Here is a 143236-nt window from a genome sequence, read left to right on the forward strand (position 1 = left end):
CATAGTGAAAACTTAGCCAATCAAACGAGTAGCTGCGGCAATACACGTGCTTAAGTGACACTAACAGAGATGGCAAAAACAAGAAATTCTCCACACGGATACGACGCATTCTAAGCGACCGTTAAGGTAGCTAAAAATGATAAATTTATATACGGGGCGATATACACGGATGAGCAATGGTCGCCAAGGGTAGGTAAAAAGATTATGCAGAGAGAAACGCGAAGTTTGAAAGCAAAACTAATGTTTTCGTTCACATCAAGAACATTACTTGGATTGAAGTCGTGTGCGAAATCAATTTTAAATTGAAGCCTCACAAACCTGTGAATGACCCATCCAGTTTAGCACTGAGATACAATTTAAAAATCTAACTCTTCAGTGACCTATTTTATTTATAACATCGCACTTTTGCAAAGTACCAATACCAATGAAAATCTGTAGCGCTAACGATCGTTACAAATGTTGCAAATCGGCTGCAATTTTGGTTATTTCATATACGCCTTCTTTTTTTTCGTCACACACCGTATACACACCATTTGTTCATTTTGTAATGATCAAGAGACAATTTGGTTGGTTTCGTTTCGCCATCGTATAAACGAGCGCTTAGTGGAAATCATAGCCTAGTGACTGTGTAAAAAATGAGCGTCTCAAGCAATCCTTACACGTGAAAGAATTCAAAACACACCCCGAAACAAGGTTTAAACAAACGGTTTGCTTTACGTCGCTATCAGTTTGCAAATCTATCAACGAAGTTGCATTCCAGCTGCAGCAATCCAATTCCGAAAAGGAGTTTAAGTGTAGCTTCATCGTCATCAGGGTGGAGGATAGTACCGGTCCTAGCACATTTTCGATCATGTTGTTGGAGAATTCCAAAAATTTCATTGATTTCATGTTGTTAAACAAGTATAAGCTGACCGTTTGTAAACGATTTTTAGAAAAGTTAACATGGGTCAGTGTAGGGAAAGCATTTGACGACAAACAGGTCAGATAAATGTGTGTAATTTGGTTGTGAGAAAAGTTCAGATCCGTCAAGTGCTGCAACTCGGCGAAGATATCTAAGTTGATGGTTTCAATCGGAGACCGATTTAGACGGAAAAAATTCAGCTTTATCACACGGTCAATGGTGTCCGGAACGCTTCTCAGACTGCTTGCATTAATGAACAGATGTTTGAGAATAGTGTTATTGGATGCGAACTCTAAGGTGCTAAGAAGCGTGCCTTGTATAAGTAGGATGTTGATGCTTGCATTTAAAGGCACAAACACGCGACGAACTGGCGAGCTTCGAACGATGACGGTGCTTGGGAGAGAGATTTCATTTTTAACCAATCCCAGATTCAACGATGATGCGCGAAAGTTCCATAACTTTAGGTGGCGATTGTCACGCGGAATATGTTTTACCAAGTAGGTACCTTCTTCTTGGGGACTCCAGTTTTTGATAGTGCATGTGCGTCGGTCACACTTAAACTCAAATCCCTCGATAATAGGGAAAACAAGGAGAATAGGCACCAAATGAAAACCACTAGCGAGCAAACAAAAATTTCATTAAATAAGTTTTCCATCGCTCAATGACGCATTTACAAAACATACCGAAGCGAGCGCATAGTAGCAACGTGTAGTATCAGCTATACACGTCCTTTACGGCCAATCTACCACGTTCAAATAGTACTCAATGTGTAAATGCTATGATTGATGCTACACTTAATGAGAGTACAACTTTTCGGATGTCCCTTATATATTTTCAGTGTACACAATTATTTTACCATCATTACCACAAATGTCAGGTATACGTACGAATACAAATGGATAATTTATCGTAACAATGTAGCTCTAGCATACATTGTTAGGGTTGTTTAGCACTATTCACCTAATCTTCCAGATCGACCAACAAGTTGTCTTGAAATTGTTCCGAGCCTGTTCAACGTAGTGTAAAGTAGCGTAGTATTTCACAAATTGCGCTACCAGCTGCACGAGGTAAGCTGAAATGTGTTAATGAGTAGATTAGAAAATAGTAATGTGCTTTAAAAATAGATAGAATAATGCGAAACGCATGCTTTTTCATAACGTTTTGCATTACCAAAGTTTTCAAAAGATGCGTGTTTTTAATTTTCTCATATTTGTCTTCTAAACCGTACAAATTTCACGAGCTTGACGACAAGCTTTCACCAATAGCACGATAGCCTACCTCCAACCTAATCGTTGGACGTTTTCCAGCATTAATTTCTAATTCCAACCTTTTCCTGCACTCATTTCTCAATGAGAGTAATCATACCATTAATCATGTCATGTATGCTTTGTGCAAGTTTAAGGGTGAGTGTTTTGTGAGTAGAATAAACTCTGAAAACTTCTCTAGTTTTGAGAAAAACGGATTTTTCTTTTGATGACAAAAATGATCATTTTAAATGTATAGCACCGAATACTGGCTGCGTTCTTAAAGTCATTCATTTTAAAAACATATGAAAAAAGTATGCAGTTTAATTCTGGCACGTTTCGTTAAATATTTACGTTTCCAACACATTTTAACAGACGCAACCAGTATAGTGTCCTGGAAAGCTTCTGCTATCAGCCGCGTGATGCTAGTTTGGCGCTGTACGTATCCTGCAAAGCATTTTAATCCCTAATTCCGGAATTTCTGTTATTCTGGTAAGAGTGCTGTTGCATTTCAAATATAGGAAGTTATCGTTCTTCATATAGTTATTAAGAATTTATTGAAATTATAGTAGAAACAACATTGAACAATTTGAAACTCGAGTGACAGCTTGACGTTCCTTGTGTCAAGGTGCACCAGAACTGCATTCCCGATTGTTATGGGCGGCGTCGATGGTGTGGAATCTCGTGTTTATTTTATTTCACTTATATAGTTAACTTAAACCATCCACTTTTACGGTGTATTAGGAATTCACCATCGCTCGCAACAGCCACCCTCGAGAGCATGTGTTCATAAGCTAAATCTCGGTTAGTTCTAACATTAAAGGATCGAGTCAAGGCTGCACTAGCAAAGAGGAAGAAGTTTGCCGATAAATCCGACTTTTCTAACAAACATACGTGGTTGAGCCGAGCTCGCTTGAGCAGCTTCTTTCCCAACCCAATAATGTGCGGTGGCGGATTGCTTATTACGGGCCGGAGCTTTCTCTGGTTCGTGGTGACGCTGATCGCGTGCATGACGTTGTTCGGAGCGATCGTTCTGCCGAAATGGCTCATAGGGCCCGAGGTGATACAGATCCCCAACGAGGAAGGCAACTTTACCGTTTACCGTCACCCCTCGGTTGGAATTTATAACAGGTAATGTGCCCTAGAACCGACGCATAGCCTCCAAGCAGCTCTTACTGATCGCCTTCCTTTCGTTCGCCACAGATGCAAGCGCATGGGCCGCTCGGAGTATAACTGCGGTAACTTCGACTTGAACGGGCTGATGACGGACCCAAGCGTGTTTCCAGTTCCGTGGAAGATCACAATGTTCCTGATGTGCGTCGGAACGATCCTGCTGGGGCTCACGTTGGTTTGCATGCTCGTGACCTGCTGCCGTCTGCATTCGTTCTTCGGCTTTAGCATGCACAAGCTGCTGTGCATCTTCCAGGGCATCTCGGCCATGATGGTGATGTGCGGCTACCTGATCTACCCGCTCGCCTGGGACGTCCCACGGGTGCGAACTCTCTGCGGACCTGACGCGGAACCATATTCGCCTGCCGACTGCGCGCTGGGTGTATCGATCTACCTTGGGGCCGTCGGCGTGGTGCTCGTGTTCCTGTCCACCGTTTTGAGCCTGAAGGCAGAGACAGCGTACTACGGTGCTAAAGCGCAGCGCCGCGTCGAAGACGGCCAGGTGCTGGTGTGCGTGATGTAGTTCCGCGGGCGGAAGTCCTACTCAATACCGAATCTCTCTATCAACCGGAACGCAGCTCGTATCGCAGTGATTGCGCGATACCGTTAGTGAGTAAGACATGAGACGCTGAATTGAGGAAGCAGCGTTCAAGGATGCTGGGTTTCCGTCACCAGCATGGATCCAATCGCCCGCGTGGGATCCGATTCGTGTTCCGATATACCCACATTTTTGTCACGTTTTGGCTACAGCCCAAATTACAAACCAAAGCCAAACAGGAACAGATAACCAGTGACTGCACTTGCGAAGGCAGATAGCGTTAGGAGACCTCAGTTTTATGTCCTCAAAGTACTCTCTTTTATCGAACCTCAGTGCCTTCCAGTGGCGCGGTTTATATGCGTAACTAATAAGACTTAGAACATTCGCAGGAATTCTCACTCAAGTGCCAAGTATTGCATCGTGCGCAAGAGCATTTTATAAGCCATATTTTCTTTCGAATAAATATACAAAAGTTTTGTAAGCATTTTCTTAAGAAACGATCAGATTCGATTGCCTCTACATCCGACCAGAGATCTCACGGAAGCGGAATTTTCTTTTCATTTTCCTTTTCGTTTGCCCTTCGTTCCGTCACCCTTGCCGGATGCTTTGGTTGGCTTCAGCTTGTCGATGTACACGCTGTGGCCCGTTTTCTTGAGATGGTCAAATAGTTTGTTCTTGGACGAAAACTTTTCCCGGCAGGTCACACACGCATGCTCACTGGGTTGGCCTGCAGCTCTGTCATCATCGGAAGCCAGCTCCGACGCTTTCGTGGTGCTATTTGCCAAAGGCTCATCAAGCACTTCCGACGTTTCCTCTGGAGCCTGATCCTTCTTAGCTGCTGCCGGTGCTGCTTTAGTATTTTTGCTCTTGGAGCTCGATTCAGAACCTTTTGCTTTGGCTTTTCCCTTGCGATTCGATTTTTTGCCACCACCGGTCCAGTCGTCACTGTCGTCGCTATTGGCAAGCCTACTGGTTCCCGGTCCGCCACCTTTACGTCCCAATCGTGAACCAATCATATCGACGGCATCATCTTCGGGTGCGTTTTCCTCGTCATCGGACGATTTTATCACAGGTATGTTGCTGTTAAGTGCCTTCTTTTTGCCCTTGTTTTTCTTCTGCTTGCTTTTCTCCGGTTTCTTTTCCACTTTTTGGACTAATTCCTGTTCCTCCTCGTTCTCGCTGCCAATCGCATTTTCCAGCTCGTCGTTCGACAGGCTGTCATGGTTCTCGTCTTCCCGATCTTGCTCCTCCTGTTCTTCGCGCATCTGTTTTCGCAGCAGTTCTACGTTTTGCTTGTGCTTTTTCGACGTTTCGTGGTTTTCGTACGAGCTACGGTTTGTGAACATTTTGGCGCACGCGACGCAGTACAGATCGTCCACGTAATAGCTTTCTTCGCCGTTTTCGTTCCGGCTTACGTTCAGCCCGGCCATCGCGTCATCTAGCCCGTTCATTTGCTCTTCTTCATCGACCGATTCGTCCTCCGATGCCTCGGCATAGGCGGCCTCCAGTTTCCTGTTAAATTAAACGAATAATATTACACGTCCGATCACATTTAATGGAGCCTTTTTTTCACCTTAACTGCTCCTCATATGCATCGTTGAAAAAATGTGTCGATGAGTTCCGCTGCTGCTCCTCGATCTCTTGCTGATTACGGCGAATCTGCTCCAGGCGCATCTGTTGTGATTTCAACCGATTCTGGGTCGCCTTTTCCTCCAGCAGCTTTTTGTATGCTTGCACGCGCTTGTCGCGCTTCTTTACAAACAACACCAGGCTGCGAATTTCCTCGTTGCGTTCTTTTCGTGCCTTCTGCTGCACTTTCTTGTTGTCCTTTTCGATCGCCTTCAGAATCCGGCGATCGCGGATCTCGGACACATTGTGCGGGTTTAACCAGGCGTAACTTTTCTTCGTACAGAAACCCTCCCAAAAGCCGTAGAACAAACGCACGATCGATTCGTAGTCGGACTGCGAGTCACCGAATTTCGGTATCGCTTCAAACTCTGCTTCCGTATCAAGGAATTCAACCTCTTCCGTGGCCAGTTTGTCGAACACTTCCGCGTACACCGCGTAAAAGCCCCCCTTCTCATCGCCAAAGCCCTTGTAGCACGAGGCAGTGAAATAGGGAAACACATCCAGCGAGTTGTCCTCGTAGTCCGTGTGTCCACCGCGTAGAATCTGTTCTCGGTGATTATCGTACCTAAAATAGCGAACGTAGGGAAAAATTAAGAAGCCAGTAATATCGTGTTATATTTCTTCAAAGGCCTTCTTACCATGCTCGCTCTTGATGATCCGAGAGCACGTCGTATGCTGCCTGCACTAGCAGAAACTGTTGGTTCGCTTCTTCCGCGTTGTCAAGATTCTTGTCCGGGTGCCAGCGGAGGGCGAGTTTTCGGTAGGACTTCTTGATTTCGTCCGCTTCTGCGGTACGCGTTATACCGAGCACTTCATAGTGGCACTTCATTGCAGTCGGCGTGGCACACTTCACTGAACCGAATCTCACCGGAAAGCAACCGAACTGGAACGGGACAGTAGCTACCTATCGCTTTTCTCTTTGCGAACTGGAAAATAGCCTTCAAGTGGGCTAGTTTTCGCAATTTTCCACACGAAACCGTTACGTTTCGCTATTCTGCCCGCAACGTAAACAAAAACAAATTTCACGTGCACCGCTGTCATGGTTGTCAGGTTGGCTCTTGGCTGGGGGTGCAGAGCTTTTTGACAAATACATCGTAGGTCGACTTCAACACTCCAAATTCAAATATTACAAGAATTTTATTCCCGGATCTGGGGGATTTATTTTGCATTAATTTCAACTCATGTAATAAAATATCTATGCCTGAAGGCAAGAAAAAAAAATAGCTCGACAAATATATAGTTCAATGTAATAGCTTAAACAATATACAAATACTGGTGTAATTTAGACTATTTGCGCGTTGACCACAATTTTTTCCTTACTATTTTATTATCGTTAGATTAGCTTTAAAGAAACATGTAGTAGGTATAATTCTTGAAGCAATTTTACTTATTTGTTAACATTTTCCTTCCATAGTCATCTCAAATATACACAAATATCAAATCAGTCCATTGAACATGTAAAAAGATACAAAAGTATAAAAAGCACAATCTGTTAACAGCTTATTTCTCCTTTTCTTTAATGGATTTTTTCACTCTTCTTGCGGACAGAGGAAGCGAGGAATGTTAACAGAGACCTTTATATATATCTTTTTCAATTGCCAACAGAGAATGAAGATAAAAATTGTAACAACTAAATCCTATCTCGACATGTTCTGGCTCTTCACGTGCGAAAGTTGAACCGAGTGGGAACAGATGCTTTCATGTGAAAGAGTCGAAAGTGTCGGAGAGCTTGCAAGGATTCACACATACTCCATGGTGTAATCCTTCTCCACCTTACGTTGGTTGCATATGAACAAACCTAAAGTTTTCGTTGGATGATTTTGCTTTCTCTCTATTGAATTTTACTAAATGCAATATATTTTTGAACTGTAGCAGCTTTCGTCTAAAATAGTTGACAATTTGCTGATAACAATAACTTTCTCTAAATGATCAACTTAAATTTTGCTAATAAACTGCAGGAAAAACCTGCGGTTCACATCCTATTAAAAGTCCTGCCAACAAGGTGTGGGATGGTGAAGTGTTTGAACTCCCAAACACCTATCAACCACATCCACAAAACTACCTCAAAGAGGGTCCACGGCAAATAAAAAGCCCACCACAAACTTCATGCAGCTACAACTTTGCGATGCTGAATTTTGAATGAGATGACAAGGGAAATAAAAAAAATCCCTCTCGCTCAGCAAGCTCGCTTGGTTCAACACAATTTCGTTTGATCACATGTCGTGCGAACTTTTGGGAAGGAACACCAACAACATGAGAAATCGTCACGTGCGTAGAGTACGCCACGAATCTTGCTTGCTTTTGAAAATCTACCAAAAAATACATAAACACGACTGTGACCGATGCGCTTTTAACGTGCGTTTTTTACGTTTATTTGCACATGGAAGGAGTCGTAAATCGAGTTAGTGCAATAGATTTTCCAGTATTTGGGAGAAAGCGAACATTTGTGTGTGTGTGTGTGTGTGTGTGAGTGTTTTAAATACGACTCAGGAAAGCTATTCGTCGACCGAAAACAACGGGTCCTTTCGGGTCCCAAAATGCCAAATTTTGACGGTGATCCCATTTCGCAAATGCCCTCAACTCGTTTAATCATCGTCTTCATCATTCGTGCGCTCCCGGTTCCAATCTTCCCGCCATTCCGAAAGTGCCACCCGTCCTTGCTAAAGACATTGAGAGGCGACTGAAAATGTGCCCTTTCCTGCCTAGTCATTCTCTCGAGAGGCTCGCAAAGAAGCGCCCTTTGACGGTGCACCCGGCAGATGCACTTTGATCGGCTTGTCGTAGTTGATACCGATTTTTTTTTGTTCTTCTCCTTTTCGCTAGACTGCGCCATTTTTATGCTACTTTCTTCGATTCGTTAGGCCGAAGCCGCCACATTCCCCGTTAGTTCGTGCTTTCTTCCCGCAAAAGACTCCGCTGTGTACTCGAGGTGAGTGTTTTTTTTTTTCGTTTTTCTTTTTCCACCCGCTGCTGTTGTCCCAAAGGACGTAGTGCGACATTGCAGAGCACTTTGCTGGTCAGATCGTACCACGGTCAAAAACGTGCGACCGGTACCTCAATAACTAGGAAAAAATAACAGATACAACATAAAGAAATAAAAAAAACAACCAGCACAAATATGAAGTTGCCTTATCGACAGGATGCGTTCCTCTTTCTCTCTATCTCTCCATCTCTCTTTCTCTCTCACCGTTCGAGCCGGTTATGCAGCTGATGAGATTCATTAGTTGATCTGTGTTGCTTTGATGTAGAAAAATGAGATAGCGATGGCGCACCATAGCAACCCGTGCAGAAGGGGCAAGCGAACCGTTTTCCGTCTCGGGTTTTGGTGGGCCCCGTAGCATGGCCATGCCCCCGATGCAGCCAGGGCCAGGTCCAGGGCGAAAAGAAAACTGCATACATGCACACCTACGTTTGAACCGAAGGCGAACCGGGTGCATCGAATCGAAAGTGCCCCGAACAGATCTAATAATGTATCAATTTTTGCAGGACGAACAGGACCTGCCTTCCCGCGTTGTTAGTTTGTTTCGTTTTCCACCCATGCCAGCTCACGCTCGCTCTTCCGCTCGGAAGCGCATACCGGAGCCATAATGCGTATGGGAAGGAAATGCAGCGTTTTGCTTCGCTGGAAAAGCTGAAAGACCGCCTTCGGAACCGGCTCGGACGATGCATTTTATGCAGCCGTTGGCCGGCGGGTGGAAAATAAAACCCGTCTGTCGGTTGGATGGTTTTGCTGGCCTTGATGTGGCAGCATGTACGTGAGTGCCATTTAATGATGCTTGAAAAAAGAGGGAGGAAAAACATACGCCAGTCCTTATGCTTTTTAGACGGCAGTGGGATAAGTAGTTTGATGTTTTTTTTTTTTTTTTTTGTTGCAGTTTGAAATCGATGCAGCGTGTTGAGCAGAGTTTTGAATTTCACGTTTCCATCATAATTAAGGTGTTGATCTGCCAAGCAGGACGATTCAGCGTCTTCAACCCTTATGAATTGCACTAAACATAGGTCAGTTGTCGGTTTTGGGGCAAAAGTACAACACGGATATATTTCGTGCTTCATTCTGCAACCGGCATCGGTGCCGCAATGCAACAAACACGAGCGCAATTTACTATTTTTACAAATGAGGTTAGTTTTCAGCCCCCAACCGGCTGAAAGGGCCACCCTGAGCTCATCAGTAACCGGCGGCGCCGGGTTTGCGTTCGCGGAAGTTATAAGAAGTCGTGCAGAAGTAGCTGCAATTAAAATGGAAATTACGGAATCGCGAAAATTATAGACTTTTCTCGCTTCGTAACCGGTACCAAGCCGGTCGGACCAGCCGGTTTGCGAAAGCTCGTACTATGGCTTGTTTACTTGAACTTCTCGCGCTTTTGCAGGTGATCCTTGTAGGGACTTTTAATTTGCACCATGATACCGCCCAGCCGATAGTTTGTTGTAGTAAATCACCGTTTTCATAAAGACATCACCCGTGTCGAGGAAGTGAGCTTCAATTTGGCCCGAGGTGTTGGCCAACCTGGCATTACAAATGCGTCCAACCGCTACGCAACTAGTGGTGGGGGTCCTTTTTTAGGGGTGCGATTTTCACACCAGGTTTCGCAAGATTTACGACACCATGGCCGGCGGGCATCAGTGTGCAATTTCTGCTGACAATGTGTGCAGCGTAGTACCCTTCCTTGTACGCCGCCGGGGCGGACAGATCGGAAATGGCACGTAAATCAAGTTACGCCGATGCGGACATCATTAGCCTGCGGACGCTAGTTGTGTGCGTTATGGTGGGGTTTTATATCGTTCCGCCTTGGGGTGCCAAAAGGGAAAGCGTCTCGGGAAAATGAGCATGTTTTTCTACGCGCTATCCATCTACCACGAGGAGGAGGCAAAGAACGGACGGAGAAGGGATCCATTAAAAACAACCAAACAAATCGCAGTTCAGCAACAGTGGCTCCATCCGGCAAGGACCTCTCCTCGGGGTCCTTGATGGGCATTCGCCGGTACGATGCGTGTGTGTGTGTGTGTGTGTGTGTGTGTGTCAGTGCTGCGGGGAAAAGGGGGAAATAAATTTCGTTCGAATCACCGTTTTTCCCTCTGGCCGAGCCAAGAACGACGGGCCAGGTAACGACGGCATCCAGCCAATGTAGGCCATAAAACAAAGTTCTACGATCAAGGTTTTCTGGGGTGGCGCTGTCGGTTTTTTATTCCGCATTTTTGTTTATTTTTTTTCTTTCTCCTTCTTCCAACTCCCACCACCTACTCCTGCCGCACACCTTGGCGTTCGTGATTGGGCGAATCTGTTTAGTCAGCTTGCGTTGTGTGCGAGTGTTGTGGCGTTGGCTCAGGGGATGAAGCCTCGGGGCATAAATGTAGCCATCAAAATCCCCTTCGCCGAGTCGGAAGGACCGCTGCCCCCCCCCCCCCCCTGGTAAGAAATAGTGTGCCATTTGGTAGTTTATGGGTGTATTTTATCTAAAAATCGATTGATGGGCGAAAAAACCGCCGGGAACTGTGTGCGCATATGCCAAACATGTCGCAAAATGTACACCTTCTGTGGGGGATGCCGATCAACTGTTGGGTCGCTTTTATTCAAATAACTTAACCAAATAGGGGTAATCCGTTAGAAATCGATACACTTCATTTTCTGAGAGCGCTGAAAAGGTGCTTTTGCATGCAACATTGCTTTTGGATGCTGTTTGGATTTTTGTTTTAAAAGAATCGAACGCGTTTCACACAAGTGGAAACATTTAACAACTCAAAGCTAAAAATTATTTATTATTTGTTACGAATGAAGTTGAGTTCTTGCCAGTAATTTGCTCAATTGCTACTCACTGAGATAGTTTTGACACGTTCACAAAGCTTTTAGATTTACAAAATTTCCACTATACTTTAGAAAGATTCCTATAATAAATGTCCAATTTGATTATCAATCTAGGCTCTACATTAACGAACGTTTCATCCTTACTTATAGTCGAGACCTTTTCCAACTGCACTAAATATACCTTTAAACGGGCGTTACGCAACGCATGCAAAGCTGCCCGACTCAAAACGCACAAGAAAAAAAGAAGAAAAAAAAGCACGGCGCATTGATGATCGTGAGGAAAACTCGTACAAAATGGCCTCCGTCCCTTTTAGGCGGTTTGGCGTCCCGTTGATGGCCAATAAAAGGCGGGCCGCGAAATTGATAGACGATTAGCGCGTGGAGCGTTCACGGTGTGCGTTGACAGAAATCAATTTCCTACGTTGCGATAACGAAATAAAACGACGGTTTTTGGCTAGCGGGCGGAGGAAACCAAGCGAGAGCGAGTGCCGGAAAAAATGAAAAACACATAGCAACATCTTCGTTCCCCCGGTGTTTCTTGTTATTTTTTTTTTCATGCAGCAATCTGCACCTCCCAACCGGTCGTGCTGCTGGGCTGAATGTTTACCTCGACAACACCTTGGCACGTGGCAGCAGTCTATGAATATGACGACTCGCACGGATGGAAGACACTCAAGTTGGGCAATATTTTCCGGCACCGAGAACCGGCGAAAAGGTGCTCCCGGCGACGGTGAGGCATTATTCATATGTAAATCGCATCTCCGGTACTGCCAGCGTGAAGTGGTTTCCGTGTTGCTTGTTGTTTCGCGTGTATTTTCTCCACCCGCAATCTAGTTGCCATCGACTCGCACCAACGACGACGACAGCCCTCTAAAAGAGGGGTGTACTTGTTTTTTTTTCTCTCTCTCTCTCTCTCTCTCTCTCTCTCTCTCTTGCTCGCTAGCGGTTTTTGTTCCTTGTACTCGCCGCCTACTTCGTCGACTTTGGCTCGGTGCGTTTCTAAAATTACCTCTCAACGTGATTGACACTCGTCCATGCCCAAGGATACGGCGGTTCATCCGGTTTATGGATCGACAGCGCATAAAATGGTCCGATGAGCGATTTTCATCACACTTTCTCCCACGACCGGAGGCTTCTTTGCAAAGGACGCGGTGTCCTGCGAGGGTGGTAGCACGCTACGCTTCTCGTTAAGCAGGACGCGAGTGGACTTTGCAGCAAGGGCGCATAAACCGAAGGGCTATAATTGGAAGTTCAAAGAATGTGCAACCAATTCATGGCCAAGGGTACGTGGGCAGTGGACAAACCATTGGGAACATCTTTCCTTTTGAAAGGCTTTGCCCCTTCTGTCCGCAAGCCGTCGGTATGCTTTGCGTAATCGTTAATCGCATCGCGTTCGCGTTCGTCCTGATTATTGCCTTCCCCGAGCCGGTCGACGAAATTTTGCGATGTCTTGCAGCGAAAATTGAAGCGAATTTGCTTTGAAGCACAACACATTCGGTTGAAGTGAACGAATTCAGCCCGGCCATTTGCGCGGTCCCGGTGCGACGTGATCAGGGTTTGGAAGTTTGCGCGGAAGCCTAGCGCGACAAATCGGATTACTATTCGGTGTTGAGCGCTAAGCGCCTGGGTGGGGATTTATCCTCTTGCATAGCCACGCTGAAAAACATTCACCCACGTTCGGTTCCAGCCGCTCGAAATATGAAATAAAAACAAACGAGAATCGTGGGATTTATGTAACAAAAGCATTACAACCGGCAGCTGGAACGCAAGATCAGAGAGTTGCTTTTCGGAGGTCGGAAAAGTACCCGATAAACAGAGTCTGCTTCCGAGAACTTCTGCTTTCGGTCAGGCAACAAATGTAAGTCCTTCGTAGAAGCAAATGAGAAGTAACGGTGGCGTTGTTGCGGAATAATGGTCGATTAGAAAGAAATGCTACTGTGTTTCTTCGCCAGCAAACAATTTCACGCTTGTGTTTGCAAAAAAGGTTCTTTTCCCATTACGTGGAATCAATGGAAGATCTCCAGGAATTTGGCACCAATGATGCCAATGAGTTCAATGACGTTATAATTCAAAAAGCAAGAGAAAGAGATAGAGAGCCAAATCTAATATCTTCTGTGATTGAAGGACCACTAAAGGAGCTTCCTAGAAAACGGCGTTAAGGATTAATCTTGTGATTTCACATCCATGCAACATGAAAGCGATATTGAACAGCGAAAATTGAAGGCTACAATATGAGCACGCTGATGAAAAGCTAAACTCCTTTCAATCAGGCTCCCTTGAAAAGCTCTCTAGTCCGTTTGTTTTCCCGATTAATTTGCATACGTTTGCAGTGTGCCAATGCTTGTGGCCCGTCGTCGGTTCTGACGTTGCAGTTGTTGTGTCGGGTGTTTGATAAGATTCCATTACGTACGCCCTCCTGATGTGGCTGTTTGGGGCCCTTTTAACGCACAACAAACTGTCGAGTGCAGCAGACGGTGTGCCCATCAAGTTCCATTTTCCCTTTCGCTTGACTCCCAATTTTCTATCGGTCTCATTCGCCGGTGTGGCCTTTTCCTCGCTCGTTGGAGCGGTTTTTGACACCCCCCTATCGGAGCCTCAAGACCAGGGCCCACCCATCGAGGTTGATGTAATCGGTCTGTCAGCATTTGGTCAAACGGCACACCCACACACAGGCCCCAATGAACACGTAACGATGTGTGCAAACGTTCTGTTCGGATTCGCACATAAAAAGAGCACATTGAGAAATGCGCAAGGGGGCTCGTGGTTTGCTCCCGATGCACCTGCAACTGCACTCCAACTGCAACTGCAGTATAATATGCATCTCCGGGCGAGCCCCCATCATCTTTGCTGTTTCACTTCCCCAGGGTTTAGACCGACCGGGAATGGGGCTTAGTAAAAGTTGAAATCAATTAAGGAGGGTTCGATGCGTTGATGAAATCACACCGGCTTCAAAACCGAGAGGCCGAAAGGGTGTGGCCGAGAGATCACGAGGCGATGGGATCAAGGGTATAATTGGGGGCACGTGTTTTGAATGCGCAATCAGTGCCATCGATCGATGCCTAAGCGCGTTCAAGCAGCTCTTGATGAATGTGCTCCCAGCAGGACGACGAACCTACGATACGGTCTGTGCATATTTGCCGAGAGCTCCAATGGCTAAGTGTTATCGAATCTCGTTGCCTTTGTTGCAAATCAGGGCGTCTTTGTGGTGGCAAGCTCAAGAAAATGCAATCTTGGCCGTACCGTTCCGTAACAGCAAATTCAATTGTATAATCAAGGTAAATATTCCCTCTGCGGTGGGATTTGATTAAACCCGAGCTGGAGCCGAAATAAAACCATTCGCTGATCGTTGATAGAAAAACAAAACCATGTGCTGGTTAAAAACCAAATAAAACAACAATTTCCGGTACTGTTAAAAAGGCAACGATGTGTCAGAGTATGCCAGGCGCAAAAAAAAGGTCCTTTCAGACAGCATCTGTTCGCTTTTAGGCCGAAATTAATAAGTGGAAGCGGTCACCCGAGCGACGGATGGATGGACGGTCCCGCCCGTAACCTGAAACCCATTTTCACTAGGACAACACGGTTCTCCAAACACTTACTCATCCAACAATCAACGTCCAGCCAGCGACCGACGGTCGACGGATTGACACGATGAAGCCAATCGGCTGAACCCGCCGATACGTTGGTCACCATTTTGGGGACCCCGAAAAAGGACCTCCGATGACTTCCACTCACTATTTCCAAAACCGTACTCCGTGCTCGGCCACGCACATGCTATCTCGGAAAATCTGTGAGCGAGTGAGAGAGAGAGAGCGAGAGAGGTGGAAAAAATATTGTAGTTCTCGAATGAAATAAATGGAAACGATAGAATAACATGTCCGAAAAACCGCCGAGATCGTCGCATCCTGGCGCTCCTCACCGTCCTTCGCCGTCCCGGCGCCCGTGGTTTGGGAAAATCTTTTCTCTGCACGGGCTAAATTGAAACAAAACATGGCCTTTTCCGAAAAACCCGCGGGGCCACAAGGATCCAATTTCGTGTGCCGGAAACGGTTCGTGTTGGATGCGGGCACGACACAAAAACGTCGATCGTCACTTTTCGAGTCTCCGGTGGTTTTTGAGAGGTCGTCCTATTTTCTGCCCATCCCTTGACCTCTGACACCCTTCGCGATGCACCGCGTAATTGAGCGTGTGCGTGAAAGCATACCCACGGTACGGTGCACGTGTACGCTGTTGGGATGTTCGCTCGCTGGCAAAACGAGCGCACAAGCGAAACATGTCGTTACAAGTTTGTTTGGAAAATGATAAAATAGTGGAAAACTGTGAGCTGCGTACGCTTGCGGAGAATCAGCAGAGCATTAGCAGGAATTTTAGCACAGCTTGAGAGGTCCAATACGTACGGCTAATACAGGGCTTTAGTCTTAAAGTATGGCTGTATCTACGGCTCCGTACGTATCTATGCATTGCGGCTATGTTTTAGTGATTATAATACGTTTATTATGGGGATGATTGTATAGAGTGAGAAATATCTCACAAAACAATTGCTTTAGAATATCAAAAAAACCTAAATTCAATAATATATTTCATCTTGAAAATATGAATATATCTCTAATATTGCTTTTTAAAACCTTTGGCAGATATTTTTGCGGTGTAATCTGCATATCAGTAGATTGTGATGCAAAACAGACGTTGAATATATTCATCAGATATCAGTTGATTGGTTGTTGTTCATATGGATTGGAAATTAAAGAAACGTTAATTTGAAAACGTTATTAATAATTACTAATAAAATCCAAACAATACACAGCGCGAAGTATTTCCAATGCATGCTTTGATGAAAAGCCTTGTGGATGCGTTTTAGAAATTGCCATGCTTCATTACCCTCAAGATGGCATGAAAAATGCGTCCTGCCAGTGGGTAACAGAATGGTTGGTCTAATCCCATGATTTGTAGCGGCTTAACAGGATGATTAGCCGGATCGTATTGTGTTCAACCAAACCGCATCGTTTGGCCGAAGAGATAGATGGAATGGAAACAACAAAAAAGCAGCAAAAAAACAATAATTATCCGTGCTTACATGAGAAAGTCTTCAGCACGCCGGCAACATTACACACGCCGTTGGGCTGAGAAGAGCACCGAAAAGCTCAGCTCAACCACAGCCCACCTGCACGAGAGGGACCATTTTCCCAGACTAGAGGCCACAGTACAAATGCAAAACATCCATTGACAAAAACAAAAAAAAACACTCTCGCCAGTTGACAACTCGAAGCAATTGCCGACCATCACCGGGCAGCAATGGCTTAATTCGAACAAATTTAGCCAATTTGCAACTGCGGCCGTCCGCAAGGCATCCTTTCACGCCTTCGAAAGGCATCTCCGAAGTGGAAGGACTCGCACAGGCATCGGGGTTTGCTATTCACTTTAGCTTCCTTCCCTGGTTGCACTAGTTTGCTGGTGCAGCAGAATAGTTTACAAAACCGACGCCCAAAGGGTGCCACCACTTTCTCCCGATCATCCCGGTCGAAAGGACCGTGTCCGGGAGCGAGCAGAAAGAATAAACGATAATATCCCATCGTATGGAAGCGTAAGCCATCGCGTTGGGTACATCCGATTCGGTGTTATTCGCCAGGACACGCAGAACCAGCTATGTGGTTGCAGCATGCATCGCTTCTGCATTGGGTGCTGATTGGGTGTGCCTCAGTGCCGGCTTCTAGAGTTCTTCTACGAGATCGGCTTACGACCACACGTTCGAATGCGCCCACCATCGGCAGGAAAACCGCAGGACCAGCTGAACGAACGAAACGGCCAAGAACTTTAATTGAACAGTAAAACTTTCGCTGCAAATGAACGGAATGTTGTGATTTTAATTCTTCCCACCTCATCCCTTCACTAGGGAGGGCGTTGGAAAACGCCAAAAACAAAAAAAAAATGTCCATTCGGCAACAACAAAAAGAAAATCAACTACAAAGTGGAAACTGGAAGCACCCTCAGTCGATCCAGCCGGCTTGGCTTGGCTCATCTGGCGACCGGCATTCGTTGGATTAGGTGGCGAAAGCAGCTTCGACTGGCAGGCAAACCGAGAGAAAGTTTCACCCCAAAAGCTCGATCTTCCCCACGATATGACTCATCGGAATAGTTTTGCCGGGGGGGATAAAACTTGCTCCTGCTCCCGGGTGTCGAAGATATTCGACTTGCGTAACGACACATACGGGCCGATTACGGGATGCGTGCGGACACTCCCGTATGGTGGGCCTTGTTTCAGAATTTATCGATCAAAACTGGTCTATCCCGGGGCTTTTAGAACAAAACAAAACCACAGAAAGTCACCAATGGGATGGGGGCGGAAAGATTAGATCCTTGCGAAGATTCGACCGAGGTTATGTAATTGTGCAAATGCGAAGCTGCTTCCAAGCACCTTTTGGGGCGTTTTTGTTGACGCATGAAGTGGGTTTTTGGTAAAAGTTTAGACAGGCATCACCGTGCCGGAACAATGTACAAATCAACGACACATCCTGACAGATATCATTTTCGAATTTGATTACTTTCTGTAGTTTTTGCATGGTGCCATGAAAAAAATCACACCTTCCCGCATCGAAAGCCCTCCTAGTGGAAGGTTCGAATGTGCCTAATGACGCGCGGGCGTTGTTTTTCCAGCCTCTCGTCCCTTTGCCTGAGCATGCCTTACATAAATGAAATTCTTCTCCCGAGCGCCCTTTTTCGACCGGTTTGACAACTGGCCAGCCGACGTGTTTGCAAACTTTCGGCAACCGGCTGACAGCACCGGGTGATTTTGGTGCCAAACATTCTTGGTCCACCCCGCTCAAGAATGTCCTGTGGAAGGGCCTGCAAACGGACCACCCGAAATGACAATTCCTGCGACAAACCTGCCGGTCCGCATTGGTACGGGTATGCGGAAGGCTTCAATCAAAACCCATCGATGGCCTGCTCCGGTGGGTTCGTCCCTTTCGACCGATGGAATGTTCTGGATGAGTTCAGGATCTGGCAGCCTTCGCAGGCTTCGAGGTGTCCCGGTGCCCAGGAAGGATTTCCCGCCAACGGTGGCATAACGTTCAATTATGGGTGCGGCGTTTTTCTCGCAACTTTCCGAATTCCGAAGGCAAATCGGTCCCGGAGCGGCTTGCAGCCGGATCGTTTATGCTCCGGCTTCACTTCGGAATGTCACCGTCTAACTAGACGCGGTGAGGAGAACCTCAAATGACTGACTTTCTGCGATCGGCAGCTGTCAGTGCCGGCCCGGGGTGAAAGGCAAGGTGATCCCGACAACGAAGAAACCATCCCACGAGTCCTTGTCATTCGGTGCGAGTCAAATATGGTGGAGGAGAAAAAAAATGTGTGCAGCTCAACCAACACCGAAGAACTTGCCCTTACATTCTTCGGCGTTGGACGGAAATCAACCGGGAATGTGTCGCTATTGACACGTTTTGAGATTGAAAATTCCGTCCCCACGTTTAGCGAACTGGGATGACGGGTATCGGCCCCTTCTTGCCTGGGGCGACGGTCAAGCGGTAGGGAATTGTGTCGAGTCAGAACTGATCTGCCATTTCATGCCATGGGCGTTAAATCGGCGAAGGATCGCGGTGATAACATAGAAAAAAAACACACCGATGTTAGGCTGACAAAACCGGCCAGTAACTGGTGAACGAATCGCTGACAATTACATCGGATTCTTCTTCGCATTGACAAACGAACGGATGAATGGAAAACAGACAGCCAACGGGCTCAATGACAGGTTTCAAAGTGGCGATTCTCGAGGTTCGCTTTTCTCGGAGCCGTACGAAAGGAATGCACTGTTCCGAACAGTCCGAACGAACGTTTGGAATTTTGTAAAGAAAATATTTGCATCCAGCAAAATTCTACCATCATTGGCATTCGATTGCTGGACGACCTTTGGACTTTCTAGACTGGACTGGTAGCAAAGCAAGCGATGGTTGTCGTCATTAAACGGTCTAGTTGGCGTGGCGATTTAACTCAAAATGTAAGCTGACGGCGGGTGATGATTTAATCAAGCTAACCTGTCATATGTCAGCCTTCCAGATGCAAAGCTAATAACCTTACGTAAAGAGAATGTGTGGCCATTTCCGTTAATAATTCACATCCTGTCGCCTTATTTCCCAGCACACGGAGGTGCCATTGTTTGCATGACATATTCCCAGGGGAGGATGTTAAATTACCTGCAATCGGCTCGTTGCAGTAACGATTCCCGCCACTTGGCAAACAACGGGAACTTTATCATTTCCTTCACGGAATGGAACCATGTAAGAGGGGGTCGATTTTGCGCCCCACCATAACATGGGGAAGCGAAGGAAAAGGGAGCAATTTCTTTTAACAGCGCATCATATTTTCCCCATCCACGCGACATCTCGTGCCGCCCCATTAAGACGCCATTACAATATCGCTAACAAAACCTCGCGAGGGTTTATGCGTTCCTTGCCGCTTCCTCGCAGCACGACGACATTGCTCCTGGAAGGGCACATTGTTCTTCGTCTCGTGTCTTCCTCCTCAAGCCCTCGGCCCAGTGGGTTCTGCCATGATGTTATTTAATTGTCGCGACAGCCCTTATCGCTAAAGGCTCCATAAAATTGGCATCAGTAACGGTGCGCGTCTAATTAGTGTCGCATTGTCGCGGTTGTTTCCGCGTGTTTCACGATCGCTACCGCGGCTGGTTCGGCATACCGTGGCAGCATACGGGGGTTTTTTTGGTAGGGGTGAACATTATTGCTACCTTATCCCTTTCTATCTTCCGGCTTCGTTTCGTGCGAAGATGGGTGCTGTGTAATAAAAGTATCCTCGTGCGCCCACCGTCCTCATCGGCGAGCTTTTTTGGGAGGTCTTCGGGTTCGAATGGATCGGTCTTAAAAAGGTGCAAGCAAAAAGCGCGCGTTGCTCTTCTTTGGGTGGAAAAATGAGCGACAAAAAAGAGTTTACATGGAATGGGAATTTAATTTATGCCTTCATAAAAAAACATCGCGCTGTCACGCAACATCATATGGTGTTAATTAAAGGTAGTAACTTTCGGATCGCGAGGATAAGGAAGCTCGTAATCGAGCTGGATGGGTTTACACAAGTAGAATTATTAATGTCAGCAGTATATTGCATGTATTAGCGAAGTGTTTTAAACTCTCATAAATTAGGATTATTCGCATGGAATGTATCGTTGTTTTAATAACTTGAACACTAGCCCCAAAGTAGTGTTTGTAAATGCTTCTAGTTAAAATCGTGTTACAACTTTTGAATGAGATTTTCAAATACAAAAACATGAATAATTCTTTGCTGTGCTGTGGTGCAGCTTTCTCCTTAATGTTTCATTAAAACCTCGATCGTTTTATGTTATTGAAAGCCCAGGGTATGCTTTCAATTAAACTGTTCATTCCTAGGATCTTGCAACATCGTTTCATCGATCCTCTTCATTAGCCCAATCGGTCCCGTAAGCACGAGTTACAACGGCAGGAGACAATGTCGGCTGACGGTCAAAGGACTCCATAAATAAAGCACTGATTAAGCAAATAAATACTCACTTCCAACGGAGCTGGGAAGCTGCAGCAGATGCTCAAATATATATATACACACACACAAATATATATATATCTCTTGCCTCGGATTACACCCACGCGTCTCGTGTCCGCGGGGATCGAAAAGCATCTTTACGCCACGCGTGGGAAAACATGATTTATGCTGCCTCCTGCTCTGCTCCAGCACTCGTCATACACAATAGCGCCACCTCCCTAGAGGGAAAGGTCAGCGAGTGTGGACTCGAAGCAGGGCGCATTTGCATTATCGTACCATTACGGTGCAAGCACGGTTGTAATGCGCCCCGATTCCCACGGTGGCTTGCGAGCGAATGCAAATGCAAATGATGCCAAGTGCGCATCGGCAGCCGGAGTTGCACTGTTCTTGAAAATTCGTCCCAACAGATCTGTTTCCGCTTTCGCTCGCATTCTTGCCCGGGTGAATGTAAATACACACACACACGCACACAAACACGTAGCCCGGATACCGGTAGTGCCCGAGTGAGAATGATTTCACCACCCGATGCCTTATCAGCGGATGCACTTTCCGCGGTGTGGGTTTTGTTGGTGGGGAATAAATCTACTTTACCAACCGACACCGATCGATGGATGGCAAACGGCAAACGGGCATCCCGGCATAATCAAACAAAACACCACCAAACCCCCCCCGACCGATCGGGCTTTGTGTAAATGCCGATAACATTATGGAAATGGAGAGCTCGTCCTTCCGATCGGTGCGATTATGATTAATGACGTGGGTGTGGTGCAGTTTAGTGCACATTCGCCCCGAGAGAGCCTGCCATTTCCCACGAGGGGGTTTTCCATTTTCACGCGTGACGCGCTCCCTCGTTTTGGCCATTAATGTCTCACGCGCATCTCGTCCATCTCGGCCCGACCGACTTGTTGATAAAACATTGATTATTAGCTTATCACTCGCGACACCACTCACTCACTGCATCACAGCGGTTGGGTCTGGAGGTTTGATTTATCACCGCTTCGCTGCAGTATCCTTAGGCCGAGCAGTCGTTCAGCCGGACGGAAATAATTCACATTAAAAACCGGTACGCTTCGGTGGGGCCTTTTCACGCGAAACCACTTCCTTCCCGCGTTAAACTACGAAACGCAGGGTGAGCGCCGGAACTTCTCGCGTCGGAACTTTTCCCATTCGCGTACGGTGCCCTACGGCTAGCGGGACATCGTCCTTGGCGCGTCCACGCGAACCCGGGAACGGCTCTTTGTGTCTGGTGGAGGAATAATTTAAAAATTATCAGATTTGCTTCGGTTCGGTATTTCGGAATTATGCAAATGCAACCTTGCGTGGCTGCGTCCCACGGGTGGGAAATGGGGAGCGTAATGGAAGGGAAAAGGCGGAAGATGAAAAATAAAAGAAAATGAAAGAGAAACAGACAGAGAGCAGCAGCAAAAAAAAAACACATCCGCCGGTGATGCAAAGATGAAAGATCAGTAGGACAAGGAATCTGCGCGTGGGCTTTCGGCTGGTGGGTGAACGGTCATTGGCGAAATGAATTAAGAAAAGAAAGAAAGGATAGAGCAAAAAAAAAAAACGAGGGAAAAATCCCGGCCCTTGTAATATGATGCGATAGTGGAGAAGTGTGATTAAAGCAGAATGTTTCGTGATTTTTTTTGTTGCGTGTGCTTTTCTTCGCTTTTTCCAGTTTTGTCGTTGCAAACTCGTCTCGCATCACTCGTTCATTTGCAAGATTGGCATATTTTAACGGGAATAGTTGGTCGGATTTCGTTGCGTTTGACTCTGGGCTGCGCGTGCCGTTAGAGAATGAGCAGTTTCTTGCCATTTTCGCAAACAAACCCACCGGCTGAATGAAGTAATTTCCAAGTCTGTGCCATTCGCCTTCTGGCTCTTCCCGGGGCGGAAGGTAGCGTTTTAAAAAGTTTCTCGCAGATTCTTGGGTCAGAGGTTCACGACAGAGCAGTGAAAGGGTGGCAGTTCCTTCGAAACGAGAGCATTTCTACGAAATTTAACCCTACAGCTACCTTTCGATACGAAGCGCGAACTGAACGCGTGATTGGTTACAGTTGAAACTGTCACAAAGCCCGGTTCCGCGAGCGACTTATCCAATTGTGGGTGGCAACTTCCCGTACCGATCAAGGACTCGATTGCAATTCACGCAAAACACGCTAACCCGGAGAAAAAAGGCGCTCGAATTGTACCGTCAATTTCGGCCGCCATCTCATCCACCTCTAGTTTCCACGGCAACCACGTGCAACCACCAGGCGCCTCCTTTGGGTAGCGTCTTTGGTGTTATCGGCACATGCGATGGAAATATGCTTTGATGTGAAGTTCAAAAGGTACGAGACCGGTTGTGAAACTGGATTGTACTCGCCGGCTGCACCCATTGCCTTGGCAAGGAATGCAGCCGCGCGTGCCATCCTCTGGTTGACTCTGGATTTGTCCGTCTCCTTCGGGGTTGTGCCCTTCTCACGCCGATGCGAAGGTCCTGTTGGCAGCAACGGATGCCGAACGGGCACGTTGGACAATGGCGTGCTGCATTGCTATCATCATTGCTGCCATTTTGGTGCTCAATTGAGCACACTTCAGCCAGGTCGATGCAAGTGGGTACCCTTGTTGGTGCCGACGTAACGAACGATTTGCAGCTGTAAACCTGGCCTGGGGTGCACGGCACGGAAACAGTCGAAGCCGAATGCATCCGTAAGTAGGCAATTGTTGGAAGACATTCCTTCCAGCTGCCGCTGTTGCTGCTCGAGCAGCCGGTGAAGGGAACGGAACGTGAAAAAGTTGATTGAAAGTGTATTGCTTCCCTGCGAGGGAACAGAAACGGGACAGCTTTTGCTGCCGCAATACGTGTACCGTGAGGAGGTGGCATTCCAATTCAATGTTGGGCTTCGTCTTAAAGCGTTACCCCGGGCGTGGAAAACTCTCGTGGTACGGTTTTCCGTGGATTGGGGGTCGTAAAAATAGGATTCCATTATTTAATCCTTGGGATCCTTGGGCGCTGCCAGCATTCGGCATTACACGCTCGATTGCGCTCGAGCGTCACATGGTCTAATTTTCATGCACCACCGCACTGCAAATCCTTCCATCTTTGGAAGGACCTTCGTGCCGTTCTGTCGCCTCGAATCACGGCGGTTTTGCAAACCGGCTAAGGTGGGTGGCCACCTTTGCCACCCCGTTTCGGGGCGGTGAATAATTGCTCGGCATTACCGTGTAATGCAAAGCACGTGGCAGATGAAATCGCACACCGGAACCAAGTGGGGTAATTCGAGGAACTCGAGCGTCCTTTGTTGCACACCGACCGTCCTTGCAAGCGTGATGCTATTCGTGCCGGGCGGGTTTTCATCACGCATCGCTTACGGTGACATGCGAATTTTTTAGAGGAATATTAAATATGCGTCGCTTTAAGCGCCCGAGCAGGTAGCAGCGTGGAGCTTGGGTGGAATATTAAATCAGAAAGTGGGAAAGCTATCCAGCTGCATTAGCGCCTGAAGGTATGCAAAACTAAGGCACGATGTTTTCGAAGGAGCTCATGCATGAATTCTTCTGGCTTTGGAAATAGATGTGCAAAGTTAAGCAAAACCTCATTTACAGTTCAAACGTTGCGGTAAATCAAACGTTGTGGTTTCAAAGGCAAATAATCAGCTGCTAACGATATTTACAGAAAAGATCTATTACTTCTTTTATCGCTTGCTCGGCTTGAGCTGCCTATTTTCCATGCCACAATCTAAGGAGATTGAAATCTAGCGCTGTCTCCACTTAACGCAGTCAAATGTCCAGAGCTCTGGACAAATAATTTTAACGACACTGTGTTGAACCGATCGTCTGTATAACGAGTGGCACAAAAAAACACATTTCTCGCGCTACATCAAAGCAATTGAATTCTCAATTTCCGCGAAGTTCATTGTAATCGCTACATAAAAGCGCGCACCCGCTTCCATCAGCTACAAGAGATCACGGATCTCGAAGGAACAGAGGGGCAAAATCCGAACAGCAAACAAACCGTCGTTCGATGGCGACCATCCGTCTTATCGGACCGCTTATCGAACAGCTGACGGTAGGGGCGTGTTTTCCTTCCACTCGGACTTCTTACCGCTGACCGGCGCGCCTGGAGATTTATCTCAATCGCGCACAGGTTACCGTTGTCGAAAAAGTTGACGTTGAGTTGTTTTGGGCTGTGATGCCCGCGTTCAGATAAGCAGCGAAAGGTTGCCAGGCAAAGGAAACATTATGTTACACAAAGATGAAGCTGTATTTGGTTCGAGGCTACAACAAAGCAAACTAAAACGCACAACGGAAGGAAACAATCGTGAATCGTGATAACGCCAACCCGGTCAACGGATGGGGGCCGTTTGGTTAAAACTTCGCCGGTAGCCGGACCGAGATGGCCTTCGTCTCCAGGTAGCCTTCCAGCGAGTCTTTGCCCAGCTCGCGTCCGATGCCGGACTGTTTGTAGCCACCAAACGGTGCCTGGTTCACGACGGCCAGGTAGGTGTTGACCCAAACCGAGCCAGCCTCAACCGAGTGGCTAAACATTAGCGCCTTGTTGATGTCGTTGGTGACGATTCCGGCCGCCAGTCCAAACGAGGTATTGTTCGCCCGCTCGATCGCTTCATCCAACGTACGGTACTTGATGATGCTCTGGACTGGGCCAAAGATTTCCTCCTTCGCGATCGTCATGTCGTCCGTCACGTTGGCAAAGATCGTCGGCTCAATGAAGTATCCTTCGGAACCGACGGGTTTGCCACCCGTCACCAACTTAGCACCCTCTTTCTGGCCGATCTCGATGTAACCAAGGATCTTCTTGTACTGCGTGTCATCGATCTGCGGTCCGTGGACGGTGCCCTCGGTGAATGGGTTACCGACCTTACGGTTCTTTGCCAGCTCGGTTGCCTTCTGCACGAACTGATCGTAAATGCTCTCATGCACGAAGGTACGCGTGGCTGCGATGCAACATTGGCCCTGGTTTTCGAAAACCGCCATGTACGCGATCATAGCCGCTTGATCAACTGTCAAAAAAGGGAACAGAAGCACGGTTAGGCGAAAGTTTTAGCAATAATAAAAGGCACTCCAAAAACCTACGGTTAGCATCCTCGCAGATGACCAGCGGACTCTTGCCACCGAGCTCGAGGGACACCTTCTTCAGGTTGCTCGCAGCAGCCGCTGCCATGATGATCTTGCCCACCTCAACCGAACCGGTAAAGGCCACCTTGCGGATCTCGGGATGCGAGCTGATAGCACCACCAGCTGTTGGGCCGTAACCCGGTACCACGTTGATCACACCATCCGGGAAACCAGCTTCCTTCGACAGCGCAGCCATGTACAGTGCGGTCAATGGGGTTTGTTCCGCCGGCTTCATCACGACGGTACAACCGGCAGCCAAAGCCGGACCCCATTTCCACGACAGCATCGACAGCGGGTAGTTCCACGGGATGATTTGGCCCACAACACCGACCGGTTCTTTGCGGGTGTACGAAAAATGCGGTCCATCCGAAGGCATCGTGTCACCCACGACCTTATCGGCCAGTCCGGCGTAGTACCGGAACGTCTTGATCGAACCCTGCACGTCATACATCGCGTTCGGGAAAGCCTTGCCATTGTCAAGCGACTCCAGCGAGGCCAGCACGTTCGCGTCGCGCTCCATCAGCGTGGACAGCTTCCAAAGCAGGGCACCGCGAGCGGACGCGTCCATCTGGCGCCAGGTGGACGTGCGTACGAAAGCGGCCTTTGCCGCCTTAACTGCCAAATCCACATCGGCTTTGTCACCCTCGGCAATATCGGCCAACTTCTTGCCCGTCGATGGGTTCACCGTTGGGAAGGTCTTTCCACTCACAGCATCAACGAACTGGTTGTTGATGAAAACCTGCAAACCGGGAGGAATCGATCAGTGGCACCATCTTTTTTTTTAATATCAATCATTTGAGTTCACCATCACACGAACCTTGGTGTATTTGATCTCTTGATTTGGATTAGCCATTGTGAAGAGAACGAAACGTCGTTGTTGGCACTGCGAACGGACACGCTGGAGACCGGTTGCTCAAGGTCAAACTGGAACTGTCTTACGGAACGAACCGACGCGATCGGTGGCTACGCGAAGAAGATGCAACAAACCGCGACCCGCGAGGTGTGGCATTCTGTTTTATATGCAATCGCCGGTTGGCTGGTGTGCGTGGCGCGTTCCATCGGTAGCGACGCACTCGGGAAGCTGGTAAAACAACCTAAACGAGAAGATAATGCCGGCCGGCAGTTGGGCATGCGTGAGCTCGCTGGGTTTGCCTTCTCGTGGTATGCGTACGATCGCTAATCATCAGCCTTGCGCTACAGTGCATTACTTGCGTTTTTGTTCGCCGTTTTCGAGACGTTTCGCGGCCGGTTCGTACGAGATTATTTTCTTTTTTAGGTATCTCAGCAAGCAACACGGTTCCGCAAATTAATTTGCTAGAATTTCAAATGTGTACAGTGGCTGGATGCTGGTGATCATGATCGTGGTGTGATCAATGTCGTTGTGGGTAACAAAAAGATCGGAATGTTTGCTTCTTGCCACTTATATGTCAGACTTCCGCGGGGGTTGTGATTAGCATCGAAAATTAGCTGCCTCGACATAACATCGACGACAACTGGTTTTTTAATTGCGTTGAATTCAGTGCACGTATCACAGTTGCTCGGTGCATGATTCAATGCACCTTCAAAGCTACAAGTACACAACAACAACAAAATGTCCAAAGTCACTATCAACAGCGCGAGCGATAAAACTGGTTGCAATAAAAGTAAAATGGTCTTTATCATATCATTTATAAGCCAGCACTCTTATCAGGATGGGGCCGAATTTTCCACCCATGTAGTTGTGATGTTTGTGTCCGTGATCATCGCTTTTTTTTGGGCCGTTGGATGTTACACTGTGTGCTATGGTACTATGGTGAATTTAATCGCCTTAAGTGCATTCGTTTACCCGTTGCCGGGCATTTTATCACACCACCAGAGCCACTGAACGAGCTCTATTTCATTTACTCGTCGATCACACAAAGGAATGATGGAAGAGAACGTTAATACCCGCCCTTTAGAACAAAACATTGGAACACTCGCTTAAACGCCAATATTTATTCATCATTTTAATAACCTTCTGGTGTGCTTGCTCATACAAGAACACGAGAATACTAGTTCGGATTTTCAATTTCAATTATGAATGGAGGCGCAATTTTGTGCACATTAACATTACCCCCTCACGATGCCTACACGCTGTATGAGCTCGATATTCATGCTACCATCCGGTGGCGGGAGCGAATAAAACCAGAAAGAAAAAAAAACAAACAAACAAGTTCAAATGTTGTCCACTACTTGGCGCGCGCGCGAGTGAGTGTGCATGTGGGCCTGGCAAATATTGACGCCAGCAAACACGATGCACACCTACCGCTTGTTCAAACGCAAATTAGCGTGCAACTGCAACGCCTAGTCGATGTCAAACGTTGCCACTCCACCGCCTGAAGGTGAAACCCGTGTTTGCCGTCCAGAATGCGCCTGCATTTATTTCCGCCTGCTGATAACGCGACGGGTACACGGATAGCGGGATGCATTGGGTCAGGTTTTGAGCGTGAAAGGGTAGAATTGGTTCGATGGATTTTTTTTTGAATTTAAATAAACACCCACCCATTCGTTGGATAAAAAAAATTAAACAGAAAAGCAAATATGACCCAAAAAAAAACAAGGTGGATAGGACACTTTGCTACCGTTTAGGTGGTTAGTAAAAACAAAAATCCAAGCATTTATCACGTGTATCGATCACTGCACGTGCTCTCTAAAAATAGCGCCATCTTCGATCGCAACAAGCGCGAAAGCGTGCAAAAACAAGCAGTCACCAGTGTACGCTCTGACATTTTGCCCCACTGTCGTTGTTTATTCTCAGCTATCTACGATCAATAGTGCTCACGCAAGTCATCGAACACCAGTGCCCGTGCGGGTGTCAGCCGACGGCCAGCTATATCTTGTGAAAAGACCCGTGTCAATCGTAGCGTAACGCTCATCACACCGACAGCAACCACCGTAAAGTCGTCCTGAAAACCCCGAACCAAGCAACACCGTAGCAGCATGAGTTCGCCTTTACGCTGGGGCATCGCGAGTGCCGGTAAGATTTCGCACGATTTCGCGAACGCTCTCGGAACGCTTCCGGCAACGGACCACCGGATGGTTGCCGTGGCCGCTCGGAAACAAGCGGACGCGGACAAGTTCGCTACCCAACACGCCATCGGAACGGCACACGAGGGTTACGAGGCACTGGCCAAGAACCCGGATGTCGGTAGGTAGCCATCAGACGGCCAACCGTTATTGACCACCCGATTCATGTGTCTTTTTCACCTTCCCACACCGGCAGATGTCGTTTACATCGGTGCGGTCAACAACGCGCACTACGAGCTCGGGTTGCTGATGTTGGACCATGGCAAGCACGTCCTGTGTGAGAAGCCACTGTGTATGAACGAGGCCCAATCGCGCCGGTTAGTGCAACGGGCAACCGAACGTGGTCGCTTTCTGATGGAAGCGATCTGGTCGCGCTTTTTCCCACACTACGGGCTGGTGCGGGAACGCATCGAGCGTGGGGCGTTGGGTGAGATCCGCGAGGTGGACGTTGAGTTTGGGTTCGTCCTGTCCGATGTCGATCGCTTGCGGCTGAAGAGTTTGGGCGGTGGAACCGTGCTGGATCTGGGCGTGTACACCATCCAGGTGTGTTTGTGGGCGTTTGGTGGCCAGGCACCGAACAAGGTGGTGGCGTCCGGTGAGATGAACGCTGAGGGTGTTGATGTGGAGGTAACGGCTGAGCTGCATTTTCCCGGAGGCGGTATTGGGCGGATGAAAACGAGCGCTTTGCGTCAGCTGAGAAACACCGCCATCGTGAAGGGCAGCAAGGCGAGCATGACGGTAAGCAGTGCGCGTGTAATATTCATCAGCTTGGGGTTGATCCGGTTCCTGGGTGGTTATCGGGTGTCCATCTTGGTAGATGAGTGATGCACTTCAGGTGCATCACTCGGTGTGCTGAGTTATTCCGGTTAGGTCAACTTTCGACGAGTGGGAAGAAACTGGCTGCTTTGCGAGCTGCTTGAATTACAGCTGACGATGATTGCATTTGAAGCTCATTTTCCGACGCGACAATTGGGTAGAATTCGATTTTTCCACCCCCCCCCGGCAATCGGACTTAACGGGAATCAATCCCCCGGGGATGCGTGGATGATGCCATCAGCGAAAGTAATCCTTTAATCCCATTCCGGCACAGCTGCACGATTTCTGGTGCCCACTGAAGCTGACCGACACGGATGGATCGGTGCGGGAGGACACTCTGCCGGTGGCTCGGTGCCCGTTCAACTTCCAGAATAGCTGCGGTTTGCGGTACGAGGCGGAAGAGGTGCGCCAGTGCATCGCCGCTGGTCGGTTGCAGTCGGCGTCGGTGACGCACGAGGATAGCTTGCTCATCGCCCGGATTCAGGACGAAATTCGGAAGCAAGTCGGCGTTGTCTTCCCGCAGGATGCCCAATTCGCTTCGTAATGATTGGTGAGCGGGATGATTGAATCAGCCCTTCGTGCGCTGGTGCAAAATAGGAAGGAAATGCTAACGCGTTGATTTCTACGGCATGCGATGGGTGTAAAAGTGAATGGACGAATTTAAATTAAAGCAGTTGCAAATGATGTCCTTTGTACTTATTCTAGAATCTATTTCTTTGAGCGGCCGAATAAGAAATATATCTTTTCACTGGAGAAAAAGGAGTAAATGAGTTGGTTTTGATTATTATTGATGGCAATAATGAAGGTATTTTATCGCTCCCTGTATAATTTGGCTTTATCTTAGTACTGTCAATATGAAATGTTGTTTATATATCAGAGAAAAATGATCAGTAGCGTTAATCAATGCGTTAAATACAATACTACCTATATTTCTGTTATATGTGCATTATGCTTTTACACCTACGTACGTCTGCATATATATAATTTTTAAAAATAACTCATCATTGTCGAATTCATGGACGTGTATGTGAATACGTGACATTATTTTCACGCCACAGTGTACCGTGACGAAAAATAATCACTTAATTTTATCCGCGTCCCTTTAGGCGCCATGAACGTGGAATAAATAAGTTAAACCGCGTTAAAAAGCGCATCCACCCCCACACAGCGAGCTCAAACGAACCACCGCACCATGGTGTTGGGATTAATTTGAGCCGCCCGTTAATAGTGCATTCTCAGTCAACATGGCGTTGGTCCGTTGCCATGGTGATATCGTCATATTAATTTGCACGGTTCTTTTTGTTCTCATTTTTTTGTCGTTGGTTTGATTCCATCTGTCAACGAGCGCACACCGGGAACGGCATATTAAATTCGTCACCATCGCGACGGTAGATAATTATATTGCGCGAAATTCGCGGTATCCTTTTGTTGCCTGGGGGCTGTTTTTCGTTTGCCAATCATTTCAAGCACAATGGCGTGAGCTTTCACATTTGAACCTGCGACGAAATGCGTGGTTCTCGTGTCACTTTTTTTCCGCATTCCAGGAGATATTATTCGCACAACTACGTTACTGCGAGCTAACTTTCGCAGCCTGATTTATGTAAGCCCCTTTACGCCACTGTCACGCTGATGGGGGGGCGATTGTTCACTCGCGCACTTTACCGCCTTCGCCGCTGGCTAACAGCAATCTCTTGTCCGGGCAATTGTAACCACGTCGAACGGAACGTCAACATCGCTCAGCATCGACCGTGTTCATGCAAATGGCAAATGGCACTGGCAGCACAACGCGAGATCGCCTTACGCTGAGGAAATTCGATCCTGAACACAGACGGCACCTTAAAGTTGCAGCAAATGAAGACGTTCCATTCCAAGACCGAAGCGTTTGTGTTCCTGTGTGGGCGGCTACCCTCGTTTGGTCGCGCTCCGAAGCCGGCGGGGTTAAAACACCGAAGGACCTGCCACTGGTTCGCCTGATGGACGAGATTCAGCTGGCAGAGGCATTGACCCAGCTCAGCGAACCACCGATCCAAGGATGCCACCTTCCGGCGCCAGCTCGAACAGCAGCGAGCCAATCAGGCACCGGTCGCTTGATGGAGAGCTTTCGGATTCGATGGCCGCCCAAAAGCGCCGTTTCCCAAGATGAAGATATCGCTTACCGATCCTTGCGGGGGCGAAACCTTTATCTGCTAATGCCATAAATTTATCCGTAAGCACCTTTTTCCGTGTGCTCCCGGCACACCTTTCCATCGGTTCGCCCGGAAAAGGTGTGCGCGGTTTTCGTGCTGCCAACTCTTTCGCCCCGCACCGAAAATTAGATTGGAAATGATAGCCTTCCGTTCGGCGTACGTTTCGATGGAACGCTGGCAGTTCAAGGGAAATGGCACGGTCGTGCGTGAGCGTGAGGGTTTTGTTTGTCTGGTTGAGTTAGTTTTAGGAGGGACTTGTTGCCTGTCAAGGCGCGCGGAGGTGCACCAGCAACAATGGCTGTCTCGTCGGTGCGGCCCGGCTAATGGCCGACCCAGGACGAAGGGATGGCCATCCGTGCGCCATTGGCAACGATCGGAAGCTGCCGTTACAAGCGAACGGTAAATTCAATCAACCTGAACCACGAGCCAATCGGGATGGGAATTCGTGTGGGATACGAGTTCGTCCGGGTTGTTCTTGTGAACTTGGGGGTGATTCTCCCCTTGTGTGTGTGTGTGTGTCTGTGAAGAGGTGGGTGGCAGGTTAAGGACTGGAGGCTGAAGCTGGATTAAATCATCAACGTGGAGCATCGTCTGGGTGCGGTTGAGTAAAATCTTGCTAATGAATGTTGATGATGATGATTGCGATGAGGCCCTCGGGGCTGCCGGTGGGCCAAGAGAAGGTTGATTGCAATGCAAAGTGACAAGAAAAATTGCCCACTGCACCGGAAAATGGTACAGCCAAGCAAAGACGAATGAGCAGTGGTGAGCAAAATAAGCCTTAGGCGAGAAATTATTCAATCAAACGGTTCTATGTATATAGCTTTATCTGAATCTCTTCACACAGCAACGAAACCAAAATGAAATAATAATAACATTACTTACTAATTATGGAGAACAGAAAGAACATCGTAGGAAGATTGAATAGTGCAATAGCAAAATTGTTTATCGATTCTGTGTGAAAATATACTGATGCAATTGTTCGAGATAAGCGGCAAAATTTAATGAACCATGATATAGATTTAATTCGTACGTTAATCTTTTAGACTGTCCTCAGAATAGAGTATATTACAATTATAAATCAAACTTTGAATGATAATATTTTCATAATTTTTATTTCATGTTGAATAAAACAGACATACTGTATGAATATAACAAATATATATTTTGAAACAATAAAAACAAATCAAAAATGTTTCTAGCAAAAAAAAAGTGCTTCTCTTATGCTGTGGTGTGGTTTTATAGTTCCAAAAAAAAAAACCTTCCCACACGTATCGCAATTAGATTTGAAACATGATTGCCGGTATATTATCGTTCGCCGTGTGTCCTGGTGGCTACAAAAGCGCCCCCACCCGTTGACCAATCGCCCGACGCGTGCAGAAGTCTACGCGTGGCCTAATGAAACAATTTGTAGAATCACATTAACAAACTTCCCACCTCATCAAGGGGAACGTGGCCGATTCTAACTTCACTTGTGGGGTTTTTTTTGCAAAGCTAGTCCCAATTTCTGCGCTCCGTACATCGGCCGTTAGATCGGGGGTAGTGCCATTCCGAAAATTCCCATAAAACTTTTCCCTCACGTGCGCCCACTCATATCCCGGACGCGAAGGCATGAAGGACAATGTCAACGAAAGGAGAGAGAGAAAAAAAACGAACACAACAGAAAGAAAAACCCACCTCCAAGCTTGAGTGATCATTCGCAATCGAGGAAATGGCAGGTGGAAAGCTCGCGCAAAGTACCAACGGCTCCACGTGAAGGCGCGTTGGGAAAAAAAATCACACCATAAACCGACGAAACGCAGCGAAGGTTGCGGTGTGGGTCGCAAAAGAAAATTTAGCAAATTCAATTTCCGGCCTCACCGGGGTTTTCTCCACTTGCGACCTCCCGATACGGCTCGAGGCGAAAACAATCCCACAGTTTACACAGCCCTCCGAGGTAGTGTTACGTTTCCTGTTTCCGTGCCACCAACCGGCGTAAGTAGTAGTTAGTTTGCGAGAGATCATTGTGCGTCCCGCCACGTTCAACCGCCCGACAAAGTACGTGGGCTTTTCGACTAAGACGTTGCACTTCTGTTCGCGTGAGAGCCTCCCTTTCGTTCGAGCCCAGATTGGCTCGCGTAAGTGGCGTACATACGCCAATGGGGGTTTCACGTGCGATCGTCCCGGGGGTGGGGAGGAAGGGGGAAACGGTACCGGGCGGAAAATAAAAGAGGGCGAACGCTTTTAAATAAATTACTTCCACCGGCTGGGAGTGCGTTTCTGTTCGCGTCGAGCATCCAAAGCGTTACGTCACTGATGTAGCTCGTCTTGAAAGTTGGGCATTTTATCTGCTGGGTTGCTGCTTGTTTTTCGCTCCCATTTCGCAGCAGGCTGTGACAAGAGAGAAAAACGAACTTTCTGCTTCGGTACCGGCGCAAGGTTCAACCCCGGAACGCACCTGAAAAGAGCCGTGATTAAACGTAATTAATTTTATCGCAATGCAGATTGTTTTGGGGTCGCCTGAGACGCTGCCGTTGATCCAAGAAAAGCCAAACCGGACCGGAAGCGGCAAAACTATGCCCAGGGTTGTTTCCGGTGGCCTTCGATGGTGGTGGGGCTAGGCTTCAATTCGCTAATGGGTTTCGGGCGAGAAGTTTCGGCGGGCCCCATCGTCCTGCGGGACCTGCCCGAGATGCACCCGAGCCATTTTCAATCAAATTAGAACGCATTCGAGTGCAATTATGTAGCGCCGCGTTTTCGGGTGCGGCTTTTGGCTGCAAAGGCAAACGTGGAGGACGAGTACGCGATTCTCTCGCCGCGCGGGGAGAGTTTAATTCCTGAATGAAACAAATCTGTTCCGGCAGTTGAGTTTTCCATTAATTAGGCGCACAAGAAGTAGCTATCGGCTTCTTCGGCTGCAGGTAAATATTTTATAATGGTCCCAATTTATGGTGGCCCTATTGGTGGATTTTCGGTTCGTGTGCATCTCAGTGCAGGTGCTCGGGGGCAGCGTGGTGTCAACGAATGAATTTGGTAATTACAGGGATTTATCGGCGCTCTTGATTACGTTTGGATTTTTCATGTTCCGGTGCATTGTAGAACAATTGTTTTGCTGGTAGAAAATGCTCAATTAAGCCCGCCGTCTTGAAGGCTGTTTCTTTTCAACGGTGAAGAATTCGAGTGGAAAATGAATTTCCCGCCCAGTTCGCAATCGAGGCAAAAATTGCACTCCAAAAATGTTTTGCGCTACTGCTTAACCTTCTGCTTCAAGCAACTCAAAATGTGCGACTCTATTTTGCCGTGAAGGTCATTCTTTTTCTTTTTTTGAGGTCATTTTTGTGCCTGCGAAACTTGATATTTCGGCGACAAACAAAGTGGGCCTCCCTGGAAGCCAGTTCCGTGCAAACAACGCGCCCTGGGACGGCAGGAAATTTGTTACCACACCAAGCGCTGCCACTACGCCGAACTTCACCAGCCAGAAACAGAAGTTATGTTGGCAAGTTGGCAAACTCTTCAACCGGGGTGGCCCACAACAGCAGGACACTTTAGCTGCCCAGCACGGGCATCGCACCGAGCGGCAGAAGTAATCGAAACTAATTGGCAGTCGGCCCGCAGGACGGCCCGTACGCTGGCGGGAGAGGCTCGGACGGACGCCGCGGGGTCATACTTTGTCGATTTGTTCCCCGGGCCGAGTTCCCGGGCACCCGGTCAGGAAAGTGGCCAATAATTTGTTCATCCCCATCACGTAGGGCTCACCGGGAAATGGTGAAACCGACGCCTAATTTGGCGACTCCCTAATTAGCGACAGTGTTATCGATGCGATCGATTAGAGCCACCGTCGGGTCGTGTGTCCTTCCGCGAAAGGACACGGGAACGGTTAGCGCGATTCCGCTAACGCACGCACCCACGCACAAGGCGCGTTTGATTATTTTTTAATGCGCGCTTCCGCGCGATGCCCGTTGGCGGGGTTTTGGTGGCGAAATAATTAATATCAACATCGCTAATTCGGGGCCTTGGCACTCGGCATGGGCCAAAGCCTGCGGGCTATCACGGACCGTGGCACTCGGGGTGGCTGGAGTGATTAAAATTCAATTGTCAGCGCTGGCACGGAATCTCAATTTAATCGCGGGCCCTTCGCACCGCTCAAACCGAGAGGGCGAATTGATTTCACTAGCACCCGGGCCAGGCCTTCGGTTAGGCTGTGGGGGTTTTGCTTGGGAGCGACCGAACGAAACGCGTTCGAAACAAACAATAAATTTGACGTTCGGCTACGGGCGGAAAATGCTGAATTAATTCATCCGCTGCCCGACTCCCGGCGGCCATTTAATGGAAACTGTCTCGGGATGGTACACCTCGGCGTGCAGATCAGCGTACGGACGGGCGAAAGTATGCATTCCGTGGAGTTTCCCTGCATGGCAGGATGTGCGGGTGGCTAGAAACGAACGGAGGACGAGTCTGAAGTGGATCCATTTAAATTTCTATCCATTCTCGAGCCATGGGGACGTTGGCATAGAGTGTCCTTTTTTGGGCGGTTTGCTTGCGCTTGATTAGTTGCGCGTTCTAGTGATGGAGCTCCATCAGCTTCGAGCACTAGTGGAGGATTATACGGAACGCTTCGAGTGGAATGGTGGGTTCACTGGTGTTAAATGTGCATCCGTTGAAGTTCATTACGATTAAAATTATCTTTTATTTAATGTCTAACTGTATTTGTGTGCTATGCTATTTGTATCCTATGTTCTTTAAATTAATGAATATATCGCCCGAAAGTTCTGATTGATTAACTTGCTTTGGTTCCAAATTTGTTTTAAGCCCATATTTGATTGTTTTTGTGTAAAATTTTTTCTTCTTGCACTTTTACATAAGTTTCTAAAAATATTTGTTGCAGATAAATACTGGTAAATGACTCAATCTAATGGTACACGTGTTTCTTTTATCTACGATTAAAAATAAATATGCCAACGTTCGATATCTTACGTTTTTAAGCTGACTTGTAAAAACAGTTTCTTTAGCGCCTGAGTTCTTTTTATTACATTGTAAATCAATGTAAACAAATGTAAAAAAAATCCATTTTTGATGCAGGTTTTAGCTACCAGTGAGCATGAGGTCTACGTTTTTAGTAGTTTTCCTCGATGAAATCAATACTGCGCAATAAACGTACTCATCCCACCAGCAGAGCCGCCCAGGTTCTTGCTGGATAAAGCTTCCTTGTAGGAGAAAAAACATCAACCTCACGTCGCATCAGCGTGACCATAAATGGACACATGTCAACATGGTCCCAAATGCTACGCTACGCCATCAGGCTAGTGGCCCAGGATCTGCTGCTTCCCCCTGAAGTGCTTCTTCCCCAGTCTACCAGACGCGCACTGTACACGTTTTGGGGCTCGATTACATATTCATACGAATCATCCCGTCCGCGGATCTATTCTCGAGGGTAATAAATCTAATCGAAATTCCGCGCACATGCTCCTGGAGCGCATCGAGCTGCTGAATGATGATTTATCGGTCTGTGCGTGTGTGGTTTGTGTGTGTGTGCGTGATCGCAGTTCCAAGTGGCGTGGGTGGAGGATGAAGGAAAACAAGTAATGTTTTGTGTGCCATTTTCCATCAGTCGCCGGTAGTCGCTCGCAGCTTAGTTGAAGCGGCTTTAATTTTCCATTGCTCACATTCGATAAATGTAAGCCATCTGAGGGCGTGCGGAATTTGACCGAGCACGCGAAAATGCTGGAAGCCCTTTAAATCTCAATTCTAAAGCCATGCCTGTTGTGCTGGGATTTTGATGGCTGCGTACCACCTCCAAAGCATAAGCCCTACATGCGCTGTTTCATCCCGTGCGAATGAGCCACTTAATTTTGCTGGACAGGAATTTAAAACCTCGGAGCCAAACGTACTGAAACAATGAACACGATTTGAACATATTTCTTTCATTAAAATAATCTGCCATATCAGCCGCCCGAACCGGAGGCGCCGCAATCTAGGGCGGCCGGTCAAATTAAAATCCCGGCACGAAAATTGAATTAACCCAGCCGCTTTTAAAGGGCGCTCCGGCGGATCCGACCGTGATTGACCCTAAAATGGGACGAGATTTTAATTTTCAGGGGAAAAGGTTCCGGAACCACTCCGCCCGGAAGCTAGAATGTATGGATGGACTCTTTTTAGCTCTTTTTTGTTTTTTGGACCGGTATTTCGCCCTTGTGTGTGTGTTTTTATGAAGCGCGTGCGGGAAAACTCCCTTGCTCAATAAATGAACGGATGAAAAATGCGTGGCCCTTTTCATTGAAGAAAGCGTAGAAAACCTATTCACTTCCGTCCACTCGCACTGCATGCTAATCGATCACCAGGCTGAGCTGTAAAGTCATAATAAAAAAACACACACACAATATCCCTGCTTGTGGGAAATGTTTCGAAAACAAACACGCGGGGAAAAACCTTACCGTTGTGACGAAACGTGTCGAATCGTGAGAGCGAAACCAAAACAACCCACCCCAGCCACTGACCGGGGGTCGGAGTTCGGGACGTTGACAACGGCCGTTGAACGGCCCTCCCCAGGATGGAAACGGCGAATATGTATTCGACTCGTGTGATCTTTGCCATTTCCGGGGCCAATGCCGACCCGGTGACGGCGTGTGGCGATGGTTTTTGGGTCACGAAACGAAAGGATTGACGCTGGGGCCGCTGTTTTCCCCGGATCCGTTTCGCAAAATAATCCCTCTGAGCCGGATCCGGGCCACCTCTCACCCTGCCAGCCAGGACTAAAGGATTATCGCGCTCGTCACGTAAATCAGATTAAACAAACGCCGCTGACATCGGTCGATTAAATTGAAAGAGCTCTGATCCGAACACTCCCGCACGGTCGTGTGCTTTCCACGGAGCCAGCAACCGGGAGGTGTGGGCGTGGATGGGTGGGAAAAGAAAATGCACCGTTCGCCCAGAAAACGGGCAAGGAAAGCGTTTTCGCTTTCACCGGTTGACTTACCGATGGGTTGGCTACACGTGTGACACGAGCGACACCCTGGATGGATATGACATCGAGCGGCAGCGAAATCAATGGCGAAAGCGCCAGTACATCGTCAACCAGCGACAAAAGATCCATTTCCGGTTGTCAATGGTCCCACCCGCCGATGACGACGACAGCGACAAGACGATGATGATGACGATGATGGTGATTAGAACATGCCTTGTTACTGCTACCGCTTGCGGAGGCCGCAGTTGTTCTACGCGGTGGATTTTGCCGAATCGGCAAAATCGGAAGCGGAACCCTCGGCAGCGCGTCCTGTCGGGTGCGATTTCCGGCGAAAAGGATTGGACCAGCCACAGGCAGGATGGCGACATTTGATTGACTTACAATAAGACCCGGCTTCCGGTGGTAGTTGACGTGAGATGTCAATAGCTCAAGGCAGAGAGGTAACGAGAGAGAGAGAGAGAGAGAGAGAGAGAGAGAGAGAGAGAACGGGGAAGGGGCCATATCGGTTGGCATCAATCAATCAGCTCACATCGACCCCGAGCCATTGTTCGAACGACGTCGCAAATCAAAGCCCGCTCGTAATCAGGTTACGATTGTTACGGTGGTAGCTCTCGGCTCGGTGGAGTAGGTCAACAGCGTGTACGCCCTGTCAAGTATGTAGTGATAAGAGGAACTCTGTCACCGCCAACCCAGCGGAATGTGCTGGTTTGTTTTCGTTGCATCAAAGCCGAGGAGTTCGCTCGCTAATGATAATACTTTTTTAATTGAAGATCCACATCCTGCGGGACGGAATCCAAGAGAAGAATCCTTGCAAAGATTAGTAGAATGCTGTTTGGGGAGTATCGAAAATACGAATTCAAAACTGGGACAGCATGTTTAAAGTAACGTTCATCAATTCCATATCTGCTTTTCAAGCATTTGGTGATCAATTATGGCATTCCCTAGTATGTTTACTTTAAATACTGTTCGTAGTACCAACAAGAGGTTTTTTTTTGTGCGCTTAGTACAACACCCATAATTAAATTAAACGCTCGTCATTTAATCAGGTATCACCGTGGTGGTATACTTTAATGACTTTTTTCTTTGGCTTTTGATAAACAAGGACAGAGGTAACCAGCCATTAGAGCGCATTCCGTGTGACCACCTCTAGCGTTACCGGTTCCGGGAAGGATGCAGGACGAATAAAAGACAAGCAAAAACGTGCTACCACAGGCAACACATGCACACACGCGCGCTATTTGCGATTATGTGTTGGATGATTTATGAACCAACTAATGGACGGAAACTACACAAATTAGCACGGTTCTTTCCTCGTGTTGGCCGCCCAGTTTTCCATTCCGATACACCCGGCCATCGTACCGTGGCATACTTATCGCTTTCCATTCAGCATTCATCATTTCACGTGCGGATCTCTCCGAACCCGTTCCGAGAAAGATCGCCCACCGATGGCATCCTGCCGGGAATGGTGAGCCTGAGCCGGTTCGAGACGCTCCACGAGCCCACCATAGCTCAAGCATGCCGGTGAAGGCGCACGAACGGGAGGAAACGATCCGTTTCTAATTTCCGAAAAGCTCCCTCCAGCCTGGCTGTGCTGGCGCGCCACCACGTGCCGCGAAAAATGGGACGAAAGGATTGAGGAATGAAATTAATTAATGTTTGCTGTCAGTCAGTCTAATGGCTTAAGCTAATTTCCAGGTTGTGACACACAGACACACATCGCGTTGCTGTGGTATCCGTGGCACATATGGACGCATGAGCGAAAATTAGTTTTATAAGTATGTTGTAATCTATTCGCTACATCTCTGCTCACCGAGCGTGGTTCGCGGGAGCCGTGGGGTGTGGGAAGGTTAATTTCGGATCGAGATTGAGAGTAAAGTGCGTCGCTGTAAAGCTATATCGCTCGGAGAAGGGAACAAGCTGCCTGTAGTAAGTTGGGGTCCACACTATTGGTTAGAGCCATATCGTGCCGGAATGCTAAAATGATCGGGATTAAAGATATATGTATGCATTGAAGTGAAATTTTGTTAGATAGCTAAGATAGTCTTTAATTAAACGTGCTTGCTTAAGCTGAAAAATTATTTCTTATTATAACTATAAAGTTATTCTACAAGTGATGTAAGCTAACAAGCTAGCATGAGTTTAAGTAGTTTAATAAAATAACTAATTGATGCAATCATTAATACATTCATTTGTAAAAAAGCTTGGAAAATATTTTATGGCTTGACATTAAACTACGATTGAAATGAACAGCTTTAACTGCTCAAACAAATCAGTCGATCATTGGCGGTTAAAGCAACGATTTCTTATTCAACTCACGTCAACCTGAAATTCGTTTGTTGTCCACATTCCTCACTGGGAATGAAGAATTTGGTCGGCTGCATGTTCCCCGTTGCGAGATATTTCGAAAATTCTATTTGCTTCTCCGGGTAACAATACAACGGAGAAAATGTTTCTCATTAATACAACCACAGACTGTAATTTTCCCAACCAGAACGTCCGTTCGAGGCTCACAACATTCCCCTGTGGTGAATTTGTTACAGCTGATGAGACTTTACCTTTCTGTTGAATGCTGGAAAAGTGTACTGTGAAAAGTGTTGCTGGTAGATATTCTCACTTCACGTAGTGAGCACGATTTCTCACAATTTCCCCTGGTAGTGAAGCTCACTCTGTGGAGGAGAAATATGTCATGCTCACCTCAGCAAACCTGATGCTTCTCACTACTTACAGCTGGTTGTTTTTCATCTTGTTATTAGGTGAAAATTCATGTGAATGCATTTTCACGTGGTGGGGAAATTGTCGTTTAACATCTCACGCACTTGCCTTAGTGAGTAATCATCTCACTGCAGCTCGCAAGGAGGGAAATTTCCACTTAGGGGAAAATTCTCCCAAGATGACGAAGGGGAATCTACTCACCAACGATGAGACGAAACGTTTCACGCGATTTTCCCTGCTCCACACAGCATCCGTTTCGTGGGAGAAATCGCGAGAAAATGAGTAAGTTTTCCGCGCTTCAACCGCGCCAGTCATCGGCGAGAGGAGCAATTTTCCGGGTCACTCACGAGAGCAGAACTCGAACCTCGAGAAACGGAACCAACCGAACGCAAGGACACAAACGAACCACCCGACCACGCGAAACACGGGACCACGTTCGCGCTGCAGCCAGCAGTCACTCGCGGATGCTGATCGCGGCAGGATTCGTGTACGTCGCCGGCTACACGGTTCCGTTGGTTTTCCTTCCGTGAACGGTACGAGCACACGTTTCGGACGCAATCACGGCGTTGCGTCAGCGTTGGTAATTTAGCATCATTTACCAGCGTCATCATCATCGACCCACCCATTCGTTCCCAGGCCGGTACGAAGGAACACGAGAAGCACAAAAAGAAAAACAACACAAACAATCGTGCCCCAAAAATGTAGCCTCGTCCTTTGTACCGGTCCCTTTAAAGCGTGTGCGTCCCCATTGTATGCTGTGTTTGCGCGTGTGTGCCTGTGTGGGTGTATTGTGGCGTAATTCCGGTGTCCCGAAAAGGTTCCACCCGCTACAGCGGTGGAAGGTGCTGTTATGTGTCCGCCCGGGACCGGGACCGGGTGGATGGATGCTGCTTCCGAAAGGGCGCACCGAAGCGTGAACGGTCCGGACGGTGGCGAAAAATCCCGTCTGGCTGGTGCGAAGCCTCCTTGCCCTGAAGATGGCGCGCGTCCGGAATCCTTATCACTCGCGCGACGGACGACAGCCCGATATAATAAAATACTTCTTGTGGACCTCTCGGAGCGGCTTGCACAAAATTGTCCGTTTGATTTAGATCTCCTCCTTGGCCGGGCGTTGAGCTAGGATATTTTTTTACTGCCCACGTTTGAACCTGCCACCGTTTGCCCTTGGATGGCCCTTTCCGGATGAAGGGAATGTGCATGAGAGTGTGTTGGTGTGTATGTGTGTCCGAACACTTGCGTGTGTGTGTGTGTGCGGTGGTCTCGTGATTCGTTGGCGTTCTACGTGGGTCGGTCGGATTCCAGCTCGTTCCTTGACCATCTGTTCCGGCGTAACGTGGGCTCTCGTTTTCGAACCGGAAGCCGCTCCGGTGGCACTTAGCGGGCGCTGTGGTTCGTGGTAAACCATGACGAGTGGCTTCGGGGGTAGCCTGTGGGTAGTGGGAGGAAAAGAACGCAATCGGAAAAAGCGTCTGCTCGGGCGACCTTGCAGGAAATCGCCAACCCCACCGACTACTCCACCGGCTTCCGGTCGAGGATCGGGCACGTGATTTTTCCGAAGCATTTCGGTTTATTTTCCTCCTCGCCATCATTTCACCCTTGCCAAAAAGCTTCGGCCGGCGCTACCATTCCGCGGTTGGGTTGTGCTGCGTTTTTCTGTTGTTGTTGGTCTTGTTTGCTTTGTTTCCCTTCCAGCAGCAGCATGGCTGGTTGCTGCGCGGGCAGATTCAGACACGCAGCGGAAACGCGTACCGCTGGGTCGCGGGAGGAAATGGAAAATGAATAATACATCTGCCAACCAAAAGCCTGCCAACCGATCGGTCGACGTCCTTACCGCGTGTGGCGTTAGCCGCGCACACGGAGAGAGCAAGATTAAATGAAGACAGGCCAGCGTCAGCGGAAAGCCGGACTAAACCTCGAGCGAACGCGAACTCGTCGAGTGCACGGGGCCGAGTTTTGGGCGTGATCGGCCGTTGGAGCTTCGGAGGCTGGCTGGCTGGCTGGTGGGTGAAACGGGGCCACATCGTGGTGACATCCGACAGCGACTGTGTCCTTTGTCCTTCGCCGGCACTGATAGCCGTCCCATTTGCGACGAGTACGAACGTACGCCGTTCGCATTCGCGTTGTCTAGCCTTTTGGGGCTATTTTTTTTTCTCTCTCTCCTTTATCCATTTCGCTTGTTGTTGCGCATCGCTCGCTTGGCTTTCACCGCGGCCGGAATATGCAGGAGCAGGAACTGACGGTTTGAAGTGGATTTCAATTAACCCGGCTTATGGTTGAGTGATAGGTTTCCCTTCGCTCGTGTGCCCACAATGCCACCCACCCGCTCGAAATCCCTGCTCCCTGCGATGGCAGGTCCTTGGCAAAGTGCTCGACTTTCCTGCGTCAGGATTCGCTCGCAAACAACCGGCGCATGAATGGTGAGTATTCGGGACGGATGGAGAAGAAATTAAAATTTCACCCAAATCCTCGCCGTGGAAGCGTCGTGCTGCCGGCATTTCCCATCCCGCATGCTGCCGTAACTTATTATTATGTTTTATTGTTGTTCGGTTGTTCTTTTGAAAAGTACTGCAACTTTTGTGCGTCTGAGCGGAGCTTTACGACAATATTTAATTCTAGGTAGATATATTTTTTGGAAAAGTTTGTTAGTTGGAATATTGGGTATAGCAAAAAAACCAAACATCCCACACACATACACACTAAAGTAAACCCCAACCCATGTCAGCCTTTGTCTTTCGTCTCCAAATCCACCACTGCTCGGAACGAGGCTTTTGCAAAATGCTGACGCGGGAGTATTTTATGCTGCATTTAAAAAAGCATACGCCTCCCAACCTGCCCGGAAATCCGTCCTGTGAGTGTCAAGATTTACGGTCACTAAAACCAACCCTCCTGGCTTTACGGTCGACCCCACGGTTTGACCCCCCACGGCAAGAGCACCGAGTCGGAAACGTTCCCGGGTTTAACGTTAGGATCAATAGTAGCTTCTTTTTTACTCGGCGTTGGTGTTTCTTTTTTTTGTTTTTTGCACACTCGAATTCTTTCCGGTTTCCTGTGCGGTCGCACAGTTAGGTTTAGCGAGTTGGTTAGATCCGGCCAAACCGCTCGCTCGCATGCACCGATGCGTGACTCCATTAATCAACGATCTGGGCCTGCTTTGATCACCTGAGCGTACTGCTTAAGGGATTTAAAAGCGGATGTCTCCCCGAGCGAATCTAGTGGGCCAGGTCACCGCGTAAAGGGATCGAAATAAAATCCGATTGAAATGGGTGCAGGCGTCATGATGTATATCATAAGAAACACATTTCTGTGCCTCTCGGGCGAAGGCTTTAAGCTACAACCAACCGCACACAGATCGATGAAGCATCGTGCACCTTTACGCTTTTTCGCAGCCTACGCAGCAATGTATCAGCCTACGCACGTACCCGCGTCATCTAATTCAATCGGGAGAAGTTTTCCGATTTTCCTGCCGTTTTTCCCGGTACCAACACGCGATCCCGACCTAGGGCATACAAGCACGCTCACACACGGAGGAGGTGGAAAAACTTTTTGCATTCGATCCATGTCCCGCTTGTGCGAGCTTTCAGAGAAAGCGCACAATCAACCGCCACGTTCCAGATTCACGGTTTCGATTGAGTTTGCTGCTGGGCGGGAGATAAACAAAAAAAAAACTGCGAACAACACACACACACACATGCACATGTATACGCGCCCTTATTACATCTCAATTTGTGTGTTGTTCGTTCGCCATAATCAAGTTGATCCACTTCGGGCTTTGTTTCGCCCGTCGAAAACACACGAAAACTTTCACCCTCAAACGGCCGATCGATCAGGCCGTCGTTTTCAGAGTGTGTGGTTTTTGGGAACAACAACAGCGTCACCCCCTCCCATTCCGTTTCCTTTAGCTGCTTGCCATCCACCCACTCATCTATGGCCGATCGGATACATATTTGATAGTATCCTCAGGGAGAGGAGTGCTGAAAAAGTGCCGAAAAAAGATGCACAATCTTGCCTCCGATTACAAATCAATCTATGCCCCACGTTCCACCTGCCGGGGGGGGGGGGGAGCTTTCCACGGGGGCGTGTGTGGGTGGGATGTCGCTGCGAGGGTTGAACCGATTGCTAAAACCGTTCGGAAGGTCAATCGGATTGATTTTTGGTCGAGCGGGGCGAATATAAGCGCCACACATTCACCGGCGATATTGGGATCGGAGCTGGCAAATGAACCAAATCAAGAGTGGCAGCCTTCTTTGTGGACCGCCTGGAGGGTGTGGGTGGGTGATGGGGGTAGGGGGGGAAGGGGGAGGGGTGCTGTAGGGATGGCACTCGGGGCAAAACCGAAACCGTTTGTGGCAGATGATTGATTAAGCTAAATCACTTCGCTCGCTCGCCCGCTCGCCTTATGATTTAATGGATTCCGTGGGCTGGAAAATGTGGCCTCGTGGGAGGGGGGGGGGGGGGGGATGAAAGGAAAACTAGTGTGGGAGAGAAGGATATGCAGGAGAAAAAACACGCTAGAATCCTCCTCGTCGATTCCGACCGAGCCGGACGCTATTGTCTGCTTCTGACCCGCCCGAGACCATGAGAAGGGGTGGCATTCATCGGACAAACCCCTTTCTCTCTCTCTCTCTCTCTCTCTCTCTCTCTCGCTCGCACTGTGGCGTGATGGCAGCAAAATGGCGTAATAACGATCCCGAGTCCGGACCCGCGGGGTTGGCATAATTCAAATGACAATAAAAATAACAGCACACGGTGACAAATCAGTGGGATATGCGAGCGAACCGGCCATGGTATGCAGAAAACTTGCCATAAATCATCATTCATAACGGTAGGATCAAACACACACACACACCCACACACGCAATCGTGCCGGGCGTGCGGTCGCGCGGGCGTGTATTGTTGCTGTTGTCCTTCGGCTCAATCGCTTGCATAGGATAGCCGGGGTTGACGAGATTGAGTTTTCCCAAGGTTTACGTTGCCACACGGGCGCAATCCTTGCGCGCCTTCGGACAAGGACGACGCAAATGATGCGATCGGGGGAGGGGCACCCCGAATTCGGGTCTCAGCCAGGGTGGTGGCTCATACGGCAAATAATTGATTCTTGGCACGTAGCTACGGCTACGGATTATTGTCATTCGTTATCCTGTCCCGCTCGTCTCGCTCGCCAGGTCCAGGTTTTCCGCCGGTGCAACCCGAAAGCGGTGGTGGAAAGTTTCCAAAAACCCTCCTGCTGGGTCCTTCGTTCGTGTCCTCCGGGCGCGATGCAGGAGTGTGAGAGAGAGAGAGAGAGAGCGCGAGAGATCCTGTTGCTAGTTTCGAGCCCCTGATATCCTTGAAAGCTTTTCCCCGGCACTATCTCTCGCCCTTTCGGTCGCTATTTTCCTCGTCCGTTTTTTTCTGTTCGCCTCGTTTTTCCGAACACCCGTAACGAGTGCCAAGAAAGAAGCGTCGTTAGTTCGCTCCGGCGTGGGGGGGGGGGCATTTTTTTCTCTCCCTCTTGGTGTGCTCCCATGGTTGTTGTTTCGTTGGGCTTGATAGATCGTGCGGAATGTGGGAAGCACCCTAACGAATGCCACCCGAACGGCTGGGGCCTGGTTGCCCTGGGGGATGATTCGGCGGGCCCCGGACTGCAGCATCATTTATTCGCGTCAGGATAATGAGAAGGAACAGCGATTCGACATTCATTACACGCGGCGTACGGTGAATATTCCCTTTTTTTTTTCGTTCTCCACACGCCAACCCCCTTTTTTCTCTCTCTTTCTCTCTCTCTCTGTCTCGCACGCCGTTGCGGTTCGTTTCACGCAGGGAAAAGGGGTAGCCGTTGAGGGCGCGTGTGGTTCGATGGTGGAAATGCGATATTAATGGTACATTACGGTAGTCGGTGCCGTCCTAGCCACCGTTACGCTATCAACCGGACGCAGTCGGAATGCGCCCGGTTCTTATCTCCGGCCACCATCCCGTCCGTGTCATCATTTGTCATCGGCGCTGAGCGGTGTCCTTGCAGCAGATGAGATTTGTTGGCCGGCTCTCGCGGTACTAAATGTAGTGGTCCTGGCCTGCGGTGAGGATGAATCTCGTTTCCCGGAAGAGGTTGGGCCGGTTTCGAGGGATGGCAAGATGGCACTCGAAAATTACTTCTTGGAAAACCCGGAGCGACGATCAGCTGGCCGTTGCGCGGTCTGCAACGCGTCAAAAAGCTCCCGGTGAAATCGGTCATTTTCTCGCCGCCTGCTGTTCATGAGTCATTTGTAAATCTAGTGGATTCGTCGGTGTTGGTTGGCTCGGCTTCACCGGAAGCGCCACGTCGTCTGAGGCCCGTGTAGATCAACCTTCCGGGTAGTTTGTCACGTTGGAATGGGTTTACAACTAATTGAATTAAATTGACCGTTGTGAAGCACTGAATTAATCGTCGGTAATTTAAAGCTGCTGTCAAAATGAACTTGCACCGGAGTAATGAACTCTATCGTGTAAACATGGGGTCGATAGAACTTTCATTTTTCTTTTTATCGTTAAGCAATATTGATTCGCTACAAAAATGGTTCTTTTTTTCAATTTTAAAAGCTTTCGGCTTGTGCCCAAACCGCTGACACTCACTCAGCTCACTTTTCACAATCGTAAAATGAAATGATCCCACCGACGAAAGAAAAAAAACGTCCCACACGCCCCCCAAAAGCACATTACGACGGGAAAATTAACCCCACATTACGTTCGAGCGATAAATCTCCCTCGTTATGGAAGAGCGGTTTGCCGTTCACCGAGCCGAAAATTATCCCCACATTTCCGGTCCGCCGGTCGGCGAGGATGAACGGGAGAAAGAAATCCCTGCAGGAGCATTTTTATCTTTAAGCTCGCACACCCACCGACGATCCACCTCTCCGAACCCGGGCGACGGGAGCCGCCTATTAAGGGGCTAATAATTGGTCACAGAGCCGCCCGTCTTGCTTTCGCGGTCGTCGCGGTAAATTGGTCACGTAGCCCAACGTTGCGGATCGTCGTGCTCATATCGGGACGCGTTTTATGTGACCACAAACGACTGTCCGGGAATCTCGTGTGTGTGTGTGGGGAGGGTCCTGGCTAGCATCGGGAAACCAGCTGCAACTGGGTCGAGATAAATTCCCAGCTCCCAGGATCTCGGGTGCGCGTATGGCTATATCTGGCTGGCACGTGACGCAATTCGCAGATCATGCCGCGTAGGTGAAAGGAACCCGCACCAGGCTGGCGGATGAATGTTGCAATGGCAAAAGCAACGACCTCATGCCGTTCGTGCACGTCTCACTTTAAGTAACACCTCACGCCGCACCGACCAGGATCGTTTTCTCATTACCCGCGTTAAGCCGTTGCAAGAGGTGGCGTGAACTTTTAGCGCAAGGCTCCACGTTCTTTTCCAGCCACGTGGCTCACATCGACCGGAAGGAACAATTTCTTGTTTGCAAACACAGCAAACCGGCGGAGATCCTTGCTTCACACGGGCGCGTGCAAGTCGTGCCCCTTTTTCCCTAGCGCGCGGCTCGTTCATCGTCAGCAAACCGTCCGCGTCAACGAGGCGGGCTAACAACGTAATCCCTTGACGCGAGGGACACCCAGTGCTGCCCGGGGTCGTGTGTCAGACATGCTGCCTGGCTGCAGCCCGGTTTTGATAGTTGCTCACGTTGGTTGCCTGTTATTGCAGGCCGCTCGCAAAACGATCCGTCGAAATCGTCGGAAGCCACGGGAAAACGGGCGCGTTTCAATGCCGAGCTAAAATCCCGAAATAAAACAAGCGTCCCCCTCCCGGAGTGGGGAGAAAGCTTAGAGCGCTGGCGGGGTAGCGCAAATATTTTAACCTCATGAGCAAACTTTGATATGATTTATGCATCCCGTTTGCATGCCGTGGGACCTTTGCCGTGTTGCCGTGCTTAAGTGAAACGACTCGGTACACTTTCAATCAAGCTGGCAGAGCGTCGTCCGTTGCGTCGGATTGCTGATTGCGGAAGGCTTATATGTATCTGTGGGAGGGATCGGGTGAGCTTTTCCAGGCTTTTCCGACCAGCGGGTGCAATGTGGATCACCCGAAACGATCGGGCTTGATTGAGCTTGAAGCGGAAGGGCACGTGAGCCCGGTTCCCATTCGTCTCGGAATCGAAATCGGAAGGCGCTGGCGTTCGTTTGGATAATTTATGGAATGCCAACTATTTCCCAGCCAGCTCAGGTCGACCGGGCGTTTGCCCCCCACCACACGACCGGGTGTTTTGAGGTCGCTCTCTCTCTCCCTCTCTCTCTCTTTCTGCCTCCCGGCTTGGTCGGGTTGTTTGATTTGCGTCTAATCTATTCCAATTTGCAGCCCCCGTTTTGCCGTCAGGCTGAGATGGTGGCTGCCCAAAAAAGCAATCGGCAGGTGCAAATGCAGGAGAGTTCGTCGCGAGCAAAAGGGTGAAGGAAAGTTTGAGCTTTCCAGGGTGGGAGCCGAGCGTCGAGGTGGTGGGTGTTATTTTTGAGCCACCCGAGCTGATTAAACCTGTCTCCTGTGGGTGCGGGATTGGCAGGCGGGCAAGCATTTGCTCGCCCTTTTCCCTGGCTGGCATGACACGGATTTCGCATTTGCCCTCGGATTCCCCGGATTGCAATCATTTGGATGAACAAATTGGTTTTATCGATCGTTGGCTCGTTTAGGACGGATGGTTTGCGAGTGGAGAGAACCGTTTAATTGTTTATTTGTATACTCTAGAGAGCTTGTTGGTATTGGGAGGTTTGGAAGGAGAAAGGTGATCGAGGTGCACGGCTGTGGCTGGAAGCGAAATCACGGGTGGCGTTTTTGTGGTGATATTGGTAACGGATTTAATGACCCAAAATTTGTCAAGCTATTCCGAGGCGTGCGAAGGTGAATCTGTGAAATTGCCTCAGCATAGTTGTGCTTTACGAACGTTGTGTTACTTTCTAATGTTTAGCGGAACAGCTCGTTTAAACGCTTTATTTGTTCAAACTCGTAATCATCAAAAAGGTGGATATTTCGCTCGATTTGCGAGGTTAAGATAATAGTAAATGTTTATCTTCAGATTGACTGTTGTTGTAAATATTGTAATGTTATTTATTTGTTTTGTAAAATAGCAACAATAACACCAAAATGGAGTAATAATTGAATTGCGACGGAGTCTGCTTGAAAACTTTCCCATGGATGGCTACATTTGTAGATTCACAAGCACAACGGCATAAAGAATCATCTCGAAATCTCTCCCGCGAAGATGACACTTTTCGACGCGAGTGTCACACCGGTTCGATCCACTCGGCTTCCATCCCAAGTGACTCCCGCGGCGGAAATCACTCTTCCGCGAAAACGCCCATCCCTTTTCGGCGTCTTTCCGGCGTTTCGCGCGGATATTCATCTTAATTATGTACACCACATGGAGCGTTACATTGAGCCGGTACGGTTGTCGCCGGGGCCGAACACCCAACCCAGGAGCACAGCAGGGACGGTTCGGCAGAAACCATCGGTCCGTGCGTACTGATAACTCCCTTTTCACCGAGTATTCCGCGCCAACAAAAGAAAGTCAATCACCGTCAGCGAAAACGAATTTTCCACCAACCAGCCACCGAGCCTGTCGCTCGTTCTCGGGTCGAGGTGTGTCGAAACTTTCTCCATGCCAACTGGAAATGCTTGGTGGAAGGCGCGACAAGGTTGAAAATGGCTGGCGAAGGAACGAGTTTTCTCTGGGTGAATTTGTTGAATAACGATCACCACCAGGCGCCTCCACCAGGCGCCTCTACTGGGCGCCTCCATCGGGCGGTCTTCCCAATCGGTTTCGCGCTATCGCAATCGCTTCCATTTTCGCCGAAATCGACAGTAGGTGTGAAGAAAAAGTCCTCTGTTCGATGTTTCTGCTTCTTCTTATGCTTGCCACCGTTACTCACAAGTTCGAGCCGAAAATTCGCCACCCAAACGCTTCCCAATCTGCATGCCCACCGGGCGCTGCCCGCCTGCTGCAATGGATATGCCCAACCGTGCGAGTTGCCATGGGCACGGTGAGAAGCTCACACATCACCCACGCTCAAGAGAAAAATAACGGCACGTCGGAAACATGCCGAAAAGTATGGATAAGGGCCTTTCTCCATCGCCGTGAGACGGAGACATTTTTGCTTCGCTTTTTTTCTTCTTGTTGTTGCTCATCTCGCTTCCTCCCGTTTGAAGCGGCTTTCTTTCGCTCCGTTTTTTTTTTCATCGCGCCTCCGTGGGCAAATGGGATCAACAAAATATCACCTACATCTATTCCGGCGCGCGTATGATCCACTTGATTTTTCACACTCGCATTGTCGCGCTCGATGCGCCTAATGTGGTGTGGGTGGGCGTAAACAGGCCAAGAAAAAAAAATACGCTGGAAACGAAACCCCAGCAACTAGCGACTAGGGACCCTCCAGTGCATCGAGGACCGAACCATCGCAGTAAGCAGCGGATATTGCAAGGATTTCGTGCGAGGAGATAACGGCTCGGCGCTTCTCGAGCGCTTCGCTGCTTTTCCGTTCGCTTTTCCCAGAAAACCCACCCGTACCCGGGGGGGTTTATTCTAAGCTGCACAGATAAAGATGGCCGGATCGTTTTCTTTGTGAAGTTTCCGTTCGGTGTGAAGTTTCGGGGTAGAAAGTTCGTAGGATGGTGTTTTGTGTGTGTGTGTATGTGTGAGCACGTGTGCGTTGGTCGTCTATTCGGTAGCGATTCCGACACCACCGCTTGCTGGGAGCATTTTCAGTTTTCTTCCCCTTCGTTGGACCATGACCCAAAGTTTCGCTCGTGCAAGAAGAAGGCGATAAAAAAGACGAAATACACACTGCTGCCTTTCTCGGAGAAAAGGGCACACTCTTTGTTGGTGATCGCCTTCGTTTTTCGTTTGTTTTTTTTTTTCATTTCCCTAGCTCTACACTTCGACAATCTTGGTCGGATTTTCTTGGCCATATTTTCCACCCGTCCGTGGTGGAGAACCGTGCGGTGTGCAGCGAGTGCGGCCGCCCGTGCACCCTTGATGGTGTGTATTTTGTGCATCGTAATGCCATTCGAAACCCATCGAAGGGCATCCCCAGCATCCAGCACGCTTCAATGCAAACGTACCACTGAGCTTAAGGCACTCCAGCAGCCTTTAAGCGGGTAGTTCTCGCGTTCCTCCAATCCGCCTTGTGTGTGTATATGGGTGTATGTTGCAAGGCATCTGTATTTTTAGCTGCAAAATGGCGAGTTCCAATGGAGAGGCGACGACAAGCGGCGGGCCTTCTGTTGTTTGGTTCTGCAAGCAAGCGCGCAAGATAATCAGTAAATGTTTTACAATCATACCACGCTACCATGCCAACGGAGCACGATCATGACTCGCTGATTGCCTTCTGCCGTCACGGAAGGAATGGTCCGTCAGTGATGGCAGTAGGCGAGTGATGTTTTGCCGCTGCCAAGGAAATCAACTGATGGAATACGGTCATCACATTACAAAAATGAACAAATAAATATTCCTTGCTGCCGAATGCCGACGATAAGCATCCTTCAACAACACTCAGCGGTGCTTGTTATGGATATAAAACATTTACGATACTATTAGGCTTCGCGGGAAATGAGCTGGAGAAAGATATGGGAATGAGTATTTTTGTAGTTGAAAATTTCCCTCTTAAAGTTCACTCACTATGCAACATAATGAGCGAGAAATATTTTCCAGCACTAAAGCTCGGGGGAAAATGTGTGCAAATTATTGCTCAGAGGCTTCTGCTTTTGTAGCGTATGTATTTCTAACACACACTCGAGTGGAATGAAATCCTGCTTCCGATTCGCCATGGTGAGCTTTAACTGGCTTAAACCTTCACCCAAACCGTGCTCGAGCGTGGCCTCCACACTCGGTTGGCACAATTTTAAGCATATGCCGAGCGCGCGCGCTTCTTCGATGTCACGTTTGAGCAAACATTCAATTATAATTTCGCCGTTCGAAACACGCACACGCGAGCTAATGTATACGCGGAAAATTGTCACCCACCCACTTTCCCGGCTGCCTGTCAAACATGATTTCATTCCACGCTGGCGAAGCAAATTATTCTACCATGTTTTGATTGAGTTTGTTAAAGCGAAGTTTGTCTCAGATTTTCCACTCGCGCTCGACGAACGCAACGCAACCGATTACCCGCCTGCGAGCGGGCCGCCTTCGGTTGGGGATAAAACTTTTCACATATCCCGCTCGCGTGTGCGTCAACTTTGAGTTCGGTAGCCCGCTGCGAGATTCTCCGTTCCCGACCTGTTGGTGTTTGCTTAAACGGCGGGCAGCAAAGTGTGGCGGTGGCACGGGAAAGATAAATGCCAAAACGTGAAACAAAATCACGCGGTCTGTTGCTTCAGCGCTCACGGGGCTCACGTCCTCGGTTGGCAATCCTTTTGCCGTTCGTTGAAAAAGTCGACGGAAAAAGGTCGCAGACCCGCGCGGTGCCAGCACTTAGCATGCAAAGTACAATCTTTCTTCGTCATGCCGGCAACCGTCCCGTGCGAGAAAGCCACCACATCCGGAAGCACGTGTGTGCTTGTGTGCGTGTGTGTGTGTAGGGGCATTTCTTGACTTTTATTTCCGGGCGCTTTCGGATGCCACCCTAGCCTTCCACCAGCCAGCCGGGCTCGATGTCAGGCATTCATTAAATTGTTGCTGAATTGGGCCGCATAAGAGATTAGAATACATTTCCCCCAAAGGAGCGTCTGCTTGGCAACGGGCTTGACGGGCGATCAAACCCACGTACAGGGCCGGGCGGTCGATTAGGCGTGCTGGCTTTGTTGAGCTGCCGGTTTACGGTTTAAAAATTGGTTTTAATATTTAATATCCCCAATCGACCTTCACCCTCCAAGCATGCGGAATCGTGAACGGCGCTCAAGGGCGCGTTGCCTTGAAACGGATACCCAAACACGAGCCGAGCATTAATTCGACCCGTGGGCTTGCAATTTTCTTCCCATCACTGTGGCCCCTGGGAAAGCCCCGGACGGCCGAGTTGAAAGAATATCAGGCCCGCTGTCACCAAAGGATCATACTGGCGCGCCAGAACGCTGGAGCTCCATTTTGGGGCACGGCGAACGTGGGTGCGAGCGGAGTGCATAATCAAAACGAGCAATTTTCCCGTGTAAGATATCGTGTAAGGGCAAGTGATTTTTATGTGTAAGCGAGACCGCGGCACCTCATCATCGCCCGGTGGTGGTTGAAATATTTAGCCCTCGGTCGACGGACGGCGCTACGAGAGACGTGCGATGGTGCTGCCTTTGAGGGGGCGAAAATTTCCCAATTTCAAACATGAATTATTCCCGGCCACTTATCATGCGCGCGGCGGGAAAGCGCACTGGAAGCCGGTGAAATGTGGGATTTATCAAAAGGCACATGTTCACTCGGGCATACATGGAGTACGCCCGGCATACGGCAAAGCGCAAAGCGAGGTAATTTTTCTAGAACGTGAAATATTAAAGTGTACCGGTTGGGGGTTCGCACGGGATTTGGAATGATAGCAGCAGCAGAATGTTAAAGAACCGACAGAAGATTGGCAGCTGGAGGCTATTCAATTGTACTTTAAGGGAAAGGGAAGTTAATTATGCTGGACAAATTGTCAGTGATGCTTCTGGGAAAACTTGCGCGAAAGCTTTTCCGAGTATTTTGGACGTGGAAAGTAATGGGCGATAAACCGACAATGCGAATGTAAATCAGTCAGCTAGCATTGATTGATTGTTGGATGAAAAAAAAAGACTGTCACTCTTTTGTTCAGAACGGTGTTTACTATTAGTGGATAGTTGTTGAAGGAAACCAGAAAAAACCCTTTATTCCTCCTCGAACAAAGATCAACTTCATTCTTTGCATTCGTTTATTTTGACATCACACAATTTAATTCTTTAATTCATTCTGTTTTTTTTTACAGAACACGTCGGAAAATGCACCAGTGACCTAATGACCGGAAGAACTCTCACCCTAACGACCTCGGCTGCAGGGTGACCCACAAAGCAAATAAATCCACTCGGAACAAACAGCACGTGAATAATTTTCCACACCGAAACAGAAAGCGAAAAGCGCACCCCACCATACCTGAAGAGCGGAACCGTCCAAAACGAAGCAGAGTATTTGAGAAAACACCTCGATTTACATGAAAAAGTGTTTGGGTCTGACGCAGGGGCAAAAAAACGCTCTCCAAACAGTGGACCATTTGGGTGGACGGTTACACGCAACCAAATAACCGCAAACATTCGGTGGTTTTAATTTATGTTTTCACCCGCTACCTTCAGCGGTTGGCAAAAAAAACGAACTCCGGAACAACGCCCGAAACACGCGAAAAGCAAAAAGAGACAGTTTTTGTGCGAAACAAGCATTTTATTTAGTTTCGAAGCGGTGAGGTTTTTTGTGCTTTTTTTTCTCTCCTTTTTTACGGGTCCTGCTTCTTACGCAAGAGGCTGTTTCCGCAGGACCTTGTCCGACCATTAATCCCCCGGTGGAAAGCATTTCTTCCACTTGATGCGGGAGTCGTAGTTGGCCAGGACAAACGCACCGTTTTCGACGAAATGTGTTGCTCGGACGCTGGCAAACAAATTAAACTGTAGCAAAACGGCAAACGCCTATTGCTGCGTCAGGACCCGTGGGTCAAAGTAGGCGCTCCGCAATGTTTGTGCAGCCAAAGCACATTTTCCTGCGCCGACCGTACGTGCTTACAGGTGGAAATGGGCGTTTGTGAGTGTGTGTTGGTGTTTTAGAACAAAATAAGAAGAAAAGACGAATGATGTAGTTGCGCATTTGCTTTTTTTCTCTCCTAAGCGTGGATAGTAAAAGATGAAGCTTTCGGTGAAGGAAATAGAGAGTCTCTCTCTGTTTCTCTCTCTTTCCGTTTCTCTTTGGCATACTCCGTTTCTATTTGCCTGTACATCGTTAGTTCCTTTAAGCGAGGAAAATTTAAACTTTTCTCACTCGAGCTTCCGTTCACTCGGATCGAAATGCAGGAAAATGGTCGTGAAAACATAAAACAAGCTCCGATGCTCGAAGCAAAAAAAGGCACCTGCCCCCGTAAAACCACAATCAGAAAGACCGACACAACTGTCAGCACCCTGAGGTGCGTTTCCGGACGGTAACCCGAAACGTCGAAAGGCTCGAACGACACGGTCGGAAGGAGAAAAAGACAAAAAAAGAACCAGCCTCACCCCGTCAGCTACCGAGCGGTTTTTCCAGAAAAAGCGAACACGTTCCCAGGCACCTGACCCCCAATGCTGCTGCCGAGTTCGGAGGACAAACAAAAACATCAACACCGTAACGCCTCGATGCATCGGAGGCCCGCAAAGGACACCGCCACCACCAGCAACAGGAGCAGGAATCTGCTGCGCCCTGGCAGCCAGCATAAGCTACAATCAAGCCGACAAGCTAACCGACGAGCGCCTTCCCGCTTTTAAGGGTGGGTTCCGGTTGCGTCCGAGTGGTGCAGGAGTTGAATTTCACTCCGCCCACGAAAAAGCGTCTATTTGCGGTCAAATTTGTAGCTTCCCTTCCGGGTTTTTCAGGGATGGCGCTCGTGCTGGTTTCGTGCGCTCCTTCGCCATCACTTGTGTTTTTTGGTGACTTCGAAGCGAAACACTCGAAACCGTAAGCTGCTGGTCCTTTCGCCGACACCCGGCCGGTTGCCGGATTGGGTGGCTAAAGGTTAAATCCCATCGGCATTCGTCCCACTGGCACACAGGAAGGCGCACGTTCTTTACCGGACCCCACCACCGAAAGGAAGCCCGCCGTGTTTCTTTTCATCGTGTTGCTTTTCTTCGTTTTATTTTAACCACTTCATGTGTGCTCTTTTTCTCTCTTCGTTGCGCCCGTTTTTCACCTTCAAAACGATTTAACAACCTGCCCCCTGCCTGTCGGTTCGTAGGGTCATTAAAAAAAAAGCAGTGCAAAGAGATGCAAAAAAGGTGCAGTGAAACGGATTCACCGGGGCTGACGGTTGCGAGTGCATAGGCAGCTGGCAGCTGGTGCATCATCATTCCCACCCGATGGGGTCAGAGTGTCAGAGGATCCACTAAACCCGAGTGTGCATCCGGCGTGTGTGTGTGTGTGAGTGTCTATGTGTGTGGCGAGTGCGCGAACCCCCGAGTGTGCCGGAAACCGCCCGAAATACGAAAACCGTCCGGCGCCGGTGGCGTGGCCTGCGAACCCGCGTGGCCGTGGCCTGAGGTCGGCCGCTTCCCGGTTTTCCCGACCATGGGAGCACTTCCGAGCGTAATGGATTTACGGCTTCCCATCTTGTGGTTGCTGTTAGCGGCAGGTACGTGACTTGATGGTTCACTTAAAATTCTTATGCGCTACTTTCCATTCGTTTTAACGTTTGTTTGTGTGTGCCGCTTTGGGTTTTTGGCTTTGTGTGTGCTTTTTTTTTTGTACGACGGGACACGGCGGCTTTTTCACGTGCCTTTATGCATGGAACAGGGCAGTGGAATTGTGGAAAAAGAGCACAAGAAAAAAAAACGTGTACTGAAAACAAAATGGACTTGCGTGGTAGCACCGTGTTTCGAAATAAAATGTATGACATTGTTGCTGTCGATATTTTGAAGCGAATTTAAGTTGAAATGTTAATACTTGGCTTAATATCATTATACAAATTGAAATCCTGAAGTTTAATTATATTTCATTTCCTTTTTTTATGCATCTTTTGTTGCGAATAGTACTCGTGTACTGTATGAATTTGGAAAAAATGCATTGAATGAAAAATAAGCTGCTTATCGTAGGTTAAGGATGCATTTGTATATCCTGTTATCTTACACTTGTACACCCGAAAAAAAATAACCCATCTCGAATTCGTCACACGCCGGAAGAATCCCCGCATTGTGTCGAAATAAAATTAGCCCATTTGCCAGCTAATCGCTTCCGCACGGCCATCAGTAAGTAATAAGGGCTTCACACGGAATGCAATTATTAGCACACCTTCCCATCGTACAATGAGCAGGCCCTCGGAACCATGTTTCAATTCGGGCACGAAAGATGAAAAATAAGATATGAACCGGGGGCGAATGCGAATGCAGCGCAGCATCAACCGACCACGCGCTGGCGTGTGCTGTGGTGGAAAATGCGCTCTCCGCTTTCCACCAGGAGTGGGTGTGTCCGAGCGTAAAACAGAACAAAGGAAAACGCCCTTTTACCACGCTATCGGTCGACCGCAACGGTCGAGTGCGAAAGCAGCCCGCTGTTCTGGGTGTGTAAGTGCGCTTTTGGGCACTTGAAATTGTAACGACGGGCGGAATTCAGCGGCTCACGTCGTCGTCGTCGTTTGTTGGGTGAAGGTCGGAAAAACGAAGCAGCGTAGGAGGACGCAGGGCAGCACAATTGCAATTCCACGTCAGGTGTGAAAACACGGTTTCCTAATTGCCTCAAGATTACATCGTCTCGCTGACCTTTGGCAAAACCTCGGCGCCAAACGGGTTCCCGCTTTATCGGTGCAGATGTGCCACAATGCCGGTGTCCTTTTTCTTATCTTGCGCGTGCCCATCATGCGGTACGGGTTGCAGGGATTTATTCTCCCCTCCAGACTCGATTCAAGAAGCAGGAAAATGCTCGCTAACTGGCAGCCGACGGAGAGCTGTTGTTTCGCTTCCATTTCTACTCAAACTCGGTTCCTAAAAACATACACAGACATCCCATCCCGTCGAGGAAGCTGCTTTTGAGAAATGATGTCGATATTTGCGCTCCACCGAGTGAGTGCGCAGTTTGTAGCGGCAACTTTCGCCATTGTGCGAATGCTGCGCATTATTTGAGGCGTTAAATTAAGCAATTTAATAAACGGAATGCTTGTGCCGCGTGGCCAGTGGTGCATCCTGACAAACCGGTGAAATGGTCCTCCGTTCCCACGTGAGCTGTGCCCGGACATAAACATGCCATGCGGTGCTTATCGCTGCACAGCGTGCATAACGATCGTTAGTTTTAATTTGCCTGATATGCTGTGTGTGTGTAATTAACAATCCCGAAGCATGTGCCCAGGACAACGGGATGCGATGGGAAGGGACCACTTTCTTCGATGCGGTTTCGATGCAGGCCAACGTGCCAAACGAGCTTTAATGTCTAAACAAGTCTGTGGCCGGTTCTTGTCGTTCCTTCCGTGCTCAATCACGGTAAAGCGGTGATGGGGTCAAAGTAGGCGGGCTTGAGTCTTTCCCCATTCTCGGGTTTGCGTGCGTGCGTGTATGTGTGTGTGCACGTTAAGGATGCCATTAAGGAGCACCTAATGCAGCAGAATTAACTCACAAGAAAGAGCGCTTCGTTGCTTCACCCAGCCAAGCTATACAGGCTGGTTGGCTTCTTGGGGTTTCTTTCCCAAGCAAAGGATGCGCTCGAGCTCCATCGTCTGCTCGGTGACGTGTAAACCGCAACCATGCTACCGGGAAAACTGGGCGCCAGCAAAACGGTACCAAATGCAGCGGAAAACTCTCGTGAGGGCTCCCGTCCGGCTGGTGGGTTGATGTTCCGCATCTCTCCGGTAGATGTCACCATCGAAACCCGCCCTGCGATGGGCCATAATACCTCAGAGTGGCCATAATATCATGTGTTTGAGGAAAACCGGCCAACCACGCTGGGGGTCAGACGTTGAAAACTCGTTTTTTTTTGCTTTTCAATACCACCACTACCTTCAGCAAGAAATAGCAACAAAACTCTTCGGTCCCTTTGCTGAACCATCGAGTCCGTTGTTTGGCAGGGTTGAGACTGAATTCGAATAATTTCCAGCAACCCCGGAATGAGCAGCTCGTAAAAGTCAAAACTAGTTCCTTTTCGCCTGATTCTGACATCTACCTGACGGTGTTGCATGAAGGGAAATTTCTCTCGCCTTTGAGTAGTCGAAACGAAACGAAGGTTGGCACATTAAACTATATTGCCGGAAAGTGTAATTAATACTACCTTGTGATGTACGGTTACTTTCCTCAATAATTATGCAATTAAATTGAAATAAACGCAAGTTTTTTCTCTCTGTTAAACGTTCGTGATGTGTGAATTCAGAACTGCTTTAAAATTCTGAAACTGGCATATTGAATGGCATATTTAAGCAAATAGATGGAGAAAAATGTGTGAAAATTATTGTCCGCCTTAGAACGCATACGAACAGATATATTTGTGCCACAGATAGTGTGCCACGAAGGACCCGATCGGGATAGCAGGTGCCACTCTCGAACAGGAAGGAGCTCCAGCTGTAAAGCCTCACCATCATTTAGCGGCACAGAAGCGCCATCACACGCAATTAAAGTAAGGCACCCGCACATTCGCCAGTGTAACGCTCCGGGGGTGAGAATTGTCGGTAATGTTTTGCAAGCGAATGACAACCCATAATGGGTTCGGCTGTTGCGAACACTCGAAGTTATGTGTAGGGTAGCGAGCATATCGGCGTCCCGTTTGCGTTCACCATCGCCTTCCGGGTATGTTTGATTATACTCCCGGGCCAACTCTCCGGCCCGACCAGTCGATGCAAACGAACGATCGAGCGCAGGTGGCCATCGGAGCAGTTCCGGAGCCACCAGAAGAACCCCATCCGAAGCTCGCGACGTCTCCGTCGGAAAGCTACATTTCCTTCTGTCTGCGCGTTCCTTTGTTACCGGGTGGAGGGCTTTTTGTGCACTTGACAGCTGCTGATAATCGGGCCCATTTTGCCGTGCCCCGATGGTGGCATTGCGCGGTGGAAGGATCAGAGGAATTTTGCGGCCGAGCCTGCCATCGGCGACCCGTCTTGAAGGGTGCGCTTTGAAGGGTGCGAAAACTTTCGAACTATTTTGCCGTAAGCACCACACCACAGCCCGGGTCCGGACGTATTGTGCTGGAATGGTTATTGCGCTTGCTTGGGTGTGCTCGTGGTGGAAAACAAGGAAGGAAACCAATTCCTACGGCACGGACGCACATTTTTGTGACAACTCGCTTAGAACTCGTAACAACTCGCGTGAAAACTCGTATGAATAAAACATGCCTGAGACGGAATCGCTGTTTAAAGTGGTGCAAATATGAATAACATTCTGGTTTTTTGGAAGCAAATGATTCTTGCATTTGCCCAAACATACCTTTAAACTAGCCGATAGGCACCGTTTTTCGTCCTTCTAGCGCGTGAATGTAATACGCTTAAATTTACGAAACTTCAAACACCGAACGCCTGCAGCTAACGCGTGGAAATCGGATTCCTCCAGGGGGGATCGCTTCTTGTTTTTCTCGCATGTTTCCAGTCACACTTGGAGCGCATTCTCCGTCAGCCCATGAGCGTGTAAACAACATGAGAGATCCCAGGATTTTCGGGGTTGAACGTCACCAGCAAGCACCGGGTGGAGCGTAATTTTATCCGCTTAGATAACCGTGCTTTTCATGCCCGGTAAATAGGACGGAAACAACACCTTCAAGCAAGGAGGCTAATGGTCAAAACACGTTCGCAGAACTTTTGCGGACCAAGAGCTTTCGCGAACGAAAGCGCTCGCCCTTTTAAAATGGTCTGTTTATGAGCGCTTGCAATGCACACCGAACTGATGTCCTTGGCGTGTGTTGGCGCGTTTGTACTCCCTCCCGGCAAGCAGCCAATGCTGCCGGTGTGTGAAAATGGCAAGATTTTTGCCCACAAAACTGGGCGATTTACTTGAGCGTACGTTGAAAAGGAATTCCATGAATAGAGCTGGCGCAAGTGACCAGTCGAGATTGGGCCAACGATTTGGCCTGGTGCCACGTTTTCCAGGGTAAAAGTAGCCAACGATGCCATCGTTAAAGCGCCGAACATTTTTGCCGAAAAGTATTCCGAATGGAATTTAAATCTGGCTGAACAAAGCGTGGGGAAAAGTTTTTGTGCACAATCGTGCCACATGCCATGTTGGAAATTAATAGCACCTTCATCTGCTGTGTGTAACAATTAAATTGTGTGGTGTGATTTATTTTGCGTTTTTAGCTCCTTTCACATTTGCTGGCTGGAGATTCCCAAAGTTGATCAATACGCTTAGAGCTGTCGAGTTGTGTTTTGTTTTTAAATTCTTTTACACTTGAAGGGTATTCAATGATTGTTTCTTTTTTAACGAGATAGAGAGTGCATTGTACGCTGAAATAAACATTAAAAATAAAGGTTTCTTTAAAACTTTGCTTTTTTTAATGGTTCTGGTACTTGGATGGCTCGGAAAATCAAAACCATATTTATTGACAGGTGTTATAAGTTAAATAAGTCTTTATTTTAACCCAACTAAATAATCAAAATGGATATTTCCACCCTTCATGTTTTTAATTAAAAGTTGTATAAAAAAAGTCCAATGATGTGGTGCTTCTGAGCACACTGTAATTGTAGTTTATTGATAAGAGGTGGTTGATTAATAATTATACTGTTCATTTAACTGTTTGATGCATTTGTTTTAAAGCATCTTATTGTTATGCCGCGTACAAATTTGTTTGTCAGCTCTCATCAGTAAATATCTGCTATAACGCCAATATTTCCAGAGCCTCCTGTGAATGACATCAACTCCAGTGCCATCATTTAATGCTTTTCCCAGTCGCATCGATATTTTTATCCGTGGGTTTTGCATAATACCACTCGCGGTATAATTATGGCATGCTTAATTGCATAATTACAACTGCACGGAAAAGTACACGCTGTGTCCAGCGACACCGCTTGTTGAGGCTTGAGTTCGCCGCCTCCTGTTTGCTTTCGGATTGTTCTCATTAAATAATCCTACGCAGAATTGTGGTTTCGAGCAGGTCGAGCAGGTAGAGCAGTTGGAACGCCAGACAACGCGAGGCAACGGTTCAGCCAGAGCAATAAAAACGTGATTTTTTTGCCCGGCCTCAAAACCATACACCACCATAATCGCTGTGCGACGCCGGTTTTACTTTGCAGCTCGGCTGGGCCTGCAAGATGGCCGAGATTTTCACACGATAATCGCCTCATTAGCACGTCCTTACCGACCGCGTCCTTGGGCGATCGTTGGCCTGCGTCCTGCTTTCACTGCGCCATCGCGCGTGACTCCGAGAGTATAAGCTCATCGCAGGACCGCATCGTCTTCCGGGCCTGTGACCTCCCATTTCCGGTGCACCAAAACCTCCACCCAACGGATCCACCGGAGGGGGGGGGGGGGGGCGTAAACGTTAATAGAATTTGCACCATCAAAGAAAGAAATTCAATTTTCTCGCCCGCGTTCCACGCCCACCATCGTTGTTGCGCTTCCCGGCCCTGCGTTGGCAACTGGATCGAGGAGCGAGGTTTTCCGTTTGCCCTTCCGCTGACTCATGCGGCCCTTCGCGAGACGAGCTGGAACGATATATCCAATGTCGGGGGTGGGGGTTGGATGAAATGGTGAAGAAAAAAAAACCACGCCCTACCGCCGTCATCGAAACGCCAATCATTATCGCGCCCCGGCAACGGAGCCCGCGTGTCCTTGATCGTTGACCGACAGCATGATCCCGGGATGGATTCTGGAGATTAGATTGAGTGGCTTTGCTGCAGCGTTTGCGTGGGTGGGTTTTGCGTCAAGTATATGCCGGTGCCGTTTTGAAAACTCCGGGATCAAGCAGCCGGCTATGGATGGGAGACGCGTCGACGATGCCGTGCTGGCGTTGATTAAAATGTAGAAATTTAAAACTGACGCAACCGGGTCCCGCTTCCCGGGTGGTGCTCGAATTAAAATGGACGCTAGCCGTGGACGAGTGAACGCCCGGGAACGTCTTTGAGTGCGCGTGGGGAGGTACGCGCTTCATGCGCTTAGCTGTTATGCATATAAAGTAGCTTGTTATACCTCTTTTTTTTTGGGTGCGATTATTAAAGCAGCAAGCAGAGCTCGAGCATGAGCGCTTGAAACTCGCGAAACAAAGCGCTGTAATGATTTGTGTTTCGATGCTTTTCAAGAGCTACGGAGCTGTGTGAAAAGACTTTAAAGAGGAACGAAAGAAGTACATTTCCAGTTTTCCATGTATGTGAAATGAGCAGTTTACATTTTATCAAGCTTGTTTAAACTGAAAAATAAATGGCAATCATCGAACCATCGCAAAAATGAAAGCATCAACGAGTTAATGCGGTCATGAAGCATTGAAAACGATCGATCGGGTTAATTAACGTTCACTTAATGTAGCTACTTGAAACGTGGAAATGACCGTTTGATAAGCTAAAAATAAATTGATCCTTCATTCCCGCACGAAACCGCTAGCTGGAAATGGTCTCCAAGGTTCATAGTCTCAATTGATTCCAGTGTGGTTAAAAACGAACTTAAAACTCCCTTCACGACATTCCCGTTTTGCAAGAATCTCGAGCTTAATTAGAAACCGTTTGCAAGTCGCAACTGCAGACGAGCTTAATTTGCGTTCGCTTGATCTGATTCGTACCACTACGTCAACTGGTTGGTGCGTATCCCGGTTCCTGCCCGTAGCGCATCCACATCCAGAGCCCGAACCCGATTATGACAACTGCTTGTAGATGGAAAAATCGATACAGCTCTTTCTCACGACGACGGGGGAAATCTTCCAGCACGAGCTAATTTTCCCTCCCTTCTGCTATTTCGAACCGGAGGCGAATGCCGAACACAAAGGCAAACGAGTAAGAAGACGTCCACCGGGCATCATCGTTCGGACGATAAAGCGAGCGTGCATCGAACAAATCAACATGCCGGAACAACCCTGCCAACCCAATGGCAAAGGCAACAATGGCAGACCGAACTGGGCTCTCGAAGCCCGCCGATGGAATCCTGGGAACCCCTCGACGGCATAACAAAGATTGCCAATAAAAGCGAAATGGCTTTCAGTGCGCCATTTCTTCGATTGCCGCTCGAAGCGAGAACGCAGGCAGAAGGATAAGAGCTGGCCGTGCGCTTCCCGGGCACAATGAAAAGCGCTGGCGGATAAAAATTGCTAGGATTCCTTCGAGTTCAGTAAATTGGAATTTTGCTCCCTAATTATCTCACGACCACCGGGAGCGCTCGAGGCCGGCGCCCGAGAGCCGATAGTTTTGGTGGTCGATGATTTTCGGCAGCGAAGCCGAGATTGCTAAAATTATGCGGCTTCACACGGGTGGACCTTTTGTGCTGCCGTTCTCCAGGCTCTCGGGTGCGGTATGACTCGACAATGTTGATGCCGGCACGCGAACCTCATGCTCGCATACACACGCGTTAACCGAACTCGCTCTCGGCAACCAGGGCGGCACATCACGCGGCCCTTTTCGAAGGGTCACGGGCCGAACCCGGGACGCATAGAAAATGGCACCAATCGACTCTTGATTGCTGTTCAATGTTTACTCATTCATTATCCTCATCATCATCAGCAGCAGCGGCAGTGGCAGCATGAGTTGAGGCTTCTTTTGGCGGTTCCCTCAGCGGCCGCCTTCCATCTCGTAATCCTTTCGATCAAAGCCTCCAACTGCCTCCCGGAAGCGCTCGAATCAGACGGGCTCGAGCGATGCGGCCATGACTCGGCACGATCTCGGCGCGCTTTCGAAGGCCTTCGAAGTCCTGCAAGACGATGGAACGGTGGTTTCGTCCTCGGTGCTGCCTTGGGGCGTGTGTACCGGCCAGCGCTAATCCCTTTTAAACGGGGCTTTCGATTAGAATCTCGATCGAGAAGATGGTGCTTTCGAGCCGGAGTCGCCCAGACGGGCCGCCAGAATTGGCTCCCGCGTGCAGTTCGATGACTTTTAATGGCCGTTTTGTGATCTGTCGTGCGTTAAGACGATAATCAGGTCGTCCGGTTGCCCCGGGAACGTCCGGTCAACAGCCGACAGGACGCCTGTCTCCTGTCCAGCCGCAAATACGCCGATCGATTCGAGGAAGCGGTGCGTTGCAGACGTGATTCGTGGCGGAACTGGCCGCACGGTAGGGTGCTTCCGCGTCCGGACACGCAAATCGAAAATGTCACCACGCGATCATCCGGTCGGTGTCGGGTGGGAAAACGTCTCCATCGAAGCACGCTGTGTAGAACGGTTCCAAGGACTCTCGGGGAGGGAGAAAGCAATTAAATGATTGATTGATTGCTTTTCTTCGGAACGCACCACACGCGCTGGGGCTGGTGGCTTTCGCGACTTCGGTTGCCGGAAAGCGGCACAGTTATTGTTCTGCCGTCAGGTGGAGCAAGTGGAAATTATAATCGTGCTGTCGTACAGCCGATTGAAACCAAACATTGTACCATTCAAATTGAACTTTGTGATTGCGATTTGCGGTTTATGGAGCATAAAACGTGCACGATTGATTTAAGCGATAGCACTTATGATGCGGTTCTCTGCTCTTTTTTATTTTCAGTTTAATAACTGTACGAGCTAATGTGCTTATAATTGTGCACATGAGTTGAATAAATCAATTCGTTGTATTTGGAAATTGGCTTTCATGTATTGTTTGGACTGATGTGCATGTTTTGTGTTTTTCAGCTTAAAATTGTGCTCAAATGCTGAATAGATCGAAACGTTGTACTAGGAAAATGCTTTTGTATTCTAATTTAATAAAATTATGAGCCAACATGGTTGAATCAAATCAAACCATACAATAAAGCGATCATTTTAATCTCATCAGAACATTTACTCATCAGAAAAAAGAACACATAATTTACGTAGCCAACGCTTTTCATGGCATATTATTTCCCGAATTTTAAAATAAAACAAAAAACAGAAGAATAGGTGAGGCTTAAATTGCCTTGCCATCAGAGGGAGCGCGTCCTGGTGCTAAGTACAGTTCCATTAAAACCCAGTGCCAGCTTAACACGGGAACATTAGCGAAGAGTCTCCCGGGGTTGTGCATACAAAATGAAAGGACACGTACTGGGAGCAATGAGCGAGAAGGCTGCAGTATAAGCGAAAATCCCCGCAAATCTATAATCCCACCACCGTGTGACTAATCGTAAAAGCCAAACTAGCCGGCGGGTCCACCATAATCAGACCCCGAAAGTGCCACGGCTGTACCTGCAACGCAAGTCCCAATGGTGTCCCCTAGAGGCCAGCGTCCTGATTTGCGCCCCCTGTACGCTATCTCGCTCGCCGTCTGGATTATTTGCCGTATTAAAAACCAACAAACGTTTGGGGAATTATATTGGAGGGAGAAAAAAAATAACCTTCATTAAAGGCAAAATAAACGTACGGTTCACGGTTGGGTGGTTGCTGGATGGTTTTCTCACCCACCTCGTGCCGTCCGTGACGATTTGGGTTGAGCAACACTGGAAAGCTCTCGCGATCGCTGGTCTGTGACTGTTGCCTAGGACACGCTGGCACACCCTGCCAAGCGGAAACCGAGCTGGGATGCTTCCAACTGAGCACAGGCAAAGAGAGAAAAAGATAAAGATAGAGAAAAAGAGACAGATAGAGAGAGAAGGACACTATGGGAGACACTGCGCTGGCCGCTCGAATGGACGGCGAGAAAGGTAATGAAATAAAAACACCCACTCAAGGCGAGGCGACCTTTTAAAACGAGATTATGCGGCCCGAGCCGATCGGGCCGAGGACCTCCGCTTGCCTTCTCGCTTCTGCTCCACTAAAAAGAAGAAAAAAAAAAGATAAAAAAGGATACCCCACGCGAGGCTTTCGGTTTTATTTCGCCTTCCTCGAACCGCCCGAGCCAAAGCGAACCCGTCGTCTGCAATCTGGTCCAAGCTGGTGATAATAACTTTTCACTCCCCATCCCTTTTGGCCGTGATGCTCTCTCTCTCTCTGTCCCAACGTTAGGGGTCTCTCTGTCACTCGCACCCAATTGACCGATCCGTGGTGTCCTCAACCGTCCCATCCCGATACACGGAAACTCGCGCCATTTTCATCCACTCTCCAGCGCGAAACCATCTTTTTGGAATTCATTTTTCATCCTTCCTCGCGCATCCTCCGTGGTCCATCCCATGTGTCCGTTTTTTGTACCCCTTGTCACCAAACTCTCCTACCTCGCAGCGGTACCCTCGTCAGCGACACTTTCGTAGTGAATTTCAAATTGCACGGAATTTTAATATTCTGTGGTATCTTATTTTTTCATGCACTCGCTTCCACGGCGGTGTCGTCGACGCGCGGTGCGGTTTGTTTGAGTTTTGGATTAACTTTCACGAACCCACTCACCCAACCATCGTGAGGTGGTATTTTGCTCTCTCTCTCTCTCTATCTCTTTCTCTCCCTCTGTCGGTTGTGTTTTCTTCTACTATCCTTCCGCGCCAGGTGGGGACAGTTTGCCTCGGGAAGGAATGCGCTCCCTGAAGCCTGCAGCCTGCGGCAACTGGGTAAAGTTTGTACACAGGTTCATTTTATTTTTCTCGCACGCGCACACACCCTCTGTGGACTTTTTATTTTGATATCATATTTTTACACCAACCCCCCCTGAAAGGTGGCCTCGAACCGGGCGAAGGGCGCGGCCAGATCACCAAAAGTGAACAAATGGCATAAATTATGATGATACTTTCTCTCTTTCTCGTTCTTTCCTCCGCTGACCGACCGACCGAGTAGAGGGTTGCATGATAAAACGTAACCACCGGGTTAGCCATAACCGGGCCATTCTCGCCGTGGTCATCCGTCGTGAGTTTCCTTGGCACACGCACCCAAAAAAAAATGAATCCTTGGCCGGAGGACGACCCGGGGTCTGAAGTTTTACATCCTTCAGATGGTACTGAAATTTGAATATTGCCGGTTTCGAATTTATTACGACTGGCAGCGGCGCTCGGGCGGGCTGCAACGACAATAGTTGATGAGGCTTCATGGCGGTTGATAGTGAGCGAAGCTTTGCACATTTCGTTTGGTCATGCTCTGGCCGGAGGTGGACGATGAGAGGGTGATTATTCGTTCGCCGGCGAGAAAACACGCCCGGTCATGGTGACTCGGGCTGGCCCGTGCTATGATCCGTGGCACGGTGATGACCACGAAAGTGTAATCGCTGGCTGGAAACGAGCGAATAAGTGCACTAGTGCGGGTCCGGGCCACTCGGGCCGGAAGACAAATTGCGTCCCATTAGGGCTCCTGCCACACGCGCACCCGCCTCTCGGGCCGTGGCTGATGGCGAAGATATTTAGGTTGGACACTTAGGAAATGAGTGTTTGCGGTACTCGTAAACAGCGACCGGTTATGATGCATGTTTGCGGAGGCCGGAATGACCGAAAGGACGCATCCCTTAGTGCGGTGGGATGTTGATGTGGGCGAGATGATAAAAGCGTCGTTCCGGATGTTAACAAGCTCATCTGGAATCGGTTTTAGGGTGATGGCGAAAAAAAACCACGAGATTCGTTAGCAGCATTAGTGGAGGAAGGATATATTTAAGATATCGAGAAGGAAAATATGCAGCTGCCATGCAATCAAAATAGCTTAGCTTGTTTTATACAAGAACTGCTTAGTCAGTTTTTTAAATAGACTTGGAAATGTCAGTTATTTTTGTCAACGCTTCTGTGATACCATCATGTTAAAATTTATGATTATATAAATTGATTCATTCACTAGAAATAAATGGAATGAAACAACATGCCTTAACGCCGAAGCCAACGAATCTCTCCAGGTTTCAACTTCGAAATGAACCTTCTCCATTATCTTATTGAGTGCATTATGTACTGCTCAACACGTTAAACTGAACGTTGGTGTCTCTTCTTCAAGCTGATCATCGCAAACACCCACCACTCCAAGCGAATGGGTGACTTCCCGAGCCTCCGATCGAGTGGAATAAACGTGCGCATTAATAAGCCACAGCATGCTGCGACCACCGATGCCAACCGGCATTTGACGCACCACGCATACGCTGGCGAAAATATGATAATGCTTGCCAAATGGAACGGGGCGAGAAAAAAAAAGGGCCACTTCATGCTTCTCTTCGCTCGCTTCGGGCCTATAAAATCTCCCTTCCGGCCTGAGCGTATGCGCATATATTCACCGTCTCGGGTGTCCATCTCACTCACTTGACTGGCCCGGGCCATTATCTGCCAGTCAGCAGTTGGCACTAAACTTCCTGATAAGCCCTCGCACTAGTTCCAGATACACACACACACACCCTCGCACACCGGGTGACCGATAAGGGTAGTCTAGTTTCCCCGGTGGCCGGAGGCTCAGTATTACTTCACCTTTCGTGTGATAAGCGCACCGCATAGCAGAAGCAAACCATGTCGCTCGTGTTCGGTCAGGTCGAGCCCGCCGTGTTCCAGGCGTACGCTTTTTGGGGTGCCGTGCTCGGGCTCAAGATGCTGCTCATGTCCGTGCTGACCGGTATGCAGCGTGGCTCCAAGAAGGTAATGCATTGAAGAGAAGCGAATGTGTGGGAGAGCGAAGATGAGCGAAAAAAAATACGCCCACCTTTAGCAATGAGGTCCTTTTTCCATCGAAGGACGATAATCTCCCGGAATTGAGTGCCCGATCCGGTGGTGTCTCATCCCAACTCCGCTCGATCGTTGCTCGTTTCAGGTCTTCTCGAATCCGGAAGACGTTAAGCCGGGCGGCAAGGTTGCCTACAACGATCCGGATGTGGAACGTGTACGCCGGTATGTAACCGCACCGTGGCACGGTTCGAAATCGGCCGCTCGAACCGTTGCGTTGAACCGGAATGGATTGCGCCGGTGGTTAGGATTTTTGCGAATCCGAATTCGCCGGTTCCGCGTGGTTTCGTCCGCAGCGCGTTTGTGGTTTTCGGAAACCGATCCGGTCGAATCCCACCCCCACCCCTGACTAATCCCTTCTCGTTTTCCGCGACTTTCCCACCGACAGGGCGCACCGGAATGATATGGAAAATATTTTGCCCTATTTCATCATCGCGTTCCTGTACATGTTCACCAGCCCGAGCGTGTTCGTCGCCGTCAACCTGTTCCGTCTGGTGGCAACCGTTCGCATCAGTCACACCGTGTTCTACGTGTTCGCGAAGCAACACTCCGTCCGGGGACTCTCGTGGGCGGTCGGTTTCGTCACGACCGTCTTCATGGCGGTGCAGATTTTGCTGCACTTCCTGTAGCGCTATGAAATTGGGTGCGGGAGAAGTAACAAAAAATAAAATAAAAGCCACCCCCTGCGACAACCCGACACAATGGAACCGTCGCACAGGCGAAAAAGCTCTCCGGGCGTTAAGTGTACTTAAAATCCATTCTTTTTTGCCAACGAGCCCCAGGTCCTCGAAAGGGGCACATTGAAAGAAAAATCATTACTATTCAGTGCACATTCGGTCGAAATCGACTCATAATAGCTGGGAAACGATCAGTTTTCAGTTTCCAGGCGCCTTCCCGACGTCGGCCACGCTCCGGCACGTTTTTCACCGGCCCAAGCCGGCACAAGGGGGTTACGGTTTGCAATGGCATCGGAATGCCTTTTCACTGAAGAACCGTACGAGCACAAGGTGTAAGTGTGCGCTGGAGTGGCTGTTGTTTTATTCCCATTTTTCGCCCTCCATCGAATGCAGATGTTACGGGGACGATGACGTTGTTGCATGCACCGATTGTTACTCGAACGGGTGGGCTCCTATTCGGGTGGGAGTGTAGGAAGAAAAAAAACAAGCTCATGCCCGACCTGGCCGAGGGTGGGCGAGATTCCTTTTTCTATTGTGCTCGAGTGCGTGTGTTTGGGGAGGCTCACCCACCGGTTGGGCTGGGATGGGACGGAATCCGATCACGATGGTGTCGGCTTGGTCTCTGCAGGGATAGCAGGGCCAAAAGAAGCAGCTGGCCGTGGTTCGCGACGACAAGAACGAGGTGCTAACGTGCCGCCAAGCGTAACGTGAAACTATGAAAACAATTGTTTTCTAATCTGAAACGTGACGTCTTCGGAAAGCTGACACCAGACAATGGGAGTGGGCACTTTGGCCTCCGAAATTTGTATCCAAACTGCTTTTAAAGCGTGGCTGTTCGAGAGCAATGGCGAAGGGCTTTTCACGCGCTAAACGCCCCATTGTTGACAGAGGAAAAATGCACCGTTCGGGTTTGGTGTGCTTTTTCTTTGCAATACTTTGAAAGGAAAACAAGAAGGTGAAGCGAAATTGAGCAAACATTTGAGCAACATGATAGGAATACCCCTTAAAGCAGAGATGATTCCGTCGATCCTTTAAGGACGTATCCTTTAAGGACGATAATTTAAGATTCAAATTGAGTTTAAATTGTGCTAAAAATGTTTTGGTACGAATACATCCTTATTTATTTTCAAACCAAACATGCATACATCAGCGTGATGGGGCGTCCCGACCAGCTTAAATTCACTACGAGTCTTATCAGCGTTTGCTATCATTTGCTTACCTTTTCCCCTTAAGCTTAGCTTGAGTTTTTTGAGCGTGTGTGAGGAATAGCGTATCTGTGTAAATGACTCAAAAGCAATGATAAAAAACGCGATCCAAGCGTAGTTCTGACTCAAACGCACCGTTCGATACGTTTTCAATCTTGAGTAGTCCGCAGCACGTACAAGTTTTTCGTTCGCAGAACATTCAACTGTGTGGAGGCGACTAAAGAAAATAAAAAAAAACTGAACGACACACATAAAGCTGCAATCCGAAGGGCTACCGTATTGCCGTGTTCGTGCACGGTAGCATGTGCGAACGCCGGGATGGAATGCTGGTGACGTTTAACATTTTATTGATTTAGCTTCGGGGGCCGACTTTATTGAACCCATTCGGCAAACGGTTCCGTTTTGCTTTTTGGAAGGTGCGGCGGTGGGAAAAGCGTCGAGAAAATCGATCGTACCCGCGGGCGCGTTGGGTTCGATTGCAATGGTCAACCCATGGTACGGTGCATCGACAACATCGATGCCTTGCGGCACGTAACAGCCGCAAAGGTGGACGTTGATGAACGAACCACGCCCAAAGATGGCGCTGGTGTTTGTCGGCCGGCACTTTACGCAGCGCCCAGGGACATCGAACGATCCGGGGTTGGGCTGGTCGATATGTACAAATGGCAGAAGGTTATAAGCGTCTTTGCCGGCTTCAACCGGGCGATAGCTACGGCTCATACATTTATGCATTGACCGGCATGACCGATGGGTAGTTATGGTATCAATTCGCTCTCGTACCGCTTCCCAGTCGGCACTGTAATAACTCCATGAAATATTCAGCAAAATAGCAAAACAAAACGGAAGCATAAAAGACAACCCACGGCCACCGAGGGCCAAACGGTTCGTTCCCAGCGGGGTTGTTTTTATCTTCAACGATGTGATGCACCATTCAAGGATGATAAATGGCGCATTAAAAAGCGTTTAAATAATTACGAGCTGTACGGCAGCCGTACGCCGCCGAGAATAAATGCAGTAGATAACGCATCGTGATTCTGTGCCTCGATCAATTCCGGTGGGATTTTTCATTACACCCAACGTGCAGTCGTTCGATCGAGAGCGATCCCTCGATCGGAAGAACCATGAAATATTCCATTTAACTGGGCCATTTGTTGGAACAACGTTTAATTACGCCATATGACACAGGAGGGCCGTGGTCTTCGTTAGCTGAAAACATATTAATTAACTCATTGTACAGTCGCAAGAGCGCATAAAAAAGGAAGCAGCATCTGTCCTCGAGTGAACGGCGGGCCAAACCCCGGAAGAAATAATTACACGCTATTAATATTTCATCAAGTCCGTGTTTCCGGGTAAGCGGTCGTTTAAAAATCGACTTCACTTTCGCCACATTCTCCGGGCTCGAGAATTCCGAGCCAGTTTCCGGCGTTTTTCCCCCCTTTTTTCGCAGCATCATAAAGTCTCGCTCAGGTCTGCTAATCGTTAATCGTTAAACTTTCGGCCCGTAGTAATTAACAGCCGCCCGGATGGTGCGAAACTCGCTCGGCCTTTGCCGTACAATTTATTTAATGCAAATTAGTCTCGATCAGGCACCGGTTAAACGGCACCGGCCCCTGTGAGGAAAACCTGGGCAGGCCAGATGCTGGCCTGTGCCGGGGCCAACTCAAATGTCCCATTCAACTGTCGATTTCGTCCGATCCAAGCCGGTCCGGGTGCGGGCATGTATGCGCCAATTAGGTAAATTTATGCGATTTATGCTGGCACTCGTTGGGGCGAAAAACGCCACCAAACCACCGCAAACCACCGCGACCCCGGGGGAGTGCTAAATATTTGACGGCACATGCAGTCAGCGGCCGGTTCGGTGATTCTCCCTCGGGTGGGCCGGTGCAGTGGGCGGCCCGAAATTAGGTTGCTTATTTTCATAACATTTTAAATCATAGTAGCAACTAATTAAACGAAATGATTTATGCAATTGCTCCGGTCACCGCAAAACCCGGACAGCCGTGATAATGGTGCCGATTATGGGGTGTTTCCACCGTCTGCTTTCCTCGTCCTCGGTGCGATGGGAAATCACAAATTAGTGTCCACCCGGTTTTAGCCGGAACTTGCTGCTAAGTGCCTAGCACTAGCACGCTGACGGGCGGAGTGCGTATGCGCACTCATTGCGATGACAACGGGCGATGGCGTTGCTAATCGTATTTAAAGAAATTATTATTTTGTTTTTTATTTGGGCCTTTTTTTGCCATTTAGAAATTTACACTCACTCACCTAACATAACAAAAAAAAAAACAAACTAGCCCATTAGCTTATCGGCCATCCAGCAGCTGAGGCTTGTCTGGTGATGCAAACCTAACCGGAAAGGCTAATGGAATTCGTTCGGTTGATTTTGTTATTTATGGTGGGAGTGAAAAATAATTCTAATTGGAATGACAGTAAGCTCACCGGTGTTGATGGGGAAAAGCTGTGAAAAAATGCCAATAATGCATTGAAAGCTTGCAATATGGATTTGATGTGCTATTTCTGCTGTGATGGTAGACAGCTTTAATAAAGAGCTTTTCAATTAATTGTGATTGTTAGGCGTTCGGTGAATATCCTAAACTACGAATGTTGATTAAAATTGAGCAGACTGGGTACATATTTTGTGTGCGTATATTGTCCAGAAAATTGTGTTATTTCAATTGCCACTGCTCTATCGACTTTAAATTGTTGGAACTCTATTCCGATAACCCATTCGTACAACTTCTAGCTACATTTTGGTGCGCTGGTTTTACATAAAAAGCAACCGAATCAAACGTCGAGTGGATTCAATCATTGAATGTCTATTTTCAATCACGCCTCGTTTCATTCGAGTGTCAGCTCGAGCTGTTTTCGCCCCTCCCATGTTCGACGAGTTGTACGCTTCGTTGTCAACTGCCGATGGAACCATTAATTATATTTGCCAGCCACCATCATCATTCAACAACAGATCGGCAGTTAACGACCGTGGATAAAACTCACGTACTTAACACCTCCAGTGGGGCATTCGTTTCGCTTTTATAACAGTTTTCCCTTCTTTTTTTTTTTGGCTGCACGCGCATATTTCTCGCCCTACGCTCCACCGGTCACCTTTCCGGTGGCCGATTATCGTTCCGGCTTCGTCACGGTGTCGCATCCACCGAAAATTGAGCTTTAAATATTGTTTATTTAACGATCGGCCTTTCTGTGGCTTTTTTTTTGTCGCGCACACTCTTTCACTCTCTCGCAGCTCGAGAGCCACAAGCCGGCACCGATGGTGACGGCTGACAAAGGTTTTCCCTAAATAAACAATCAATTTATATTCAATGTCAGAATCCCCGACGCCAAAAAGGGATGCAAACCGACGGTGGGCGTGGAAAACTGTCGCACGAAAGCGGCAAGAAAGGGAACGAACGAACGAACGAGCGGCACACAACACAAAAAAAAACAACATTCATTAATAATAATTACTTCCGTACGAACGGTAACGGGATTTTCCGAACCAATTCCGGCACCGCGAGGCACGAGGATGGCACGGAAAAGATGGAAAAGTTTTGATTGAATTTCCATCGGCAAATCCACTGCATTGCGCCAGCCTTTTGGAAGGACCCCGCACAGAAATGGGTGCCGAAAATGGGTTCGCCGTGGCGAATGGCACCAGGCGGCCAAGAAAAACACTTCCCGGGAACCGTCGGCACAATGCGAAACTTCTTCGCCTCCGAAGAAGGTCCGAACTTTGGTAAATCTCCGGGACCATGACCAGGCAATCCTTCATTCCCGGGGACCCAATTTTACAAACATCATCATCCTTCCGAGGTCAGCGCGTTCGAGCTCGAGGAGGTGCTTCGCTGATGGCATTTTTCGTGCCAGCCAAAAAAAAACATGCTGCACAATGCCGCCTTACCGGTAAAGAATGAAACGAAGAACGCGACCGCCGGAAGAAGTCGATCTTGATGGCCGCGTTGGCCGAAAGGACGGAAAGCTCGCCGGCTAGCTGCCGGAAACCAGACAACGCGCTTTCAGGTTTTAGCCATTCGGACACACTTTCTCTCTCTCTCTCTCATTCTCTCTTTCTGGTGGTCCTTTTTTGCGCATTTCCCTTTTTCCCTCGAAGCCGCTGGGACGCTGGCATTGGCATGGGAATGATATTTCTTTTCCGCTCGTGTCCGAGGTTTTTTGATTGATGACGCCAGTCTAATGTACCCCTGTAGCTCGTGTGGTGGTGGTGTGTGTGTGTGTGCGTGCGTGCAAAACTTTCCCCCAAAGCGGAAAGGGGTGGAATTGTGGTTCCTTGGAACGGTTCTTTGTCCGTTTCGTTCCCCACTGGCGAACGTACGCCATCAAAGTGTGCCATGTTCGTCAATCATCCGACGCGGACCAAAGCGGAAACACATTTCGGGTTCGGCTGATCGTTCGATGGAGCCGATGAATCGGAGGAATTGCATTCCGAAACTTTTCACCGGCCACCAACGCGTCAACGCGCTGTACAACGATCGCAACAGAGCTCGGAAAGGAAATGGTGCGTGGAGAGGATTTCCTGTTTCCCTTCTTTTTTTATTTTGGTGGCGAGTATATTTCTTCATTGAGCTCGATTATAACCCCACTTAAATTTGTCTCACGTAACAAAAGCCGCTAGACGGGGTGGCAGCAAAAAAAAAGTAAAAATAAAATAAAACATCGCTCTCCATTGTGGTTGTGCCGAAAAGTCGTCTGACAGGTTCCACCATAAATTTGTCACTTGACATCCGCCAGCAGCAGCATGGTCGAGCCACGCGTTCTCTCTCTATCTCTCTCTCTTTCACGGTGCAACCATCTACTGTCGAAACAAGACGCTCCATTCATGACGCACGATTAAAAGCTAATTTTCATCCATCTTCCCGCACGGCGATTAAACTGTCGGTGCCCAAATGCTCGAGAGAACCGTCGCGCCAGAGCCCGTCGTCTCTTAGCCGGCGAGACACCGCTCAAGTGCGAAACGTGCCCGAGAATACGCGGCGCATACTTACGGCACGGCAGTAGCGGGGAAAGTTTTGGGAAAGGACCGAAACGACCAGCCACCCACTCACTTAATCGTAATGGAAAACGTGCCCCATATCGTCGATGCGAGATTTACGCACCTTTTTATCGGGCCTGGGTTTTGGTTTAAATTATTTAAATTAAGCACCCGCTCTGCGAAAGATAAATCGCATCGCTCTTGCGGGTGCGACCTTTCGCATCATTACCACCCGCACGTCAGCTTCGAACCTTCGCCTGGATTTGATTTGGTGGGGCGGGAAAATTGGCACCCTTTAGGACTAATGCCGAGATACCGGTAAACCCCTTCGATTGGGGGCGAAAAATGAAATGCCCCGTCAAGCACCTAATTTCCACCTGAAAACTATCAATTGGAATTCAATTTTCCGTGCTCGTAAAATTACGAGTGCGGTGGCAGTACGAAGATTACCGAACCGCGCACGGGTGCCGGTGGACCTTTGGGTTTTTTTGTGCTCTTTTTTCTTTTGGCCCAGACCCTACCGGTGGTACCCGCGTTTGAATCGATTCCAATCACAATAATCTGTTTACCCAATTATTTCTGCGGCAATCGGCCAACCGAACCCACGGGGCGTACTTTTTTCGACCACCACACCAGCGCCACCTTTATCCCAACGCCCGACCCAAGACGGCATTTTGGGGGAAATTTAGTGGCGGTTGTTGAAATTTTGATTAGACAATCCGCCTTACCACCGCTGGTTAGACGGTGTGAAGGTTTTTCTCCTCGAGGCAGCGGAGGTGGCGTAATCCGAAAAATCGAGAGCCGTTTCCACGTAGCGCCGCGTGGAAAACGCGTTCAGTTTGCGTTCGTTTTGGGCGCCCTCCGGGGCCGTGGTCGGTTGGGGTAGATTGAATTTTAACGAACTTGCTCTCGAACTCTGGCTGCCGTTCGCTTTCAATTGAACCGTTTTCTCGTCAACGCCGCTGGAAAAACGGGCGTTCTCGCGTTGCACCGTAACCATTAATCGAGTCGAAACCGTTCGCGTAAACCTGGGCGCACCTTCCAGGCGGCACGTAAGGGCTCTTTCCACGCGTCTTTCGCCGATCGGAAAAAAACCCAGGATAACCCAGCCATGGGCTGCCCCAGGGATCGTACTGGTCTGTGTAATCCTCCAATAAAGAACTGTAATTTATTTGTTTATTTTGCGGTTTTTTCGCTTCCCGCCAGAAAAGCGAAGCGATGAGCTTTCCCGTGGCCGGCAACGCAATGACGGACCCAACCGGGAAGGGGCAACCTCACCGGACACCCGATATCGCCCTTTCCGGTGAGGGAATCCGGTTACCAACGCGGTAACACCTCCATCCATGGCAAAGATGCGGAACTAAATCGGGCGCGGAAACAACCCACAGCAAAAATGGGAGGGAGAAAATGCGAGAGGCTGGAATTGGAAGAGTGAAAAAAAAAACGATAGGGAGCTCACAAAAGTACAGTCCGAGATGGTGGCGTTGCGTTGCTGGGTTTAACGATTGTCTCCGATCGGTTGGCGGAGGATTTCCGGTGGAAATAAGCAACCGAGATCCCTTTTTTTATGTGCTGTCCTTTGCCGGTCACCCGTGATTTTGTGTCCGAGACCGAGGTGCGTCTGAACGGAATGTCCTGTCTGGTGTGAAGGGATATTGATTTCATTTTTCTTTTTCTGCTTCTTCTTCTTAGTGGAGTTTGTCACTAATGTGGGTACACGTTTAGCTAAGCGCCGTTGATTGTAAAACTGAGCATAAAGGAGGAAAGTGATAGAAAGAAATGTCAATAGCAAGAGTGAACGATTCGAAAAGCTCAGGCGTAAGAAGGAATTTCATGAAAGATACTCCAACATTTACGTGAAACTTTTTAAGGACTTTACATTAAAAGTGCTTCACAAAAACATAGCAAATTCATAGAAGTATCGATGATGTTTTATATCTGACTTCGTAGAAAACGTAAATCAGATTGCATTCTGTTTTGCTAATAGCATCGTGGAAGCTGATTAAACGTTCAGATAATAAAGCTTCAGCCGAAGCTTTATCGAATAAAGCTTATTCCATTTACCTTTCAATTATTTCTTTTCTATTCTTTGAATTTGTGTCCTTTGTTGATGTTTATCGATACATGTTTTTATTTCAATGACGCAATCAGACGCGTTTCATCAAATGTTATGAATAACGTTTCTTCAGTTAACTTCATATTGTTAATGTTTCCCTAAGTAGGCGAAATTCTCACAATATTCGAATAATGTTTAAACGGTTGCAGTCTTCACGGGTTATGTATGTTTTTCTCTATTTCCACCATCGTGGGTCCACGTCAATCGACGCATCTGGACGCTTCAAAAGCTGACCGTACCGTCGCAAATTGCCCCAGATTGTTCGCCATCTAAATTATGCATGCAATAACCACGAACAACGCCGCCACCTACCGATAGTTTTCGATCCGCCAAACCACACCCAAGTCCTGTTGCGCTGAAAGAAGGAGGTGAAAAAAAAATAAAACGACTGCTTTCCGGGAAAAAAAACCAGCCTCCCCGAAGCGTCACAAACACGCTTCGATGGCGCTTTGCATGTGTGAAAAGCTAAATTACGCAACGGCCAAAAACTTTTCCTCCCGTAAGCCCGTGAATTTCCACCCACCCGGCACCCCCCCGAAAAGGTGGAAAGCCAATCCACCCGGGCGTGACCGGCTTCACCGTGTGGCTTCAACCAACGCGCCAACGCGGGCAGGACGGGCCGCATCGATGTCAAAACTTTCAAATTAAATTGCTCCCGGTGTTCTCGCGGGAAGTGGAAAACTGCTCGCCGTAAAACGCCACGCTTCACCACGTCCCGACCGGTGGCCCTCCCACACAGTGGCAGCATCCTGCGCCGGAGCGCACAACTTTTGAAGGAGACAAACAACTTTCCAAAACTACCGACGGGGGATAAATCGACGGAAGTGTCTTCGGCTGGTGGAAAAATTTCGTCCGACGCCGACGGTCGGTCAGCGTCAGTCGTCGTCGTCGTCGTCATCCGGGTGGGCTGAATGCCGGCCTCCGGATGCCGATGGACCCGGGTTTATGGCATCGTAAACGCGGAGATGGTTGTTTGAAGTTGTACTCATTTCACTGGCTCCCGAGCGCCTGAGTTATGTGTCGCCGGGAATGGGCAGAACGCGGCGTGATGGGCACCCTCGTGAATGGCTCCCCGACGTCGAGGACGTTAAGGACGACCGGGCAAAACCGGGCAAGAACGTAGCATTTTCGGAGAGGATCTTCTACTGGAACAAAGAAGAAAATGGGCGCTTCAGCAGGACCGGCGCGGCAATCATTAGTATTGCTTCCTCCATCATAAAAACGGTTATAATTTTACGAGTTCCGGCCACCGGGAAGCGGCCACCGGGGAGGGTTGAAAGTTTTACTGCACATCTCCCCCCCCTCCCTCCCCCTTCCCTCCGGCATGTCCTGGCCTCACAGGGGGTGGAGTGCGTCTCGTAGGCACGTCGCTTACAACAATGCGCGCAAATCTTAATTCCACATCTAATTTGTTTAAGAGATCCCGGCTACATGGTCGGCGGTGTGACGTTTGAAGGTTGCTGCCCGGGAGCGATAATACGATAATCGGCAACAGCACCGACGGTTTCGGGGCCAAAATGAGTGGCAGAACTTTTTCAATATCCCGACGCTAAACGCTTCCAAGAAAACGTTTATGCTTCGGTCTTTTCTTTGGCTCGATGGGTGCGAATGTCGCCGAAACAATACCTTTGCGAGATATTCGCGCACATTTCGCGAGTGGTGTGGTTTTCTTAGCTCTCTTTTTCCCCCCGTTGGTTGACGACGACGAAACCCACGACGGTGATGCATAAATCTCGACCGTCACCGTTTCCCAATGGTACATGCCTGCGAGGACCTCTGCGTGATGGGTCTTTTTGCTCGTACCCGCGTCAAACTCGCGGCGCGGCCTAACGAGTTCCTGTGCAACCCCGCTGGACCGGAGCGTGAGGACGACGATGGAAAGTAATGTGGGACCCACCCACGAGGAGGGTCACCAAATTGATATTTATCGTGTCGTAAATTATGGCACAACCAGCGGTCAACTGGGAACGCAAGGTGTTTAGATGCCCACCTACTCGGGCGCGTTAGAAAGTTTAAGGCATCATGTGCCCGGAAAGAATAAAAGATTTAAATGGGGCTACTAATACGGTGACCCAGTTGACCCAATTCTTTTTTTTTTTGGCAGCGGGTTTTCATTCCTCACACCTAGAACGGTCTCACGGATGATACACAGAAGAGTAGCCCGTGTGCGAGATTTTCCTGTGGGAGACAAAAACCAATTACCCAATTAACTTTAAGCTCCGGAAGTTCGGCCGTCCTTTAACCCGTGCGAAAGGAGTAATCTCGTACCTTATGGACACCGCCCGTTGACGTTGGCGTCGGATGTCGCCGAACGTCGCAAAGAAAATGGCACATCCGAGGCTCCGTCTCGGTGGGTAGTCGTACACACGCACCCATCCGACGACGCGCTGTAATGATCGGTCGTTTTTCTTTTGTACCGTAAACGGGTACCGGTTCACTCGCTCTTTCCGCCTTCATAGGCCACACGGCCGGTGGGTAGGATGGTTAATGGTAAAATATACGACTGAGAGGTACATAACGTCGACTCCTACCAAAAACCCACGGTCCCTGGGAGGGAGGCATTTGGGTTAATAGAAAATTATATTCTTATTTTGGCCGGTGACACTTTCGAGGGGGCACTAAGTGAAAATGATACGCGGAAACAGCCGCGCTAAGTAAATATACACCATTTAGGAAACAATGTGCCGAGTGATACCGTTGACGGCCAGCGGAAATAGTGCGATGTGTGGTTTGGATGTTCGTTTTCGGGCGTTTTGGGCACAGATTTTCCCGACATGAGCTCATGAAAATTGCTGGTAGCATACGAAGGAAATTATGTTGCAAAAACAACAAGTGACATTTGAGAAAAAGAAATCCTTAAAACTTTGTCAAATGCATCTTTTGTAAAAAAGTTGAAAAAACATTGAACTATTTTGCAATCTAGTCCGCTCAATAGCTCTGTGTCTCGTGTTTAAACCAACTCTCCAACATTGCATCATTCTGTTGCTTTAAAATAGATTAACAATGATGCGTCAATATTTACTAAGCTTAATATGGTTCTGGTTGCTAAATCCAATAATAAACCTTTTTACTCAATTTTGCCGCGTAGAAAACATCTGTAGAAAAAAAAAGATGAAAAGATTCAAAAGCCAATAAGGAAAATTCTCCAACGAAACTTTCAACATCTTAGCACCAACGCCCTTCCCTAGGCAGTGGTAATGAAAAGCACTTCCAATAACCTCCGACACATTCCATTAGCAGAACCAGCGCACGGTTGCGCCGTGAAGCAGACGCTCTCGTTGCTCTTTCCCAACTTTCAAATTGACCCACTCGATACAGCCACCCACGCCATCCCGTGAAAGTTTCGATCGCAAAAGTGTCACGTTCGATCGTCTTTAATATGTAACAGAGTCGTGCTAGTTTTTCAATAAGTGGATTAGCTTTTTCCCCGGGTGCGAAACCCCTTTTTGCGCTCGGGTACGCCACGCAGCCGTCCGTTCGGTCCCAAAAGCGTTGCGTTGGCTGGAGGCTGCAGAAACAGCCGGCACCAGCGGCACCAGTGGCTTTTCGGTGCGGCTCGGTGATCCGTGTGCGGAGCGAGTGGGAGTTGCCATACTTTCAAATTAGCTACTCAAGCCGAAACCGTCGGCAAAGACCGAAGCACCGCCACTCGGGCTGGTTGGCTGGCTGATGAAGTTCCCACAGGACTGCCAAATTAACCCAATAATCTCGCCCGTATGCTTATGACATGGACGAACTTGTTACACGAGCTGGCACACGGATCCACACAGCCGGAAAATATCACCCCCCCCAGTGCTCGCCACTCGTGCTTCCCATGGAAACCGAACCATTCGGCGGTGGTTTTTCGCTTTCACTCGCACCGACGCCCCTATGGTGGTGCCCTTTGGACCGAAAAAGATGCTAATGATAATCTCAAATCCCCCCGGTATCTGGGCCCGTGGTATGGTTGGCGCTATCGCTCCGTCGGATGCTGGCACCTTGACGGGCCACGACTCCGGCTGGATTGCCTGCCGGGCTTAGGATAAGTGGAGTAAATTGCATTTCACCCGCTCCGGGAGCGATACGAGGATGCGCTGGCGCTGGCTGGAAGGTTGGTCGCGAACGAGGCCCCAGGAAAACCTGCCATCCGGAACGGGGACGGTGCTTTATTCTGGCCCATTTTTATGTGCTCGCTGGAAGGGAAAAATGTCAATTATGGGAGTCAATTTCTGCGAACCAGCCTTCGCAGCGAGGGCGCGGCCGTTAGTAAAAGATGGAATTTTGATGGGGTATGCTGGCGTTCGTGTTTTATTTTCGGCAGTGAGACGAACGCATCACTTTAATGGTGTAAATTTGGTAGCAATTGCTAGCGGTATTCACGAAGCACTGCAAAAGGCTGACACATGATCTTACGATGTTTACGCATTAAGGGGGGCTGAAAGGATATGGTTTTAAACAAAATCCAAGCAAGCCGAAGAAACATCGTGACAGAATTGTGTTGATTTAAAAGCACAGTTTTAATCCTTCCGGAAGTAATAGATTTTTAGCATGCTAGCGAGCTTCTCGATCGTTGATCAAATATTGATTCTTCCGGACGTCGATCAACACTGCGGAGTAAAAAGCTACTTCCGATGCTTCCCAGAAACGTTCATTGAGCTTAATTTATGGAAGCGTACCAAAATCCATAAAGAGGCAAATTTTGTTTTATTGAATGCCCCCTCATTGAGCGATCCGAAACACGGTTAAAACGAACGCATTTCGTCGGCTTCCGTTACGAGCCAGTTAGCCGGCAAAAGCTTTCGCTCGCTTGACCCTCGCACCGAGCTCGAGTGTTCGTGCGAAGCAATAATTGGAAAGAATCTATATTATTTCGTCAATCCGCGGAATCACAATCAGCGGAAAAATTCCCCGAACTCGCAATAACCAATCCGCGAGATTCCATTTCGGAAGCAATGGTGAGGGCGTTTCGGTCGCCCGTGTTTCGAGTGAATTTTCCGCCTCAGCGCAAGCCATTCTCGGGTTTGGGTTCGGGGAAAAGTGCAAACCCCTGCGAACAACGACGGTGGTCACGCGGGTGGCAACATACAAATAGGCAGCAAATTAATAACGTTCCACCAGGAACGGACAATGTGATTGGGGTATTTGATTTTACTTCAATTATTTCGGTCACCAGCAGGCAACGCCAGAAAGCCAGCACGTGGCGCCGCAACCACGGGAAATATGCATGGCGTTTGTTTTTTTTTCTCGTTGTCGCTTTAAAATGAAGTGAACTTTTGGAGTCGTACCCATCGATATCGACACTGTAAATCGCTTTAAAACGCGCAAAGCCGCAACCAAAACGAAGCTAATCGACCGTTCAGACAGCGTTCGCGTGTTCGTTTATCACTTCGTCTGCTCGAGAAGCAGCAACTTACTCGAGAGCTCCCCGACTGCTCCAAGACTTAACGTCTTTGTTTTTCACGCCCACGGGAAACACGCCACTGGAAAACCGTCTCCCACCTGGGTGGGGACGGTCTTCCCGCGTCGAAAGAAAATAAAGCTATCTGCATAATTTATCGTCTCTAGGAGCTCGCGCGTTCGCTGCACTTTGCGCTCAAGCTGCTCGGCGATGCTGATTTACTGCGCTGATTTACAAAAAACCTTCCAAATTAACTGCGTGGCAGGACGAAGTTAAAACGACAGCAACAATAACAACAACAACGTGCCCGTATCGCCATCTCATTTCAACCCCCAGCTTAAGGGCCACTTGAGAACGCACGCCCCTCACTTTTCTGGGCGCATTAGCAGGTGATATAATCTGGATGCCAAGCTCCGACCAGTCGGGAGCTCGAAGGGACGACGTTCTCGCTGTGGCAACTATTACCGATACCAACAACAGAACGCCCTCTCCCCCCCCCCCACATTCCGACCCTCCTTCTGGCCCGCGTTCTGGCGCCAATCGTCCGGAGCGTGCCATCGAAACTCGGAAAGCTAATATTTGTTCGGTAATTTACGTGTAATGCTGATGACATCGAATTATGTTTCGCTTCACTCCACACCCGTTTTGGGGGGTGGCGTATCGTCCTGATGGCGCTCACCATCGAAACCGACCATATCGTCCGCATTGTTGTGCGGCCTGCGGAGCTGGTGGAGTATCGAAAAGTTTTTCCATCGTCCTCAATCTCTCTCACTCTCTCTCACACACTGCTGCGGGATGCTCGTAGGCTGTGGGATGCGTCCGGCGTGTCCCGATGGCAAAGTTTCACGCCCGTGCGATGAGAGACGCTCCAGGACTCGGGGTCCCGCAGCACAAGGACACACGGGTCCAGGGTTTTGGGGCCGGAAAAGTTTTGGCCCTGGCTTCGGGGCAGCTGTCGGTTTGGTTACTTCCGGTTGGCCGGTCAACTTCCGCGTTCGCTCGCAGGATGGTGTGCTTCCCTTCGTTGCGGGACCACGGTATCGGGAACATATTACCAACACCTGAGCAGACACGCCACGGGCGTAAGGACGAACGCTGGTATTCCCGTGGCCGGTGAGCGAAAAAGTTTTCCACAGTTTTACAATGCGGCACGGCATTCAGGTGGGTTTTCTGGCGCGCGGCAAAAACTCCTGAACCCACGTCCGGGGGTCGTCCTGACTGGCGGGCTTGCTCTCCCCCCCCTCCCCCCGAACCCCCTTATCACCCTCCTGACTGCTGACGGAGAAAAATGGATTTCTTTTACACCGGGTTTCGGGGCCATCGCTTTCAAGTCCACACGCCGCACATTCATCCTCGGAATCTGAGCTCGGACCGAAGGACCCACGATTTGCGATAGCATTGTGCGCAAGTTTTCCGGGTGGGCCCAACCGCTCGAACTTTGCGCTCGAACTTTTGTCATAACTTTCCGGCCGCACATTTTTCCCGCACTCGTGGCCAACCGGCACTCGTGGAAATGGCGATGCGATACATAGATTACCCCCGCTGGCCGAGGCGTAATGATGTGCGGACGGTGGCGCTGACGATGGTGGTGTTTTGATGCCAACCGGTGGGCTGTTGCTGATTCGCCGGTTCGCGGCCAAACAATGCGGCTCCGGTTTTTAAAGACCGGGAAAATCGCCAAAAACAGGTGCCTATGGTGCCTGGAAATTCGTCGTTGTGTGAAATGTTGTCAAAGATTATTGGACGTTTGGGAGCGCGACACAAAGCCGGTGACCCGTTTGTCCGTAATGAGTTTCATTGTGGGAAAATCTGAATGCCGCCCTGAAAGGTGACGCGTTTCTTACCTGTCGGTGATGGAGGATGGAAAACGCCTCTGACCCACCCACCCAAACGGTCCATTGTTTTCCCCGGAGAAGAGTTGGGAAGTGTTTTTGCCGGCGGATCTTTTATTTCCATGATAGCGATTTAATTCTATTTCGGCGGTGGGCACGAGCATTTTCATTTGCACCTCTTTCCATCGTTGTAAAATTAAACTGGAACTTTTGGAAAGCAAACAGACGAGACCGGCTTCGATTTTCTCCCACCCCGAGTGAACACTTAAGGGTGTTTTGCGTGGCGGCGTTTGCGTTTGCCCATTGCTTCACCGCCGAGCGGCGTTAGGGTGCTTCATTTTAACAAATCAATCACGCGATTTCAAACATTCAATCACGCGCCGGCTGCGGGCCGAAATTTACCTGCGCACGTTTTCACCGGCTCCCCAAATCCAATAAATCAATCGACGAAACTCGCTTCACCCGATTCATTACGGGAACGATAACTTTCGGTTGAGACCGAAACGAAGCTCCGTGGTGCCGGCCCGGTTCCGTTTTTCCGCGAATAATCAACAAAATCAAGCAAAAGCAAAAGCAAAAAAAGACGAAAACAGAGCGCTTCATCGCACCGACAAGGATGCGCCGCGGAAAAATCTTTAGCGAGATGTTGGCCGAGAGTGAAAAAGAAGAAAAAAGTTGAAAAAGCCACGGCAAAAAAAAAGTAAAGAAGAACTCAATAAAGTAAGCAGAAAGCGGACCAAAAAGGACTCGAAGCGGTAGCGGGCCATTATGGAGGGGAAAAAAGGAAGCGATTCTCATTTGTAGCACTGTTTATTTTGGACCTCCGGCGCGCGGATGCGGCTCCCGAAGAAGGAAATGTATTTTAGAGCAAGGCCACGATAGGGCCGGAATAACAACAACAATAGCTAAGCGGAAGCCGATTGGAGCTAAGGGAAACGGTAGAGAATCTACCCCAAAACAGAAATACCGTGAAAGACTTTCCCACTAACACTGCCACACTGGGCCCGGATCTCGGATAGGGGCAAGCAGTTAAAAAGCTCCGATCGGAAAAATGAACGTAGAAAAAGTGGTCCCAAGTGCTGTGCAGCTACCACGATGGGGTACGCGCGTGATCACGAAATCCCGCGTGGAAAAGGCGTGGAAAACAAACACCCAGTTCCGGGTGCGGCGCGTGCATGTGAAAGGTGAAAGTTGGCGAACGGGTGCTCCGGTGTACAGGGGGACAACATTTTCTATTGTTTCCCCGGTTGTTTTTCTCGCACCGAGAGTCGCGCGTCACTGCGTGGCCGCTGATGGTGCCGGATGTGCTGGTGCCGAAAATACCGTTCGAAAGAAAATAGGCGAGAGAATGGAAAGCAAACAATTTTCCCGTGCAAACACAAATCCTTTAACCTTGCCCCGTGGGGGAAACGCGGTGCGCATATCGGGAGCGAGTGAGAGATAGGAAAATTAAGCGAAAGAAAGAAAGAGAGAGAGAGAGAGTGAGTTTGTTCAAAGGACGGGTTCTGCTTCTAAATGGTTCAAACAACCACACGGGTGGTTGAAGAAAGGCACGAAGCGTTGTGCAAGTGTCAAAAAGGACGACCAGAAGAGGCGAATGCGATGCAGGCATGGAACTGTTCGGGCTAGAAAGAAAGAGAGAGAGAGAGAGAGAGAGAGAGAGAGAGAGAGACAGAGGTGGCCCACCTTTTCCAATGAGTGGAAATTTTAAATTGAATTATACAAATTGAGCAAACAGACGCTAGCGAAAGGAAAACAAAAGGGGTACCTAGACCGGGTTGAGCTAGCGTTGGCATTGGGGGTGGAAAGATGAAAATTTCCACCCAAAAGTACAGATTCAACACTGCCGAAGGCAAGCAAGCAGGCAAGAAGGAGCAAATCTAGTTAAGTGCGCAGAGCCCTAAGTCTGCATCTTCACGGCGATGCACGTGAGAGAGTGATTAATTTTGCGATCCGCACTCAAGTTGAGGGCAAATTTATTATCCGTCACTTTTACGGTACATTAAGAACGCTTAGAAAGTGCTGTTGCATCTAATCTAAGTGTATCATTTTAGCCACGCTGTCTTTATTAGACGCTTTGCTGATGAAACAAGCAGGATGGTTTCCTTATCTCATGTGTAAGAGCTCGAAATAAAGGAAAATTTAGATTCTAGTATTGATTTTTTTTATGAAAAATTATTCGAAATATCTCATTTCTTGCAGGCAAACGTTTTGTGCGTTTTTGGTGCCAAGTATTTCGGAAATGTTTGTAGGTTTATTGGTGAAGTTGTAGCTCCTTCGCGATCTTCTCGAACGCAGAGTTAAAGATCGAAACTGTATCGGAACGTGTATCGCACGTGCAATCAGCTATATTGCCAAATTTAAATTGAATTACCAAACTTTCGTGCGCTCTAATATCTTTCCAAAGCTATCACCTCCGAGATTAAGAGGCCAGATAGCTTTTTCGCGGGCTAGCATAAAACTACATCACTTCAACCGGTTACACCACACGAAGACGTTTGTTGAACGTTGCGGGCACAATTAGCCCCCGGGAGCTGCCACTGAAGCTTCTGCGACTGCGCAATCGAATCGGTCGCCCATCGCACGCCACCATAATCAGCATTTGCAACCGCGAGCATCCGGCAGATACGTCTAATAGGGTAGTAATCTCCCACCGACGACCGGCGCTAATCTCGCGCGCCCACGACACGCAAAGTGCTCCAATCCGTCCACCCGATTCGTGGGCGGGAGCACCGCACCACAAGCAGCTGTTTATGTGTGCCACCCTCAAACTACCACGCCATTAGCCGCCAGTTGGGGGTCTCCCCCACAAGTCCAAACACGCGATCCACCCGAGCCATTATCGCAACGGAGACACTTTGCGTGTGTTCGCGAGCGCGAGCGCTCGCATTACTTAAGCATTCATCCCCTTCGGGGGCGTAAATGCCCTCCACCGATGTCCCAGTGGGGTTGCATCCTGGCGCCTGGTGGGATTTGCTTTCCGGACGTTTATTTTTAGCTGTCTGAGGATGGTAGTCGGGAACGGCGTAAGTGGCTCCCAGTTCCTGGCTCGGTACAGTACACGCGCGAGTTGACGAGTTCACATTTCACTCGACGAGAATCCTCCCTGTTCACGCGCGTCCTGGGAAGCAAAAAAGGGCGAGCTGTGGGTGTTCTGCCCGCGAATGGTGCACGGAAAGCGCAGGAAGAAGCTGGCAATAAAAATAACATAAAATAGATAGATCGAGGGAAAACAAATAACAATAAAACCAGATGGCGTATATACGCCGCCCCTGTTAGGGCTGGTGGCCCATTTTCTTTCGTGCCAGCCTCCCCGATGCTGATGCCCCCGGTGGAGGAGTGTCACATTTACACACCAGGAAGGTTTTGCGAAGTAAAAGAGAAAAAGGAAGAGAGCGAGAGAGAGAGAGAGTAAAATAACAAACAACCGGTGAACATTGAGGGAAGAATTGAGTACGATTTTTATTTCCCAAACACCGAAAACAAGACACCCCGGGTCCATTGGGGTTGGACGGGAAAACAAATATACACGCGAGTAAACACCGAATTCGGGACGACCCCATCGCGAATTGGGCAACTTTTGGGTGCAGCTGCACCAATAACCTACCCTCCGGGCAAGCCCTCTTGGATAAGCCCGTACGATAATAACACCCACCGTGCGCGGTCTAGTGCGGTGGAAACGCAATCACCGCCGTGCCACGTGCGCTCGAGCATCGTCACAAATGTTGGTTCATTTCCTACGCGTTCGCAACCCCACCGAAACGAAGGGTCTTAATAGCGACCTTCCACGAGGTAGTCCAGTTGCTGAGCCCAGCAATTGCGCCAGCCAGCCAGCCGGATATTTCTTTGCGCGAGTTCGCATGTACACGCTCCCGCCATCGTGAAAAGTACCAGGCGCCTCCATCGATGCGTTCGAGCATATTTTGGCAAGCGGCATGCTCGTGCCGGATACAACGAATTTGTGATTTATCCGCTGTCGTAGTTGTCGCTCGAACCACAACCCACAATCCATCCACCCAGCTGCAATCCCCGTTCCGGACGCGCAACATTTAAGCAATGGCGCGCGGATTAACGGGTGGCGTTTGTGAATTTGCTCCGTTGCGTATCCCCACCGAAAACTCACCCGCTTCGTTGGTTTTCCCGTGCCACTATCCGGGCGCATTTGAGAGCGCTATTTCTGGTGGTGGCCCCGTTATCCTGTACGGAAGCTGCAGCGTTTGGGGTCAGCTTTCGTTGCGCAGCCGGAAACCAAACCTGCAGATGACCGGCGCTGGCGGGAGAAGCATGATGATGGGAAAAAACACTCCCAAAACCCGGCACAGAATCACTGTTTGCTGCGGCTCCGATGACGAATGTCGCGACACGGCTCGGCTGATAAGTACACAATCTCCTCTCGCAACCCCGTTGCAAATGCCCCGGTGGAAGAATCCTATAGTAGCCGCCAGCTCAACATTCAATCTGGAGCATTTTACGGTCCGACGGATCGCACACCGCATTGTGCGGCTTCTACCTGGTACGGGTGGGGCAGATATTTCACCCCACTTTTGTGGGTGAGGCTAGAGAGCTTATTCGGAGTTTGTTGCACCCAATCGAGGTGCATTGGGAGGGTGCTTTAGCGATTTTGTTTTGTTTTCTCTTCTGTTTCACCAGCGCCTAATGCACTCGCCGATCGATCAAAGCCGGTTGGATTGGTCGTTTTAAATCCATACCACCACGCATTGCCCATTAGCGAGTGAGCTCGTGGCATTAAAATATACAACCGATAGGGAATTCCACGACGAGGTGACCTAATTCGGTGCTTACGAATTGTTCGCCATCGTGAGCTGATGGAATAATACATCGTACTCATTCATGGGGAGAAGCGTTGGCTTATTATTTTCATTACTAACACCTCACGAACCTGAGTGAACTTTTTGTGGTATAAAGCTTTATGATAATTTAAATAAATTTACAGTTTTTTTCCACTGTTTGGTGCGTCTTAGATTTGCACCTTGAACATTTTCATCGTTAATTTATTCGTGCAAATTTTGGGAGTTTTTGAACGTAAGTTTTGCCCGTTCCTATCCACTCAAGTGTTCGTTAGATAATCAATTCAAAGAAAGTAGCTCCCATGGCGTGGCTCCTGGAGCAATCCATGAAAATCTAGGAACAATCTCGCTCAAACGAACCACAAACAAAACGTTCGAAGCAATCATTGCACCATCGCGCGCAAACTCGTTACAGTGCTCGCCTGCCGACACGAGAAGATGCAGTTTTAAAGTTTAATTCCAATGTGCAAATACTGGTACCAGTAATTTACTTGCTCTTGTGCACTATTCATGCGTGCTACGTATGAATACCGTCACTGCAAGCGATGGTACCGGTGGAAAATTGAACGAAAGATTCCTCGGCAAAGAAGATGAGATGAGCAACAAACAACCCAACTCGACCTTTCGATTCACTGAAACGTCCCCGTTTTGTTTTGTACGATGGTTTTCTTTAATTTTTAAATTTCTTGCTCCACTGAATGAATGTTGCATGACGAATGAAAAATGCGGATTAAAAATAAACACAGCACGATGGCCGTTGATAACGGCACGTGGGTGCATCGACGAACGAAGTGGGCCAAATAAATTCAACGACGAGATCCGACCGAAACGAATGAACAAGGGAGAAAAAATGAGTGAGAGAGATAGTAAAAATATATACATTCCCTCTATCCGCGTGGGCTCACAAAAATAAAGCTCTTCCATTTTGAGCAGCCCGTTTGTCGGCGTTTGCCAAAATAAAAGATATTAAAAAAACACACGCTCTCTCACACACAGTTGGGTGCCGTAGATATTCATTCTGATTTTTTTTAAGTTCCATTTTTAATCTCTACGCCAAAGCTCCGCGCTGGGTTGGATAGGGCTTGGGTTGAGCAAAAGCAAAAAAAAAAAGCACACAAAAATCGGACGAATTTTTAATTAAATTATCAAAGCTAAAGTGGTGCATCGGGCAAGCAAACATTTTCGGGACGGCATGAAAATAAAACAAACTGTATGCCGCATCCTTTGCACGGCCGATAGCAGAAAAAACAACAGGTCCATTCCGGTGCAGCGAAGAGGACACGCAGGCATGCAATGTTTAGAACATTATGCAAGATTAAACCAAACATTGGGGCAAAAGTGAGCCTCGGCTAAAGCAAATGATGCGATGCGATCAAACGGCTTCCGGGAAATGGAAAAGATATGTTTGCTTTACGAAAAAGAACTTACTGCTGGCAGTAACTTTATTTTAACGACCCACTTTCCAGGGTGCAACACAATTCGTACGGTGAGTGCAAATAGCTCTGCCAGCATCGGTATGCAGGCGGGATTAAATAAAACCGCTGCATTCGCAAACCGATGCTGCATCTGCCAGAGCGCAGCGCAACCGAGCGAACGCGAACAAAGTGCACAACTTCATCCGCTAGGGATTTAGCAGCCGCAGCACGCGCTCCGTTTAATTCCCGCCACTCGAAGAAGCTGCTTGCTTTATTCGCGCTAATCGCCGGACTATATAGCTAATGACTATATTCATCTTATTCATTGTTTGTTTGCTCTCGCTTGTTCTCTTTTTCATGCGCTCACCTTCAGAGCTTTCCGTGGGATTGCACAACGTTCGCGTCACGGTTCCGACGGCCGTCCGGAAAGGCGATCCGGTGCATCTGTACTGCGAGTACGAGCTGGAGGACAACGAGCGGCTGTACTCGATCAAGTGGTACAAAGGCAAGCGGGAGTTCTATCGCTATACGCCCCAGGTGCACCCGTCGGTGCAGGTCTTCAGCAGCGTCAATGGCATCGTGGTTGAGGTGAGTATCGGTTCGTTTAATTCCGCCAAATAATTCCATCCTTCGGGGTTTCCTTCAATTCGATTGAGTTTAATAAGCGTTTGTTTGAGTGGTGTGTGAATGATCTCGTGTATTGGTTTGTTTGGATATATTGTTTTTTGTATGCATCCATATAACAACAGATTGGCTTAAATGTCGATACTTTGAATAAAACAACAGCTAGTGGTAGTCAAAAAGAATTCGTAGATATAAATACAAAATCAATTGCACATTTGTAGCAATAACACAGTTCATTTGATGTATTATTATTGTTGCAAATGTTGTGAAAATATCGTTCCCGTTAAATCCCAATATTGCTTCAACCTACCTTCTCGTGCGGCCACACTATTGCTCAGCTATTGAACGTACTTAAATTCACTCTTACGTGTGGAAAACCCAAGCTTTCCCACCCCTACTGAAACCGATCCGATTGCTTTTTCCTCCGTACGGATGCGCCACGTGCGGCAGAGCTCAAGCCGAAGGCGTAGTTGAAAATAAAATTTATGCACACAATAGTTTCCGAAATCGGTGTGCTTGACACAACCTTTTAGTGGATATTATTTCCTTTCTCGATAGCCCTGGCCCGCCATAGACCGTTCGACGGGGCTTTCCCTCGCAGCTACGATTGGTTGACTTTTTCACTGCAGACCTTAAACGAAACGACTGGCTTTCCGCTGAGCCATTTTTTTTGACTTCCCTTTTTTTTGTTATTCACCTCTCTCCGTAAACCCCCACTCCCGTACAGCTATCAAAGTGCTTTTTTCCCCCATCCGCTCGGGTGTTCGGTTCGGCTTTCCTCCCGTTTGGGCGAATGGGCCATTATTTTCATCCCACCGAAACATGACCCTATCTTCGGGGCCCGTGCCCATGTGCGGAAACTTTTGAACTTTACACTCATAAATCTGGTAAGCCGAACGATGGATTTTTACTTGTACTACAAACCTTGTCGAATAGCTCGGCAAACCGGTCGTACAAATGGAATTACAACACTTTACACACACCGGCCCGTTCCGGCCGGTCGAAGCGCACCGTTCGGTTTTGCGAGCCCAACAAAGTTGCAGATAGCAGTACCGGCGTGCAGGCATTTGCTGAAAGTTCTGCCTTTTCCCTGCGTCCCATCTTTTTTGCACCTCCTTGCCATGGATTGAGGATTTTTGGGGGGATCGGGAAAATTCTATACTAGAAGGGTAAGTGTGTGCGAGCGTGGGTGTGCGTGGGAAAGAGAAAACGCTAGAGAAGTTGCTTTGTACAGTCCAGTGATTTGTATGCTGGAGCAATTTATTAATCCTCTGTAGCTGCTTCCGATTTTTCTTAGTATCCTTATTATTATCCCTGGCTGGTACTTACGCTCGTAAGCGAGCGAAAATCCTTCAGATTTATCGATCTATTGGCATTTCTTTCGCGCAACGCTCCCATGGGTGCCGGCAAATGGCGGAAATATTAGTAAATTTGATTTAAAGCGCTGGTGCCGGTTATGCAACCGCTCAACAGAAACCTTCTTGTGTATGTGTGTGTGTGTAAATATGTGTGCAGTCATTTCCGATAGGGACTGTCGTCCCGAAAGCAATAAATTGTTTACCGAGGCTAAAAATCCTTCCGAGGGTTGTTTGCCGTCACCACCGTCGTACTGCCACCGACGAGGACGACGGATTTCGATATTGAATTACTCCATTATTCAGAAGAAATCATTGCTCCCGCTGGGGGGCCAAACGAGCGAAAAACTCCCGCTTCCATTTCCATTTTCGGTGTCGCGGGTACGTGGCCTGAAAAGGCCGACCCGACCGGGTGGCCGGGAAAAGCTTTCCCGGCGGTGCACTTTTTCGTGCCGCACTTTCTTCCGTGGCCGTGAATTCACTTTCTCCTTCGCACACACTCACACGTACGAAGCGTTCGCGTTTGCACTTGGGAAATCTTAGCCACGAGCCGGGCAGCCGGTAAAACAACAGTTGCGAGAGAAAAAAATGACACCCGTTGAAGGGCGGCAAGGCGTAAGAACCGAGTTAAAATGAGATAAAAAGCAAGAAAAAAATAACATTGAAAAGCGCGCCTCGCATGATGACAAGCGAAGGAAAAAGCGTTCGGTGCGCCAAGACAGTGCGAAAACGACCACGAGTCATCGAGTAGGAAAATGGTGCACGAAAAAAGAGCTCCCATTTCGAGCTTTCTTCTTTTCTCTCTCTCTCTCTCTCTCTCTCTCTCTCTGTCTCTTCTCGGTAAGACAAGCAAACGGCCCGCCCGGGGGTTTCGATGGCGTGTCGAAGGCGCTATAAGAAACACGAGCAACGCAGCGCCAGCAAGGACGAACCGGTGTCTCTTCGTGTTCCGCGTAGTAAAAAGCTTAAGGGAGCAATTAATTTTTTCGTTCCTCTCACACTGGCTCAAACTTTGGCGCGCGTACCATTACCGCGCGACATCGGCCCATCGCAAACGGCAATTCGGTGGGCTGCGTAAGCGAACGAAAAATGCCACGAGAAAAGCCAGCAAAGGGCACAAAAAACGGCATACCGAATACGAACGAAATGAAGAAAAAGCACATTCCCCACAGTGAACGATGCGAAACAAATTTGATTAATGACACGCTGCCGGGAGGACGCGCGTTCGTTACGTTGCCGCAGCGTTGCGCAAGCGGATGGATGAGATGGAATCGCGCGGAGAGAAAACCGAAATAAAAGGCAGACTTTTCGCGGCGCGACTTGCCGAATGCTGACGCTATTTGCGGCACACCGTTGCCAATGGAGACGGGCTGCGAAATTCGCGAGTCACAATCGGTGCAGCCACGTGGCAGCGGTTTTCAGCCACTCTGGCGTGAGCTTAATTTGAATTGTGGTGCAAGTGGGGGTACGCTTAAAAGGACGTGCGCGAATCTGCACGGTTTGCTGGTTGTTTGAGCGATGAGTTACCGAAGGCGAAACAATGAGAAACAAACTTGGCGCGAAGACCGTCAATGCGCGCTGTGTTTGATTTGTATTCCGTTTAGGCATCGTTTGAAATGCATCTCATCTTGTTTCATTACAACGTACGAACAGAGAATACATTGAGTTTCATTTGTACTTGAGTTGAATTTATTTCAATAAGTTCATTTTCCTTCGCAAGAAAAGAGATTGTTTTGCAATGAAATAAGACGAACGAAAACATGTATGAGGCTACCTTAATGACACTCCACTTGAAAATAGTTATGTAAATAAAATACAATTCTAATTTTAAAAACAAATATTCAAATTGATTTGAGAGATATGAATACGAGCATTGGTTCGAAAGATACATTTCAGAAGTTGTTTAAAAATAGCTAGCACAACACGAGTAGTTTGTTAGCTTAAAGAAACTATTCCCAACTGACTGCTTTTGGTTTGAATCAATTTTCCACATTTCCAAAACCACTTTTTGCTCAACTAACAACCCCATCCCGCCTGAGGATTTCGGTTTCCAGTTTGAAACGCAAAGCACACCCACTGCATCCGATGACATTCGAACGCGTCAAACCAGCCGCCTGAAGCAGACACCGCACTGCCGAACCGCGAAACCCCATAAATCTCAGCACCCACGGCCACAAATCAATCTCCAATCTACATTTCCGGGTGCGAACCGGATAGAGCCACGAGGCTTCACCACAACCACCCTCACGGAGCTGTGGACAAGACACGTTAGCTTATCCAGCGACAGTTCAGTTCACCAGCTCGTCCACCTTCTTTTTGGGTCGGTATGATGGTTGGCTAATGAAAATTCAAATCACCCAACCGGTCGGTTGTGAAGAGCGGCCAGGTTCGTTGAAAGGTCGCGATGCACGTACCGAGGTGGTTTTCCCGCGATTCGAAACTACCAATCAAATGGACGAAATCTCTACGATCTTACTGATTGCTCGCCGAAACGAAGCTCGTATTTTCCACTGTCACAGTCAGTTTTTTCTTTGGTAAGCTCTCAATCTGCAGCAGAAGCGAAATGGAACAGAAAAAAACTCCCAATAGCTTGCAAACAAAACAAAAACTCCAACGAGCGCAAGAAAACTTCCATCCGTCACTCCCGCAAAAACTAGAAAAGCCCAACCGGCGCGCTAAAATGCGCGCGGGAATTGAGATTGTTTACGATCGTTTTGTTTTTCCAGCGGCACTACATTTTCCCCCACAGCGTGGTGTATCATCTTTCTGTCCGTTTTGCCTGCTTGCTGTACGTACCTTCTTCTACGATTGCCATTTTTTTGTTGTTCCTGCTTTTGTTTGCTTCCACGGCCCTCGAAGTGAGAGATAAAAATACTCTGCTCTCCTTCCTTATCAGCTGAAGGCAACGGCAAGATATCTGCGCCCGTGGCGTCACGCGTCACAGAGCGACACGAAACACCAATCACCAATTTGTGGCGCGAGCTTTGAGACATGCGTGAGCCTGTGAGCGGTGAAACAAAGCAAAACAAAACCAAAAAAAAACACACCATCCCTTCGACAACCCACCCCGAGTTGGGGTAGTTTTATTGCGCCTTTTTCTGGGTGTTGGTTTTTGCTGTCGCTTGCTTTCCGCCACAATTTGGTGCGTTTTAGTGCACCAACGAGCTCCGGCCGGAACTGGGAATGGTTTCTTTCTTTTTTGTATATTTTTTCTTTGAGCTCCCCACATGCTGTCGTCCCGATGACGTGATCGTTTGCGATGCCTTCTCACCAGAGGGCGCCACCGCGCCAATTGACGGTAAGAAACGGTGGCCTACTATTTCATCTGCGGTTATGCTCTGTTTACGCGCTCGTGAAGCATTCGGTGCTGATCGAAAAGCTCATAACGTTGCGCGGGAAACGCAAACGAAACCAATACCCGTGAGTGGCCCCGGAGACGCCAGCAAACAGGCGCAAACAAACGCAAAAAAAATATGCCGAACGACACAAAATGTGTCCCTCCGGGGACGAGGGATGGCCGAAATGCATCGATGGCAAAGAAGCTAAAAAACAAGAATCACGCACCGACCGGGAAACGGTGCCGTACATCTCGTGCTCACTCTCCGGAGAGCAATGCGTGAGGGTAACGCCACATAGATCAACCGCTCGATGTGTCCCCACAGGACTCCCTTCATTTTGCGCGAGTGTCCTGAAGAGCAGCAAAAAAAAAAGTTCGACCACGCCGTTCACAGGGGGGACATTTTTTGTGCATTTGATTTTCGGTTGGGTTTTTTCGGAGGGAGGCATTTTTTTCTGTTCCTCCCTGCCCAAAGCCCTCTCAGGCAGGCACCATTGACGAAGTTCCTTTTCGCCGCGTGCCCCGGGGTCACCCCTCGGGAGTGGAATCGTACCGAAACCGGAAAAGGCAGGCCGCTAACAGGATCACTCGCGGCCGTATTTATCGAGTACTCCTGGCCAGGGTTGGGCTGTTCGCATGAACGACGGCGTCGTTCCGAACTACTACGGCTGAGCGGCTGGTGATGCCATCTGGCAGGAGCAACACAAAAAAAAAGTAAAGGAATTGGAATATCCTCTCCCCACACGCACACGCTCGTATCGGCAAAATAGACTGGCGAAAAAAAAAAAAAGAACCACCACGCCAATCGGATCCGAGCGCTATTGGCTTCTGGGGATATTGGCTTACCTCGGGACGGCCACCGCCACGGTGTCCGGTGGCGCTTGGCGGCGAAAATCAGCTTTCCCGGCCGAAAGGAGACAAACTACGCCGCAAAATAGATAAGAAATAAATTGCTAGTATTTCCCGTCAGTGCTTTTTATTTCTTGCTCTTACGCTGGTGCTCGGTTCCTGTTCGGTGCGCTTTTTTTTTGCTCGCTTCTTTTGCTTCTTTATTTGGACCGCTTTCCGGTCGATAAACAACATCGATAACGGGCCCTTCGGCACCGAAATGGAATGTTTTCGTAGCGAACTTTCCGGACCCCGACACGGCGGCTTCGATGCTCGTTTTCTGATCCGCTTGGTAGCGGAATAAGCTTCTTCGTTTTGTCCTTTTTTTTTGTTCGCCTCGTTGCTAGTGCCTAGAGAACCTAAGATGGCTCATCGTTTTATTCGGGCGTATATGTGCGTGTGTGTGTGTGTACGTTTGTGAATGGTTGTATGGTTTTTTCACCTCTTTTTTTGGACATCCACGAAGAACAAACGTTCGCACCGATGTAGCGGCAGTAGCGATACCGAAATGAAGACTCCATCACCGGACGGAACTTCCCGAACGAAATCGGAAACCGGTTTGAGCATGGGTTGGTCGAAGGGAAACACGACCTAATCGTGCCGGCAATCGCGAGGATCGGTCGAATTTTGGAGCCTGCTTGTTTGTATCTCGTTCCCATCTGTGCCACTAGGCTGGTGAACCGTGTTCATACACGCACGTATTTGTTTCCGTCTTTTTTTTTTTGATCGGAAGATTCCATTCTTGTGTGGTAGATGGAGCTTTTGCAAGAAAAGATATCATCCGTAAATGGGCACCGACATTTGATTGGAGGATTTCAATTTTCTCGAGACAATTTACAAAACGAGAAACTTCAAATGAATAGTTTAAATAGTCAAAAAACGAAAAAAATGTTTTTCTCATACTCTTTATCGTTTGCTGGGATTTGATGCAAAGGCTTGAAGGGTAGGATAAATATATTTCAATTGTAAAAACCAAACGATGGCTAATTTGTTTTTACTGAAAAAGAAATCATTAGTCTTTCGTAGTGGCTAGGACCAGGGGCTTCCCTATTATTGTCTCACGTGCATTTAGACACTTTATTACTTACTGTTTTTAAAAGGCATTTTTTTAAATATATTTTATTCCAGTTTTATGGTAAGTTATTTATTTTATTTTATTTTAAAGAAAAAATCTAACGATATTAAAGAAATTTAATATCCATGTAATAACTTAATTTCTCTGTAAGTGATTAACACATTTTAATGACTCAAACAGAAGGGTAAAAATATTGTTCTATGTAATGAAATTTTCATTCATCGCCTTCCTGGAACGTGAATAGGCATTGTTTTTATTCTGATAACCGTTCCATCAATGGCCATGTTTACTCCATTCTGTTAAAATTCAATTTCAATCACGGCGAACGGGATGGCCGGAAAATTCCAATTTATTGTTCGCATCCAAACAAAACAGAACAAAAAACCACACACATCGGCATTAAAAACGGAGCGCACTTTTTTTTTATCCCTGATCCGTTTCCCTGGCTCGTTAGCTCCCCAACAGTACCAAACACACCCGGTGACAAATGCGATCGTATTTTAACACTCAATATTCACCTAATATTACACCACATCTCGCTCTCTCTCTCTCTCTCTCTCTCTCTCGCTCTCTTTTACTTCCTTCTCACTCGCGCACATTCCCCACAACCCGGTGCACACGAGGATTCGAGGAGCGATTTTTCTTTCCCCTCTAAATTACTGACACTCAAACCGTGGTGGCGCCATTAAGCCACTTTCAGCGGAACGAAGAGCAAAAGAGCGATGATCTCGAGTACGTGTATGTGTGCGTATGTGTGCCTGAGGATCTGGTGTGCCGCAAACGGGACAACAACACACCGAGAAATGGCGCCTCCGCACCCGAAGCGAATAAATGAACGCCACATGGTGATTGATTGTAGGGGATTTGCGTTCCTGTCGTTTTTTTTTCCTTTTCATTTCGGGCTTGTGGCGTTTCTTTTTTCGCTTTCGTCCAGCAACACCTAACGCACCCCAAAAAATGCAAAAAGTAAACGTCCTCTCTAACGGATGCCCGCCCCATTCTGGAAGACAAAAGCAATGGCAAAAAAAAACCGGAACACCGACAGCTAATCAACAGCTGTGTGGCTCCGCACAGCCTCGGCACGCCGGGACGGAAAGAATGGTTTTTCATTCCGTTCTGGTGGGTCGGTTGTCAAACGCATTTTCATTTTCCCGCTGCTCGCTTATTGGCCGTTAAGTCCAACATTCGCTGGCATTTTTTTGTTGCCCTCTCGTTGGTGTATTCTTTTTGTCTTTCGTTCGTGTTTTTTTTTCTCTCCCGCGTATCCTTCTCCGGTGGCATTAGCATCAAATCCTTCGATGCCATCGGAGATAGATAAATGTACTAATGTCGCGCAGTTCCGTTTGCGGTTGAGTGTGTGTGTGTGTGTTTCTGTGAGCGCGTTGTTTTTTTTTTACTATGTTTCAGGAATATTTCGCTTTCTCTGCTATCCTATTCCATACCTTAATCATTCGCCATTTGGTGCGGACATTCACGTTCGTTCGTTTGTTCTTTCTTTCTTTCCATGTTCGCCTCGTTACACCAGCGGTCACTCTCCAACGAAAGCCACGTCGCCATGAAGGCGGCCGGGGCGAACTACTCGGGAAAGTACAGCTGCGAGGTGTCGGCTGATGCGCCCTCTTTCCACACGATCATCGTCTCCGGCGATATGGAAGTTGTAGGTACGTATGTGTATGGGTGTATGGCCTCGTGGGAGCAGCAAGATAATTACAGCCTGGGACCCTGTTCCGCCATCGGTTTGATGCGAACCGATCTACTGATAGCGGTCACGAGTGGTTTTCCACATAAAACTGCTGACTGCGGGCGTGCTGAACGGGCGATTTTAGATGGATTCCGTCCCCATCGTGCTTTTCCGCCATTGGCACCTAGCGATGCGGGGGTGCGATTGAGAATCGAGCGAACAATGTTTTCGGATTTTTCTTCACTGCAGTAGCGCTGACAGTTCGTGGGAGTTTGTAATTTATTACAACGGATCAGTAGAAAACACAGTGGATGAGTTCGAGCGGTCAGTTTCGAGGGCTGTGATTTTGAATAAACGGACCCGAGTACTAATGAGCGGCTCAAGTTGATAGTAGAGCCTTCGATGAATGTTTTAAGCGTGTAAGTGCAAAACTTATAGTTGATATTGTGGAATATTCTGAAGGAGGAAAAAATTAATTTGAAAGCATTTGAAATTGTATCTAAATCTTATATACTAACATACAGCGAATTCATTCATGAACATGATGAGAATTCATGTTATTTTCAACTAAAGCAGACAAAAATATCATAAAGCCAAAATATTCTGTTATTTTTTATATATTCTCATGTGTTTAAAAGAGACTATGAAAGCAAAAGCAGCGGAATAGAGTTTTGAGTTATGCAACTTGATTTTCGACAATAACATGTTATTTAGTTTTCGCAATAAAGGGACCACACCAACCCAAGAATAAGCCAAGAATGAAGGGTAAAGACTAACCCATGAACGAAAAGAAAATGCTTTACAAGGACACGCGATTCAATCGATCGCCAACCCATAGTAATTGGGTTGGCAGCGAGCTGCTTCCTGGCTCGCCCGAGACACGCTCTTTCGGAAGCAAAATGTATTTTAAAACTGGAACGCACTCCTTCACCCCATCACACCATCGGAATGGCTCGCAAAAAGTCCTGTTAAATATGATTACCACGCTCGCATTGCGCGGGAAGCAAAACAAAAAAAGAAAAGAGCTCCCGACCCGTTCAAGCATCAACATTCAACAGCGATCGAATGGCACCCGGTCGCTTACCCGGGTTACCGTTCGCATTGCCGCGAGGCGTACAATTTAATATGGTCAATAAAAAATTATTAGATTTTGATCTCGACGGTTTCCATCGATCCGCACCGGGAGGGAGTCGCTACTGCGGGCTACTGGCGCTGCTGGCTCTGCTTTCACTCACTTTGAAACATTGTGCCCTTCGAGTTCCTGTTTGACATTTGCAAGCACCGCCTCCGGCTTTGCACGGCCAGCACGCGAAAGCACTCGAAAGCACTTCTCCATCATCGGCCATCGCCACCGGCAGGGCGCTTTATTTGCACCCGGTTCGATGAAGCCGATGATGTTTCCGTTTTCCTATTTTTCTGCATTTTTTTTCTCCCTCTCCTTTCTCTCTTTCGCTTCTTCGCCCACACCGTTCTTGCGGCGCTTCTGCCTCATGTCCTTGTGCCCGCGCGTCTGCCGTGGTGGTACGGTTCGATGATTTTTTATTGAATATTACCGCTCCCAGCTGGAGCGAAGAAATTGCCTTGGAATTTATTTATTCCTCGGCCGCACCACCTACCACCCACTCGTGCGCTTATTTGTTTCCGCGAAAATTTTCTAGAATGCCCGCCTGCTCCACCACCGTCCGTTCGGTTTTTGTTTGATTTCCCTGCCAGGGGAGGCATGTTCTATCCCGGGATTGGCCGCGGCCGGGTTCAGGACGCGCACGCGATAATCGAACCGGGCTCAGCGGACCACGAAACGGAACGGACGGCGCAAAGATAGGTCGGTCACCGCATAAATGTCAGCCCAGAAGCGTAATGATCCTTTGCACCCGGCATGTTTGCAACGATGTGGCGCAATTGCCGGGCTATGGTTGGGGGTTGGGGTGAAGTTTTTTTTTTACTTTTATTCTTAAAATCCCAACTCCAACCCCAGCGATCGCAGACCGAGGGTGGAATTAGGGCTGCACCCGGGGAAGCATTAATCCGGCACCAACTGGAGCGTACGAATTTATTGAACGCGCGTGGAAAAAAGAACTTTCCCCGAAATGGGGCACTGTTTTGTGTGTGCGGGGGTGGGAGGAGAGAGTTTTGGGTGAAAGAAAATTTTTCGATTGGTGGAAAATGTTTCGCTCCGTTTCGGGACGGCTCGCGGAGGTAAATGAGATCGTTAGCGTGTTGTAAGAAGGCGGCGAAGAGGATGGCGTTGTCGAATGAAAAAAAAAAAGATGGAATGGAAGAAAAGCGCAGTAAAGCGCTGTCGGCCTCGCGCTACTTGCCAGCTTATATTCATCGACAGGGCGGATAATGGCGTCATTTTCGAGCGGTGGTGGGAAACTTTTCACCCCAGTCACTTTTTTACACACCATAAAGCGCGCTTCGGTTCACCGACGAACTGGGCGGGCCTTTTTTTTGTGCGTTGAAACGCAATCATCTATAACCGCTGCTTAACGGGGCACAATATGACGGCTCGAAACGATGTGCAGCCTAAGTTTATCTATTCCAAACACGGGAAAGTACGCAAACTAATTACGCATTAAAACTCAGTGAAACGAAGGACAAAATTATGTATCCGTTAAATCTGCAGGATTTCAGCGATCGATTACAAAACGATTGGGTTGGCCCAGTGATCGGTTTTGCATGCCCTTGAGACTCCATTGAAAAATGGAAAATTATGCTCGTTCTCATTCGAAAAGCAACTGCAGCCTAATCGGTAGCGCCCAGCAGCTCGTGGAATCTTTTGCACAAATGCATCAATCGGGACGCCAATGTAATTAAAATCAATCATTAGCCAAAATTTAAATTACACCCGAACTCCCCTTTCTCACCGATATCGGCGTATCGGTTTTAATTATTTTGTATCGCTGAAAACTAAACCAACCTTAAATGCCACCGTTCGGCACCACCGTTATCCTCCCATCGCGTTGCTACACGCTGTGCGGTAGGAAATCACATATTCCATTACAAATCCCACGTCTCATTTTGCATCCTATTATGCGGGCTAATGGGATTACGTGCGTGCACCGGACTCGGGGGTCACACAGTCCTGCCGCCTAGCGAACCGTATCGATTACAACCGTAATCAAATGCAGCAAATGCGCTCTCGGATTTCCACCGGACCGAACGTTTCGGCGGACGCTTTAGCGCTTTTGCATCTCAAATTTATCATCCTTGAAGTGCAGCCACCATTTGCAGCAGGGGGTTGCGTGGATCCTGCGCGCCAGAGAGTAGGAGCGAGTTGGATGAAGTCAAACGCCTAGTGCTTTACGCGACGCTTACGCTTGCAATCGCAGGAAAGCCTTATTTAATTACATATTAATTACATCAGCTCGGGAGCCGGAATGGGTTGGGTTGGGACCGGGCACCGGGTGCGCCGTTCGACGCCATCCCGCTTTGAAGCTTTGTGGTGAATGTGGAATGCAAAATGAAAGAGCGAGCACACTGAATGGAAAGCCGGGAAAGCCGGTCCATTTTCTCGCCCGAGCTGACCGGTTCGCGGATCGGTCGGTGGCGATGAATAATGTATCGGTTGTAAAATCTTGCTAATCATCACGATACACGACACCACACGGGGAGCTCGGGCGTGGTATGGTGCGATTCCCCAAAGACCTCTCACTCACCCACGGCGCGTGAATTAATGATCTTGGCACCGGTTTGACCGGTGGCGACTCTTTCACCGTCCGATGGAGGCGCCTGGTGGCGCTCACAGCCTTTTAATGCAGCGCTTCTTTTAAGCTAATTCGCCACCGAACCCGAATGCGGTCACTTTGCACGGGTTCGATAAATCACATCACGGTGCATCCCGGTTGGCACCCGGTTGCCGCAAGAATCATCAATAAATCTAATGAACTCGAGCGCCGGCGCCATGGCTGTCGTGCAGTTTCAAAGTCTTGAAAGATTCCGCACCGTCCACCGGGACCGACGAAAGCTTGCCAATCTTAGCGATGGCTGGGCGAGCAATCGTTTTTCACTCACCATCGCCAGTGTCCGATGGCCGGTGGGAAAATATCCCCAAGTACCGAGCAAACATAACAAGTATTCAATCATTTTCCGGCTCCGAGCTCCGGCCCTACAAAAGGGAACGGCTTTCGTCATCGCTACTAAAGCAACACAGCACCACGTAGCGTTGGGAATAATGTACGAGCTTTGCGTCCGCAACAAAAAAAAAACGATCAAAACGAACGGAAAGCCTTATGCCAGTGGAGAGCAAATAATGCGCTTCGAGTCAGTAATCAGCTCGGCCGGAATTGCAGTACATGACTGCCAGCCGATCGATCGGAACCACATTATCTTCATCTGCCGTACCACTGCTGACTCTAATGCATGCCGAAATGTCTTTTTTTTTCTCTCCTTCTTTTTCATGCCAACGGATCCTGCCAAACGGGGAACTGCAACGCCGGGCGAACAGAACCACCCAACCAGCAACCATCGGTGACGGGCATCCAGGCGCGGTATCGCCCGGGCGACATCCTGCGGGCCAACTGCACCTCGCACAATTCTAAACCGGCGGCAAATTTGACGTGGACGATTAATGATGTACCGGTAAGATTTATCGCTCTCCGCTCGTGGACGGATCGGCCGTGTGCGATCGGCGTGCTGGTGGGAATGAAATAAATAAAACGAATTTCCCTCGCCCAATTTCCATCTCTCGCGGTGGGTGTGGTGTTGAGGGAACGTCGAAATCCCGCTACCGGTGACGGGGACGATGACGGTGACGGTAAGCGGAGCAACGAAGAGACCATTTTTCGGCACCGTTTGGCTCATTGCCATTGAATGATGGAAAACCACCGCCTGCTGTGTGAAGCTGCCGGTACACGGTTGTAGGCGGAAAAACAAATTGATCGAACGACAAGCTCGTTGCGCTGGTTTCGTCTCCGGAAGGACGAGTAACGGCACGCCTCCTGACATGAAAGGCGCCACAGTTCGCCCGCTACCCACCCAGAAGCGTACACGCTCGAGCTGCGCTTTGTGGTTCACGCGTGAAACGCACCAACGGGAAAGGTCCATAAAGCAACCGGAATGAAATTAGATTTCCGGAATCCGAACGGTGGAGGGGGCAGGTAACCGAACGATCCCTCGAGTGGGAGGTGAAAATCCACGAGAGAGAGAGAGAGAGAGAAAGAGAGAGAAAAAAATGAATTCGGAACGAAGCGTAAACCCGGGAAAGAAGCCGCCCGTTCTGCTTGGAAAACCATCAACGATCACTTGCTTAGCGAATGCGGTATTGCGTTGATTTTTCTTTGCGCTTCATCCGCCGGATCGGTGCGAGCGTGTTTGATTTGGAATTCCGGCACACGATGGTGGTGCCGCGCCGGAGCATTCGGCCGAATGAAAATCGAATTTCTCGTGTGTCGCGTGTGTGTGTGCGCACGTGTGTGAGTCGGTAAACGGAAGCAGCCAGCCGGAAATGTCTCGCTGCGGCCGAAAAGGGGATTTTTGAGGGATCGACACAAACCAAACAGGATTTAAAAACCTATTTAAAACATAATTGAATTTACACTTCTCAATCAGGGATAATTTCACGCAACGCTGCACGTGGCTTGCGGGAGAAGGTAGTGTACAGAGGGCGAGCACAACGCCGTGCGCGCGATTGGTGGTGTAAAGCTGGGCCCGAGGCTTGGGAGGGCTTCCATTCTATCCGATGGTATGGCGAAGAACGGAGAATGGAAAAAGAATCGCGCGCGCGTTCCACTCGAAAGCTGAAAGCAATTTTGAGCGTACGTTTGGTGGGTGGTTTGGAAGCTGAATGTTTAATTATTCTTGAATTGATTAGTTGTTTTCTTGCTCGCGGGACGTTAAGTAAGCGGCAGTTGATAGAAATGGCATAAATAGGCGTCTTAGCGAGGACGAACATTACCGTAGAATGCAGGAAGCAAAGCATTTTTGGAAACTGACGAAAATAACGACGTTAAAAGTTATTAAATTATATCTTTCGCCATTGGGTGGAAAATATTATTAACAATCTTTTGCAGATTCATACGTTTGTTTTCAATGGCAATCATGTTTAGTTAAAATTAATTTACGTTTTTCGTTTCATATTAATTAAGTTAACATAAAGCAACAGGTGTTCTACATGAGAAATCATCAATTCGATAAGATCTAGGTTTTGTTTATCATAATTTTGAAGCAAATGCATTATGTAAAGCAATCGTAACGAAATATTAAAAATCATTTTTCAATCAATTTTATTTTCTTTGCAAGAGATAAGATGAACGTTTATGACACAACTGCCTTCATATCCATCGTTTCTATCGCATAAACCAAGGCGATTGCAATTTGCATTCCTACCCATTAATATGCGTACAGCGTGGTGTGCATTTCGCTACCGAGACAAAACACGAAACCATAATTACGCTGACAATATCCCCATTGCTCATGGTGGTGCCAAACATTTTCGCCCCCCCCCCCCCCTTATATTTTGCCGAAAACTTTGCCCCATTTTGCGAGTGTGATGGAATAATTCCAAAGTTGTACCGAGCCACAGGGAAAACTAATCAAACTTTTGTTTTGTTCAAAAATCCATCTTTCATCCGTGCACGCCTCCGTCCAGATCCCCACGCAGTACGTCAAGCTGTACCGGCCGATAAAGGACACGTTCACCGGACTGGAGACATCCATCGCCGGCGTCAACTTTATGGTGTCCCACGACCACTTCGTGAAGGGAAAGCTGAAGGTAATTATTCAACGCCCCCGCCCCACGGCATTTGCATCTGCGAGGCAGCCCTATCCTGACCATTGTCATCCTTCGTCATTCACACCGTGTTCGAATCCGTTTAAATCAGTGCGTTCCCGTGCCTGAAACCGCAAGGGTTGTAGTGTTAAAAAAAACGAACGAAGGAACCACACTGTCATTCATTCCCGTCGATGCGTGATTTTCTTTTCACTCTACGAAACGAAAAGTCCCACGGTGTGCGTAGCCATCCTCGTAAACGGCGTTGACATACGGGGTTTTCCCGAGTTGCAGCCCCAAGTTGAGTACACAGTTAACCGAAGAAACCCTTCCAAACGGACCGCAAACAAATAAACCACCACCACCGAAAGGCACGTTGGGGAATACAAATGGTTAAATTTATTCCGCTCAAATCGGACCCGAACCAATGTCAGAACCTCGTCCCGGCACACCATACAGACGCGTGGGTTCGGTGTCGAGTCGGAGAAAAACTTTTCTCATCTCGATGCAAAATCATATCGGATCCCGGCAATGCACCGGGGATTGCTCGGGCAGGAACTGTGCGCCAACGAAACACGAACACGGGCAAACATGACCACGCGGCTGCGTTCCAGAAGCTCGTTAGCTTCGTTTCGAATGTTTGTGTATAATGAGGAAACACGGTTGTGCAAATCTGTAGAGAGCATATTCTACTTTTTAAACAAACAGTGCACGCGAAGCCCGGCTGCATATTGATAAAGCACATAACGAACGCGTCAAAGTGTCCGGTCAAACTGATTACGGATATTGTCGACATCCTCGGACGGGTCAGGTCCGTTTACATCGGTTGCATCTCGCTCGCTCGGGCAGAACGCCATCGAAGCAGCACCGGAGGACGATTGTGGGCGGACAATGCGCTCGAGAGGAAAAGTTTAATTAATTAATTATAAATTTCCGGAGCTTCCGAGCGATACGAGTGATGTACGACCAAAGGCAGAAAAGGCTCCTAAGGCACAAAACGTGCGGCGGAAGTGGGTGATGATGCAAAAAAAAACGTGTATAATTTCAAACGACCGATTGTGGAATATTTTACACGAGCCAAACCGCACGAAACTATGTAGTTGTAGTTGGTGTTCTATTGTACAGATTGAATCCTGCATTTTCTAGAGTAGTTACGTCCGACAGAGATCTATTTGCATTAAGAGTTTTTGTTTTCGGTTGAGTATGGTTTGGTTTGAATCGGACCATTGTGCCGGAAAGAATGCCCCAAATTATGCTAAAAGATGAATAGACCATATATTTTAACCGTAAGTGTACCAAAGTACTGGCCTACTGAGATTCAATTTGGGGTAACATATAAACTAAACGGTTATTCTGATCCACCGCTATTCATTTGCGCGTTAGTGGTTTATGCATATTTTACAGCATGTTTCGAGCATATTTACCCATTTCACCATAACACAAGCTCACAAAGGAGGCAATTCCAAACTTCAAACTAATCCACCTTTTCGAGTCCTTCCACCCTTTTCCCGAACGGGGTTCTTTTGTGACGAAGCTACTCCACCGAGGTGTGGGTGAACAATACGTAATATTAATTAAAAGTTAAATTGATTTCAACGATACGCTAGTTTCGTCACAAACATTCCGTCCTGGCTTATCGGTAATGGACGAGGGCATTTCAAAAATATCTATCGGCAGTGCGGAAGCAATCGAGAAACTTGAAAAAAGCAAACACGCTCGTCTTCTTTAGAACCACCGTTTGGCGTTTTCCATTGTTCGCTGGGAATCTATTCAGTCGTCTTTATCTACTTCACAATCTCCGGTATACTTTTATCGCTCAGCGTTCATCATCGTTGCGATTTCACTTTCTTCGCTGCAGGTGTGTTCGTAAAGCTCGTTCAAAGTCATCTTCAACTTACGCGATGCAACATAATTATGCTGCTGACGTTAAGAAGCAAACGTTTACCGCAAACAGGAAGCAATCTTGGTGCACGAAATGAAAAATATTCAAGCAAAAAAAAACAAAACCTCGTCAGGAAGCGCGCTCGTTCGATGGAGATAATTAATACCATTAATTTGTGCTCACGGTGTTGTTCGGGTTTTTTTTTCTTTCTCCCTCTCTTTCGTCCTTTTGCCCGATACAGCTAAAGTGCGCGGCATCGATACACCAGCTCTATCACGAGGCCGTCGAGCAGCTCGTACCGGAAGATCGACCCCGGATACTGGCGACCGGTGTTTCGGCCAGCGGGCACAGCATCAGCCTCTACCATGGGACGGTACACGAAGGCGAACAGACGGATCAGAACGACGCTTCCCTGACCGTGAACGGCTACAAAGGTAAGCAGCTTTAATCTCTCTCTCTCTCTCTCTCGCTTCCTGTTTGGTGGTTTGTGATCCTCCCTCCAGGTGGTCCGGTGGATCAAACCAACCGAAGTGATGCTAACGGGCAACAGTTTAGCCGTGATCTTGGGCACTTTGCACGAGGACCTGTTGACCGGGATGTGGGATAGTGTTTCTTGTGATTTTTCCTGCTCGTCGGGTGGTTGGTGTGGAATGGATTAAACAAGCCGAGCCGAGAAACTTCACAAGACGGCTTCATTGTGAAGTGGGGCTTGGATGTTTGGTGGCTTAAAATACTTCGCTAGAAGCAGTAAAGGTATCGGAAGGTTAATTTCATTTGCGGATCAAATCGTTCCCTATTGAGCCTTCAGATTCCTGTACACGTGTCTGTCATGTTGGGGGAAAGTGTTTCTTTTGCTGACTCATCTGTCTATTGTTCATTTTCAATCCCAAGCTTTCGACATTCCGTTTCGCAGACTGTGTTTATTAGAATCTCTAAAACAAAGCCATCTAAGATGAACTTTCTGTTCATGTTTCATATTGAGCTGTGACGCATCCCTTAAACGAGAAACTTTAAGCGTCTGCCAAGAGCTTGAAATGAAACCTGCACGAGCACCTTTCCACGCCATGCTTCAAGAAGCTTTAACACAAGCGCGCACAATTCTAATTGTGCGTCAAACATGTTGCACTCAAGCGCGTTACACCAAATACAAGCTGCTGATTCCATAGCAAAACCTCTCGAGAACGGCTTCGTGACCTCCTGCGGCGAACTTATTGCACATGACGCTCCTGGTGCCTTGGCGCGGTATTACTTTTCCATCATGATTAGCTGCCTCACTGGGGACTTCACCAAAGCCCGGGACGAGAGCGATAAGAAGGGCACCAATTACAGCGCCACTGCACGCCGTACTGCAACTTGCGCACGCTGCAATATGAGCAGTGCTTGGCGCGGCGCAACCCTGTAAGATAATACTGCAGTTGAGCCACGAATGAAGTAATTTCACAAGTTCTCGGGTGGAAGTAGGCGAAGCAGCACTTCCATGTGTTCTTGCCCACCGGTGGTGCACCACCAAACCGGCACACTTCATGCCACTTGAAACCGAGCACCGGTTCGTTCGCTCCCGGCGGCATCCTTATCCAACGGTGCCCGGTGGGTGCCCCATCGAGTGCGTCAGCGAGAGCTACGATCCGGATACGGATAGCTTCATATCGGGCCCAAGGATACGGCCCGCTTCCCCGTCCATCGTTTCCACACCGCACGGCCTGGCATTTGCTGCGCCAGCCGTATGTGACAACATTTTCCACACCAAGAACTTTCGAAATGAGAAAAGCTATACGAGCGCCGGACGTGGGGGTATAAATCATCGCGCAAAATAGATTCTTCCCGTGCCCGGTCGCTGCCTGCGGTGCGTTCTGCGTTCTGTTTGCAACATTCTCCCATCCCGGGGAGGGCCCGGGACGGCACAAAGACAATGCGGGAGTTGAGCAGGGCACGATGGCCTCCCACTGGTCTGCCCCTTGCGCCACCGGTCCGGGAAGAAAGTATGCAGAAAAGCATCCACTTCCGAGCGTACCGAAAGTGGCCGAAATGGCACGAGATTGAGGTTATTGTGCGATGGTGTAGACGTGTGAAAAATGGGCACGATAATTCATATCCCCTTTTGCGGGGTGGGTTGTGTTGTGTATATCCAACAACAGTTGCCGTTTTGCGCGTTTGCCGGGTTTGGGTTGTGTGGGTGTGTTTGTGTGCCGAGTTGTGTCCGGAATGCTTGTAACGCTAACCCTTTCGCCAGCAAGCGGGGCACATATTTCCATTTTCTATTGCGCTATCGAGTCGTGCCATAAATTGATCTCACGATAAAATTAGTTTTTTTTATTGCACCACCATTAGAATCTATTTAGTGTAGAAAATGCATTGAAAATAAATGTTTGATAAAAGGTATGAAAAAGAAATGCCCTAAAATGATACTGAGTCTTGCAAATTGGTAACTTTTTTGTATAGCTTTCTTTTATGAAAATACTTGTTGAAACCTATACATCTAGCATGTTTTAATCTTGAATTGAACGTAAGCGTACATACCAGCCGTGCCTTTTATCCTGCAAGGGTTTACGGTCGATAGCGCCAGAGCTTCTCCAGACGAAACAGATAACGAACGATGGCCTACGAATGCAAATATAAATTTGTCCCAAGAAATTCCCCGACAACCCCAAAACCACGCCAGGCACGCGCTGGAGGCCAATTTCTTTCCATCCTCACCGCCGTCGAAGTTCGCTCGCTAGCCGAAGCGTTTTAAAGCGAACACACACGTGAAAGAATGTCCCCACCGTTGCTACGTTTCGTTACAACGGTCGTTTCGGATCGGTTTGCTCGACCTGGGTACGTTTGAAACGGGTGCAAGAATGAAGAATACTTTTAAACGCTCCCCAGCGTCACTGGAATTCCGCATCCCTAAGGGTGGGAAAGTGTAGACAAAGTGCAAAAAAAAAGCAACAAATAAAAAGGTAAAGGAAAGAAAAAGGATATCGAGAGATGCCGAGTTTCTCTCTCTCTTTCTTTCTCTTGGGGGCACGCTCCGAGGGCTTGCATTTAATTCCGTCCTTGGTACGAGACATGGAACCACGGGTCCACTTGGGTCGCTTTCCAACACTGACCCGGCGCCGGTTTATTCGGCAACAACCGGAAGCCACCGGGCACACATTTGCACATACCTCCGACACGCCGACGCTTTCCCCGTTTGTCAATTTACAGATTTCCCGGTGTCCAGCCCTCCGGCGAGCGTCGCATACTCACGAGTGCCCATAAATTGCGTCCACCTCGTTCAGTTGCTTGAGTTCGTTGCTTTGCACCACCGCGTGGTACATGAACTTCTCGAAAGGTGCCCGCTGGAAGGAGAAAGGGGTTTTGGAAAATTTATACCACCCTCATATGCGCTCCCGGCCCGGACTGTTTTATCATATTTTCCACTGCACCCGGCACGGGTAAGCGGAAGGATGACCGGGATTCAGTTTCCCTCGGTCGAGCGTTTTCCCCGCAGGGGACATTTAGTTTTTTTCTCTCTCTTCTCTCTTCTCTCCTTCTCTCGTTCTCTCTCACTCACTCTCGCTTTCACTCGTCACCTTCTTCTACCGGTTCTGTTCGAGCACACCCAAAGGAGCCACCCCGAAAAACCGGCGTGCCAGACGAGTTGAAGATGACAGGAATGTTTTATGAAGGAAAAACAACTTCTGCCCGGTCCTGCCCGGAAGCGGAACCCGAAAGCAAACATTGTTCTGTGACAGTGTTGCGAAAAGTCACTTGCCGGGCCCGTGCGCTGCACTTTGCCGGTGACGGGAGTGACTTGCTGCACTCATTTGGCTACCGGCGCTTGGTCCTGTATGGTCCTAGTGGCCCAACCGACCCGAGAACCGTTGGCAGGGTTTTGTGCAGACGTCTGTTCAAATAGAGCTGTCGGTAGCACTTTACATCGCTACCAATCATGATGGACCGTTGCTCCGGAGGTACCCCCTTTGGGTGGTTCTCACACCCACGGTTGCGGATTGTCGTATGTCATTACAAGAATTTCAAGCCCGTATATCTTGGATGTTGTTTCAACCCCACCGGTTGACCAAACCTGCAACCCTACGTATCTACACCATGGCCAGGGAAATAGGGTTTTCCCAGCTTTCGTCCCAGCCCCTACCAAGTGCAGCTTGCTTTGATGTAGCAGCTCGCTCCGGGTCACGGACCATACGAGCCATCGGGTTGGGTCAGTGAGCGGATGCACGACTCGGATGAAGTTTCAAAAACATTTGCTACAACGATTTGTGTGAAATATATATACTTACGAGACTAGCACGGCGGGTGAGCGTGCGTGTTTCTGCATGCCACTGCATCCCGGAGTGAGTTTGTTGTAAATCGAAGCCTGATCCATACCACCATGATGGTGCTTGGGGATTTTACCAGAACTACCCGCCCGAACGAAGGACATCGGTCTGTCGGCTAGCCGAAGCCCGTCCCATCGTCGCTAGTCGATGAAGGAAAAAACAATTTTAAAACGAACCACCAGGGCCCACTAGGTTAGGCAGTGATGGATTTGTGTATACCACCGTGTGCTTGGCATAATATTTTCCAAGCGCACCGGAATAGGGCCGGTTTGCTGTAGCCACCGGCAGGTGATGATAAGGTACTTTATGGATGTGCTGTGTTAGTGATGGGATGCTTGCAGTGGGACGCGTGGGTTTTGGCGAGCGTAGGAGATGCATTATTCTTCGTTACTTGGTTCATAAAGTATGAGCGATTTTAAATGTATAAATTATTAGCGGATACCTCATGATACTCGCTGCACACTATCCTACACGATGGGCGATAGTGTTAATAGCAATGCAAAAAGATAGCGTCAATCAGTCTGTTTTAAAGTGCACAAAATCCTCGCTATTTTCTCGTACGTCGACGATAAATTGTAGTGTTCCGTTTTAACAAGCTTTCAAGCGTGGTTGTATTGCATGTGCTTATTGCAACTCGCTCATGGAAAAGATAAATGCAAAACTAGTGCTGCTACTCATGCAAAATATATACCATTTCCTTCACAATGCATTCACCGTCTCCATATGCTTCTAAATTGAATGCAAACGAAGCGATTATGCCGTTGCTGTGCGCAACGCCCGCTTTCGAAATAGCGGAAAATATTGAATAATTTTCCAACCTCTCAACCCAACTCCCACCCGAATGTTGCTTTCAATATTCTAACGATGTGATTTTCCGGTCTTCCAGCGGACAAATCATCGCCACTTCCGTCCACCTCGGGCGGGCTGCAGATCGATTCGTACGTCAAGGTGTGCTGGGTGACGTTCTACATCTGCATCATCTGCACGGTGATGGTCTACTCGATACGCTACCTGATGGTCACCTGACCCCAGCAGAGGGAGGCCAAGAGTGGTGCCGGTTCAGCGAATGCTTCGCTAGCCGAGGGGACGTCGCTCGAGTTGGATCCACTTCCGGGCAGCTACCCCGTGCCACCGCCCCCGTCGGCGGCCACCATCTCTTCGTCAGCCCTCGTCAACGTCGACAGCTGCGTCCTGTTCGTTCCGCGGTGATGCAACACGTTGCAAAAGAACGTCCCAGCAACAGCCCTGCGTCTAGGATCTGTTTTCTCACCGAGACGGCAGCTCGGTCGGTCGAACCAGCGACGGATGCCCCAAAAGCAAGCTTAATCATATGACAGGCAAAAGTGGCAACTGGGCGCAGGAAAAACAAAACAAACGAATAAAAACAAATGCGCAGCCATACATACACGCGCGTAAACACACATACACAAAATAAAACCAAATACCAAACCATGTTGCTGTCACCGTATTTGTATCGTCGTGAATGATCCTACTAAGCCTACTAGGATAATGTTTGGTATATTTTATAGGAGCTACTGGGCGCCTCCATTGCATGGCGTGTGGCATGGTGGCAGTTTGATCGTAGACACATTAAATGAGCCCTCACTCAGCTCAGGTGGGTGTGCTCGTGTAAATAAACCATTTTAACTAAGTGTACATACATCTACCGATCCCCTCTGGCTTCTGTTGCCCGTTCCGCCCTTTTGCTCCTTTCCACGTTTTCCCATTTTCCTACGCTCCTACCACGACGGGACACCTGTTCATGAGTGCTGATCAAATGGATTTTATTGTAACGTTACGTACCACATGCCCGTGGTGCTACTCAAAGTCCATCGAATGTTAGCAATGGTTAAGAAACAGCACGATATTCATGCGAAAAGCGTAAGCACCCGAGGCCGAACTGTGTCCCGCCCTGTGAATCGGCAACTGCTTGAACATGAAACAGGTCAACCCTAGCTAATAATTGGAATCGAAATCTGTACATGTACATACGTAGCTAAGGCAGTGATGGTAGCCGACCTACCGATCAGCTGTTTCGGTACACATGGACCGGGTGAATGATTAACAAAGCGCATCCTCTAGCCGTACCGAGTAAATGTAATGCTTACCTTGCGTTTCGTGGCGCGTAGACGTCAGTCTCACTTCGGTTCTCGGTTATTGGGCTTGACCTACCTGTCATAGATAAGCATGTATCAATTTGTTGTTCAGTCTTCAAACAGAAAAAGAGACAAATAAAGTACCAGACGAAAATCAACTACAAACCCGCTTTCGGGGATGTACCTCCATTGATATCACATTGCGAAAAACCTTTCAGGAAGAAATGAAAGATAGAAAACTAAGGAAAAGAAAGAAACTTAAGAAATGGAAAGCGAGAAAGAAAGGACAAGGTATGTATTAAAGCAACACATCTAATGAACATATCATCGTCGTAACAGGAAGCCAAATTCAGGTAAATAATTTACGCTGGAGTTATTGAAAATGGTGTTAATTGACTCATGTACGAATATATTTTGTTTAAAACGATCCAAAAGGCTTGTAACATTAAAGATGTCATTTGCTGGGTGATAATGTAAATATGAGTATGATATGATGCACTACTATATATGATGAAATAAAGCTAGCACATCTCTAACTGTACGTGCAGCATAGCATCATTCGTCATTCAATTCAATTGTGGCTTCAACAGTTCGATTCGACAGTACATTTCTAGCTGTACGTGTAACATAGCACCATTCGTCATTCAATGCAATTGTCGCTTCAACAGCTCGATTCGACAGAATACGAAACTGCAGCAATTGATAAAGCATGCAACGAATGCAGTGCACTTTAGCAAAACATTCTAACACTGTTTGTGCATTCCTCGAACAGTCCAGAAAGAGCTCGGAACTGAAATAGCGACCATGCTGCAATTCCCCAACGATCGATCGATTTCGAGATGGTATTTTGTTGAATATCGTCTCATTTTTACCTACACTAAATTAAGTTCAGTTCACCCGGAATTGAATCACATTGCAATCACTTCAGACACCTCACGAGGGACCATGCGCCTCCATCGCTTCCACTCACCGAACGTAAATCGTCCGGTGAATGTTTTCGGTCAAATATTCATGATATGCCTGCACTCCGGCATGCTTTCTCCGTGTCCAACCATCCATATCCACGCCAGTGCCCAAAAACGGCACGACATTCCCTAAAACACACGCAGCTGTGCGGGATGGTTTGGAAAATTGATTGTAAGCATTTCGCATTCCACGGTTCGAGCGCAGGGTTACCTAAAACGCCATGTGCAGCACCACGTTTGAACTATTTTCCACCCGAGGGCCAGCACGCGGTTCTCGTTAGTTCTGCCACGCCGTGATATGGGCCTAATTAAACCGGCTGCAATCTTTTATTCATAAGCAAACTCGTTATCCCGCTTTACATACCACGACAAAGGGACGACCTGGTCGTGGATTAGGATGGTGCGCGAGCAAAAGGGCTGACTCTCAATTACCCTCAATCATTTGGAAGGAATCAATTACCGGTCGTTCTTCGCGCGCGCCTGGTAACCGCTTCCGGGTGGTTACGATGGCACGCTCCCCGGTGGCGGTGTTAGTTATCGAGTTGATTAAGTCAACAGGATTAGATCGAACTCTCGAACCAGTTTGGGTGGGATAAATGATTGTGCCCGGTAATGCTATCAGCACTGGGGGGAAGCGGTTTTAATCAGTTCCACCTCGACGGTATTGCTCGGTTCCCACTCGGGGCAGAGGGAAACTATTTATGGAGATTAAAAATCGCTCCCCTAATCTACATAACTACGCAATACGGCAGCATGGGGGTGAAAATATCCACGCCATCGCGAAATAATACTAGCATCTGTTTCGTAACTGTTGAAAACAAGCGATCAAAACGAAATGATATCACAAACGGTTTTTATATGTTGCAATTTCGTTGGCATTCGATGGGAAGGAAGGTTCGAGCATACTTATTTTCAAATGCATCTCCTGCCCGCTCCGTTATCACAACATCATTTCACGTAGAAAAACAATTGCAGACCAAACACACCGTGCAACGGACGAACCTATGTTTGGGCAAGAGCAGCGCGTCCATTTTGACGAGCCATGGGGCATGAAGGGAAGTTTTACTCGTCTGTTTACCGCCGGAAAATGAGACCATCCTAGGAACGAACAACTTTATGCATTACTCTTCGGGCTGGCTCAGCTGCACTTGTTTGCTGACCAGAAGAGGGCCACTGACCTCGGCGCTTCCGTGGCCTTTCATGATGGCAGGGAAAGAGTGCATCTTTCGTAGGATGCATTGTTCCCGATGGAGGATGGATAGCTACTTGGGGTCGGTCATTCTTGGTTAAAAACTTAGTTCAAAAATGCATTTGTAGCATTATTACAACTCGACAGTATCAGCAACGAGATTTATAAGAATGCAATAAAGTATATTTATGCAAGTGAGTTTTCTTCAAAAGTATTTTATGCTAGTTGACATTCCTTGTTTAACTCCCTTTGTTATGCAAAATGTCGATCCACCTGCTCAATTTCAAGGGGGCGCAACAAAATCATTTTCTTAATTTTGGATATAAGGTGGTGAAGGAGAATCCAGTATTTTTATTTTACTACACTTTGCATATGAACAGCAATTGTTTTTTAACGTGACATCAGTAAAATAAGTGAGCTAAGAATCTTGTTTTAAACACCGAATTAATCCGAAAAAACGCAAACCATTCAAACACCAAAAAGTGTAATAAAAATATCACTCATTAAGAAATGATGCTCATAGGAGTGTTGAAAAAATAAACAACAAAAAATCGCATCTCGCATTGAATATTTTATCAATGAAATTATTATTTGTTCACCAATATTTTTTTTCAAAATTTTCAACCTATTCGATCTGCAGAATCTTTAAAAACTTTGGTTTGCTTCAACGGTAGCAGTAGTTTGAGAAGTTTTTTTACAAATTCAACTCAACTGGGAATATTTACTGACGTGTGATTCCATAATCCGCACACGTACAACCGTTCTGCTTCGGATCGTCACTCTCTTACACTCAATCTCTTCTACATCGAGTTAATGCAGCGAGCTAGGTACATTAAACCCATGCACCTCTGTCGAACCAATCCTCGCAGAGAATAATCCGTATAATTACAAATGCATTCGCCACAGCTGTGCCCCGAATTCAACCACTCGGCGAACTTTGCATCTTCTTTTTATGCATTTCTGGAATTCTGACCGCCATAATCATCACCATTCTCGTCATAGTTTATCTTTCGGTGCGAAGAAAACTTCCACGCCGGCGGGAGCTTTTTCGTTTTCTTTTCTATTTCACTTTCAATTTATCCACCGATTTCCCTGCGAGCCGTCGAAACGGTCTTCCTGTGAAGAAACCGAGCGCAACGATCGAGCGAAAAGTGAAGGAAGATGCGAGGATGCGCATGAAGAAAAAAAAAATAAAACATTAACAAGCACGCGATCATAGAGCAACCGTCGCCGGCGGGCTGCATCGCTATGCATCACGCTGCAGTGAATGCATCGCAGCACTTCCGTCCTGCCATCCAGCGGTACAGGTCCACCGAAGCGCGAACGGAGCCTGTGAATTCGTGCACCAACCGGACGAACCGGACGCCCGGGCAAGACGTTCGCCCGGAGCCGCCCATCCGGAACGAAAAGGCGAACCCGTTCGGGCGGAAAAGCTGGAAAGTACGATGCAGCATCGGGACGTACCGTACCGGTTCGAGGATGAAGCTTTCGCTTCAGCTTGACCGAACTTTAACGGAGACTTTGGCGCCGTCGGCACACGGCCATCTCAAGGATCTCGCCGCTTGTGGGAAGCGTGGGGAAGAGACAACCGGTGTGGCATCCTTCCCGCACCGGGTCCCTTTCTCTGGCAAAACGCCGGAACATATTGCAACAGCTCGGGCTTGTAATAGGGGCGGACCGGTTCTCGAAAGGCGGACTTGTGCGGTGCTGTAAGTAGTTCTCTAATTAAATTTAAATTTAATCCTCCTTTTCCCCGAGGAAATTATGGTTTCCTTTCTTGTGGTTTTCCACACTCACAACTTTCGGACGTCGCCGGGTCGAGCGAGTGAGTGTGTGTGGTTTCCAAAAAAGCTGGCAGAAAACCTCAGGCCGTTCTCCGTCCGATACTGCGTCTGGGAGTTTACCGTTACAGTGGGTGGCATTGGGGAGAGGTAGCGGATCGAATGGGTTGGGGAACGTGGCACAAATACCGTATGGTTTCAATTGATCCTACCTCGCTTCGGTTGGGAATAGTTTCAAACTTGAGCCGGTAAAACTCGCAACGCCTGCGCCAATAAATATGCTCAACGTTATGGTGGAGGCTACGTTCGATAGGCAACGGACCGGCGGATGGGAACGTTGCGGTTTGGATGATCGGGAAAATGTCCGGAAAATACCACAAGAGAGTGAGCGAGAGATGAGGCAAGCGCGTACATGCCGAACATTGTACGCCAAATAATGATCATTTATTATGATGCACGAGTTTATTATGGTACACGAGATCCAATCACAGGTGGGGTTTTGGCGCCGTAAACTAATTTCCACCCAGTTTCGCCGCTAATGAACGAACGGTGAAGGTGTAGCGCCCTAAAATGGGGCGTTCACTGATACTCGGTACATCAATGAGGGGGTTTGTAATTTTGTGTGCGCATTTCCGCATGCAAACCAGCTAGATTATTGTTAGAAGTAGCTTATATTCACGGTTTGTTACAGCCTTTTATATTTGCAGAGCCCCTAAAAGCCCCCAATATGAACAGAGCGGAAATAGCTCAAGTACCACAAAGCCATGAAAAATGTTTATAAAAGCACCACAAAGTGCGAAAGTTCACAAAAAGTATTAAAATAATATCGTATTTCGGCAATGAAACTACAGACATTACCAGTGAACTAAATTCTACTAGAACAAAAACTAATATTTAATCAGTTTGCCTATGATGGTAGCCGATCCGATTACAACACGGCTGTGAAAGGCTTTTGGCAATGAAATTTCAAACTCACGCAAAACCCACGCAGTGCTGCACACTCACCAAACGCTTGGTTCCAGCAAAAAGGACACGTTTGAAATCGATTCCACTCAACCCATTACCACAAATGCCATAGGGCCCACGGGTTCACCACTAGCGCCTGGCGATAAAAATAAATCGGAGCGAAATTTCATTAATTTTCGCGAACAAACCACCGTAAAACGGGTACCGAGAACGAGACAGGGCTGTGAAATCGAACGCGCCCGTTTTTCGGCCCCATCAATCATTACGCGCCTACCGTCCGGTGCAGCCACGCTTCAAACGGAACGGAACCATTCGAACGGGTGACGCTGAATTACACGAAAAACCATCACATACACACACACAGACACGCGTGCCACCAAACATCAGTAATGCCGAAAAATTGCATGTTTTCATGGATCGGTAGAACAGCGCAGCTCGTTGCAGCAAGGGAGCAGAGAAAAAGGCAACGAAGAAAAAAACGCAAACATACACGCGCACCGACCGTTTACGCGGGTGTGCACGCTGCCGGGAAAACTCGGAAAACGCCTCCAGTGCGGCCAGTTTTCGGCGTATCATCGAAGCGAGCCTGCCGACGGTGTTGGTGCGGGAATGCAATTTCCTGCCCGTGCACATCCATCTACTGCGCGCTTGATTAATATCGGAAATTTACACCACACCAATAGGCGCAGCACGCTGTGGTTATGTTGCGCACGAAATTCGGACACTTTTTCCCGCCACGTGCGTTCCCTCGGAATGTCGGTTGCCGTGAATCCTGTCGACCCTGTGCCCGGTGGCAAATAAACCGGAGGGTGGAGCCCAAGCTGACAACGTAGCCGCATTTTCGGTCGATTTCGATCGTCGTCGTCGGAGGAGGATGTTGCCACCGTTGCCGGAAGGCATCAGGCACACACACACACACACGTGCGTCCTGGTAACATTTTTTGTTTGTTTTGTTTTGTTTTGCTTTATAAACGACGCGCCTCATCAACAACACAGCGAGCGCAACAATTTATGGTTCACTCGGTGGGCGTTTTTCCTTTCGGTGCGCTTTTCCATGCAACCTGCAAACTTCATAGCTGCTTCTCGTGCGCGAGTAATAAGCGGCTTTTCCTCGGGCATAGGGGGTGTCGCCCCGACCGAGTGGCTGCGATCGGGGAGAGACGGAAAATTCCCATTAATGGCCAAAAATTAATTTCACTTCGCGCTCCGGACAACGCGCGTCATTATAAAAAAAAACCGGCCCACCTTGCTAACCGAGTGAATGCGGGGTAATGCATTTTCCAGGCGGAAAATTGAAGCCTTCACACGGGTCCCAAAGAGGAAAAATGCCCCAAGCATAATTGGGAAGCCACGCAAGCAATGGGAGCAATGCGCTTGGCAAACAATTCCACCTGATACTTTGCAACGCTGGTGGGTCATTTCATGTTTTAGGCGATTCTTGGCAAAAAATTTGATCATCGTGGCTAAAATTAATGCACCTGTGCAGTGGTGAAGGCTTTTCCAGTATCACCTTTCCATTGATGTGTGATAACGCACCGGAAAGCTTTCCATTCCGAGTGCATCGGTGTTTCGTGGAACTGTTTGCTCTAATCTGTCGGCAAAATTCGCTTCCAGCGTCACGCTTCTATTGTTCCAATTCCAGGAAAAACCCGACAGCCCAGCGCATCAACAGTTATGGTATAAATATAAATGCACCCGTACATACCATCGAAACTGTTTTCCCAGCAGTGCTGGCTTCTCCCGGAAGTACCGAATATGTTGCTCCATTGCACAGATGGGTACGGAGAGCTCGTTCCGCTTCCGGAAAAGGACCTTCGTTCGCTTCCTGGCGTGCCCTGTCAGCGAGCCGCCCTCGAGCCGAATGGTGGATAATTTTTCACCCCTCTAAAACGCATAAGTTATCCGTACAAATTACATGCACATCAATCTTTCGCCGTACAATCCAAAAAGGGCCACCGCATTCGGGGTCCCTTTTTTGCTGTTTCTTTTCCACCGTATGTGCGTGTGTGTGTGTGCCCGGAAAGGTTGACGTGTACCGGTCCGCTATTCCCGCCCGAAGGGCTCACACGGTCACCGAAGTCAGATAAACGGAACAATGAATGCTGCACGAAGATAAATTATCGTACGATTTCGGTCCGCACCGGATCAAGCGAACCCGGGGTCTGTGTTTTCGGTATGCGCAAGGGTAGGTAGTTGATTTTGGGGATGAAATTTCGGACGTTTCCACTGACCCGGCACCTCGCCGTGGATCGCCGTGCCGTATTAAAAGTGCATTAGGTGAACATATTTGAGCGTGGAAGGGATCGGAGCCGCCGGATCGGAGGGTGTTTCGTTCGCAGTTTGTTTCCGTGTTTCGGGTACGCGTCGGGATACGTGTTTCGCCTCCCACATTTTTTGTTGTTGTTGCTGTTCGCTCTACATCTCTCACACACCCTCGATTCGTTCCATTTTAAATGGCACCCATTCAGCAGAACGTAGCCGTCGGGGTGGAGTTTGGAGTTCCGACGGACCGACACACATGATGGCTATTATTTGCGTTTATTTGAATAATCTTTACGAATCGCTCCAATAAAATTAATGATCACCGAGCGGCACTAAATCTACGGTGGGCTATCGCCGTTTTTAACGCCATCACGCTAACATCCCTCATCCGTTCTATTGATGTAAGCCATCAACGTGTTGAGAGCGAGAATGCTGGAAATGTTGCATATGTTTTTTTTAAAGGAGCTTGCAATAGGAGTGTGCCTAGAGTGAATTGCATGATCAGAACTATATTTTATACCAGAACATTGTAGGAAAAATTCAAACAGAAAAACTCTGAAATAAAATAAATGTTTCTTCTCCAACCCGTGCTCACGATCGCAACTATTCGAGGAGCTTTCCCGACTGACAAAGAGATCGATGTCTAAAGAACGAGATGTTCAACGGACTTAAAGCATTATTCTAGTTCCAATTGAATCAAAATTCGATCCTAATCTCCCTGTTAAGACCAAGAGCCATCATCAAGCCGTCATCGTCCTAGGGCGCTCGCTTATCCTTCGTTCAGCAGTTCCGGCAACAGCATCAATGGCAGCGCCATGCGACCGGTACGGTCGTTTAACGATCGGTACTTAAAAGCAAAACACCGCCACATAATACTCAACGAGCATCCGATGCCAAATTGCCCACTCGGTGAATCGCCGTCAGCCGGTCCCTTCGGATGCACTTCCTGAAAAGGGGTCAATCAGCGAGACAATAGATAATCATGCCGAGCCTACTGCTGCAACTGACGGCCACTCAGTTGACCGGTGTTTACGCATCCACCGTCGATTACCATTAGAACCGGGCCACCGGTTAGCCCCAGCGAGTCCCACCAGGCCAGACCGGTACGCTCCGGTGCAGGTGATTGATAGTTTGACTCATTGGAAAACAATTTCCACTCCCGGAAGCGGCAGTCCCAGCCCGAAGCGACATGCACGTACGTTCGCAGGACGTAGCGACTTTTCGATCGAGCCGATTACCACCGACGCACCCGTGCCCGGCATAAAACGGAAATGGAAGTTCAAACTCCTGCAATCGCGCCTGCATGCTCGTCCATTACAATGGCGCCAAGCCCGAGGACCGGAAAACCTGTGGACGGTGTTGGCTCCCGTCACGATTAGGCTGCCGCGAGGACCGAGCCGCGAGTATGTTGATAAATTACACGCAAACAATCGCGTACCCCTCGAGGTGGGCTGGTTCGGCACGTTTTACCTGCCTGAAGGGGTTCAGCATCCTAATCGGATAAGGCTCGTAAAATACACGGATCGTAGCACAAGGGTGGGCGAGTTACGTCGAAAACTACTCAGCCGATTTAGCCACTCATTTCTGGGCTCGCAGCGCCGAAAGGCACCGGAAAGGGGTCCGGAAACCGTGCGGCCCTTTTGTTTGGAACATTGCGGAGCCATTGTTGCTTCGGTGCTGAAGCGAAAGCCAAACTAAATCTCATCGTCGGGACTTCCCGATCCGTGCGTTTAATCGGATGATCGGCTGTAATGTAGTCGGGCTTTGGTGGCGCCATTGTTTATGAGGCAACAGAATAACGGTGAGTAATGTCTAGCGTGTGCGAGTACTTCGCTAATTGGTAGAGACTGTAAAATAATTTGATAAACCATCTGGCTTTAGGGTCGGACATGTGACGGGATTTCTGGGAATATATATTTCCTCCACCATAGAACTAATGTTTTCTATTTCATTTTCTGTTTTCAAACTTCATTAAAGATCGTTGCACTGAGGAATAAATTATAACAATTGTATCCTATAACATTTAGTCTAGGTAAAATGAGTGCACATATTGATTGACTAAAGAACATATAAAAATGCTCTGTTAAAATATTGTGCGTAATAAATTTTATTCTGAATTTCAGATTTATTCAATTTGATGCATTTTTATTTAAATAATTATTAAAGCAAATAATAACAAACGCATACTACTAAAATCAACGAGATACAGAGCGCAAATTAATCCACACAAAAAATGTCAACTCTTCTTCACAGCAAACGAAAGACATCATGAACTTTCTCGAATAGAATCCCAAACATACAACCAATCGATGAAGCAATTCACTTAGAATTTCAAAGTGCAAAACCCCACCCTCAAAGGGGACGAGACAGTCTCACCACTAATGAAAACTCCATCAAATGCAGGATGGCAGTCATACTCGCGTGGCAGTGCATCGTTTTACGGTGGAAAAATATAAGCGATCCGCGTATTTATAGCGCAACTTTACACAATCCACCATATCTGCCTTATGGCCCATGAAATTCGCAAAATCATTCACCCCGCTCCCGAATCGAACCACGCCCATGCATCATCCGATTACATGAAGACGTAACGCAGCTGTGACATGAAGCTGGGAACGAATTCCCCCTTCCAGCAACGAGTAACCGCACGATCAAAAGCACGTAAAACATCGCGAAACAATCGAAATCGAGCGCACCGTCAACACCCGCATAAAACAAGCACATGAACACCATTGGTGGGTGAAAAAGGACAGAGAGAGAGAGTGAGTATGTTTGAGGGGTTGTCTGAAAACACACCCGCACAAAAATACGATCCATAATCGTAAAGTGCGCGGTTAAAGATTATCATGATACCACAGAAGACCGACGACGAACGGATGGGAGGTACTTTGTTTTACTTTCCATTCGTCCTGCAATATTCGTCCACCCTCATGCAGTGAGGTGACATTAGGAGCGCTTTTGGGAGCGAAAAAAAACGCACCGATCAAAAGTGCATCAGCCAATTGCTTGTTGGGACCGCCGAAGGAAACAAAAACGGGTATTATTTCCCCTCCAAGAAACGGGCAAATGGTAACGTGTCGTCTTAAAATAAACATCCGTTCGATAAATGGAAGTTGTTGCCCGCCCGGGGAAGATTTATGCAAAAACTTTGTGCTTAAATCATTAAAAAACAAGTGATTTGCGAACTTTGCTCGTTTGAAAGTCACCCTTCATTTGATTGCTTTGAAGAAGGGGAAATAAAACTCGACACACCCCAGCCACACGCCATCCAAGTGAGCGTATCTTTTTTACGTGTTTGTGTCGGTATGCACCGCCACAGGCTACTCTGATCGTAGGTGCTCATCACTGCGGCAGGGATGGTTCATTATGAAACCGAAACCACTCGTCGAGTTCACATGCAGCTTAACGCAATCAGGATTGAAGAATTTTCCCACCACCATCATCTAACTGCAGTGCTCGCAAACTCGTGTGCGATTTTTCTTTCTTCACCCGCAAACGCCTTGCAGGAAGCGATGGCTGACAGACTTAGATAGAGAGTGAGAGAGAAAGCGAGGTGGAAGAAGAATCGCGTCGCGCAAGGCAGATCACGTTCACCCGAAAACGAACCGAACCGGAACGTGCTCATCGTGCACCGGAAGTGATTCCGGAAGTAAAGGCAAACAAACCCCGGGAACGGCGGCTTATTTGAATGCACAAAATCGCAGTGTGATGGCACGGCGTGCTGGATGAGGATGTGGTGGCAAGTAACGTTCGTACCGAAGGAAAAGTAAAAGCACAAAAAAACCGACAGGAAAGCGAAATAAAGTAGGAAAGCTTTGACAATAGCGGGTTAGTGTGTGGTGGGAATGGGGAATGAGGGCGGTGAACGGGGAATAAAAAAAACGCTCACACACACACACTCACAAAAACTCACTTACCCACGGAAAAACCGCAGTCCAGAACTAGAAACTGACATCAAACTCACAATGCCGGCAATAAACTCGGGAAAGTGCCTGCGCGCGCGAGAACGAGGAACGCCCGGAACGCGGCAGCGGAAGCAAAGGCATTTTTATTTTAAATCAACCATGGCCAGGACAGGCAGAAAGAGGAGCGAGAGACACACAACAAAAAAAACAATCGCACCCAATCTCCCTATCGAGAATAGGACTCATCGGGTGCCATCGATCGGGACGTCCTGCTTCGTACTCGTGACCCACACTGTCACGGAGTGGTAGGTTCTGCGATTGATGAGGATGAGGCAAAAAGGAAGTGAGTATGGTCGGAAGCGCCAGTCCCCTAAAATGCCAGTGGAAAAGAATGAGAGAGAAAAAAAAACGGAGCCGAATCAAACAAACATACTAAAAATGGCACTTTTTTTTCACTCTATCCACCTAGGAGCGCAGGAGAAAAAAAGCATCCTGGAAGCGTCCCCTATTAGGCCAACTCATCCCGTCCCGGTTTCCACCGGATCTGAAATTTTCACCGCTTTTCATTTGGGGAGCGAGAATAAAAAAAAAGAAACCCCGAACCACTCGGGCCGGGTACCAGCTGGGCCGACTTTTATGCGCTCTCATATGCCACCGATCGTTCTTCGCCCGAGAGTTCCGGGAAAACAGAAAGAATTCGTCATCGTTCGACGGCTGGAAGGCTGGGACTTTTGGGTGGAGGCTTTGCTAAACAGCGGGCATCTTGTGGTGCACCGTGCGCGGCGCTTGGTCGTATCGTATCGTCATCCGGATGTGCAGGAAGCCGGAAGTCGACGAAATGTCTCGAATGGTGCCGTTCCCCATGCCGGCCACGGTTGGCTTAGCGCATAACGCATGCAGCACCGGGCTCTGGTCGTTCCGACTCGGTGCATTAAATATGTATGAAGGATGTTTTAAAAGCTTGCGTTTTGGGTGGGATTTTTGGGAACCGAAACGCCATCAGTAGCAGCAACAGCGACGAGCGAAAAAATATGGAACGGAAGTACCTTTCGTAGTGGAAGGTTCCCCGGCGCACACGAAAGTACATTAAGTGCGTCAGAAATGAGTTTGTTTTTTTTTGTGGGATATATTCGAAAATAAACGCGACTACGAATGGTTCACTTCATGGCGCGTTTATCGTTTCTCTGTTCTCTGATGTTACACAAAACAAAATTTATTAAAGTGTTATTTTAGTTACAGCAAAAATGCATAAAAGGCTGTGTTCTATAATTTAATCTTTTGAGCACACTGTGGTTTGTGCGTTTGTATAAATATACAGACTTTTATCATAGCATTTATCTTATTTTAAGTGTCAAAAGATTTACAAGTCAATATTTAGAAAATAAAATCTCATACAATTTAAGCTTGCTAAGCTAAATTCCATTCTGTAGTATGAGTCCTTAACCCTTGTCAAAACATGTGATAAACCAAACAAAAAAAGAAGTTGATCCCACCGAATTCCGCACATCCTCTACATCCTCTTTCTCTTCCCCTCCGACCCACCCTGTACTCGTGGAAACCACGGGTATGAATAAATTTGCCAAAAATTTGCAAATATTAATTATTTCCGCGAACATTCTGCGCCCACGTCCCGGCGAAAGTTCACAAAGCGCGCCCGCCACACCGTGCTAGCGCAAGCCTCCGAATGTTGGCATTTGAGAGGAAACAACAATGTAAGCGTTTAACCGCCAGAAAGTTGCCTACCGAACCGGGCGATTAATGTGCATAGTAATTCTATACAATTTTACGCCACGTCGAACCATCGCCACCACGCGTCACGGTTATGGTGCCTCCCGTAATAATTATAGTTTCAGGACACACCCGAACACACGCACTGTGCTAGGGCGTGGCATACGGTGGCCTCGATGAAGCACGCCGTCATGGCCCACAGGGTGGGTGAAATCATTATTAGATATAGATAATAAATTCCCTTTCAGAACTAGTCTTTACTGAACCGTCGTGCTGTGAACCGATTCCGACTAGCTTTTGAGACACCCTGTGGCGGATCAAACAAAAAAAACAGAAGGATGTTTCTATAGCCCAAACCCTTCCCAGCAGCAGAGGCGGGTTTGCCGCGTAAATAAGCGATTAATATTCATCAATATCCGCACCGATCCGTGTCACTGGCCCGCAACGCGACCCATCGCGGTGGGTCGGGAAAATGGCGCGCTGTAAATGAAGATGAGATTCTTCACCTGCCGTGGTTGCGCGGGTGCTCGTTTAATTTTTCGCCAACACCATAAATGCCATCGGCAGCGCAGACCGGGGTTGGCCGCTGGTGTATAATTAATGCACCAACCCGTCACTTCCGATCGTTTTCAGCCCCGTTTAATTCCAGTCGCCCGGGCGCAACCGCCACGTGCTTCCATTTGTTGACACCCTGTTTTTTTTCGAACGGCTCGGTTCCGCCACCGATAATGTTGTTGTTTGCTGATGATGTGTTGAGTTGTTTTTTTTTTATCTTCGTTTATTTCATGTGCATATTTTCCACCAGCAGGGGTCGAGTTCACCTGCTCCCGCGTGGTGCCGTGTCGGGTTTATTCTTTTCCATTTTGTTTTGCTGCCTTTTCCAGGCTCGGCTGCAAACGATGCACCGATATTGACTTGTTAGCGCGGTTGGAGCCACCCCGGAAACGGATGCCTGTGCCCGTCGGTGGCAGGCGACAACACGCGCGCCCGTGCTGTTTACACGGAAATAAAACAATTAATAATGCAGAATTATGAGGAAAAATAATGATAATCACGACCGAACCTGACAGATTGCTCGTTTCATTAATTAATGCAATAAACAACCGCTCGCACGCCGTCGCTCAGCGGCAGCACGGGTCCCGGCAGGAGCGTTTAACGATCAGCCGCTGGTGCCCAGGTTCGTGGCGGTAAAACCGTGTTTTCCTACGTCGTGCATGTTGTCGCGCCCATTGTGTTTTTTTTCGCTATGGTTTATTTTTTCCTTTTCTTCCTAGACCCTCCGTCAAGAACCGGTCGCGCAGTGCATGTGCATGGCAGCGGCGTTATGGTGGCCACGAACGATGAATTTTCCACCACCACCGCATGGTAGCGCGGGTTGGGCGTTTGGTATAACTTTCCCAGCATTAATTACGTCGCACATCGTTACGCGTAGGCGTCCACGCGCTGGAGACTACTGGCGCAACAGGATACGCGCGCGCGCGCGAACCCGCAAGCGCAAAAGCGCGATGAACAGCACGCCGCGTCCGCGAGTGACAAAATGGATGCTGCCAACGCCTGCTGTTGAAGGTGGAGCAGCAAATTTTCACGCAATCTCCTGCGGAACATGGACAAGCGCTCAAAGTAGGCAGTGCTAATATCGCACCGCACACATGGCATGCTTTTTTGGCCGGCGCGTATCAAACGAACAGTGAGAAGAAAGAAGAAAGCAACCGACCCAGAGCCCAGTGCGACCTGGCAGTTCCTGGTAGGGAGCACGCACGTGTGTGTGTACGATGTGTGGGTGTGCGATCGCAGTTCGCTCGTCCCTCGTCGGAATTATTTTCAATAATTAACGTAGGCTTTCGCGAATAAATTAATGCAAATACACACCGCGCCGAATGGGAAGTGCTTTTGAGTGTATCCCTCTTTCAATTAATATTCTCGCACGGGTTTGCCTTTTTTCGTTGCGCTCACTCATTCATTTCCCTGCGCCAGTCTCCACCACTAGGGTCCTAACGCTTTTCCGAGCCTCCGCTTGATGGGTCAGCTGGCCGATGTAATGGAGTGTTTTTTTTTGTGGCGCTTTATTTTCCGAACGCGCCTTATATCATATCTTCATTACTTTCGGTCTCTCGCTTTAACAGATTATTAAAGGTGAACGTTGATCCAAATAGGGGGGAGAGAGGGGGGCGGGGGAGAGAGGAATGGTATGTGGGCGGATATAATGGGGGTAGCTTTCACGCGTATCAGCACCCAATGAATGGAGGGTAAATTCAGCGTGCCGTTGAAAGTATAGTAATCAGATTTATGCCATGCCGCTCAAATGGCACTGGCTCGTGGGACGGGGAAGAGCTTTTCTTTTTTGCTCTGTCCCATTGGGCTTAAATGCGTGTGTATGCGCGTGGGTGTACGTGTGACTGTGAGAGAGAGAGAGTTTTTTTTGCAAATGGCGTTCTTTATTCGCACAACCCACTGGCTGATCCCACCCGCGGGAGTTGAGATGCAGCGAAATGCATCTGATTAATGAAATTATGCGTAATGCAGCGGGATCAGTTTAATTATTCATGCGCTGCTCCGAAGTGCATCGAATGGAATGAAGTTTCAGTTATATTTTCATATCGTATAATGTTTTTTTTTCTCTCTCGAATTTGTTTGCCTGCTCCTTCCATTCAGTAATGAGATGGACGGTTACAGCGCGTGAATCGGGGAAGCTTTTTTTATTCATTACTTTACAGGCTACATACCAGTATGCGTGTTTGTGCAGGCCGTGCAAGTTACCAGATGTGTGTTATTTTTCTCTCTCACTCTCAGATTAATAAGCGGATTATCAATTACCAACTATGGTATGGATTAAAGAACTCACTGTCTCAGCTGCTCAAAAAGAAAAGGACAATACATTACAGTATCATTGTTTCTAACATATTTGAAATATTTCAATTCATGCAGTTGACAATTTTAAAAATGTTTTGCACTAAATCTCTTCGTTAATCACATCGTTGATCATCGTTGAATCACATCACAGAAACAGTGTCGACTGCATCGCTCAAAGCGACCTGTATGAACAAGCAAAACAGCACCATCATTTCAATTGAACGTTATTGAACAAAAGCAAAATCCTTTCCGCTTCATGACGTGTTATTATAAAACGGAGGCTCATTGTTCGAATAGCAGGAAGCGACTGGCTTCTCCATTCGCTACTGGCTCGACCGGCAAAAAGCAACCAACCCGCGGATTGCTGCTGGCGAGTAAATTGAATGTTGATTTTCACTTTGCACTTCCGTCGCCGCCCCTTTACAGAACTAATCCCTCATTAGTGGTCCTTCGCGACCACCCGGCCACCTCTCTCCCGCAGCTGGCCACCATTCATTGGCCACGCAAACATACACCCACACGCGTGCGCGACTAGAAACGATAATAACCCACCCGGGTGGCACGCTACAACACAGTAGCGGCACCGATCCGTGCCCGCTGATAATACACCGTACAAATCAAAAGCGGCGAAGCCACCAAGCCCACATTAAATGCTAATAACTGCATCTCGCCGGTACCGCGCTTGTGTCCCGCTTCCCGGAAGCTGCAAAGTTCAAATGCATACAATCGCACCTGCAGCCGGTGCGGCTGGCTTGTGACTTGACAAACAGCGACAAAATGCTGCAACTCTCGGCACCACGCGCTATGCCGTGCGATTTCCGATGCTCTGAGGGTGGCGTTGGGTTGTTGGGGATGGCTCGAAACGGGAGAATAATGATGCTGCCTGTCACCATGGTGCACACCACGCACACCCGCACGCTGGTGATGACATGCGGACATGCATTCGCTTCCGCCATTAGCCGCTGCCGGTGGAAATCATCGCCCGGGCGCTTTTCCATTCTCACCTCATCGACCGGTTTTGGTGCATTTTTATCGTCACTTCTTGCCCCCTGGTAGCGTTTTCACGGAGAGTTTTATTTGCCCAACCTTCGCAGGCATCTACCGAACGAACGGACAGCTAATTTATGCGGTCCCATTGGCTGGGACGGTACCGAAGAGTTCCAATTTCTATTGCCATCCGGCACGGTGAGCTCTACCTCCGGTTGAGCTAATGCCGTTCCATCCACTGCATCCAGTTTGCATCCGGGAGATGCACAACAAGAGTGCACCATAATTCGCCCTCGAGCTCGCTCACCGGCATATCTGACCGTTTCGCAATCTGGCGTGCCAGTCGGTTTTGATACGGAATTAATATCGATATGTTATCGGAATTATTACCGATATTATTGGTGCACGTCGTGGGCACATGCAGGCAAGCACCTTTCCCGGCCGGTCGCATACCTTATCGACGCGAACGCACTGCTGCAGGACTCAGGCTGGGTATGCTCGCAGGACGGTAAAGTTCGCTCCCACCTCATGGGCACAGCATCTGACGTGCGTTCGTGCATATGTCGCCTCTACCGGCTGGTCCAAAAGTCCTGCACAGTGGCTTCGTCCTGTAGTGGTCGGCTTCTTTACCATAATGTTAATTTGCAGATTTTCTACCGACCCAGCCCCAACGGTGGAAGCCAACTCGAGAGCGTGGTTTCAAGTTTTTACGGCGATTTGCGAGCCACACGATCCGACGCCGATCGTGACGATAGTGCCGGTTGGTTTCCGTTTTGGGCTGGATGTGAGCATATGTCGTCGGAAATATATTATAGCTCGTTTAACAACGTGATTTGGTGCAGTTTTCCGTGCCCGAACCGGCCCGGAAGAGGCATTTGCGTACGGTAAGAACACTAATAACGATGCTGACGGTTCGGCTTGAGCCGGTTTGGATAACAGAACTTTGTCTACACAAGCGCACAGTGCACCGAATGGGTGCGTGCGAGATGAACATGACATGGGCAGATAAATGGACTCTTTTAGTTGCAATAAAGTCAAAGGAAAAATATAAAAATTATGCGTAAACTCGAGTCCAATTTCAACAGGATGGTGAAATTACCCTACCGGAAACAATCAAAGCAAAGTTTTTCATCTCATCCTGTTTCTAGTCAGCTAAGATGCTTATTCTTTTTTTAGACTAAACCAAAGAGCTTATAAAACACATACAAGAATCAAATTTAACTCAAATAGTGAATCTAAAGCTGCGAATGCAAAGTCAATTGAATGTTACGTGTCATGTTGTTTTTAGCTTAATAGACCAACATGTTTCCTGGAATTTATTTCATATTTTATAACAATTTTGCAATTCTATAATTGTTGATATGAAAATGTATGTAACTAACGCATTAACTGATCAAAAAAGTTAGACAACACAACGATACGATTACTTCTAATCAGTCGGAAGTGACCGCTTTTGATTACCTGTCATCGCACCTGCACTGTTTGAGATTACTCAATTTAATAACAACCATTTTATAGCACCCTTATCCCATGAACTGTAATTAAGCTACATTCATAATCGAACGAACCACTCGCACTTCGAATGCTTCACAGCCAACAAAGCGCAGAAACAGTTGCGATCAGCACGAATAGTGAAGCCGTAATTTGCTCGAGGACGCAAAATACCGAATCGATGCGGTTCACCTCCGCTCGGTCGAAAGCGAGAGAGCGTATTTTTATCCGCGGTTTAAAGCTGCGGCTACGGAACAATTTATCGTATAATTGACTTTGATCAAAGTGCTGAACCAAAGCGGGCGGTCAAATTCATCATTCTACCCCGCCACGCTTCGAAGCACGCGATAATCGCACCAAAACGTTCTTGGTGCGTGTGCACGTGTGACCGTGTGCGTGGCGGCTGATAGCAAGCTTAAATTCACTGGCCACATTCGCACCCCTTACCCCAAACTGGTTACCTTTGCCTGGCCCGCACCATGCCACAAAACATTCAATTTCAGCACCAAACGAAAGCCACTACACCCTGGGGCGCACGATACGTGCCAGATCCTACCGTTAGAGAAGTGGTTTTCGCACAATGAAAAATAACAGCTTTCACTGATTGATTAACAATTCATTAACTGCACCGTGGTGTTCGTGGTTTCCCCTTTTACGACGTGCAACGCTAACACCGTCGGTCGACCACATGGCGGGGTCGGTTTGGTGCAGGATGTAACGCGGCGTGCCTGGAGAAACGCCTTTACTATCAAACATCACAAAAAGGTCAAACTACACAATAGTGCTGTAATGTAATACAATGTTGCGCTCCGTTTAATAGCTCTGTTGTATTTTGTGCACATGAGAGTACAGTATCACAAAATGTTGCCACTTAATGGAGGCGCCTGGTGTGGCACGTATTGAAATTATTTATACAGTTATTGGATGCTTGTGCGCTGGCATGCAGCATTGTTAGAAATCATAAGTTCCGTTAGTTTCAGTTTACATTTCATGCAAAAGCTGGAAATAAATTGGGCACATAAAAGGTCATATCGAGCACCTATTTTGGCGCCTAGTCTTCCGTAGAGTAATATAGTTCACAAAATCTCTATGGTAGAGGCTTTTTTCCTCATCAAGAAAATGTTTAATAAAAATAACTGACAAGATTATCTAGACTTCTCTTTCTTTTTTTTTGGAAGTTCCTAATTGTATTATAAAAGTAATAAAATAAATAAAGTGCAACAATTCTCCCCGATGGAGGCGCCTAATTCTTCATATGCCAACGTTCAACAAACCCATCAGCCTTTATACACAGGTTAAACAGTTAGTCATTGCTCGTAACTGGTCTATTGCTCGTTGATTGAAAACGATCGATCTGAGGGGACACTTCTAACGGGTGTTGACGTGTGGAAAAAATTAAACACCCTTCCAAACACACCCATCGAAAGCTTGAAACCAAAAAACAAAAACCTCACCCGATGACAAACGGAATGATAATCCGGATTACAACCTGCTTGAAAATCGCTTTGACGTAGCCACAGCATCCGTCGTTTAACCGTTCCCTCGAACCTCACCTCAGATTAACCGCACATGAGTGCGGATGGATTTATATAAGCGCCCGGGGCAACGGAGGATGGTTCACTTAGGCGAGAGTGCTCAGCCACACGGTACACGTGGACACCGGCTGGCACAAAGCGTAAAGCCATAAAAATCGGATAATTCAATCCACATCGTACATCGTTTGCGCCCGGCAGCGGTGGGGCTGCAGAAATATCGACTTTCCTCGTTTGGAAAATGTGTTTTTATTTGTCAACGAAGGCCACTTCCGCTTTTCGTTGTGTTGTGCCTTTTTTTTTTGCTCTCTCCCACTCTCTCTCCTGTTGTGGTTTCAATATCTCGGATACCGGTTAGCGCAGCCTGTCAACATCGGTAAGCGGTGGCCAACCGATCGTTATATGATTAGTGACTGAGCTTACGCGATCCACAGCGTCCTGCCCACCGTCAACTCCATGAGTTACATTTAATTTATGAAGCGTGGTTTACTGGCTGCGGATGGTAAATGACAGGCGAATTACACATGCATGAGCGGTGACACTAAGCGGGTGAGGAGATTAATAATAATAAAAAAACGACGAAACTCAAACACAACCCACACCAGTCTCTATTCACCGCCACAGCAGAGCGAAAAACATCCACTCCCGACGTCAGCACATGCATGATATATGGACGCGTCAAGGAGAGAAAGTAAATCATCCGCGGTTATGCCACTTTCGGTCGATTACAGCCATATTGAGCGGGTCGGAAGCGCAGCATCCGAAATGCATTGCATCGTCACCTCCGACCACAGCAAGCGTACCATCTTGGGATATGTTTCGACTTTTCATTCCTTTCAGCAGTGGCTGCAGGCGTTTTTACTCGTTCTCGCGCTCGATGTAGACCATTTCGTTCATTCCTTCATGAAGAAGCTCCTATTGCCCCACGATGTATGCAAATCAAATGCATCGCGATGAATGCACGCAAACGTGAAAACAATTTCCCATCTTCTCCTTTTTTGTGGCACCTTTTTTTTCACACCTCGTACACCGCGCAAAAGGTCACGGAAAAGGGTTCCGTCACAAAACGGGGTCGACCCGCAGAGGCACGGGAATTCAAATTAAGATATAAATCAGTCATAACGGCGCAAGCTAGGCACCCAACCGCACCGGCAATCCGCAGTGCAATCGCACAGCATCAAATAACACAAACCGAGACCCCTTCCCGGGGCGGGACTGAATGAAATGCGTCATTATCCCGTGCGGGAAGTGTTTGCTTTTATATTCATCCGGTACGCTCTTGTGGTCCTGAAAAGGCAGCAACACCAAGATGCCGTCGTCGACCGAAGGGTGCAGCCCGTGGGAACATAATCCGCTCGCGCAAACCCGACCCCATGCCAGCATGAGAGAGATTCCGTCCTTTTTTTGTTTTTGTTTATATTTTTGTTTTTATTTTACTCTCGGCTTTTCTTTCGAAACCCACACCCGAGCCCGCATTCACATGCAGTTCTTCAAAGTGCAGTCACCAGCCAGGCTGCCGGTCGGCCACTTGCATTTGATGCATGCGCCTGCTGGAAATGCTCCACTGTGCTCGGAAAAACCCCCGCTGGCGCAGGTAATTGACCAGAAAGTTTTCTGAAAGCTCCCGCGGGCTCACACGAGCCTCCCCGGTGGGTTGGGGTTTTCGCATGGCACAACAAAACAAGAAACTACTTAACGGGGTGTGAAAAGTAAGAAACGGAAGCGTATCTCATAATGATGGGTATTAAAATTTAATGCCTGCGGATAGGGAAGCGGAAAAGCGGATTTGCGTCGTTCTGGCCGCAGCGTGGACCAATGTTTGGTGGTTTATTTTGGAAGTGTTGAAGGAATGCAGGCGAAAAGGTTACGGCAGCAAATATTGCTTTTCGCTGGCATATTTCTGTCCGGAACTCATTTTAACGCTTTCTTTTTACATAAATACATTCATTTCATCATAATCATTTCATATTGAGTTCATAGACTGTAGAGTACATTTCCTTACATGTTTCAAAACGGTTTGGAATGCATTTCGAAAATGTAAATTATGGTGTTAGGTATAATTAAAATAAATCTAATGTACAATCAATGCACTTCATTTATTCTAAATCGTATATCGAAACGACATTTAAAAACTTTTCTCGTTAATGTATTAAAATGAGTACAATGTTTTGTTATAGTTTTATGGATAGTAAATTAAAATAATGCTAAGTAACTGAATTAAAGCATTGCAGCTACGTAAAAGCAATCAAAAATGTGCATGCTGCATGCTGCACAGAACAATTCCGTTTTGATTTCTCTTTGTCGTTTTACTAAATCGCTGCGTACATATTGTGTTCGTATAACTAGCTAGCCTACTCGTAACACAAACAGGTGCCAACTTTTATGTAATTAATATTGTCATCTGGCTAACGATACGCATATGCTAAATCGTTCACAGTTAGTCGGCTGTCACGTCAATGTTTCGCTCCCTGCAGCTTAGCACAATACGAATGGCACAAAAATGCGCATGCATATGAGACCGGTTTGCTGTAATTAAACCTATTTTACAGAGCCCGTTTCATTACCGGCGCGCACGTGCACACGCAAACGCACGGCCAAGCCGTTCTGCCGTCGCTGTGTTTAGCAGATGTCCTTACGAGACGCACCCGGGTTGCCGTACCGTACGGCAGCATCTGGGAAGCCGTAAATTGAATGCGCTGCAATTTGCGGGCAGGGATTCTTCAAAGGGAAAGTACATCAAATGACACCTTTTTTCGCAGAACCACAGACAAAACGGAAGGGCGCCCTTCGGTCGCACTAATATTACATTTATCTTTGTCGAGCCAAACCCCACCGTATGTGGCCACCCCACGCGCGGTACGTCCTTGCACGACCGTTTCTTATGCGCAACCCAGGAAGCATAAGCTTCCCGCTGGCTCAGTCGCAGGGAGGACAATAAAAGGAGGCAAAAAACACACACATACACATTTGGGGAAATAAATATGCCGGCCCCAGGTATCGTATGCCAGCCGTTACTGTTATTCTCACCTGCAAAGCGGCGACCGTAGGCGGCACCGGAGTTTTCCCGATTGTCGAGTTTTTCCCGGTGCGCGGGAAAACCATGGGAACGGGCCTGTAAGGGAAATGATGGAGTGACAGCAAGACAGGCGGTTTCACTAGAGCAACGCATGCCACGACACCGGGAAAGGGGATCTTCAAAGGAAAAGCCATCGCTAAGCGGGCACCTTTTCGCAACGCCCGGGCTCATTTTCCGACCGGCAGTGAAACTACGGTGGCTCCCGGCGGCTGGAAAACCCCGTCTGAGGCTGCTGGTATCCTCTTATCGTGGTGGCGTGGTGTGTTTTTGTCTCGTTCTCTCTCCTTCATCCTGCCACTCCCAGAGTATGTGTGTGGCACTTTCAACCTCAACCGTTCCGTTCGTTTTATCACCCCAGAACTGCGGGACGGTTCCTAATGTGTCTCGCACTGCACTTTGGCACATCGTACCGAGCTGGCACTTCCAGGGTGGTGTGGTGGGCGTACGTCGGAAAATGGAGGGTGTACCGGAAGCGCCAAACATATTTGCATAATATCACTTTCATTTCATTATCATTTGCCACACATGGCGGCGACATGGGCGGCTTCACAATCGGGTTTTTGGGTGGAATGCAGAAGGCACAAAAGGAGGGCACTAAATAACAACAGGCGGCCCTGTCGCACCCTGAGGCACTCCGTTGCAGAGGACCGTCTAGCACATGATCAAGTACTGATTTTTTTATCGCCCCCGCAACCAGGGGGACAATAAACCGAGGGTCGAGCCAGCACGCGGAAGGAAGTAGTTTTCGAATAAAAACATAATCCATTTTCCAGCCACCGTACACAAATTACTTCAAATTATAATCAAGCGTGGGGTGGTTTGGGTTTTGTAGCCCCAGGGGAAAAAACGCACACACACACGCGCCAAAGCAGACGCTCGGTAAAAGGATTTGCTGCCCACACAAAACGAGGGTGCTCGAGGCGTTCAGACCTCTCCATGGGGTACGTTACTCACCGGCAAGACCTTGAAGGTGGCGTTAGAAAGATGGAAACAAGAGAAGCAACGTAACAAGGACACGAACGCAGACACACTCGAGTACCGTCTGTGAAGGTGCCATCGAGACACGAAGACCGTAAGCAGCTGCAAGTGGATATGGGTTTTTTTAATGTGCGAAAAATGGTGCACTTGGTGTTTGGAATTTTGAGAACCGAACAGAAGGCATAACTCCCAGCTGGGGAGGCGATTGAGCCGGTATCTTTGGCTGTAAAGGTCAACAAATGTATTCGTTGTTTTGTTTATGCTATCGATAAGAGGTGGCTTTTTTTTTGGGGGGGGAAACGTTTCGCATTTCATGTTGTGCCGTGTGATACGGAGCAATCGAGAGAATAGCTCTCATTTAAGATAGGTTATGCGGCGTTTACTATAATGTCGGATTTAATTTGTCGTGGCGTTTCTAAAGCTTTTGGATTTCAGTTGCTGAACAATCGCGGGATCCTTTTTTACAATAGGTACCAAGATCGATCCAAAAGAGCAAGAGAGCGAATCCTTTTAAATTCACGTTATTTATTCATTTTTATGCGTTCCACTTATGCGAGTGGCAACTCACTATTTACTTGACGAAACTGAACATTGTCTAGTTTAAACATCTTGTGCGAACAGTTGCATTTAAAATAAATAAAAGAACAATTGATTGGGAAGAAAATTTGAGCTTAAATTACAAAACATTCTATATCTAGTATAATCCAGCTTGCATTTGAATATCAGTAATGTGGAACATTTCACATTTCTCTTCAAAATAAACAACTAGTTCCGATATGAAGCAAATCAATCGTTTTAAAATAAATGTTTGTTTGCCACATTTCATCGCAATATAAATTTTTTTCAGTAACATCTGCTTTTACCTCATTACTGAGTATCTTGATCTCTTTCATGTACAAAAAGGGATATACAATTGCGCTTCCAAAGCGAGCGTAAATTAAAACATTCCTTTTCGAAAGAATCGAATGCCTTTTTTTTGTCCCGTTCATGTGCTGAAAATTGCACAACCGTTTTGCGCCATTGCATCATCCTCGGGGGGCATTTTATTACGAAAAAAAATAATCCTTCCCAACCCACCTCACTTGGCCGGCCGAAAGCTGCCCGAGAAGCGTTTTAATCATGCCCCATCGGGTGAGCGAATTTCGAAAGAAAGAATCACTTCAATCGAAACCCGGTTGTCCGATCGGTGCCGAGTGGTGCAGAAAATCGCCCCAAACCCAAACACAAAACTCTTTCTGTTGACACAGCGGCCCAGATTACATGGGCCGGAGATTGTTTGTTCGCCGTTATGTACCCGGCCGAATGGGAGACATAATTTAATTACTAATTTAACGGCAACCGAGCACGCGCTACCGGGCAAGATCAAAGACCGGTGCCGTTTTGTTTACCGTCGATCGAGGGGACCATTTTATCCCGAAGCGCTTCGGTTGACTTTTCGGTCGAAAAGTCGGCTTTCCCGGGCTCTGGGGTCCAATTCCGCACTTCAGCAAAGCTGCCGGTTCCCGGAGGGCAAATCCGCGGATGCGCACCGGTATTAGCGAGCGCCAATAATTGACAGTTGCTTTCGCGAATGTTTGCTCACTTTGGCTGCTCTCATGCTCGACGGCAGGTGGACTTAATTTTCCCCCCACACACACACGTAAGCCCACTCGCCGTGGAAACGCCCGGCCCAATAATAACACACTACAAATCCGGCTCCCGGCTCACAGTAGGATAATCCACCGGATGCTGAACAACCGGAGTGTGGAACAAAACGAAAATCTTTCTTTTCACCGCGGAAAGCAACACACACACACACAAAGCGAACGGGCGCGGGAAACAAATCGCAAGTGATTAAGTCGCAACAACCGGCCGGTGGGAGGTTTATTTCCCTTCTTTATCGCTCCACTGTGGGCGTCCCGGGTGTTTTCCCTCCCACGGTTTCCCGGGCGCCTAATGAGCGGATGTGCCGCCGGCTTTGTCACGTATATTGTGCAACATTAGCATAATTTGAAACGAATCCTGCGTGGCGTGGATTTCTCCCGGCCTTGAAGGCTCTCGCTCGCGCGCGCGCGCTCCGATCCGACGGTGTCAGCGTTTTCCATTTCCATTTTCCATCGCCTTCTTTTCCTTCTGCAACAGCATCACCATGGCAACATCCGATCCACCGCTCGAAGGAAGCCGTCCCCTTCAGCGGATTGACAGCGAGAAACGGGACAAAAAAAACACAAAAGATCGAAGCTGCTCGTTTGGTTTCGGATTGTCTTTCGGTGCGTTTTGGCTTGCTTTTTGTTTTCCTCTTGCTGTTGCTTCTTTTCGTTATCATTTTTTCCGCACGCCTGGGATGAGCAACGGCAACGAAAACTCGGGGAGCGAGGGAGCCATTT

General features: G+C 48.2%; 6 protein-coding genes across 6 annotated transcripts; 4 read left to right on the plus strand and 2 right to left on the minus strand.

Moving 5' to 3' along the window:
• Positions 1-3085: 3085 nt before the first annotated feature.
• LOC128723269 (LHFPL tetraspan subfamily member 2a protein) lies at positions 3086-4102 on the plus strand. Its single transcript, XM_053816989.1, has 2 exons — positions 3086-3276; positions 3349-4102. The coding sequence occupies exons 1-2, from the start codon at positions 3086-3088 to the stop codon at positions 3836-3838; spliced, it is 681 nt and encodes a 226-aa protein (XP_053672964.1). The 3' UTR covers positions 3839-4102.
• Positions 4103-4402: 300 nt separating this feature from the next.
• On the minus strand, positions 4403-6311 carry LOC128723268 (dnaJ homolog subfamily C member 21). The gene is made up of 3 exons (XM_053816988.1): positions 6121-6311; positions 5427-6047; positions 4403-5365 (listed from the first exon to the last, which is right to left on the minus strand). Exons 1-3 carry the CDS (start codon positions 6309-6311, stop codon positions 4411-4413), a joined length of 1767 nt encoding a protein of 588 aa, XP_053672963.1. The 3' UTR covers positions 4403-4410.
• An 18712-nt stretch (positions 6312-25023) lies between these two features.
• LOC128727173 (retinal dehydrogenase 2-like) lies at positions 25024-26995 on the minus strand. Its single transcript, XM_053821051.1, has 3 exons — positions 26737-26995; positions 25878-26658; positions 25024-25804 (listed from the first exon to the last, which is right to left on the minus strand). Exons 1-3 carry the CDS (start codon positions 26770-26772, stop codon positions 25152-25154), a joined length of 1470 nt encoding a protein of 489 aa, XP_053677026.1. The 5' UTR covers positions 26773-26995; the 3' UTR covers positions 25024-25151.
• Positions 26996-28744: 1749 nt separating this feature from the next.
• Positions 28745-30464, plus strand: LOC128727174 (trans-1,2-dihydrobenzene-1,2-diol dehydrogenase-like). Its single transcript, XM_053821052.1, has 3 exons — positions 28745-29085; positions 29161-29702; positions 30055-30464. The coding sequence occupies exons 1-3, from the start codon at positions 28878-28880 to the stop codon at positions 30322-30324; spliced, it is 1020 nt and encodes a 339-aa protein (XP_053677027.1). The 5' UTR covers positions 28745-28877; the 3' UTR covers positions 30325-30464.
• Positions 30465-57582: 27118 nt separating this feature from the next.
• Positions 57583-116305, plus strand: LOC128723940 (uncharacterized). Its single transcript, XM_053817705.1, has 8 exons — positions 57583-57595; positions 57684-57854; positions 93586-93800; positions 102017-102152; positions 106620-106753; positions 108762-108884; positions 111005-111197; positions 115951-116305. The coding sequence occupies exons 1-8, from the start codon at positions 57583-57585 to the stop codon at positions 116088-116090; spliced, it is 1125 nt and encodes a 374-aa protein (XP_053673680.1). The 3' UTR covers positions 116091-116305.
• On the plus strand, positions 70564-71527 carry LOC128726408 (prostaglandin E synthase-like). The gene is made up of 3 exons (XM_053820215.1): positions 70564-70714; positions 70887-70963; positions 71187-71527. Exons 1-3 carry the CDS (start codon positions 70589-70591, stop codon positions 71425-71427), a joined length of 444 nt encoding a protein of 147 aa, XP_053676190.1. The 5' UTR covers positions 70564-70588; the 3' UTR covers positions 71428-71527.
• Positions 116306-143236: the final 26931 nt, after the last annotated feature.

Source organism: Anopheles nili, chromosome 3 (genome assembly GCF_943737925.1).
Source record: "Anopheles nili chromosome 3, idAnoNiliSN_F5_01, whole genome shotgun sequence".
Classification (NCBI taxonomy): Eukaryota; Metazoa; Arthropoda; class Insecta; order Diptera; family Culicidae; genus Anopheles; species Anopheles nili.

Bases quoted from the DNA above. Each gene is read 5' to 3' on its own strand.
- LOC128723269 (XM_053816989.1), top strand. From the start codon at position 3,086: ATGTGCGGTGGCGGATTGCTTATTACGGGCCGGAGCTTTCTCTGGTTC. The intron at 3,277-3,348 runs GTAATGTGCCCT...CGTTCGCCACAG, and splicing joins TCGGTTGGAATTTATAACAG to ATGCAAGCGCATGGGCCGCT.
- LOC128723268 (XM_053816988.1), bottom strand. From the start codon at position 6,311: ATGAAGTGCCACTATGAAGTGCTCGGTATAACGCGTACCGCAGAAGCG. The intron at 6,048-6,120 runs GTAAGAAGGCCT...TCGCTATTTTAG, and splicing joins GATCATCAAGAGCGAGCATG to GTACGATAATCACCGAGAAC. The intron at 5,366-5,426 runs GTGAAAAAAAGG...TTAATTTAACAG, and splicing joins GCATATGAGGAGCAGTTAAG to GAAACTGGAGGCCGCCTATG.
- LOC128727173 (XM_053821051.1), bottom strand. From the start codon at position 26,772: ATGGCTAATCCAAATCAAGAGATCAAATACACCAAG. The intron at 26,659-26,736 runs GTTCGTGTGATG...CCCGGTTTGCAG, and splicing joins AAGAGATCAAATACACCAAG to GTTTTCATCAACAACCAGTT. The intron at 25,805-25,877 runs GTAGGTTTTTGG...CTTTTTTGACAG, and splicing joins CATCTGCGAGGATGCTAACC to TTGATCAAGCGGCTATGATC.
- LOC128727174 (XM_053821052.1), top strand. From the start codon at position 28,878: ATGAGTTCGCCTTTACGCTGGGGCATCGCGAGTGCCGGTAAGATTTCG. The intron at 29,086-29,160 runs GTAGGTAGCCAT...CCACACCGGCAG, and splicing joins GGCCAAGAACCCGGATGTCG to ATGTCGTTTACATCGGTGCG. The intron at 29,703-30,054 runs GTAAGCAGTGCG...ATTCCGGCACAG, and splicing joins GCAGCAAGGCGAGCATGACG to CTGCACGATTTCTGGTGCCC.
- LOC128723940 (XM_053817705.1), top strand. The intron at 93,801-102,016 runs GTGAGTATCGGT...TCGTTACACCAG, and splicing joins TCAATGGCATCGTGGTTGAG to CGGTCACTCTCCAACGAAAG. The intron at 106,754-108,761 runs GTAAGATTTATC...GCCTCCGTCCAG, and splicing joins GGACGATTAATGATGTACCG to ATCCCCACGCAGTACGTCAA.
- LOC128726408 (XM_053820215.1), top strand. From the start codon at position 70,589: ATGTCGCTCGTGTTCGGTCAGGTCGAGCCCGCCGTGTTCCAGGCGTAC. The intron at 70,715-70,886 runs GTAATGCATTGA...TGCTCGTTTCAG, and splicing joins TGCAGCGTGGCTCCAAGAAG to GTCTTCTCGAATCCGGAAGA. The intron at 70,964-71,186 runs GTATGTAACCGC...TCCCACCGACAG, and splicing joins GATGTGGAACGTGTACGCCG to GGCGCACCGGAATGATATGG.